This window comes from Bombina bombina, chromosome 7 (genome assembly GCF_027579735.1).
Source record: "Bombina bombina isolate aBomBom1 chromosome 7, aBomBom1.pri, whole genome shotgun sequence".
NCBI lineage: Eukaryota > Metazoa > Chordata > Amphibia > Anura > Bombinatoridae > Bombina > Bombina bombina.
Genome location: NC_069505.1, coordinates 416,380,095 through 416,524,273, shown reverse-complemented (window position 1 = coordinate 416,524,273; position 144,179 = coordinate 416,380,095). Strand labels below are relative to the sequence as shown.

General features: G+C 39.5%; 1 protein-coding gene across 4 annotated transcripts; it reads right to left on the bottom strand.

Annotated features, from left to right (window-relative positions):
* Positions 1-100,033: 100,033 nt before the first annotated feature.
* On the bottom strand, positions 100,034-132,848 carry TEF (TEF transcription factor, PAR bZIP family member). Of its 4 annotated transcripts, none has more exons than XM_053721234.1 (5): positions 132,694-132,848; positions 108,129-108,437; positions 106,756-106,961; positions 105,674-105,885; positions 100,034-103,154 (listed from the first exon to the last, which is right to left on the bottom strand). In XM_053721234.1, the coding sequence occupies exons 1-5, from the start codon at positions 132,782-132,784 to the stop codon at positions 103,124-103,126; spliced, it is 849 nt and encodes a 282-aa protein (XP_053577209.1). In that variant the 5' UTR covers positions 132,785-132,848; the 3' UTR covers positions 100,034-103,123. The 4 variants fall into 4 exon arrangements, with proteins under 4 accessions (XP_053577209.1, XP_053577207.1, XP_053577210.1 ...); XM_053721232.1 differs by lacking the exon at positions 132,694-132,848 and adding an exon at positions 112,530-112,697; XM_053721235.1 differs by lacking the exon at positions 100,034-103,154 and having other exon boundaries at positions 105,670-105,885.
* Positions 132,849-144,179: the final 11,331 nt, after the last annotated feature.

The following is a 144,179-nucleotide window of genomic DNA, read 5'->3' as shown; positions in this document are numbered from 1 at the left end:
AGCTAAAATAGCTAGAGACATAAACCTGACATCAACTCTGATAATTTCAAAAATGGCATCACAGATAAAATTATTAGCATGTTGAAGAAGAATAATAATATTATGAGAATCATGATCTGTTACTTGTTGCGCTAAAGTTTCCAACCAAAAAGTTGAAGCTGCAGCAACATCAGCCAATGATATAGCAGGTCTAAGAAGATTACCTGAACACAGATAAGCTTTTCTTAGAAAGGATTCAATTTTCCTATCTAAAGGATCTTTAAACGAAGTACCATCTGACGTAGGAATAGTAGTACGTTTAGCAAGGGTAGAAATAGCCCCATCAACTTTAGGGATTTTGTCCCAAAATTCTAATCTGTCAGACGGCACAGGATATAATTGCTTAAAACGTTTAGAAGGAGTAAATGAATTACCCAAATTATTCCATTCTCTGGAAATTACTTCAGAAATAGCACCAGGAACAGGAAAAACTTCTGGAATAACCACAGGAGATTTAAAGACCTTATCTAAATGTTTAGATTTAGTATCAAGAGGACCAGAATCCTCAATTTCTAAAGCAATTAGTACTTCTTTAAGTAAAGAACGAATAAATTCCATTTTAAATAAATATGAAGATTTATCAGCATCAACCTCTGAGACAGAATCCTCTGAACCAGAAGAGTCATTAGAATCAGAATGATGTTCATTTAAAAAATCATCTGTATAAAGAGAAGTTTTAAAAGATTTTTTATGTTTACTAGAAGGAGGAATAACAGACATAGCCTTCTTGATGGATTCAGAAACAAAATCTCTTATGTTATCAGGAACATTCTGAACATTAGATGTTGATGGAACTGCAACAGGTAATGGTACATTACTAAAGGAAATATTATCTGCATTAACAAGTTTGTCATGACAATTAATACAAACAACAGCTGGAGGAACAGCTACCAAAAGTTTACAGCAGATACACTTAGCTTTGGTAGTTCCAGCACCAGACAACGATTTTCCTGAAGTATCTTCTGACTCAGATGCAACGTGAGACATCTTGCAATATGTAAGAGAAAAAAACAACATGTAAAGCAAAATTGATCAAATTCCTTAAATGACAGTTTCAGGAATGGGAAAAATGCCAAGTAACAAGCTTCTAGCAACCAGAAGCAAAGAAAAATGAGACTTAAATAATGTGGAGATAAAGGCGACGCCCATATTTTTTTAGCGCCAAATAAGACGCCCACATTATTTGGCGCCTAAATGCTTTTGGCGCCAAAATGATGCCACGTCCGGAACGCCGACATTTTTGGCGCAAAAGAACGTCAAAAAATGACGTAACTTCCGGCGACACGTATGACGCCGGAAACAGAAAGATTTTTTTTTTTTTTTTTTGTGGCAAAAAAAATCCGCGCCAAAAATGACGCAATAAAATGAAGCATTTTCAGCCCCCGCGAGCCTAACAGCCCACAGGGAAAAAAGTCAAATTTTTAAGGTAAGAAAAATAATTGATTCAAGTGCATTATCCCAAATATGAAACTGACTGTCTGAAAATAAGGAATGTTGAACATCCTGAGTCAAGGCAAATAAATGTTTGAAGAAATCCAAGAAGTATGGCAGCAATCAGTGGTTTAAACAAATGGTTTTTATTTTGGAGCACAGCAAACAAAGCGACGTTTCGGGAGCTTCCTCCCTTTTGTGAGTAATATTATAATCTACAGATTTTTCACGAATTTTACCACAATACTACACCATATGGGCGCCTTTTCCTTTCTCTTCATATAGATCTTCGTTTGTGGATGTGACGCCACGACCCTTGTTGGAAACTAGGCTGCCGGATGACCCCCCATTTTTGATATGGGATAGAGTGTCTGTGTAGTTTTATGCCATGAGGCGTTAATTTTGTCCGGGTTTGATCATCTCCTGGCTGGGAGCGCACCAATCCCGAAACTCTTTTAGTTTGTACTTTGTACAATACCTTCTATGGCTGTATCTATATCTATTGTTGTTTTGGTAGAATGCAAAAGTGCATAGGGATTATCTGCTGGAGCATGCCTAGAATCTGTGAACGTAGTTGAAATACAATGCCTGTGTCTAAACAATGATAAGGGGGTGGAGTTGGCTGCTCCAGTCAGCTTAGCTACAGTATGTAATTAATTTTGCTTATTTTTGAAAAATATTTTAAAATACTTGGCAGCAATTTTTAAACAATTTTTTTATGCAAACTATTTTTAATGAATTAGCCCTTTTAGGCTCTGCACAGTTTTCAACCTGTTTTATGTCCCTTTAATAAGCATACATTAGCATACGTTTAATGATAAATTTACATGACAAGTTTTATGACTAGTAAGCGCTATTGAAAACATCATTTACATGGTGTAAATACATTTAAAATATCTTAAACTAAAATCAGCAACATTTGGGGATAAAGCTAAATTTGGAAAATATATTTCTAATGCTACAGACATTATATTTCCATAAAATAAATGTTTATTTGCGATAATTGAGAGACTCATTATCTGGGGAATTGGTTAAATGATTAATGACCTTTTAAAGCATATTTAATTTTTTCCCTAAGAGTATGAAGGTTTTAAAAATAATTTTAAAGTAATGCTGAAGGTTTGAAGGGGTCAGAACTGAGGATATAATCTGTGATACTGCTGGTTTAGCATAACATAAGTGCAGGAGAAAGGGATGAAAATGACTGGAATTCACATACATCATATTTAGTATATCTGAGATCATCTGCACATACTTATGCATATAAGGTGCATCTAATCTGTCCATATTCTTATATGAACTAAGTATTTGGTTTACTTTAAAGGGACATGAAACCCACATATTTTCTTACATAATTCAGATAGAGCACACAACTTTAAACAACTTTCCAATTTACTTATATTATCAATATTGCTTTAGTCTCTTTGCAGTGTCGGACCTAATGAATGAAGTGCCCTGGTGCAAAAAAATATTTTTGGGCCCCCCCACTCCTAAGACACCTTGCATATAGGATTGCCACCTTTGCCTAAAACTTACTGCCCATTTTTATAGCAGTCGCGCTCTCTCTCTCTCTACACACACTCATTCTTTCTAACGTCCATATTTAGCTTTTCTCCAATTCAAATTCTTTTTATATGATTAAAAGAAAGTAAGAGGGAAGATGGAGGGCTCAGGGCTAAGTATTTTGGGACACAGAGGAAAAGACAATTTTGCTGATCCTAGGCAAAACACACCCTTTAAAGAAGATTAGATTTTTTTAATATGCGTAGTAAATACAAAAAAATAACCTTGCAAAATATGAGACTTAAATATTGCATATATATGATATACACACACACATATACTATAATCCATGCAACTAATCTGAAGTATAAGTATTATATCAGTATCAGGTCATTAGGCCAAGTCAGTTTGTTTCATAGTATTAGGGACCTATTTACATTAATAAAATACATGATTTGTGAAGCTTTGTAGATACACAGATAGATGAGAGAAACTGGAGATTAATACAAATATATGGAGATGGAATATACAGATAGATAGATTGATAGATAGACAGATAATGTATAGAGAGATATATACTGGATAGATAGATAGATAGATAGATAGATAGAAAGATAGATAGATAGATAAAGTGAGATAGATAGATCGATAGATAGAAAGAGAGAGAGAGAGAGAGAGAGAGAGAGAGAGAGAGAGAGAGAGAGATAGGATAGAGACTGCAAAGAGAAATTGATAGATATATAGAATAGAGAAAGTGAGATACATATGAAATTTTAGAGAAAAAAATGACAATTATTTCTGATTATACAATTATAATATATATATATTACTTTCCTCATTCTGGTCTCCCAGGAAATGTTAAATGTAGGAAGTGCCTGAATAGTTAAACTGTCACAGCTGCACATATTACCTTTATTACCTTTATTACCCCTAAATCGCAGCTCCTGGAGCCCACCGCCACTCTAATAAACTTATTAACCCCTAAACCGCCGCTCCTAGACCCCCACCACAACTATAATAAATGTATTAACCCCTAAACCGCCGCTCCCGGAGACCACCGCCACCTACATTATACCTAGTAACCCCTATCCTGCCCCCCCTATACCGTCGCCACCTATAATAAATTTATTAACCCCTATCCTGCCAATCCCGGACCCCACCGCAACTAAATAAATTGTTTAACCCCTAAACCGCCGCTCCCAGACCCCGCTGCCACCTATATTAAACTTATTAACCCCTAATCTGCCCCCCTACACCATCGCCACCTATAATAAATTTATTAACCCCTATCCTGCCCCCCTACACCGTTGCCACCTATAATAAATTTATTAACCCCTATCCTGCCCCCCCTACACCGTCGCCACCTATAATAAATTTATTAACCCCTATCCTGCTCCCCCTACACCGTCGCCACCTATAATAAATTTATTAACCCCTATCCTGCCCCCCCTATACCGTCGCCACTATAATAAAATTATTAACCCTAATATAGCTAAAATATAACTAATAATTATATTGTAGCTATTTTAGGATTTATTTTTATTTTACAGGCAAATTTCAATTTATTTTAACTAGGTACAATGGCTATTAAATAGGTATTAACTATTTAATAGCTACCTAGTTAAAATAAATACAAATTCACCTGTAAAATAAATCATAACCTAAGTTACAATTAGATAGATAGAGAGAGAGAGAGAGAGAGAGAGAGAGATAGGATAGATACTTCAAAGAGAAATAGATTGATAGATATATAGAATAGAGAAAGTGAGATACATATGACATTTTAGAGATAAAAATGACAATTATTTCTGATTATACAATTATAATATATATATATATTACTTTCCTCATTCTGGTCTCCCAGGAAATGTTAAGTGTAGGAAGTGCCTGAATAGTTAAACTGTCACAGCTGCACATATTACCTTTTATAACTAAGTGCCTATTGCCACACACTGACTTCTCCTGCCCTGGGCTTCATTTTATTTGCCCGGTAGGATCAATAAATAGCAGCAGCTGTCTCCTGCATACAGCGGCTGTGAGAACAACTTGCAAGTAAGTGGATCCTAAGGCCCCTAGCTATCAAGCCGTCAACCTCAAATACGCTGGAATTCCGCAGCGTATTTGTGGCAAGGCTGATTCGCCTTAGTTATCAAGCCCTGCTGCCCGGCAAAAGTAGAATTTAGTGACGTAAGCTTCGATCCGCCGGACTCAGTCCGACACAGATCGATTCTTACGTCACTCCAGATGTTCCGCACACAAGTTCGGCACAATCTGACTACTTTTGCTAGTTATCAAATGACTAGCAGGTACGCTCGGCACTTTTCCAGCCCAGCGTACCTGTTTTCAATCCGCCGCCCTAGAGAGCGGCGGATCCCATAGGAATCAATGGGAGTCTGACCATAGCGAAAGTTCATGTTCGCTGCTGCCCGATATCCCATTGATTCCTATGGGACATGTCTGCACCTAACAACCTAACATGTACCCCGAGTCTAAACACCCCTAATCTGTCCCCCCCCTACACCGCCAGAACTAAATAAAGTTATTACCCCCTAAACCGCCGCTCCCGGAGCCCACCGCCACTCTAATAAACGTATTAACCCCTAAACCGCCGCTCCTAGATCCCGCCGCAACTATAATAAATGTATTAACCCCTAAACCGCCGCTCCCGGAGACCACGCCACCTACATTATACCTAGTAACCCCTATCCTGCCCCCCCTATACCGTCGCCACCTATAATAAATGTATTAACCCCTATCCTGCCGATCCCGGACCCCACCGCAACTAAATAAATTGTTTAACCCCTAAACCGCCGCTCCCGGACCCCGCCGCCACCTATATTAAACTTATTAACCCCTAATCTGCCCCCCCTACACCATCGCCACCTATAATAAATTTATTAACCCCTATCCTGCCCCCCTACACCGTTGCCACCTATAATAAATTTATAATATTAATTGTATTAATTAAATACATCTAAATAAATATTATTCTTATTAAACCTATTTAAAACTAAATACTTACCTATAAAATAAACCCTAATATAGCTACAATATAACTAATAATTATATTGTAGCTATTTTAGGATTTATATTTATTTTACAGGTAACTATGTATTTATTTTAGCTAGTTAGAATAGTTATTAAATAGTTATTAACTATTTAATAACTACCTAGCTAAAAGAAATACAAAATTACCTGTAAAATAAATCCTAACCTAAGATACAATTAAACCTAACACTACACTATCATTAAATTAATTAAATAAATTAGCTACAAATAACTACAATTAAATACAATTAAATATACTAACTAAAGTACAAAAAATAAAAGAAAATAAGTTACAAAAAATAAAAAGTTACAAACATTTAAAAAATATTACAACAATTTTAAGCTACTTACACCTAATCTAAGCCCCCTAATAAAATAACAAAGCCCCCCAAAATAAAAAAATGCCCTACCCTATTCTAAATTACGAAAGTTAACAGCTCTATTACCTTACCAGCCCTTAAAAGGGCCTTTTGCGGGGCATGCCCCAAAGTATTCAGCTCTTTTGCCTGTAAAAAAAAATACAACCCCCCCAACATTAAAACCCACCACCCACACACCCCTACTCTAACCCAAACCCCCCTGAAATAAACCTAACACTACCCCCCTGAAGATCATCCTACCTTTAGCCGTCTTCAGCCAGCCGACCACCGATGGAACAGAAGAGGACAGCTGCAGCAGCCGAAGTCATCATCCAAGGGGCACTGAAGAAGTCTTCCATCCGATTGAAGTCATCATCCAAGGGGCGCTGAAGAAGTCTTCCATCCGATTGAAGTCATTATCCAGGCGGCGCCTTCAATCTTCATCCATCCGGAGCGGAGCCATCTTCAGACGAGCCGACGCGGAGCCATCTTCTTTCACCGACGACTTCCCGACGAATGACGGTTCCTTGAAGTGAAGTCATCCAAGATGGCATCCCTCGAATTCCGATTGGCTGATAGGATTCTATCAGCCAATCGGAATTAAGGTAGGAAAAATCTGATTGGCTGATTGAATCAGCCGATCAGATTGAAGTTCAATCCGATTGGCTGATCCAATCAGCCAATCAGATTGAGCTTGCATTCTATTGGCTGATCGGAACAAACTAACTGCTAAGAATTCAGGTTTTGCCATTCTGGCGCACAGGGCGCTATGGCTTAAGTCCTGGTCAGCAGACATTACTTCAAAGTCTAAGCTTCTTAACATCCCCTTCAAAGGACAGACCCTATTCGGGCCGAGCCTGAAGGAGATCATTTCTGATATTACTGGAGGAAAAGGTCACGCCCTTCCTTAGGATAGGTCCAATAAATTAAGGACCAAACAGAATAATTTTCGTTCATTTCGAAACTTCAAGAGTGGCACAGCTTCAGCTTCCTCTAATGCAAAACAAGAGGGAAATTTCGCCCAGTCCAAACCAGTCTGGAGACCGAACCAGGCTTGGAACAAGGGGAAGCAGGCCAAAAAACCTGCTGCCACCTCTAAGACAGCATGAAGGAGTAGCCCCCGATCAGGGACCGGATCTAGTAGGGGGCAGACTTTCTCTCTTCGCCCAGGCTTGGGCAAGAGACGTCCAGGATCCCTGGGCATTAGAGATTGTTTCCCAGGGATATCTTCTGGACTTCAAAGCTTCATCTCCAAAGGGGAGATTTCATCTCTCACAATTATCTGTAAACCAGATAAAGAGAGAGGCATTCTTATGTTGTGTTCAAGACCTACTGGTTATGGGAGTGATCCACCCAGTTCCAAGGGAGGAACAGGGGCAGGGCTTCTATTCAAATCTGTTTATAGTTCCCAAAAAAGAGGGAACTTTCAGACCAATCTTGGATCTCAAGATCCTAAACAAATTTCTCAGGGTCCCATCCTTCAAGATGGAGACTATCCGAACCATCCTCCCTATGATCCAGGAGGGTCAATATATGACTACCATGGGCTTAAAGGATGCTTATCTCCACATTCCGATTCACAGAGATCATCATCAGTTCCTCAGGTTCGCCTTCTTAGACAGGCATTACCAGTTTGTGGCTCTTCCCTTCAGGTTATCCACGGCACCAAGAATCTTTACGCTGGTTCTAGGGTCCCTACTGGGGGTTCTAAGGCCACGGGGCATAGCGGTGGCTCCTTACCTAGACGACATTCTGATACAGGCGTCGACTTTTCAAATCGCCAAGTCCCATACGGACATTGTTCTGGCCTTTCTGAGGTCTCACGGGTGGAAGGTGAACGAAGAAAAGAGTTCTCTCTCCCCTCTCACAAGAGTTTCCTTCCTAGGAACACTGATAGATTCAGTAGAAATGAAAAATTTTCTGACAGAGGTCAGGTTATCAAAGATTCTAACTTCCTGCCGTGCTCTTCATTACACTTCTCGGCCATCAGTGGCTCAGTGTATGGAAGTAATCGGCCTAATGGTAGCGGCAATGGACATAGTTCCGTTTGCCCGCCTACATCTCAGACCACCGCAACTTTGCATGCTCAATCAGTGGAATGGGAACTACACAGATTTGTCCCCTCTGCTAAATCTGGATCAAGAGACCAGGGATTCTCTTCTCTGGTGGTTATCTCGGGTCCATCTGTCCAGGGGAATGAGTTTCCGCAGGCCAGAGTGGACTATAGTGATGACAGATGCCAGCCATCAGGGCTGGGGCGCAGTCTGGAACTCCCTGAAGGCTCAGGGTTCGTGGACTCAGGAGGAAGCCCTCCTTCCGAGAAACATTCTGGAACTGAGAGCGATATTCAATGCTCTTCAGGCTTGGCCTCAACTAGCTGCGGTCAGGTTCATCAGATTTCAGTCGGACAATATCACAACTGTAGCCTATATCAACCATCAGGGGGTAACAAGAAGCCCCCTGGCAATGTTGGAGGTTTCAAAGATAATTCTATGGGCAGAGGTTCACTCTTGCCATCTCTCAGCTATCCATATCCCAGGAGTAGAGAACTGGGAGGCGGATTTTCTAAGTCGGCAGACTTTTCATCCGGGGGAGTGGGAGCTCCATCCGGAGGTATTTGCCCAGCTGATTCAACTATGGGGCAAACCAGAACTGAATCTGATGGCGTCTCGTCAGAACGCCAAGCTTCCTTGTTACGGGTTCAGGTCAAGGGATCCCCAAGCAGCGCTGATAGATGCTCTAGCAGTGCCCTGGTCCTTCAGCCTGGCTTATGTGTTCCCACCATTTCCTCTCCTCCCTCGTCTGATTGCCAAGATCAAGCAGGAGAGAGCTTCAGTGATTTTGATAGCACCTGCGTGGCCACGCAGGACTTGGTATGCAGATCTGGTGGTCATGTCATCCTTTCCACCTTGGACTCTGCCGCTATGGTAGGACCTTCTACTCCAAGGTCCATTCAAACATCCAAATCTAATTTCTCTGCGGCTGACTGCTTGAAGATTGAACGCTTGATTTTATCAAAACGTGGTTTCTCCGAGTCGGTCATTGATACCTTAATTCAGGCTCGAAAGCCTGTCACCAGGAAAAGCTATCATAAGATATGGTGTAAATATCTTCATTGGTGTGAATCCAAGGGTTACTCATGGAGTAAAGGCAGGATTCCTAGGATATTATCCTTTCTCCAAGAAGGATTGGAGAAGGGATTGTCAGCTAGTTCCTTAAAGGGACAGATTTCTGCTCTGTCTATTCTTCTGCACAAGCGTCTGGCAGATGTTCCAGACGTTCAGGCATTTTGTCAGGCTTTAGTTAGAATCAAGTCTGTGTTTGCTCCACCATGGAGCTTAAATTTAGTTCTTAAAGTTCTTCAAGGGGTTCCGTTTGAACCTCTGCATTCCATAGATATCAAGCTTTTATCTTGGAAAGTTCTGTTTTTGGTAGCTATCTCTTCGGCTCGAAGAGTTTCAGAGTTATCTGCCTTACAGTGTGATTCAAATGAGGAAAAAGGAAAGCTGAGTCTTGAAGTCGATAAACAAGTTTTATTAGGAGCAGGCTTCATGAGGACACAAGGTAAGCTCCTATCGTACGCGTTTCGCGCATGAGCACATGCGCTTCATCAGAGATATCAGTCTCTGCTGGTCTGGATCCTTATAAGGGTGTGAATGACCAATCAGGGTGTATTTGATGTTAACCATTTAGGCGAAAAAAACCTTTCATAGATAGGTTCTTAAATAAGATCACACTCACTTGTTATATTGGTCCTGAGCAGCAGGAGACATTCAAGAACAGATAACTTATTAAACAATTGTCTTTATACATAATACTTGTTTACAAATAATGTTTCAATAGTTTATACATTTCAGCTGATATAGTGTTTTGATTGTGGGTCAGAGAATATGAGTGTTTGCTTAGTACATTTAAAAATAGATAATAATGTATATGTTTATAGATGGAGAGTGAAAAAGTTTGCTTTTGCACTAAAGCAGTAGAGCATTTATATAAACACATAGTTAAATTGATCTACTTGTACTAAAATGAACCAGAATGGTCACTTTCAAAAAAACATAAGTGGCCCATAATAAAGCAACAGCAACATACAGTACATAATTATTAGTTAAAATGATTAATAACATTCTGAAAAAATATATATAGAAATGTAACCAGCATTGTAAGAACTACAGAATATACTCGTCTGTATATATAACCCCTTTGCTGATGTGAGACTGTTTAGTATATGTCACATGACTTTATTGATAAGTTATGTGAGAAACAGTGTGGTGGTCATCATTGAAGTGTTTTTTTTTTATAAAAAAGAAACACTCAGAGTCTAACACTAAAGGAGAAATGCTGGTATATGTTAACTAATTTGCCAACAGCAAGATAGAAATAGCAATTCTGGATAGAGAATTATAACTAATACATAGATTATGTTAAAAACATTTTCTTATTAGATAGCTAGTGAAAAATTTAGTTTTTGGGAAGTATAGATCTGACATAGATGATTTTGGCAAACCCTGGGTGGGAGGGGGAAGAGGAAAGAGGGAAAGGAGTGAACAGGTTGGGAGAATTCCCCTTATCTGATCTTCCATGCAGATAAGGTAGTTTTGCGTACCAAACCTGGGTTTCTTCTTAAGGGGGTATCTAATAAGAATATTAATCAGGAGATTGTTGTTCCGTCAATGTGTCCTAATCCTTCTTCAAAGAAGGAACGTCTATTACACAATCTTGACGTGGTTCGTGCTTTAAAGTTTTATTTACAAGCTACTAAGGATTTTCGTCAAACATCTGCATTGTTTGTTGTCTACTCTGGACAGAGGAAAGGCCAAAAGACTTTGGCAACTTCTCTTTCTTTTTGGCTGAGAAGCATAATCCGTTTAGTTTATGAGATTGCTGGCCAGCAGCCTCCTGAAAGAATTACAGCTCATTCCACTAGAGCGGTAGCTTCCACATGGGCTTTTAAAAATGAGGCCTCTGTTGAACAGATTTGTAAGGCGGCGACTTGGTCTTCGCTTCATACTTTTTCTAAATTCTACAAATTTGATACTTTTGCTTCCTCGGAGGCTATTTTTGGGAGAAAGGTCTTTCAGGCAGTGGTGCCTTCCGTTTAAGTTCCTGCCTTGTCCCTCCCTTCATCTGTGTCCTAAAGCTTTGGTATTGGTATCCCACAAGTAATGGATGAACCCGTGGACTGGATACACCTTACAATAGAAAACAAAATTTATGCTTACCTGATAAATTTCTTTCTCTTGTGGTGTATCCAGTCCACGGCCCGCCCTGTCACTTTAAGGCAGGTGATTTTTATTTTTAAACTACCGTCACCACTGCACCCTATCGTTTCTCCTTTTTTCTTGCTTGTCTTCGGTCGAATGACTGGGGGTGGCAGTTAGGGGAGGAGCTATATAGACAGCTCTGCTGTGGGTGTCCTCTTGCAACTTCCTGTTGGGAAGGAGAATATCCCACAAGTAATGGATGAACCCGTGGACTGGATACACCACAAGAGAAAGAAATTTATCAGGTAAGCATAAATTTAGTTTTTTTGATAACTTTGGCAAGATTATTCAGGTCCACGGCGGCGATGGTAGGCGAGCTTAGGCGGGCGAATTGGGCCGGCGAAAGCAGGTAAGTAGACACGTTGATAACTAGGCCTCTAAGTCTCATGGCCGCTGTATGCAAGTCTGTCCCCTGCTCACTCACAGCTGTTTGTTTACAGAAGCCTGCTACTGTGCTGCTTGATGGGCCCCCCTCCCTCTTGGGCCCCGGTGCCACTGCACCTGCTGCACCCCTAGTAGTTCCGCCCCTGTATCTTTGTATCCTTTATTAAAGGAGCAACAATGCTCTACTGGGAGCTAGTGGAACACATTGGTAAGCCAATGGCAAGAGGCATATTTGTGCAGCCACCAATTAGCAGCTAGCTTCAAGCTATTAAACCTACCTAGGTATGCTTATCAACAATGGATACCAAGAGAACCAAGCAAATTAGATAAAAATAAATTGGATTTTTTTTTAAGTTGTATGCTCTATCTGAATCATTAAATAGAATAGATGGTTTGGGTTTCATGTCCCTTTAAGGGACATTGAACAAGTTTATATCATTCATATGAAACAGCAGCATCTAAATATGTATTTTTTTTTTTTAAAGGAAGCAGTATTGTAGGAAGTGCATAACTAATACAGGTATATTAGTTTAAATTGAAATAGCTTTTACTTCATATCTTTTCTTGGCAGTAAAAATATTAACATGTTTAAATAACTCTCATTAAAGGGACATAATACTCATGCTTAATCACTTGAAAGCGATTCAACATAACTGTAAAAAGTTGAAAAGAAAAGATCACCTGAGCATTTCTATGTAGAAAAGGAAGATACTGTATTTTATGTTCAGCTCACCATAGTAAGTGCTGATGCCACACTTGGCTTTACGGTGATATCATGAGATTTCACTGAAATCTGAGAGATTGCATAGTAAACTTCCTTAAAGGGACATTAAACACTAAATAAATTATTGCTTAAATGTTGCATTCAGAGCAAAGACTGACAAGAATTTGTACATGTATTTTTAGAAATTATATTAGTTGTTTAAATATTGAAAAAAATAAGGGTAAGATTAATGTCCATAAAGCAGTGTGTGCTGCCATATTGTAACTTAGGTTACCTTTTCTGCTGCAGCCAATTAGGAATGTTTAAAAACATAATTTATGTAAGAACTTACCTGATAAATTCATTTCTTTCATATTAGCAAGAGTCCATGAGCTAGTGACGTATGGGATATACATTCCTACCAGGAGGGGCAAAGTTTCCCAAACCTCAAAATGCCTACAAATACACCCCTCACCACACCCACAAATCAGTTTAACGAATAGCCAAGAATTGGGGGTGATAAGAAAAAAGTGCGAAAGCATATAAAATAAGGAATTGGAATAATTGTGCTTTATACAAAAAAATCATAACCACCACAAAAAAGGGCGGGCCTCATGGACTCTTGCTAATATGAAAGAAATGAATTTATCAGGTAAGTTCTTACATAAATTATGTTTTCTTTCATGTAATTAGCAAGAGTCCATGAGCTAGTGACGTATGGGATAATGACTACCCAAGATGTGGATCTTCCACGCAAGAGTCACTAGAGAGGGAGGGATAAAAATAAAGACAGCCAATTCCTGCTGAAAATAATCCACACCCAAAATAAAGTTTAATGAAAAACATAAACAGAAGATTCAAACTGAAACCGCTGCCTGAAGTACTTTTCTACCAAAAACTGCTTCAGAAGAAGAAAATACATCAAAATGGTAGAATTTAGTAAAAGTATGCAAAGAGGACCAAGTTGCTGCTTTGCAAATCTGATCAACCGAAGCTTCATTCCTAAACGCCCAGGAAGTAAAAACTGACCTAGTAGAATGAGCTGTAATCCTTTGAGGCGGAGTTTTACCCGACTCGACATAGGCATGATGAATTAAAGATTTCAACCAAGATGCCAAAGAAATGGCAGAAGCTTTCTGGCCTTTTCTAGAACCGGAAAAGATAACAAATAGACTCGAAGTCTTTCGGAAAGACTTAGTAGCTTCAACATAATATTTCAAAGCTCTAACAACATCCAAAGAATGCAACGATTTCTCCTTAGAATTCTTAGGATTAGGACATAATGAGGGAACCACAATTTCTCTACTAATGTTGTTGGAATTCACAACCTTAGGTAAAAATTCAAAAGAAGTTCGCAACACCGCCTTATCCTGATGAAAAATCAGAAAAGGAGACTCACAAGAAAGAGCAGATAATTCAGAGACTCTTCTGGCAGAAGAGATCGCCAAAAGGAACAAAACTTTCCAAGAAAGTAATTTAATGTCCAATGAATGCATGGGTTCAAAAGGAGGAGCTTGAAGAGCCCCCAGAACCAAATTCAAACTCCAAGGAGGAGAAATTGACTTAATGACAGGTTTTATACGAACCAAAGCTTGTACAAAACAATGAATATCAGGAAGATTAGCAATCTTTCTGTGAAAAAGAACAGAAAGAGCAGAGATTTGTCCTTTCAAAGAACTTGCGGATAAACCTTTATCTAAACCATCCTGAAGAAACTGTAAAATTCTCGGAATTCTAAAAGAATGCCAAGAAAAATTATGAGAAAGACACCAAGAAATATAAGTCTTCCAGACTCTATAATATATCTCTCTAGATACAGATTTACGAGCCTGTAACATAGTTTTAATCACAGAGTCAGAGAAACCTCTTTGACCAAGAATCAAGCGTTCAATCTCCATACCTTTAAATTTAAGGATTTGAGATCCTGATGGAAAAAAGGACCTTGCAACAGAAGGTCTGGTCTAAGCGGAAGAGTCCACGGATGGCAAGAGGCCATCCGGACAAGATCCGCATACCAAAACCTGTGAGGCCATGCCGGAGCTACCAGCAGAACAAATGAGCATTCCTTCAGAATCTTGGAGTTTACTCTTGGAAGAAGAACTAGAGGCGGAAAGATATAGGCAGGATGATACTTCCAAGGAAGTGATAATGCATCCACTGCTTCCGCCTGAGGATCCCGGGATCTGGACAGATACCTGGGAAGTTTCTTGTTTAGATGAGACGCCATCAGATCTATTTCTGGAAGCTCCCACATTTGAACAATCTGAAGAAATACCTCTGGGTGAAGAAACCATTCGCCCGGATGCAACGTTTGGCGACTGAGATAATCCGCTTCCCAATTGTCTATACCTGGGATATGAACCGCAGAGATTAGACAGGAGCTGGATTCCGCCCAAACCAGAATTCGAGATACTTCTTTCATAGCCAGAGGACTGTGAGTCCCTCCTTGATGATTGATGTATGCCACAGTTGTGACATTGTCTGTCTGAAAACAAATGAACGATTCTCTCTTCAGAAGAGGCCAAGACTGAAGAGCTCTGAAAATTGCACGGAGTTCCAAGATATTGATCGGTAATCTCACCTCCTGAGATTCCCAAACTCCTTGTGCCGTCAGAGAACCCCACACAGCTCCCCAACCTGTAAGACTTGCATCTGTTGAAATTACAGTCCAGGTCGGACGAACAAAAGAAGCCCCCTGAATTAAACGATGGTGATCTGTCCACCACGCTAGAGAGTGTCGTACAATCGGTTTTAAAGATATTAATTGAGATATCTTTGTGTAATCCCTGCACCATTGGTTCAGCATACAGAGCTGAAGAGGTCGCATGTGAAAACGAGCAAAGGGGATCGCGTCCGATGCAGCAGTCATAAGACCTAGAATTTCCATGCATAAGGCTACCGAAGGGAATGATTGTGACTGAAGGTTTCGACAAGCTGAAATCAATTTTAGACGTCTCTTGTCTGTCAAAGACAGAGTCATGGACACTGAATCTATCTGGAAACCCGGAAAGGTTACCCTTGTCTGAGGAATCAATGAACTTTTTAGTGAATTGATCCTCCAACCATGATCTTGAAGAAACAACACAAGTCGATTCGTATGAGATTCTGCTAAATGTGAAGACTGAGCAAGTACCAAGATATCGTCCAAATAAGGAAATACCACAATACCCTGTTCTCTGATTACAGACAGAAGGGCACCGAGAACCTTTGTAAAAATTCTTGGAGCTGTAGCTAGGCCAAACGGCAGAGCCACAAACTGGTAATGCTTGTCCAGAAAAGAGAATCTCAGAAACTGATAATGATCTGGATGAATCGGAATATGCAGATATGCATCCTGTAAATCTATTGTGGACATATAATGCCCTTGCTGAACAAAAGGCAAGATAGTCCTTACAGTTACCATTTTGAACGTTGGTATCCTTACATAACGATTCAATATTTTTAGATCCAGAACTGGTCTGAAGGAATTCTCCTTCTTTGGTACAATGAAGAGATTCGAATAAAACCCCAGCCCCTGTTCCAGAACTGGAACTGGCATAATTACTCCAGCTAACTCTAGATCTGAAACACATTTCAGAAATGCTTGAGCTTTCACTGGATTTACTGGGACACGGGAAAGAAAAAATCTCTTTGCAGGAGGTCGTATCTTGAAACCAATTCTGTACCCTTCTGAAACAATGTTCTGAATCCAAAGATTGTGAACAGAATTGATCCAAATTTCTTTGAAAAAACGTAACCTGCCCCCTACCAGCTGAGCTGGAATGAGGGCCGCACCTTCATGTGGACTTAGAGGCTGGCTTTGCTTTTCTAGAAGGCTTGGATTTATTCCAGACTGGAGATGGTTTCCAAACTGAAACTGCTCCTGAGGATGAAGGATCAGGTTTTTGTTCTTTGTTGAAACGAAAGGAACGAAAACGATTATTAGCCCTGTTTTTACCCTTAGATTTTTTATCCTGTGGTAAAAAAGTTCCTTTCCCACCAGTAACAGTTGAGATAATAGAATCCAACTGAGAACCAAATAATTTGTTACCCTGGAAAGAAATGGAAAGTAGAGTCGATTTAGAAGACATATCAGCATTCCAAGTTTTAAGCCATAAAGCTCTTCTAGCTAAAATAGCTAGAGACATAAACCTGACATCAACTCTGATAATTTCAAAAATGGCATCACAGATAAAATTATTAGCATGTTGAAGAAGAATAATAATATTATGAGAATCATGATCTGTTACTTGTTGCGCTAAAGTTTCCAACCAAAAAGTTGAAGCTGCAGCAACATCAGCCAATGATATAGCAGGTCTAAGAAGATTACCTGAACACAGATAAGCTTTTCTTAGAAAGGATTCAATTTTCCTATCTAAAGGATCTTTAAACGAAGTACCATCTGACGTAGGAATAGTAGTACGTTTAGCAAGGGTAGAAATAGCCCCATCAACTTTAGGGATTTTGTCCCAAAATTCTAATCTGTCAGACGGCACAGGATATAATTGCTTAAAACGTTTAGAAGGAGTAAATGAATTACCCAAATTATTCCATTCTCTGGAAATTACTTCAGAAATAGCACCAGGAACAGGAAAAACTTCTGGAATAACCACAGGAGATTTAAAGACCTTATCTAAATGTTTAGATTTAGTATCAAGAGGACCAGAATCCTCAATTTCTAAAGCAATTAGTACTTCTTTAAGTAAAGAACGAATAAATTCCATTTTAAATAAATATGAAGATTTATCAGCATCAACCTCTGAGACAGAATCCTCTGAACCAGAAGAGTCATTAGAATCAGAATGATGTTCATTTAAAAAATCATCTGTATAAAGAGAAGTTTTAAAAGATTTTTTATGTTTACTAGAAGGAGGAATAACAGACATAGCCTTCTTGATGGATTCAGAAACAAAATCTCTTATGTTATCAGGAACATTCTGAACATTAGATGTTGATGGAACTGCAACAGGTAATGGTACATTACTAAAGGAAATATTATCTGCATTAACAAGTTTGTCATGACAATTAATACAAACAACAGCTGGAGGAACAGCTACCAAAAGTTTACAGCAGATACACTTAGCTTTGGTAGTTCCAGCACCAGACAACGATTTTCCTGAAGTATCTTCTGACTCAGATGCAACGTGAGACATCTTGCAATATGTAAGAGAAAAAACAACATGTAAAGCAAAATTGATCAAATTCCTTAAATGACAGTTTCAGGAATGGGAAAAAATGCCAAGTAACAAGCTTCTAGCAACCAGAAGCAAAGAAAAATGAGACTTAAATAATGTGGAGATAAAGGCGACGCCCATATTTTTTTAGCGCCAAATAAGACGCCCACATTATTTGGCGCCTAAATGCTTTTGGCGCCAAAATGATGCCACGTCCGGAACGCCGACATTTTTGGCGCAAAAGAACGTCAAAAAATGACGTAACTTCCGGCGACACGTATGACGCCGGAAACAGAAAGATTTTTTTTTATTTTTTTTGTGGCAAAAAAATCCGCGCCAAAAATGACGCAATAAAATGAAGCATTTTCAGCCCCCGCGAGCCTAACAGCCCACAGGGAAAAAAGTCAAATTTTTAAGGTAAGAAAAATAATTGATTCAAGTGCATTATCCCAAATATGAAACTGACTGTCTGAAAATAAGGAATGTTGAACATCCTGAGTCAAGGCAAATAAATGTTTGAAGAAATCCAAGAAGTATGGCAGCAATCAGTGGTTTAAACAAATGGTTTTTATTTTGGAGCACAGCAAACAAAGCGACGTTTCGGGAGCTTCCTCCCTTTGTCAAAGGGAGGAAGCTCCCGAAACGTCGCTTTGTTTGCTGTGCTCCAAAATAAAAACCATTTGTTTAAACCACTGATTGCTGCCATACTTCTTGGATTTCTACTATGTTGTGAGTAGGGTTTGGTGGTACCCCTATATGGCGTGCAAGTGGTTCAGGTGCTGACTGATATTCTTTGGACTTTAAATAAATGTTTGAATACATATATTTAGAACTTTAAAAAAAGTGCCCAACCATAGCTTAGAGTGTCACAGAAAATAAGACTTACTTACCCCAGGACACTCATCTACATGTTTGTAGAAAGCCAAACCAGTACTGAAACGAAAATCAGCAGAGGTAATGGTATATATATAAGAGTATATCGTCGATCTGAAAAGGGAGGTAAGAGATGAATCTCTACGACCGATAACAGAGAACCTATGAAATAGACCCCGTAGAAGGAGATCACTGCATTCAAATAGGCAATACTCTCCTCACATCCCTCTGACATTCACTGCACGCTGAGAGGAAAACCGGGCTCCAACCTGCTGCGGAGCGCATATCAACGTAGAATCTAGCACAAACTTACTTCACCACCTCCATAGGAGGCAAAGTTTGTAAAACTGATTTGTGGGTGTGGTGAGGGGTGTATTTATAGGCATTTTGAGGTTTGGGAAACTTTGCCCCTCCTGGTAGGAATGTATATCCCATACGTCACTAGCTCATGGACTCTTGCTAATTACATGAAAGAAAAGGGCTTTCTAGAGTGTTCAACCAATGACTGTGTGGAATATAGCTGTCTCTGCACTTCCATGTTTAACATCAATTGGAAAAGTCCACAATATTCAGCATTAAATTACAGGAAAGATGAACAACATAAATAATGAAAGCATATTGCAAAATTATTTAACTACATGTAATTAAACAATTTGTATTAATATCATGAGGTGTTTAATGTCACTTTAAACTAAGGAGCAAAATAACATGACTGTGCTGCACGTCAGATGCACGCTCCCTTGCAAGTCCTGGGACTAGCATCCTGATTGGCTGCTTAAAGTACCTTTATAATGGCATGTGGCTACTGAGGAAGTTATGAGATAAGATATCTTTCGTTTTTACATAGAGATGTTCAGGTGATATTTTCTAGTCAGCTTTTTACAGCTATGCTATTTCACTTTTACATCTGGGTATCGTGTCATTTTAATATGGGATACAATTATCCTTTCAGCACAGCCTCATTTAACATATTAGAACACCTTTGCTTGCTTTACTGTTCGTATCACGTTGTTAAGAGCACATGACGTAAGATAAACTGGAGCCTGGTGAAAACATTCAGAAATGTCTAGGTGGTCAGGTGCCCTTTATCTTGACCCTGTTTAAGGCTCCTAATCAGATGATCTGCCTCTGAAAATATACTCAGTTATTGCTAAAAATAGTTACAACTAAATGGGCATAACTCACTGGTATGTGAGTTATGTCAGAAAAGTATGCTTCTCTGCACTGATTTTTAATAAGTCGCAGTGTGGTGTTGTTAGAATGTAAAATAAAAAATAACTTTTATTAATATTTATTTAAGAGACAGCTTGTAATTTCTGGTATTCTGCTGTCCTCACAAAAATTAAAAAAACTTCTCCTATGGATTTATTTTGATTTTAAATAAACTTATGGTGGTGTCAAGAAAGGATCTATTGAAATTCAGTCTTGTCTGTACATGTTTGTTTGTGTTTATTTCTCTTAGGGGGGTAGTTATCAAGCCGTCTACTTTTCTGGCTTCGCCGGCCCAATACGCCCGCCTAAGCTCGCCTACCTTTGCCGCCGCGGACCTGAAAAAATACGCCTAAGTTATCAAATAAAGCTGTCAAAAAGCCGCGGGGCGATGAGCAGCGGACTGTGACAGTTATCACTCATCCGATCTCGCTGCCCTTCGGCTTTTTCCCAGCTTTATTGCTAGCCTGTCACTAAGCACTCACACTAAACTACACTGTTCTACCCCCTATACCGGCGCCCCCGGAGCCCCCCGCAACTAAATAAAGTTACTAACCCCTAAACCGCCGCTCCTAGACCCCGCCGCAACTCTTATAAATGTATTAACCCCTAAACCGCCGCTCCTAGACCCCGCCGCAACTCTTATAAATGTATTAACCCCTAAACCGCCGCTCCTAGACCCCGCCGCAACTCTTATAAATGTATTAACCCCTAAACCGCCGCTCCTAGACCCTGCCGCAACTCTTATAAATGTATTAACCCCTAAACCGCCGCTCCCGGACACCGCTGCCACCTACAGTATACCTAGTAACCCCTATCCTGCCCCCCCTACACCGTCGCCCTCTATTATAAAATTATTAACCCCTATCCTGCTGATCTCGCACCTCTCCGCAACTAAATAAATAGTTTAACCCCTAAACCGCCGCTCCATGAACCCGCCGCAACCTATATTAAACCTATTAACCCCTATCCTGCCCCCCTACACCGTCGCCACCTATAATAAATTTATTAACCCCTATCCTGCCCCCCACTACGCCGCCGCCACTGTAATAAAATTATTAACCCCTAAACCTAAGTCTAACCCTAACGACCCCCTAACTTAAATATTAATTAAATAAATCTAAATAAATTAACTCTTATTAACTAAATGAATCCTATTTAAAACTAAATACTTACCTTTAAAATAAACCCTAATATAGCTACAATATAAATAATAATTATATTCTAGCTATCTTAGGATTTATTTTTATTTTACAGGTACCTTTCAATTTATTTTAACTAGGTACAATAGCTATTAAATAGTTATTAACTATTTAATAGCTTACCTAGCTAAAATAAAGAGAAATGTACCTGTGAAATAAATCCTAACCTAAGTTACAATTACACCTAACACTACACTATACTTTAATAAATTATTCCTATTTAAAAATAAATACTTACCTGTAAAATAAACCCTAAGATAGCTACAATATAATTAATAATTATATTATAGCTATCTTAGGATTTATATTTATTTTACAGGTAACTTTGTATTTATTTTAGCTAGTTAGAATAGTTATTAAATAGTTATTAACTATTTAATAACTACCTAGCTAAAAGAAATACAAAATTACCTGTAAAATAAATCCTAACTTAAGTTACAATTAAACCTAATACTACACTATCATTAAATTAATTAAATAAACTACCTACAAATAACTACAATTAAATACAATTACATAAACTAACTAAAGTACAAAAAATAAAAAAGCTAAGTTACAAAAATAAAAAAATAAGTTACAAACATGTTAAAAATATTACAACAATTTTAAGCTACTTACACCTAATCTAAGCCCCCTAATAAAATAACAAACCCCCCCAAAATAAAAAAATGCCCTACCCTATTCTAAATTAAATAAATTTCAAAGCTCTTTTACCTTACCAGCCCTTAAAAGGGCCATTTGTGGGGGCATGCCCCAAAGAAAACAGCTCTTTTGCCTGTAAAAGAAAAATACAACCCCCCCCCAACATTAAAACCCACCACCCACATACCCCTAATCTAACCCAAACCCCCCTTACAAAAACCTAACACTAATCCCCTGAAGATCATCCTACCTTGAGTCGTCTTCACTCAGCCGAGCCACCGATGGAACTGAAGAGGACATCCGGAGCGGAAGAAGTTAATCCTCCAAGCGGCGCTGAAGAAATCTTCCATCCGATGAAGTCATCATCCAGGCGGCGCTGAAGAAAAGTCTTCGATCCGGCCGATGTCATCTTCAAAGAGGCGCTGAAGAGGTCTTCTATCCGGGCGAAGTCATCTTCCAAGCCGGGTCTTGAATCTTCCTTCCGCCGACGCGGAACCACCTTCTTCACCGACGGACTACAACGAATGACGGCTCCTTTAAGGGACGTCATATGGGATCCGCCACCTCCAGGGGTGGCGGATTGAAAACCAGGTACGCTGGGCCGTAAAAGTGCCGAGCGTACCTGCTAGTTTTTTGATAACTAGCAAAAGTAGTGAGAATGTGCCGCACTTGTGTGCGGAACATCTGGAGTGACGTAAGAATCGATCTGTGTCGGATCGATGCTTACGTCACAAAATTCTACTTTTGCCGGTCTCGAGCCTTTGATAACTAAGGCGAATCAGCCTCGCCACAAATACGCTGCGGAATTCCAGCGTATTTGAGGTTGACGGCTTGATAACTAGGCCCCATTGCCTTATATTTGGCTTGTTATTAAGTGCAACTTGATTGTTGATATCTGCTGTCTTTTAGGGTAATACCTCTAAGTATTACTTTAAATTCATTTATAGATCACTGTACTTCTAAGTTACTTTTTAGTATACTGGGGGCAAGCAACATATATTAGTATTCTGGCTAGTTACACAGTTCTGTCGTGGGTCATAATTTTCCTTATATTTTACTTTCTCAACCGCTAAAGGTGTTCAGGGTATTTTATATCTTTAGGGAATAAATTGCAATATCAGTATTGAACTCATAAATTACTTATGTCCCTTAAATACATGGTGTGTTAGCACAACTTAGCTATATGTTTATGCCCCTGAAGACATATTATCTATGGATACATATACGATGCTAGCCACTGCTGTATTAAGAGTTACAAACCCTTTGAATTGTTTAACCGCTTGTATGCTGTAATGATATATTTCAGTGTTATATCTTTGCTGCAATATATCAGTTTTATTACTGGGTCTGCAATTCTATAGCAGATTTGTATCGACATACATTCGGATATATTCAGAGAAAGTTGTCTATATATTTTTTGCAAAAGGCGTTACTGCCTAGGCAATACGCTTGAACCCCTATAAGATTAGTTTGTGTTACCTCGCAGAGTTTAAACTAAGTATCCATTAGCCAACAACAGTGCTGCTACAATTACGAAGTTTATTTTTAATGTTGCTATATTAGATATTTAGCCAGAAGCACTGGCAAAACAGCCACTAAGTAGATATTTTGTTACCGTTGTTAACCACCATTAATAATAGTTTTTTTTAAAGTTAAATATTCATATAATGCACTAGGGAGAGCTGTTAAAAACTAAAGAACCCCTGACGCGGCGTTTCTCTTACGCTTCCTCAGAGGGGGTTACACGAGACGGCAAAAGACCGTTCTTTTATTGGTTTTGTGTACTCGCCTCCTTCTTCTTGGATTGGTTGTAGGGATCTGTCTTATTGGTTTAACAGAATGTCAATCAACAGGCTAGTTTAGTATAGTGTTCTTCAACATTTATCTTGATTTTTGGGTATTTTTGCCTATTGTGTTATTGATATTTAGATTTATTCTTATGCATAGTAAGTATCACTTAGATATTATGAAACACATTAGTTTGATATGGTGTTTATGCCTTAAAAGAATAATTCATTTTTACTACACTTACAAAACAGATATTTTGGGAATTATTTCTATTATATAACTGCTATTAAGCATAGTTTTAACTGTATAACAATGCCAATAGCTATGGTTGCTTACGGAATTAGAGGATATTTACTGTGTATACAACATATATTCATGGGGTTATGGTTAACTCTAATTTAAGTGTGCCTGACAAAAAAGTATGCTGTGTAGTGTCAATCCTACTTACATATACATAGTGGGAAGTGGGAAAATAAAATTAAACGTGCTGAGTTAATATACATTAAGTAATATATGTAATCCATATAACTGTGTGAATTATTTATTGCCTGTGGTTATAAAGATTGTAAATTGTGTTTTTGCTTTTAGAGTGTAGAGGTGAGGTTAATATTAATTAATATTACAGTAAAGATTAATATAGAATACTTGTAGTGTTATTCTATTTCTATTTGCCTAATATTTGTTCTTGTGTGCCCCAATATTGTGCTTACTGTTATAACTATGAGATCCTACAGATATTTCTTATATCTTTTCATGATGCTTATGCTAGTGCAAAAGTGTTTTGATAGTGTTTATGTGTTATTGTTGTGATTATTATCTGTGACGGATTCCCGGCTACCCCGACTGGGTAGCTCTGCCAAATGGGTCCTTCCGTTTTCTGGAACAAGTGGCTATGTAGCCCAGGAAAGTGATTCTAGCAGGAGCCCACCTAAATGACTAGACAGACTAGCATTCAGGTGAAAATAGAACAGATTTTATTGGGACAAACACACATCTTTTATACATACAACTCAGCTTGATAAGACATGAGACAATGCCACCGTTTTCCTGCCATTCCCACCCCCCTAGACAGGCTGGAGCCGGCCATAGCAGCCATGAACCTACAGATTCCCAGTACCCAGGGGTGGCTGTTTTCAGGGTGATCCCGGGGGAGCGTCATTTTAAAGCTCTCGGTCCTCGGTCTCGTCCAAAAAGCAACGTGATCCGTGGCTGGGTACCGGAGTTATGCTGGTTTAAATGTCCACTTGGAAGTCCAGGGAGAATAGGGGTTATAGGGGGAACCGGAACCCCCGGTTCCCAAGGGAGCTCCGTTCAGGCAATCACCCCACCTCTGGCCCACCCTGAGAGGCAGCAAACCCTAGAAGAGCAGAGCTCTGGGACAAAGGGCCACTGGAGTGACCTGGGTCAAAGGATACCTGTAATCCTGGATAATGCGTCTGACCGGTAGTTCCAGGGGCCCGGCCGGCCGAAGTGGAAAGTGGCGGTCAGTGGCCAGCTCTTCCAAGATGACATGTAATACACTCAACAACGGGAACAGAAGGTCTGGGGAATCGCGGTTGCTCTGAGGAGCCCAAAACCGCAGAGAGATAGCAGGGGTGAGGTCATAGGGGGGTAAGGGATCGATCCCTGCAGCCCAGGATCACATTTTTTGGTGAATTTGGGATATAAATAATAAGAAGAAGACACACGTATAGCTTTATTATATAAGCTCCCTCTATTGACACATACAGTAGGGTATATCATGAATAATAAAACAAGAACCTTTTTTGAATATTTAGAATACACCAATAAACAATTTATTCTCATCAAAGCTGATAACAGCAACGGACACTTTAAATCAGTAATAAGCAGGTATCATCTTTGATAATTAGGAGTAAAACTAGCACCTTTAATAAATGTTTTAGTTAGCATTTCACTCACACTGTAATTTTTCACAATTTGCTCTTTTTACATATAAGGATACATATAGTACATATAAGGATATACTATCCTTGTATTTTATATCCTAAATTCACCAAAAAATGCGATTAAGATAATAATCACAACAGTAACACATAACCACTATCAAAACACTGTTGCACTAACATAAGCATCATGAAAAGATATAAGAAATATCTGTAGGATCTCATAGTTATAACAGTAAGCACAATATTGGGGCACACAAGAACAACTATTAGGCAAATAGAAATAGAATAACACTACAAGTATTCTATATTAATCTTTACTGTAATATTAATTAATATTAACCTCACCTCTACACTCTAAAAGCACAAACACAATTTACAATCTTTATAACCACAGGCAATAAATAATTCACACAGTTATATGGATTACATATATTACTTAATGTATATTAACTCAGCACGTTTAATTTTATTTTCCCACTTCCCACTATGTATATGTAAGTAGGATTGACACTACACAGCATACTTTTTTGTCAGGCACACTTAAATTAGAGTTAACCATAACCCCCCGAATATATGTTGTATACACAGTAAATATCCTCTCATTCCGTAAGCAACCATAGCTATTGGCATTGTTATACAGTTAAAACTATGCTTAATAGCAGTTATATAATATAAATAATTCCCAAAATATCTGTTTTGTAAGTGTAGTAACAATTAATTATTTTTTTAAGGCATAAATACCATAACAAACTAATGTGTTTAATAATATCTAAGCAATACTTACTATGCATTAGAGTATATCTAAATATCAACAACACAATAGGCAAAAATACCCAAAAATCAAGATAAATGTTGAAGAACACTATACTGAACTAGCCTGTTGATTGACATTCTGTTAAACCAATAAGACAGATCCCTACAACCAATCCAATAAGAAGGAGGCGAGTACACAAAACCAATAAAAGAACGGTCTTTTGCCGTCTCGTGTAACCCCTCTCTGAGGAAGCGTAAGAGAAACGCCGCGTCAGGGGTTCTTTAGTTTTTAACAGCTCTCCCTAGTGCATTATATGAATATTTAACTTTAAAAAAAACTATTATTAATGGTGGTTAACAACGGTAACAAAATATCTACTTAGTGGCTGTTTTGCCAGAGCTTCTGGCTAAATATCTAATATAGCAACATTAAAAATAAACTTCGTAATTGTAGCAGCACTGTTGTTGGCTAATGGATACTTAGTTTAAACTCTGCGAGGTAACACAAACTAATCTTATAGGGGTTCAAGCTTATTGCCTATGCAGTAACGCCTTTTACAAAAAATATATAGACAACTTTCTCTGAATATATCCGAATGTATGTCGATACAAATCTGCTATAGAATTGCAGACCCAGTAATAAAACTGATATATTGCAGCAAAGATATAACACTGAAATATATATCATTACAGCATACAAGCGGTTAAACAATTCAAAGGGTTTGTAACTCTTAATACAGCAGTGGCTAGCATCGTAAATGTATCCATAGATAATATAGGGCCTCTCTATCAAGCTCCGAACGAAGCTTGACGGCCCGTGTTTCTGGCGAGTCTTCAGACTCGCCAGAAACACGGTCACAAAGGAATCGCAGCGGTCACAAAGGAATCGCCGGAATTCAACCTGAACGAGTACGATCGGGTTGATTGACACCCCCTGCTGGCGGCCCATTGGCCGCAAGTCTGCAGGGGGCAGCGTTGCACCAGCAGCTCTTGTGAGCTGCTGGTGCAATACTGAATATGGAGAGCGTATTGCTCTCCGCATTCAGCGATGTCTTGCGGACCTGATCCGCACTGTCGGATCAGGTCCACAAGACATTTAATAAATAGGCCGCCAAGTCTTCAGTGGCATAAACATATAGCTAAGTTGTGCTAACACACCATGTATTTAAGGGACATAATTACTTTATGAGCTCAATACCGATATTGCAATTTATTCCCTAAAGATATAAAATACATGACTTACCCTGAACACCTTTAGCGGTTGAGAAAGTTAAACATAAGGAAAATTATGACCCACGACAGAACTGTGTAACTAGCCAGAATACTAATATATGTTGCTTGCCCCCAGTATACTAAAAAGTAACTTAGAAGTACAGTGATCTATAAATGAATTTAAAGTAATACTTAGAGGTATTACCCTAAAAGACAGCAGATATCAACAATCAAGTTGCACTTAATAACAAGCCAAATATAAGGCTAAGAGAAATCAATACAAACAAACATGTACAGACAAGACTGAATTTCAATAGATCCTTTCTTGACACCACCATAAGTTTATTTAAAATCAAAATAAATCTATAGGAGAAGTGTTTTTAATTTTTGTGAGGACAGCAGAATACCAGAAAATACAAGCTGTCTCTTAAAGGGACACTGTACCCAAAATTTCTATTTTGTGATTCAGAATGAGCATGAAATTTTAAGCAAATTTCGAATTTACTCCTATTATCAAATTTTCTTCATTCTCTTGGTATCTTTATTTGAAATGCAAGAATGTAAGTTTAGATGCCGGCCCATTTTTGGTGAACAACCTGGGTTGTCCTTGCTGATTGGTGGATAAATTCATCCACCAATAAAAAAGTGCTGTCCAGAGTACTGAAACCAAAAAAAAGCTTAGATGCCTTCTCTTTCAAATAATGATAGCAAGAGAACGAAGAAAAATTGATAATAGGAGTAAATTAGAAAGTTGCTTAAAATTGCATGCTCTTTCTGAATTACAAAAGAAAAAATTTGGGTTCAGTGTCCCTTTAAATAAATATTAATGGGGCGGAGCTAAGCCAGCCATAATGGTGGACGCATGAAGGATTAGCTCCGGGTGTAGTTACAGCAAAACTTGAGTGCTTGCTACAGAAAATGCACAGAGAACGGCACTAAATGTAATCTAAAGTAGCCCCTTGCCGCTGCCCGACATTATCTGGCTGCAACAGAAGCGCTTCTAGAAGCTGAGGGGAAGCAACGCAATGGCGAAGTAAGAATGCAGCCTAGAGCTAACTAAGTGGAGAGGAGCCAAAACATAATCAAGATCAGTGATCTCTCAGACGGAGGACATATGACAGAGGCTCCGGTAAGCCAAATTATACTTGAAAGGACAATATACGCTAGAATATAGGGCGAAGGGAGCAGTGACACTGTGAAAAGCCATTAGCGCTGAAGCGCCACGTGGGAAGCTACCTCTATAGAAGGGGCCAGTTAAGCCATAAGTGATAAGACAACACCATGACAATTTTGGCTCTATAAGATGGTTAATGAGGGGTACGCTTGAGAAGGGGGAATGCCCTAATGAAAGGAAATATCGCACAATGAGAAAACATAGTATGCTGAAGGAACAATAGCGACCATAATGCATTCACAGTAGCTCACAGATTCCATATTTTTGACAACATAACGGAGGGTGCTCCTTTTCAGACAGCGAAAAACAATAAAAACTTTATTATGTGATAATAAAAGAAGAGTGATACCCACTATTGAGAAAAAGGGACTATACATATTATAAAGCTTTAACAGCATTACCCCCTTTCTTACATCTTACTTTGACCTATTCTTTTGCTTCTAAGCAGATAAGGAGAAATGGAAAAGGCAGAATAAAATCCTGTTTTTATAACTTTGCAATATTCAGCATGGCAGCCAGAAGACAAAAAAAATTAGCAACACCACTCAAACCAGTTGCTGTTCAGGATTTTTTAAAACTAACTAAAGGAGATAAAACTAAAGACAAAGGTGACATATTACTAGAAGAGGAAATGGAGTCTGATGTGGAATCAACACTAGCTGAGGGATCTCACACCCCAGTCACTAAAGCTGACATTAACAATCTAGTCTCTAAACAGGACATCACTTCAATTTTTGATAAGATGTGGGAGAAAAAGGACACACTCCAGACTACTGTAACAAATAGTTTAGCTGAGATTAAGCAAGATATCTCTAGCTTGGGCACAAGGGTTGAGTCCCTAGAAGAAAAAGGGGAGACCATGGAGGAAGAGATAACGGCAGTCATGCAACAAATTTCTGACCAAAAACAAGAACTAGCTGAAGTTAATGAAAAACTGGAAGACCTAGAGAATAGGAATAGAAGATGTAATATTCGGCTAAAAGGTATTCCTGAAACTATAACAACACCAGATCTGACTGCCTATTTACTACAACTCTTTCAAGCGGTCACAGGATCTTCGGAGGAAGGAAAGTTTCAGATAGAAAGAGCTCATAGAGCTCTGAGAGCTAAACCGAGGGACACGGAACCTCCAAGAGATGTGATCACTAAACTACTGAGATTCCCTGAAAAAGAGGAGATTATGACGGCGGCAAGGAAAAACCCTACTTTTAAGTTCAAGGGATCTGTTATACAGCTATATCAGGACTTATGTGTCAAGACACTACAAAAAAGATCTGTCCTTCGTCCTCTAACACAGCTACTGAGGAAGAATCAGATCATATACAGATGGGGATTCCCCTTTGCCCTCCACATACACCACGAAGGAAAAACAATTACGCTCAAAGAAAAACAAGATGTTCCAGGGGTCTGTCAGATACTCAAATTGGAATGCCCAGAGGTTCCTGACAATCAACAAGATATGCCCAATCGTTGCAAGTAACAATTCAGTGTTTACAAATATTTCAATATTTTTAGACAAGATCTTACGCCCTTATGTTGAGCGTTCCAGTTCCTTTATTAAGGACACAAATAATTTTTTATGCAAATTAGACTCTCTAGATCTCCCTAGTAGTAAATTTATTATTTTTAGTTTAGATGTGGAGAGTCTCTATACCAATATTAAACATTCAAGTGGTATTGATGCTGTAGAAAATATATTAAGGAATGACAATCAGTATACTTCTGCACAAATTGATTTCTTTATTCAGCTTCTCACCATTATATTATGTGGAAATTACTTTCTCTTCCAGGACGATTATTTCCTCCAACTCCAGGGAACAGCCATGGGTTCCAACGTCGCCCCAAACTATGCAAATATTTTTATGAACCTCTATGAGGAGAAATATGTTTTTTCTAATGATTTATTTGTTCAATATGGCGCCACCTGGTGGCGGTATATTGACGATATCTTTGGCATCTGGTGGGGCGACGTTGGAACCCTGGAGAAATTTGTGAATGACTTGAATTCATCTTCAATGTTTATAAAATTGAAATTAACTTGGAGTGAAGAGGTTATTGATTTCCTGGACATGAGAGTAATTAAATCAGACAATAAATTCAAAACTGATTTATTTAAGAAAAAAACTGACCGAAATAGTCTATTGCGCTTTGAAAGTGCACATCCACCTTCACTCCTGAAATCTCTACCCCATAGTCAAATGTTGCGGGTACGCAAAATTGTATCAGATGAGAAAATATTAGATAAAAGAATGACTGAGATGGGAGAGAGATTTTTGGAAAGGGGTTACCCTATAAGTCTTATTACCAAAGAAATTGAAATGGTTAAGTCAATTCCAAGATTAAATTTATTGCATCCTAAGGATAGGGAGAAGAAGGAGGATAACAAGAATGATAGACAAATTTTTATATCAGAATATAATGCACAAAGCAAGGAAATACAGCGCATTATCAGAAAACATTGGAGCATTTTGTCTGATTGTAATCCATCTGTGGTTGAGTTCCAAAGACCCCCTATGTCTGCCTTTAAAAGGGGCACTAATATTCAAAATAAATTGGTTAGAGCTGATATTGGCCCTAGTACTAAAAGAAGGCCTAGTTATATTACTACAAAAAATAATGGTTGCTATCCCTGTTTAGGGTGTTCATGTTGTGGCAACATGACCAAAGGGTCAGTCTTCTATCACCCTCACACTGGTAAAAAGTACAACATAAGAGGCTTTTTTACATGCTTAACCACTTTTATAATATATATGATCAAATGTCCATGTGGGGGGGTCTATATAGGGGAGTCTACCAGGTCCGCTAAGGAGAGAATTATTGAGCATAAGAGCAATATTAGGACTGGTAATGTAAAAGCCCCCCTAGCAGCCCACTTTGTGAAAGCTAACCACTCTATGGTTTCAAATAATTGATAGCATTGATATTCCACGTAGAGGAGGAGATAGAGAAGTTCTGTTAAAATAGAAAGAAGCATATTGGATATATGAATTAGAATGTCTAGAACCCAAGGGGTTAAATAGGGACTGGGACCTCACTGTATTTCTGTGATAAATATTGTTGTGATGAAAAATGTAATCTATAAAATTATGTTTTTCTATGATAAATTTAATGATATTGTAAAATTTAGAATTTGAATTAATTATAAAATATTTATTCTTCTGCTATGTATACATAATAAGAAGTGTACAATTGTGAGTTAAATTAATGAATAAGTTAATGTGTAAAATAGGAATGGGTTAATTACACTTGAGCGCCACCTAGTGGTATACATGTATATAAGTCACTTGATTGTTTGTAGCAGGTATGGCATGAATAAGGGAGACTGATCCCTAAACGTTGCCTTCCTTTTTATCTCCACAATAAATTATAACAATATTTGCTGTCACCTGCCTGCTCTTCTTTTGATTTATGAATTTAGGACCTAGGCAGTGGTCCTTGGGTGGCGTGCAACATAAGCCTGTAAGTGCTGAAAAGCTCTATCTAAATAAATCAACAAGATAACAACAGAAGACCTCTCCAACAACAGAGAGGAATCCAGCAAACTGAGAGATGGACAAAAGTATCCAAAAGAAAACAAAGACCTTGAGGGACTAACCAGAGACAGAAATGGGACATTACCTATATATATATGTTTGTGCTTCTTTGCCTTCTTCTATAGCAGGGATGAGGTAACATAATTAAAGGGCATATTGTTTCTGATTCATTGTAAGTCTATGACGGTAGACAGGTGGAGCAGTTATGAGCTCCCCGACATGGGGTAGGATCCAGTTTATTCAAAGTGAAATGTTTGACATGATTTGATTAGAATATTTGTAATAACTAAAAGATAACTAAGAGTTAAATCATACTTGATATAGTTAAAGCCATACTGTTTATACTCAGGACAGGATAAGCCAGTTTGTTTAGATTTTAGAGCACTCATGTTTTATTTTGTTTAGGGTGAAATCTAGTATCTTTTTAACATAACTACATACTCAACTAAAGTAGAATGTTTGGGTGGAATTTAAAACACCAGAGAAATGTTAATGCTGTATATAAGAGTGTGACTATGTTTAAAATGTGGTTGTTTTTTTTTATTTCAAGTACCGTTGAGCAGTATAATGAAAAATTTTCTCTCCAGAAAACTGAAAATCAGAACGTCAAAGACAGAAGTGAGAATGAGGAGGAAGTACTATACAGGTATAGGGGGATGAGGAGGGGGGACACTACATATGTCAGCTAAGTTACAGATAATCTCCCACAATGCAAGGGGTCTAAACACAGACATAAAGAGGAAAACAGCGATTACACAATACCAAAACTTGGGGGCCAAAATCATATTCCTCCAGGAGACACATTTTGTGCACCAACAAATTCCTAGATACTGGGCGAAACATTTTCTGCAACATTTTCATGCCACTGCCGATAGCAAAAAAAGAGGGGTATCTATACTTATACACAATTCACTACAATTCACTAAGGAAGAGGTCATAAGGGACAAGGAAGGAAGGTATCTTATAGTAAGAGGTAACATGCAGGGGGCACAGGTCACACTGTGTAACATATATGCTCCTAATGAGCAACAACATGCCTTTTTTAACAATCTATCACACCTGTTGACTCAATGGTCGCAAACAAAAATTATTTTAGCGGGTGACTTTAATATAAACTTAAATGCAACTAGAAAAGACGCCTCATCCAAAGTTACCAGTAAACAGTTAAGACTTAATTCTATCTCTAAATCTATTAGGGACACACTAGAGAGCCACAATATTTTAGATACATGGACAGCACTATATGGCCAGACTTCAGACCATACATATTACTCACCTGCACATAAACTATACACTAAACTTGATTATATTTATATTAGCCAAATATTGCTACCTAACCTAATATCTTCGAAAATCCACGCCTCGGTATGGTCGGACCATTCTATTATTCAAATACAATTAGAAGGAATAATAAACGTAAATAGACAGAGATCATGGACGTTTGACCCAGTATTATTAAAACAGCCAGACATCCAATCTAGCATTCTTGAAAATCTTAAAGAATACTGGAGACTAAATACAAATTCTCTAAGTGGTCCGGGCATTACATGGGCAGCCCACAAGCCTTATATTAGAGGCGTGTTAATAAAAGAAAAATCAAAATACATGAAAAAGATCAGAAATACGGTAGACACTCTACAACGAGACATTGAAGACCTAGAGAGAACACATAGATCCACTAGGTCCCAAGCAATATTAGAACAGTTAACACAAAAAAGAAAAGTCCTAAATAAAATTCTAAATGATAACTCCCTTAGAGCAATACATAAATTGAAGACATTTTATTTTCTACATGCAAATAAACCAGACAGATATCTAGCCCATAAGTTAATGGTAAGGACGAAAACTATGTCCATCCGACAAATTCAAAAAACAGACGGGACAATAACATCACACCCACAAGAAATATGGATTGCTTTGCACACTATTATGAGACACACCATACAAACAGAACTTATCAAGTCCCAACTCTTAGAGAAAGCAGATATGCCCAAATTAGACAAAGAGGGGGTGGAGGCGATGGAGGCAGAGATCACAATGGAGGAAATTAAAATAAAAGACCTCAAAAATGGTAAAGCTCCTGGACCTGACGGGTTTTCGGGAGAGTACTACAAATTATTCAAAACAAACCTGTCACCACATCTACATAAATTCTGTAATGATATTATGAAGGGTGTCCCAATCCCACCAGACCTACTTAGAGCTAAGATAGTAGTAATTCCGAAGCCTGGAAAGAATCCTAAACTACCCCAAAATTATAGACCGATTTCGTTAATCAATCAAGATGTGAAAATTTTCACGAAAATTCTTGCAAATAGGTTAAAGCTATATCTCCCCTCGTTGATCCATCCTGACCAAGTCGGTTTTATTAAGGATAGGGAAGCCCCGGATAATGTACGACGTACGATAGCCTTGGTGGAACACGGCCACTAATACATTGATCAACATATTATGTACAGCTACAAGACTTTGTATAGCTAGGTACTGGAAGGTGGGGGCACCAGGGTGGCCGGAAGTAATAGATAAAATAGAAGGCATTTATGCAATGTCCGAATCAGCAGCATGGATACAGAGCAGGACAGGACACTTTCAAAATGTCTGGATACATTGGATAATGAATAGACATAGAACTGATAGGATTACTAACCTGGGTCTCGTTGGAGCACAGAATGCATAAAGGAATATACGCTTAGGACCATAATAGCCTCAACTATTAGAAGAACAGTTAGAGAGAGGAAATAAAAAGAGTAAGCAAAAACACCAAAATAAAAAGGAAAATGAAGAATATAAGTTAGGAGATTTTGTTGACTGCTCAACGGGAAGAGTTAATGTTTTAATTTTGTTAACACTTGGTTTGTTGTTAAAGTTAGGGGGGAGGGGGTGAGGGGGGGAAAAAAAAGAAAAAAAAAAGGTGTTTATATGACAAAGAATGGAATGGCCACTGTTATAATTTATAATGTTCTTGTCATGATTGATATGATGTGATATGTAACAATAAAAAATTATTTCAACCTAAATAAATATTAATAAAAGTTATTTTTTATTTTACATTCTAACAACACCACACTGCGACTTATTAAAAATCAGTGCAGAGAAGCATACTTTTCTGATATAACTCACATACCAGTGAGTTATGGCCATTTAGTTGTAACTATTTTTATGCTTAAGCACTGCTCCTTAAAGGGACACTGTACCCAAAAAATTTCTTTCGTGATTCAGATTGAGCATGAAATTTTAAGCAACTTTCTAATTTACTCCTATTATCAAATTTTCTTTATTCTCTTGGTATCTTTATTTGAAATGCAAGAATGTAAGTTGAAATGCCGGCCCATTTTTGGTGAACAACCTGGGTTGTCCTTGCTGATTGGTAGATAAATTCATCCACCAATAAAAAAGTGCTGTCCAGAGTACTGAAACCAAAAAAAGCTTAGATACCTTCTTTTTCAAATAATGATAGCAAGAGAACGAAGAAAAATTGATAATAGGAGTAAATTAGAAAGTTGCTTAAAATTGCATGCTCTTTCTGAATTACAAAATAATTTTTTTTTGGTTCAATGTCCCTTTAAGGGGACCGATAATATAAATATACATATATTCACTGACAAGGCACTTAAGGAGACATAAAGATAAAACATTATTTTTGTTTTTTGTTATTCCCTAATAATTTATACTCAGATATTGGGGGATAGTTATCAACGTGTCAACTTTCCTGCCTTCGCCGGCCCAATACGCCCACCTAAGCTCGCCTACCATCGCCGCCGCGGACCTGAAAAAATTCGCCTAAGTTATCAATAAATCTGTCAAAAAGCCGCGCACCAAGTACGGGGCGATGAGCAGCGGACTGTGAGAGTTATCACTCATCCGATCTCGCTGCTCTTCAGCTTTTTTACAGCTTTATTGCTAGCCTGTCACTAAGCACCCACACTAAACTACACTGTTCTACCCCCTATACCGGCGCCCCCGGAGCCCCCCGCAACTTAATAAAGTTACTAACCCCTAAACCGCCGCTCCTAGACCCCGCCACAACTCTTATAAATGTATTAACCCCTAAACCGCCGCTCCTAGACCCCGCCGCAACTCTTATAAATGTATTAACCCCTAAACCGCCTCTCCCAGACACCGCCGCAACCTACATTATACCTAGTAACCCCTATCCTGCCCCCCCTATACCGCCGCCCTCTATAATAAAGTTATTAACCCCTATCCTGCTGATCCCGCACCTCGCCGCAACTAAATAAATAGTTTAACCCCTAAACCGCCGCTCCCGGACCCTGCCGCAACCTATATTAAATTTATTAACCCCTAATCTGCCCCCCTACACCGTCGCCACCTATAATAAATTTATTAACCCCTATCCTGCCCCCCACTACACCGCCGCCACTGTAATAAATTTATTAACCCCTAAACCTAAGTCTAACACTAACCCTAACACCCCCCTAACTTAAATATTAATTAAATAAATCTAAATAATATTTCTATTATTAACTAAATTAATCCTATTTAAAACTAAATACTTACCTTTAAAATAAACCCTAATATAGCTACAATATAAATAATAATTATATTGTAGCTATCTTAGGATTTATTTTTATTTTATAGGTAACTTTCAATTTATTTTAACTAGGTACAATAGCTATTAAATAGTTATTAACTATTTAATACCTACCTAGCTAAAATAAAGAGAAATTTACCTGTAAAATAAATCCTAACCTAAGTTACAATTACACCTAACACTACACTATACTTAAATAAATTATTCCTATTTAAAACTAAATACTTACCTGTAAAATAAACCCTAAGATAGCTACAATGTAATTAATAATTACATTGTAGCTATTTTAGGATTTATATTTATTTTACAGGTAACTTTGTATTTATTTTAGCTAGTTAGAATAGTTATTAAATAGTTATTAACTATTTAATAACTACCTAGCTAAAAGAAATACAAAATTACCTGTAAAATAAATCCTAACCTAAATTACAATTAAACCTAATCCTGATCCGATCAGCCAATAGAATGCGAGCTCAATCTGATTGGCTGATTGGATCAGCCAATCGGATTGAACTTCAATCTGATTGGCTGATTCAATCAGCCAATCAGATTTTTCCTACCTTAATTCCGATTGGCTGATAGAATCCTATCAGCCAATCGGAATTGAAGGGACGCCATCTTGGATGACGTCCCTTAAAGGAGCCTCGTCGGTAGTCTGTCGGGAAAGAAGGATGTTCCGCGTCGGCGGGATGAAGATGGATCCTGAAGAAAGAAGATTGAAGACCCCGCTTGGAAGATGACATCGCCCGGATAGAAGACTTCTTCAGCGCCGCCTGGAGGATCACTTCATCGGATGGAAGACTTCTTCAGCGCCCCTTGGAGGATCACTTCTGCCGCTCCGGATCTCCTCTTCAGTTCCATCGGTGGCTCGGCTGAGTGAAGACGACTCAAGGTAGGATGATCTTCAGGGGATTAGTGTTAGGTTATTTTAAGGGGGGTTTGGGTTAGATTAGGGGTATGTGGGTGGTGGGTTTTAATGTTGGGGGGGTTGTATTTTTCTTTTACAGGCAAAAGAGCAGTTTTCTTTGGGGCATGCCCCACAAAAGGCCCTTTTAAGGGCTGGTAAGGTAAAAGAGCTTTGAACTTTTTTAATGTAGAATAGGGTAGGGAATTTTTTTATTTTGGGGGGCTTTGTTATTTTATTAGGGGGCTTAGATTAGGTGTAATTAGCTTAAAATTGTTGTAATATTTTTTAAATGTTTGTAACCTATTTTTTTATTTTTTGTAACTTAGCTTTTTTTATTTTTTGTACTTTAGTTAGTTTATGTAATTGTATTTAATTGTAGTTATATGTATTTAATTTATTTAATTTATTTAATGATAGTGTAGTGTTAGGTTTAATTGTAACTTAGGTTAGGATTTATTTTACAGGTAATTTTGTATTTCTTTTAGCTAGGTAGTTATTAAATAGTTAATAACTATTTAATAACTATTCTAACTAGCTAAAATAAATACAAAGTTACCTGTAAAATAAATATAAATCCTAAAATAGCTACAATGTAATTATTAATTACATTGTAGCTATCTTAGGGTTTATTTTACAGGTAAGTATTTAGTTTTAAATAGGAATAATTTATTTAAGTATAGTGTAGTGTTAGGTGTAATTGTAACTTAGGTTAGTTTTTATTTTACAGGTAAATTTCTCTTTATTTTAGCTAGGTAGCTATTAAATAGTTAATAACTATTTAATAGCTATTGTACCTAGTTAAAATAAATTGAAAGTTACCTATAAAATAAAAATAAATCCTAAGATAGCTACAATATAATTATAATTTATATTGTAGCTATATTAGGGTTTATTTTAAAGGTAAGTATTTAGTTTTAAATAGGATTAATTTAGTTAATAATAGAAATATTATTTAGATTTATTTAATTAATATTTAAGTTAGGGGGGTGTTAGGGTTAGTGTTAGACTTAGGTTTAGGGGTTAATAAATTTATTACAGTGGCGGCGGTGTAGTGGGGGGCAGGATAGGGGTTAATAAATGTATTATAGGTGGCGACGGTGTAGGGGGGGGCAGATTAGGGGTTAATAAGTTTAATATAGGTTGCGGCGGGGTCCGGGAGTGGCGGTTTAGGGGTTAAACTATTTATTTAGTTGCGGCGAGGTGCGGGATCGGCAGGATAGGGGTTAATAACTTTATTATAGAGGTATAGGGGGGGCAGGATAGGGGTTACTAGGTATAATGTAGGTTGCGGCAGTGTCCGGGAGCGGCGGTTTAGGGGTAAATACATTTATTATTTAATATGTATAGAGTAGCTTGCGGTGGGCTCCGGGAGCGGCGGTTTAGGGGGTAATAACTTTATTTAGTTGCGGCGGTGTAGGGGGGGACAGCTTAGGGGTGTTTAGAATTGGGGTACATGTTAGGGTGTTAGGTGTAGACAGCTCCCATAGGAATCAATGGGATGTCTGGCAGCAGCGAACTTGTACTTTCGCTATGGTCAGACTCCCATTGATTCCTATGGGATCCGCCGCCTCCAGGGCGGCGGATTGAAAACCAGGTACGCTGGGCCGGAAAAGTGCAGAGCGTACCTGCTAGTTTTTTGATAACTAGCAAAAGTAGTCAGATTGTGCTGCACTTGTGTGCGGAACATCTGGAGTGACGTAAGAATCGATCTGTGTCGGACTGAGTCCGGCGGATCGAAGCTTACGTCACAAAATTCTACTTTTGCTGGTCTCTAGCCTTTGATAACTAAGGCAAATCAGCCTCGCCACAAATACGCTGCGGAATTCCAGCGTATTTGAGGTTGACGGCTTGATAACTACCCCCCATCGGCCTTTCTTTTTCTCTGCTTCATATCTGAGATGATCAGTGTAAACATATTCTGAGATAGCCCTGAGGCTGGGCAACATACTCTGTGCAAGGTCTGGGTTCAGTTCCTTGTGATATTGCCGGAGGTTTGCTTAACGGATCTTCTTCTCACAGCTCACTGCCTCTCATTTGATTATTATTACAATTACTCATTAAAGATATTTGTTACAGTTTATTCCGCACCTTTGCTTCGCTTACGAGTTTTTCTTTATGTGCATGATTAAGATAAAAAGGCAACAACATCATTTTAAGGCATTTTCCTGTTATATTTCATATCTCTAGTTTCTGTAATCAAGAACCTTTGTTGTGGCTTATTATGAGAAGTATTCTCTTATGGATTGCGTTCCATTTGTCATTAACACAAATAATGAGATCATTTCATCTCAGCAGTGGAAAATATCACACAGAACAAAAATATTCATTATCAAAAGCACGTGTTTTTGGGTTTTTTTACACAAAAAAATGTAGGCTTATGCTTCAGTAAGCCAGATAAGTGCAATTAGCATTAAAATAAATAACAAGCTATAGTAGGGAAAAAGGAAACAAAATTCTTTAAAGTGATGATAAAGGAAAATGGAATTCAATAGCGTGCTGACGCTACACACCCCCTTACTATGCAGGAAGCTTCCAAAGCTCATGAAAAATAAAAACCTTTTTTTTTTTCACAAATATGCTCATCGCACATTTACAAGAGCTTTTTGTTAAGTACTCTTCCTGCACATTTGTTTTAAAAATGTTCAGATTTGGCTAATATGTTTTGCATTACTGACACTAGATAACTATCGGCTAGATTACGAGTTTTACATTATGAGTGAAAAAGCAGCGTTATGGCTCTTTTTCAGTACCGCTGCTATTACGAGTCTTGTAGGTATAGCTGTACCGCACACTTTTTCGCACACTTTTTCGGCCATCGTGCAGCGTAACAACCGCACCATTGGACTTCCATAGCGCCGGTATTACGAGTTTGCCTGTCCTGCCAAAAAGTGAGCGGTACAGCCTATAACTACAAGATCTGTACCATAAACTGAAAGTCAGTAGTTATGGGTTTTACGATACAAAGCTGTAACATAAAACTCATAACTAAAGTGCTAAAAAGTACACTAACACCCATAAACTACCTATTAACCCCTAAACCATTGCAAACACTAAAATAAAATTAAAATTATTAACCCCTATACTGCCACTCCGGACATCACCACCACTATAATAAACATATTAACCCCTAAACCGCCGTACTCCCGCATCGCAAACACTAGTTAAATATTATTAACCCCTAATCTGCTGCCTCCAATGTCGCCGCCACTATACTAAAGTTATTAACCCCTAAACCTCTGGCCTCCCACATCACTAACAATAAATAAATATATTATATAATAAATCTAAATAAAACCTACTATTATTACCTAAATAATACCTATTTAAGACTAAATACTTACCTGTAAAATAAATCCTAAGCTAGCTACAATATAACTAATAGTTACATTGTAGCTAGTTTAGGGTTTATTTTTATTTCACAGGTAAGTTTGTATTTATTTTAACTAGTCAGAATAGTTAGTAAATAGATATTAACTATTTGCTAGCCACCTAGTTAAAATAAATACAAATTTACCTGTAAAATAAAACCTAACCTAAGTTACATTAACACCTAACATTACACTAAAATTAAATAAATTACATTAATTAAATACAATTAACTAAATAACAAAACACTAAATTTCACAAAATAAAAAAGAAATTATTAAATATTTAAACTAATTACACCAAATCTAATAGCCCTATCAAGATAAAAAAGCTCCCAAAATTAAAAAAAAAACTAGCCTACACTAAACTGCCAATAGCCCTTAAAAGGGCCCCGAAGATCCACTTACAGTTTTTGAAGACCGGACATCCATCCTCATCAAGCCGGGAGAAGTCTTCATCCAAGCGGGCAGAAGTCCTCAACGAAGCCGGGAGAAGTCTTCATCCAAGCGGCAAGAAGTCGTCCTCCAGGCGGGCAGACGTTTTCATCCAGACGGCATCTTCTATCTTCATCCTTCGAACATGGAGCAGCTCCATCTTCAAGACATTCAGCGCGGAGCATCCTCTTCTTTTGAATCCTCTTGAAGAATGAAGGTTCCTTTAAATGACGTCATCCAAGATGGCGTCCTTTGAATTCCAATTGGCTGATAGAATCCTATCAGCCAATTGAAATTAAAGGGTAAAAAATTCTATTGGCTGATGCAATCAGCCAATAGGATTGAGCTTCAATCCTATTGGCTGATCCAATCAGCCAATAGGATTGAGTTTGCATTCTAATGGCTGATTGGAACAGGTTTTTTATTTGGGGGGTTGGTTGTGTGGGTGGTGGATTTTACTGTTGGGGGGGATGTTTTGTATTTTTTTTTTACAGGTAAAAGCCTGATTTCTTTGGGGCAAAGCCCCTCAAAAAGACCCTTTTAAGGGCTATTGGCAGTTTAGTGTAGGCTAGGGTTTTTTATTTTGGGGGGCTTTTTATTTTGATAGGGCTATTAGATTAGATGTAATTAGTTTAAATATTTGATCATTTCTTTTTTATTTTGTGTAATTTAGTGTTTATTTTTTTGTGTAATTTATTTAATTGTATTTAATAAATGCAATTTATTTAATTTTAGTGTAATGTTAGGTGTTAGTGTAACTTAGGTTAGGTTTTATTTTACAGGTAAATTTGTATTTATTTTAACTAGATAGTTAGTAAATAGTTAATAACTATTTAGTAACTAGTCTACCTAGTTAAAATAAATACAAACTTACCTGTGAAATAAAAAATAAAATCTAAGCTAGCTACAATGTAACTATTAGTTATATTGTAGCAAGCTTAGGGTTTATTTTATAGGTAAGTATTTAGTTTTAAATAGGAATTATTTAGTTAATGATAGTAATTTTTATTTAGATTTATTTTAATTATATTAAAGTTAGGGGTGTTAGGGTTAGACTTAGGTTTAGCGGGTTAATATATTTATTTAGTGTTAGTGATGTGGGAGGCCAGAGGTTTAGGGGTTAATAACTTTAGTATAGTGGCGGTGGCGACGTTGGGGCAGAAGATTATGGGTTAATAAATTTATGTAGGTGGCGGCGAGGTTGGAGCAGAAGATTAGGGGTTAATAAGTGTAGGTAGGTGGAGGCGGCAGATTATGGGGAAATAGTGCACGAGCACGTAAAACCATCTCAAAGTAGCGCTGGTATTTGTGTGCGGTATGGAGCTCAACGCTGCCATATTGCCTGCTAATGCCGGGATTTTGCAAACCTGCAATAGCAGCGCTATTAAAGGTGAGCGGTGGAAATAACTTGCAAGTTATTACAAAGTCACTTATAACGCAAAACTCGTAATCTTGCTGTCTGTCTTTAAGATTTGCAAAGGGTTAAATACACAGGTACAAAGGCACAACCTTTGTACTTTCTGAACAGGAAATTATTGTTAACTGGTAGGTCCTGTGACTGCCACGTCTGATTGGTGGTGGGGGAATAATTATCTAGGGTCAGTAATAGGGATGGGCAAATGTGGCTAAATCAAAATTTGAACGTTAGAATGAAAATTCCTTTGCATATTCCTTTTACACAATCGAATAACGATAGGAATAAAATGTCTTTAAAATCCGAAAATCAAATGTTATTTTCAATATTCAAATGTTGTGTTTGATTTCGGATGTTCATAATAGTTCAAATATACACATTCGAATTTTGAATATGTATATTCGATATATTATGAACATTAAAAATCGAATATTGACATTTCTAATCGCATACAAAAATTAAAATCGAAATCGAATTTCAAAATTTCAAATTGCATAAATTAATTTGAAATAAAATGTTATAGCTAACAGAAAGTATACATAACATTTCAATATGCGAACGAGTATTATCAAATGTTAAAGAGACAGTCTAGTCCAGAATTTTTATTGTTTAAAAAGATAAATAATCACTTTATTACCCACTCCCCAGTTTTTCATAAGAAAAAACACGGTTATATTAATATACTTCTTTCCTCTGTGATTACCTTGTATCTAAGCCTCTGGAAACTGCCCCTTATCTCAGTTCTTTTGACAGAGTTGCATTTTAGCCAGTCAGTGCCCTCTCATAAGTAAGTGAGCACAATGTTATCTATATGGCACACATGAACAAACACCCTCTAGCTGTGAAAAACTATCAAATGCACTTAGATAAGAGGTGGCATTCAAGGGCTTAGAAAATAGCATATAAGTCTACCTAGGTTTAGCTTTCAGCACAGAATTGACTCATTGTTTAAAGACGGCCGTCGTTTTCTACAGGGAGAAAGCCTTAGATTTGATTGTAGGACTATTAGAGACACTTGCGCTCAGTATCTATAAAGCTAAGCAAGGCAATTTATTTGCTACGGTAAGTGATCTATACGCCTACGTACAGTGCCTCTAGAAACATATAGCGAGGCAAGAAAAATAAACAGCAGCATGTCTTCACGCATATTTTCCTACAACACTAATCCACATAGGTCAAGACATACACATATTTTATTCAAAAAAAGAAATGCAATAAATCTACACAACCGATGATTTATGCATGTGAAAGAGAAGAAAATGAAACTGAATGTGTGAAAATCATGTAATGGCATCCAAACAAAAAGAACGTTTGTCATTTATTCCATTATTTGACCTCAAATAATGTTATATTAAAGGGACACTAAACCCATTTTTTTATCATGATTTAGATAAAGCAGTAATTTTAAGCAACCTTCTAATTTACTTCTATTATTATGTTTTCTTTGTTCTCTTGCTATCTTAATTTCAAAAGCAAGAATGTAAGCTTAGAAGCTGGCTCATTTTTGGTTCAGCAAATGGGTTGAGCTAACTGTAGCCACCAATCAGCAAACACTATCCAGGGTGCTAAACCTAAAATGGGCCGGCTCCTTAGCTTAGATTCCTGCATTTTCAAATAAAGATAGCAAGAGAACAGCAAAAAATTGACAATAGGAGTAAATTAGAAAGTTGCTTAAAATTGCTGCTTTATCTGAATCACGAAATAAAAAATGTGGTATTAGTATCCCTTTAATGAACATGTAAATAAAACAAATTAAATTGCTTGCTTTTATGGTACAGTTATATGTAATGGTTATTGCTAAGATGAATAATTGGTGCCATAGCACAAATGTAGATAACTGGCATGCGCCGCCATTTTGGATCGCAAATATTGCGCTTGCGAAAGCGCAGTTTTGCGCTCCACTCATAATCTGGCCTTTTGTTGGCAAAATTTTTTTTTTTAAATACTTAGGGATTTACTTAGCTCCCACAGTGAATGAGCTAGTGTCAGCCAATTATAAGACCTTTCAAACTACAAACATATTTGCTGCAGAATAAGTTATTTTATATGGAGCAAGAATGATAAAAGAAACAACTCTTGCGTGTCCTGAAATTGGGTGGTCTAGGAGTCTCAGATCTTGTGAAATACAGGAGCACTATCTTTTTACAGAGGATAAAAGATTAGTTCACAAACTCGGCGGGTTTATGACTTAGCGGTTGTTACTCACCTGGGCCCTTGGCATTGCACACCTTCTCATAGGAATAAGTTCAAGACACCACAATGAAAATATCGGAGACTTGCTTTGTTTGGGATAAAATATTATTATCTTGAGAGAGTAATGAACTTAACATATATATATAATATATTGACTCCTGGCAAATTTTCTCAAGCATTATTAAAGGGACAGTCTACACTAGAATTTGTATTGTTTTAAAAGATAGATAATCCCTTTATTATCCATTCCCCAGTTCTGCATAACCAATACTGTTATATAATTATACTTTTTACCTCTGTGATTATCTTGTATCTAAGCCTCTTCTGACAGCCCCCTGATCACATGACTTTTTATTTATTATCTATTGAATTGAATTTTAGCCAATTAATGCTGTGTTGTGCTAACTCTTAAAGGGACACTGAACCCAAAAAAAAATATTTCGTGATTCAGATAGAGCATGCAATTTTAAGCAACTTTCTAATTTACTCCTATTATCAATTTTTCTTCGTTCTCTTGCTATCTTTATTTGAAAAGAGGAGCCAGCGAATTTTTGGTTCAGTACCCTCAACAGCACTTGTTTATTGGCGGGTGAATTTATGCACCAATCAGCAAGAACAACCCAGGTTGTTCACCAAAAATGGGCCGGCATCTAAACTTAAATTCTTGCTTTTCAAATAAAGATACCAAGAGAATGAAGGAAATTTGCTAATAGGAGTAAATTAGAAAGTTGCTTAAAATGGCATGCTCTATCTGAATCATGACAGAAAAAAATTTCATCACCCTGCCATTTTCGTAATCCACCGGAATGCAGCGAAGGCAAATGGAGCATTACAAAAGCAACACCTAATCGCCCACATTAAAGTATTTTAAAAAAAAAAACTAACCGCCCGCATCAAGTATTAAAAAAAAAACACCGCCCGCACGAAATATAACAAAAAAATCCTAAACTAAGTATTAACCCCTAAACCACAAAACCCCCACATCGCAATAAACCTATTTACCCTATTAATCCCTAAACTGCAAAACCCCCACATCGGCATAAACCTATTTACCCTGTTAACCACTAAACCGCAAAACCCCCACATCGCAATAAACCTATTTACCATATTAACCCCTAAACTGCAAAACCCCCACATTGTAATAAACCTATTTACCCTATTAACCCCTAAACCGCAAAACCCCCACATCGCAATAAACCCATTTACCCTATTAACCCCTAAACCGCAAAACCCCCACATCGCAATAAACCCATTTACCCTATTAACCCCTAATCCGCAAAACCCCTACATCACAACAAACCTATTTACGCTATTAACCCCTAAACCGCAAAATCCCTACATCGCAACAAACCTATTTACCCTATTAACCGCCAAAACCCACAACTATTTAAATAACTAAGTACAGTACACTAACCTAACACCCCCTAACCTAACAACCCCTAACCTAACAACCCATAACCTAACACCCCATTAAATAAACCCAAATTACCTAAACTAATATATTCTAAAGTTACAACAACAAAAAATAAGTTTACAAAAAATAAAAAAGGCTAACATTACAGAAAATAAAAAATCAAATTACCAAATTTAACAAAATTAAACCTAATCCTTATGAAAATAAAAAGACCCCCCAAAATAAAAACACCACCTACTCTAAGAATAAACTACCAGTAGCCCTTAAAAGGGTAGCATTATTATATATTCTGTTGTTTTATTTGAAATGTCATATTTGTAGTATATTTTAGACTGTAGTTCTTTCAAATAAGGGTGTTGTTACACCTACATATAATTCATCTGTAGATTAATTTTTATATATATATATATATAGATAGATGAAAGCAGCATAGCAAATCAAAGTGTTGCTATAACAATATCATTAGAACAAATAAAAAATATTATTGCTACATCAGAAGCTTTATTATCTATACTATTTTTGGAATAGATTTAGGACAACAGTCCATCCAGATAAGGTTGTCACTATAGCTGTTGCTTATATACATTTTCAATAAGTTTGGCAAATAGGGGTTTGCTAAACGGGTATATTTATTATATATTTAGGACAGTTGAATATAAAAAAAAGGCTGTTACTACATCTGTAGAAATATTTTTATATAGATCAAAGCAGTTTGCACTATAATATTTTTGCTACTTTGTTAGCTTAACCCCTTAATGACCACAGCACTTTTCCATTTTCTGTCCGTTTGGGACCAAGGCTATTTTTACATTTTTGCGGTGTTTGTGTTTAGCTGTAATTTTCTTCTTACTCATTTACTGTACCCACACATATTATATACCGTTTTTCTCGTCATTAAATGGACTTTCTAAAGATACCATTATTTTCATCATATCTTATAATTTACTATAAAAAAATGATAAAATATGAGGAAAAACTGAAAAAAACACACTTTTTCTAACTTTGAGCCCCAAAATCTGTTACATATCTACAACCACCAAAAAACACCCATGCTAAATAGTTTCTAAATTTTGTCCTGAGTTTAGAAATACCCAATGTTTACATGTTCTTTGCTTTTTTTGCAAGTTATAGGGCCATAAATACAAGTAGCACTTTGCTATTTCCAAACCATTTTTTTCCAAAATTAGCGCTAGTTACATTAGAACACTAATATCTTTCAGGAATCCCTGAATATCCCTTGACATGTATATATTTTATTTTAGTAGACATCCCAAATTATTGATCTAGGCCCATTTTGGTATATTTCATACCACCATTTCACCGCCAAATGCGATCAAATACAAAAAATCGTTCACTTTTTCACAAACTTTCGGTTTCTCACTGAAATTATTACAACTTGTGCAATTATGGCATAAATGGTTGTAAATTCTTCTCTGGGATCCCCTTTGTTCAGAAATAGCAGACATATATGGCTTTGGCGTTGCTTTTTGGTAATTAGAAGGCCGCTAAATGCCACTGCGCACCACAAGTGTATTATGCCCAGCAGTTAAGGGGTTAATTAGGGAGCTTTTAGGGAGCTTGTAGGGTTAATTTTAGCTTTAGTGTAGTGTAGTAGACAACCCCAAGTATTGATCTAGGCACATTTTGGTATATTTCATGCCACCATTTCACCGCCAAATGCGATCAAATTAAAAAAAAACGTAAATTTTTTCACAATTTTAGGTTTCTCACTGAAATCATTTACAAACAGCTTGTGCAATTATGGCACAAATGGTTGTAAATGCTTGTCTGGGATCCCCTTTGTTCAGAAATAGCAGACATATATGACTTTGGCGTTGCTTTCTGGTAATTAGAAGGCCGCTAAATCCTGCTGCGCCTCACACGTGTATTATGGCTAGCAGTGAAGGGGTTAATTAGGGAGTTTGTAGGGAGCTTGAAGGGTTAATTTTAGCTTTAGTGTAGAGATCAGCCTCCCATCTGACACATCCCACCCCCTGATCCCTCCCAAACAGCTCCCTTCCCTCCCCCACCCCACAATTGTCCCCGCCATCTTAAGTACTGGCAGAAAGTCTGCCAGTACTAAAATAAAAGGGTTTTAAAAAAATAAATACATTTTTTTTAGCATATTTACATATGCTACTGTGTAGGATCCCCCCCCTTAGCCCCCAACCTCCCTGATCCCCCCCAAAACCGCTCTCTAAACCTCCCCTCTGCCTTATTGGGGGCCATCTTGGGCACTGGCAGCTGTCTGCCAGTACCCAGTTTGCAATAAAAAGTGCTTTTTTTTTGTTTTTTGTTTTTTGTTTTTTTCTGTAGTGTAGCTTTGTAGCTTCCCCCCCCACACACACAGACAAACCCCCACCACCTTGCTGATCGTTTTTTTTTTTTAATTATTTACATTTTTTTTACATTTTTTATTTCAGAATTTTCTGTAGTGTAGCGGTTCCCACCCGCTCCCTCCCCGTGCACGCGCCCGCCCCCACCCTCCCGTGCACGCGCGCGCGCCCATGCGCGCCCCCAGCCACCCCCCGCCCACGATCCCGCCCCCCTTCACACAACCAGGGCCATCGATGGCCGCCACCCGCCTCCCGGTCCGGCTCCCACCCACCAACGCAGTAAGCCACCGATCTCCGGTGTAGAGAGGGCCACAGAGTGGCTCTCTCTGCACCGGATGGCTTACAAAGGTTATTGCAGGATGCCTCCATATCGAGGCATCACTGCAATAACCGGAAAGCATCTGGAAGCGAGCAGGATCGCTTCCAGCTGCTTTCCACACTGAGGACGTGCAGGGTACGTTCTCAGGCATTAACTGCCTTTTTTCTGAGGACGTACCCTGCACGTCCTCAGTCGTTAAGGGGTTAAAGGGATACTAACCCCAAATTTTGTCTTTCATGATTCAGAGAGCATGCAATTTTAAGCAACTTTCTAATTTACTCCTATTATCAATTTTTCTTTGTTCTTTTGCTATCTTGATTTGAAAAAGCAGTAATGAAAGGTTAGGAGCCGGCCCATTTTTAGTTCAGCACCTTGGTAGCGCTTGCTGATTGGTTTGCTACATTTAGCCACAAATCAGCAAGTGCTACCCAGGTACTGAACAAAAAATGGTCCGGCTCAAAGCTTACAGCACTGCTTTTTCAAATCAAGATAACACGAGGACAAAGAAAAATTGATAATAGGAGTGAATTAGAAAGGTGTTTAAAATCTCATGCTCTATCTTAATCATGAAAGAAAAAAATTGGGTTTAGTGTCCCTTTAATTTTATATCCTGTAGCTTTATTAGAAGTTACATATTTTCAATATATTTAGGACAGCAGTCCATTCAAATAAGGGTATCGTTACACCTGTAGGTTATATACATATAAATATATGTATAATATACCTGTAGATTCATTTATAAATATTTAGATAAAAGCAGCGTTGCTAAATAAAGTTTTGCTTTATCTGTAACATTAATATTTATTAAAAATAAATATTGTTGATACATCTGTAGCCTTATTATCTGTAATATATTTGGCATATATTTAGGACAACAGTCCATCCAGATAAGGTTGTCAGTATACCTGTCGGATATATATATATATATATATATATATATATATATATATATATACATATTAATTAAGTCTGGGTTTTTCTATTGCTGTATCTTCAGAATATATATCAAAAAATTAAAAAACATTTAAAGAAACATGCCCCCTAAAAGAAAGTTACCTTTAGAAGAAGAATTTGCTGCTAAAAAGAACATAAAAGGAAACAGTGCAAGTTATGTAAAAAGTCATCGTACAAATTTGACTAAACATACCCAACATATTGCAGCATTTGTGAGATATGATGATTAATTTTATCATCATAACTGTGGAGAGTTAAATGTATTATGCAGCAACTGTGATGCATTGCATTTTGCAAAAGAGCAGCCATTAGACAAATTATTTAGTCAATGCTGCAGCAAAGGAAAAGTAAATATTGAAGCTATTAAAGTTACTCCTTTAATAAAAAGTTTAATGACAGGAAGTCATAAACATTTAAAAAATGTTTACAAAAATATTAGGGCCTCCATTACATATGCAGCGTCGCCCGCAAAAGCCGGTGATGCCGGTTTTTGGGCGTTTTTGGTATCCTATATACAGCGCTGCATATAAATGCGGCACGTATATTTCACCTGTCGCCCGCAATTTTTACTCCCATAAGCTAACATGGGACCGCGTCGTAAATCAGTATCCAATATCCAGCACAAGGCCTTACGTGGCAAAAATGGAGAAATCTTACTCCATTTTTACCTCACCACAAAAGGCAGCCGTAGCAGGCCTTGCGCTGAGTATGGGAGCACTGTAACTCCCGATGCCTTGAAAATAAATAAACTAACACCTAACGCATGCGCAATGTCTATCTACTTGTCAACCACAATCCCCAACCGCAATAACTAATAAAGTCTATTAACCCCTAAACCGCCATAGCCCACACCGCAATAACCCTATTCTAGTATTAACCCCTAAACCGCCATAGCCCACACCACAATAAACCTATTCTAGTATTAACCCCTTAACCGCCATAGCCCACACCGCAATAAACCTATTCTAGTATTAACCCCTAAACCGCCATAGCCTACATAGCCTATTAAATCTATTAACCCCTAATCTGCCACCGCCAACGTCGCCGCCACTATAATAAAGTTATTAACCCCTAAACATACGTCTAACCCTAACCCTAACACCCCCCTAACTTAAATATTATTTAAATAAATCTAAATAATATTACTATTATTAACTAAAGTATTCCTATTTAAAACTAAATACGTACCTATAAAAGCAACCCTAAGATAGCTACAATATAATTAATAATTACATTGTAGCTATTTTAGGATTTATTTTTATTTTACAGGCAACTTTGTATTTATTTTAACTAGGTACAATAGCTATTAAATAGTTAATAACTATTTAATAGCTACCTAGTTAAAATAATTACAAATGTACCTGTAAAATAAAACCTAACCTAAGTTACAATTACACCTAACACTACACTATCATTAAATTAATTAAATTAATTAACTAAAATTACCTACAATTAAATACAATTAAATAAAATAAACTATAGTACAAAAACCCCCCCACTAAATTACAGAAAATAAAAAAATTACAAGGCGTTTAAACTAATTACACCTAATCTAAGCCCCCAAATAAAATAAAAAAGCCCCCCAAAGTAATAAAATTCCCTACCCTATACTAAATTACAAATAGCCCTTAAAAGGGCTTTTTGCGGGGCATTGCCCCAAAGTAATCAGCTCTTTTACCTGTAAAAAAAGAAATACAACCCCCCCAACATTAAAACCCACCACCCACACATCCAACCTTACTCTAAAACCCACCCAATCCCCCCTTAAAAAAACCTAACACTACCCCCTTGAAGATCACCCTACCTTGAGCCATCTTCACCCAGCCGGGCAGAAGTCTTCATCCGATCCGGGCACAAGTGGTCCTCCAGCCGGGCAGAAGTCTTCATCCAATCCGGGAAGAAGAGGTCCTCCATCCGGGCAGAAGTCTTTATCCAAGCGGCATCTTCTATCTTCTTCCATACGACGAGGAGCGGCTCCATCTTGAAGACATCCGACGCGGAGCATCCTTCCTGGCCGATGGACTAATGACGAATGAAGGTTCCTTTAAATGACGTCATCCAAGATGGTGTCCCTTGAATTCCAATTGGCTGTCAGCCAATCGGAATTAAGGTAGGAAAAATCCTATTGGCTGATGCAATCAGTCAATAGGATTGAGCTTGAATTCTATTGGCTGATTGGAACAGCCAATAGAATACAAGCTCAATACTATTGGCTGATTGGATCAGCCAATCGGATTGAACTTCAATCCGATTGGCTGATTGCATCAGCCAATAGGATTTTTCCAACCTTAATTCCTATTGTATTTGAGAAACTTCAGTGCAGGCTGTAAACATTTAACTAGTTTCAATATAGCAATTCTATCTTGTCTATTGTCAGATGATACATAAATATAAATATAAACTTTAACATTTAAAATTTGCCCCCTCTTGCGCCAACCTCTTCATAGGGTGGTGGGAGCTGTCCCACATCTATGGATGTGAAGATCCCCTCAAGGATAATATTGTCTATTATCGTAGATTTATAGACGATTTAATTATCATATGGAGAGGAGAAAAGGAAAAAACTGATGATTTTTTCAACCTTTTGAATAGAAATGAAGTGGGAATCAGATTTACTTCAGAATTTAATGATCAAGTCATGAATTATTTAGATGTGAAATTGTCAGGGAGTAGTGACTCAAAAATACATACAGAAGTATACATTAAACCAATATCTGGGAAGACTCTTCTACATGCACAAAGCAATCACCCAAGGAGGGTGTTTGGATCTATTGCTAAAGGGCAATTTATTAGACTCAAGCAAAATTAACAGTAGACAAAATCAATAGGAGGGATCTTCTCAAAGACAAGATTAAAACAACTAAGTCACAAGAAAAGGTTACGTTTGTTACAACTTACAGTAACCAATTCCATGAAATATGCAACATTATAAACATACACCTTTGTTGCAAGCTGATGAGAAACTGATAGGAATAGCACGACAGGAATTCAGATTTACATTTAAAGGGACACTCAGGTCAAATGTAATTTTCATGATGCAGATACAGCATGTCATTTTAAACAACTTTCCAATTTACTTCCATTAAAAATAATGTGCACATTCTTTTATATTTACACTCTTTGAGTCACCAGCTCCTACTGAGCATGTGCAAAAATTCACAGATTATACGAATATGCATTTGTGATTGGCTGATTGCTATCACATGGTACAGGGGGAGTGGAAATATACATAACTTTGAAATTTGTTAGAAAAAAATCTACTAATTTGAATAAATGCTATTGCATTGTCTTGTTATCTTGCATTTGTTGATTATGCAAATCTACTGTGTTGACTGGTCCTTTAAGAAAGGGATGTCAATAGGCAATCACATAGCCCCTACTAGATTACCCACAAGTAAAACTGAACATGGCTCAGATTCAGAGGCACCTACCGTTGCAGCAATACAAACGCCGAGCATGCGAGTTTCTATCAGAAGAAGATGGTTTTAGATGCTCTGCAACAGGAGAATGGTTTAAACACAATATGTGTCACAATTGTAGAGATGTATATTCAGTATATCTGTTGACCTGTACATTATGTGATATACAGTATGTAGGGCTTACCTAACATGAGAGGATTAGAGAACATGCTACTAATATAAAAAAATGGTGTGTTAACCACACCGTTAGTACAACATTTCAAAGAATATCACTCAAAAAGCTCAGAGTCCATGAAATGGACTATCATTGAAAAAGTATATAGCAAGAGAGGTTCATCCAGAGACTCTAGACTAGCACTTAGAGAAGTTTTTTGGATACACAAGCTTAAAACGAGAAATTCCACAAGGGTTAAACTCACAATTTGATGTAATAAATTTCTGGCATTGAAAATATGAATTGAAATGTTAAAGTTTATATTTATATTTATGTATCATCTGACAATAGACACGATAGAATTGCTATATTGAAACTAGTTAAATGTTTACAGCTTGCACTGAAGTTGCTCAGATACACAGATTTACCTATGTGTTTATTTTCAATTTTTATATTATTATATTTTTTTTTCTTTTTTCTATTTCCATGTTTGTGAATGCTCTCGAATGTGTCTAGCCCTAAGAGAATACTAACATTATGATACTGTATATTGAATTGTACCTTTAAATACACTGTAAAGATCAAGACATGCATGTTTTGCAGGTACACAATACGATACGAAATTTCATGTTCAATATCAGAATTGATCTCTTTCAAGCCAAGTTAGCTTAGCTGTTATTCGATGTTCATAGTATGCATAATAGAATATGATTTACCTATGTGCTTAACTTTATATTTACTCCTATTGATGTTTTTATATTTCTTTTTGCCCAAAGATAGCACCAATATGACAATATGTACAGGATTTTGTCTCTAAATGCACTGTAGAGGTTATGACTTTTATGATGTGAAGTAATAAGTTATGAAATTTTATGTTTTGCACTGCAATTAATCTTTTCAAATCTGAATAAATTCAATAGTTGCTATCAAATATCAATAATATGTGCAACAGAATATGACATTTAACTTTATCCATTTCTATGGAGAGCCATGGAATTAAGGAGCTATTTGTTTGTATCATTTAAAATATTAGTAAACTAACTAGATGTTACAAGTGTTTATTCACCCCGCCTATGAGTGCAGTAAGGGGTTAAATGATCAAACATATGCTCCTTAATGAGGCGTCGATTGTTTAGGGAAGGTAGCTTGAAAACCAAGCAATCAGTGAGCAGGGTTCAATGTTTTAATTAACCTATCAAGAAAGAGAAGGTCTTTTAAAAGTTTGTGCAAGCTGTGTTCTCATTATGCTATGATTACGGCTGTTGCCGAAACATGTTAGCCGTAAGGACACTGCATATGCCACTGACTGGGGGTTTCTGACTTTGTATGTAACTTTTTAAGCTGTTTAACTCCTTGAATAAAAGCTAAGTTTTATTACACCATTGGATGGACCGGTGCTCCTTGTTTTCTTTAACTTTATCATAGACAGATGCCAGAAAAGGGTTGCTCCATCTATGCACACCCTATGTAAAGTATAAATGATAAATTAGAGATAAGCTGGGTATCCCTGAGCATTACTCAATGTTAACTATAGGTCACGACGTAAACGCCTGCAATTGAGATTGATACAGAGTACTGATATGTGTTAGTATGGTTCTAATTTGATATGTGTTATTAGATAATATATTTATTATAGGCTATAATAAAAGAATTCTATTCTAGAATGGCACATGTATACCAATAATCTTGTATCTATGATTTACCACCAGAGATATTAACAAGGCAAAGGAGAAGTATTCACTCCTAAGCTTCAATAGCTTAAAGGTACAGTCAAGTCCAGAAAAAACTTTCATGATTTAAATAGGGCATGCAATTTTAAACAACTTCTCAATTTACTTTTATCACCAATTTTTCTTTGTTCTCTTGGTATTCTTAGTTGAAAGCTAAACCTTGGAGGTTCATATGCTAATTTCTTAGACCTTGAAGACTGCCTCTAATCTGAATACATTTTGACCACTAGAGGGCATTAGTTCACATGTTTCATATAGATAACATTGAGCTCATGCACGTAAAGTGACCTAGGAGTGAGCACTGATTGGCTAAACTGCATGTCTGTCAAAAGAACTGAAATAAGGGGGCAGTCAGCAGAGGCTTAGATACAAGATAATTACAGAGGTAAAACGTGTATTATTATAACTGTGTTAGATATGCAAAACTGGGGAATGGGTAATAAAGGGATTATCTTTCTTTTTAAACAACAAAAATTCTGGTGTTGACTGTCCCTTTAAATATTAATGGAGTATATGTACATAGATTAAATAGTGGAGTGTAAATTCAGACCCTTATATAGGAAAATATATTACATTATCTAATTATATAAAGATTAGTGAAGAGTATCAAAGTATATTTAAAAAAAATTAAAGAAATGTAAAAAATGAAGTGTGATGCTCCAGGTCAGACTATAATGCTGTTATCTGAAACATAGATAAGTGAAGGTGAAAATCAATAACACGTATAGAAACACGGGAAAAAAACAAACACGAAGAACAATGTGGGTGAAAAATGATAATGGTGACAACTTAATGAAATTATAACACTAATATCAAGTGATATATGATCCCATATCCAAATAAATACTATTTCAGTGGGAATAATCATAAATGAAATACATTTTAGTGAATGGGAACCGTGACTAATGTGAGTAATGATATGATGTGAATTATAAAAGTACAAAAAAATTATTAAAATCATTCATACCATTTGGTTTCACTGAATTGAATAAATATATCCACTTGGACTCCATTTTGAGAAGAGCTTTCTCGAGGTTCCCACCCCTTATGCCTAAAGATGCTCTTTGAATGACCATATATTTTAAGTCTGTGGGAGTGCTATTATGATGTTGCTGAAAATGGAATCCAGATGTGACCGATAATATACTTGTAGAGCCAGAATGATCTTATATCTGCCAGTAATTGTTACCTCTAGACTTACATTCTGCTGGACAGAAAGTAAACACAATCGTCCAATAGAAAATATCCATCACACGTCATTTGACAGGTGTACGCCCTCTTATGACACTGACCATGATGGTTATTCAGGAACCTTTGGATATATGATTCTATTGGTGAATTTAGTCAAATGACATGCTTGTTAACCAATCGTTAGGTATGTTGCAATCCAATAGCATCACTAGGAGGGTCTAATAGACTCATAAATAGTTGGCAATAGCGGTGGCCCGCATCCCCTCTGAGGAAGCGTTTTTTGTGAAACGCGCATCAGGGGTCCTTTCGGAGTAGCTTTGTCTCTCCCTTATTTTAATCAGCTAAGCCTCGTTGTTAATAATAATTCAGTGGTAAACTCATTTAAGTTACAAGCCAAGCAGTATACTAGTAATATTAAGGATAATTTAATTATAGCCCTCGGATTGTAAGGGCTTTATTTAGAACTATTATGTTACTATTGGCTGTTACAATTTAAATTTCTAATCTGAGCTTTATAAATCATATGGGAATTTAAACCACAACTGGGCTTAGTGTTTTTAACATTAGCTTAAAGGGACATTAAACCGAAATTTTTTCTTTCATGACTCAGATGTAGAATACCATTTTAAACAACTTTCTAATTTACTTCTATTATCTATTTTGCTTCATTCTCTTGATATTCTTTCCTGAAAAGCATATCTAGATAGGCTCAGTAGCTTCTGATTGGTGGCTGCACTTAGATGCCTCATGTGATTGGCTCACCTATGTGTATTGCTATTTCTTTAACAAAAGATATCTAAAGAATGAAGTAAATTATATAATAGAAGTAAATAGGAATGTTGTTTAAAATTGTATTTTCTATCTGAATCATGAAAGAAAATGTTGTGTTTTAATGTCCCTTATACTATTGTATGTGTGGCAGTTTTTTTCATTTTTTCATTTTTTTTTTTAATAAAGATTTAAGTATGAATGTATGAAATGTATAATTTAAATGCTGACTGTGATCTTTAGGGCAGAGCTTTAAACTGACACACAGATAAAAGCATATTATATACAATTGTATATCTTATTATAATTACTTTGTTAGTTGTGCTCTGCTGTTTTTTGCTCTATATCTGCGGCAGGCAATCTAATTTCAATTGAACAAAAAAGGGGAAGTCTAGAAACCTCAAGAGTGGGGTTTGTAAGCACTCATTCCTACTAAATAGTAAAGATTTAAAAAATTAAATTTTTAATAAATCATAGTTAAAAAACATATATATATAGAGTTTTTAACAAAGTGGCCTTATATACAGATAATACCTAATAAACTTAACAAACTATAGTCACCTTGTCCCCCTGTTTCCTGGCCGATAACTGCAACCTTGGCTTCAGGTGACAGGGACAAGAGACCAAAAACTAAAAGTTAAGAAGTTAAAACCAATAAGTGTACCGAGGTGCTTACTATGTGTACATAGTAACATAGTAAATGGAAGTGATGCCTCTGTTTTACTAAAAATGTTGTATATAAAGAAATATGCTTAAAGTAGATATAATTAAAAGAGAAGAACTTTTGTATTTATTTAGGACAATAGTTTGTCCAATTAGAGTGTGTCTATATCTGTAGTTTATTATATAGAAAATATTTTTGATATATTTAAGATAGTAGTCCATTAAAAATATTCGGCTAGATTACGAGTCTTGCATTAGGCTTAAAAAGCAGCGTTTGCCGGTCCCAACACTGCTTTTTAATGCCCGCTGGTATTACAAGTCTTGCAGGTACAGGTGTACCGCTCACTTTTTTGTCCAGACTTGAAAATACCGCAAATCCACTTATGTAAATTGCGTATCCTCTTTTTTCAATGGGACTTGCATAGCGCCGGTATTACGAGTCTGACAAAAAGTGAGCGGTACACCCTCTCCTGTCAAGACTGGTACCGTATTTAAGAGGATGCTCCGCGTCGGATGTCTTGAAGATGGACCCGCTCCGCGCCGGATGGATGAAAATAGAATATGCCGTCTGGATGAAGACTTCTGCCCGTCTGGAGGACCACTTCTGCCAGATTCGTTGAGGACTTCGGCCCGGTTGGGTGAAGACTTCTCCCAGTAAGGTGATCTTCAGGGGGTTAGTGTTAGGTTTTTTTAAGGGGGTATTGGGTGGGTTTTAGAGTAGGGTTGGTTGTGTGGGTGGTGGGTTTTAATGTTGGGGGGGATTTGTAATTTTTTACAGGTAAAAGAGCCCTTTTAAGGGCTATTTGTAATTTAGTGTAGGGTAGGGTTTTTTTTTATTTTGGGGGGGCTTTTTTATTTTGTTAGGGGGATTAGATTAGGTGTAATTAGTTTAAAAATCTTGTAATTTGTTTATTATTTTCTGTAATTTAGTGTTTGTTTGTTTTTTGTACTTTAGCTAATTTATTTAATTGTATTTAATTGTATTTAATTTAAAGAATTAATTTAATTATAGTGTAGTGTTAGGTGTTATTGTAACTTAGGTTAGGTTTTATTTTACAGGTACTTTTGTATTTATTTTAGCTAGGTAGTTTATTAAATAGTTAATAACTATTTATTAACTATTCTACCTAGTTAAAATAAATACAAACTTGCCTGTAAAATAAAAATAAATCCTAAGCTAGCTACAATGTAACTATTAGTTATATTGTAGCTAGCTTAGAGTTTATTTTATAGGTAAGTATTTAGTTTTAAATAGGAATAATTTAGTTAATTATATTAATTTTATTTATATTTATTTAAATTATATTTAAGTTAGGGTGTGTTAGGGTTAGACTTAGGTTTAGGGGTTAATAAATTTAGAATAGTGGCGGCGACGTTGGGGGGGCAGATTAGGGGTTAATAAATGTAGGTAGGTGGCGGCGATGTTAGGGATGGCAGATTATGGGTTAATAATCTTTAACTAATGTTTGCGATGCGGGAGTGCGGCGGTTTAGGGGTTAATATGTTTATTATAGTGGCGGCGACATTGGGGAAGCAGATTAGGGGTTAATAAATATAATGTAGGTGTCGGCGATGTTGGGGGCATCAGATTAGGGGTTCATAAGTATAATGTAGGTGGCGGCGGTGTCCGGAGCGGCAGATTAGGGGTTAATAAGAATAATGTAGGTGTCGGCGATGTCGGGGGTGGCAGATTAGGGGTTAATAAGTGTAAGATTAGGGGTGTTTAGACTCGGGGTTCATGTTAGGGTGTTAGGTGTAAACATAAATTTTATTTCCCCATAGGAATCAATGGGGCTGCGTTAAGGAGTTTTACGCTGCTTTTTTGCAGGTGTTAGACTTTTTTTCAGCTGGCTCTCCCCGTTGATTCCTATGGGGAAATCGTGCACGAGCACGTTACACCAGCTCACCGCTAACGTAAGCAGCGCTGGTATTAGAGTGCGGTAAGGAGCAGAATTTTACTCAACGCTCACTTCTTGTCTGGGTTGTAAAAACCCGTAATACCAGCGCTGTCTGTAAGTGAGCGGTGAGCATAAACTGCTCGTTAGCACCACATAGCCTCTAACGCAAAACTCATAATCTAGGTGATAGTATTGCTACACCTGTAGCTTAATATGATTATATAAAAGAAGAGTTACAAAATACATTGTTTCTACATCTGTAGTTTAAACAATAATTAGACTGCCCTCTGCTGGGATGCTTATCGACTAGTTAAGTAGTATAAATGTCCCCCTATTTATGATATTATTAAATTAATCTGGGAGGCTTATATTACTAGAAAGTCTGGTACTTAAAGGGACACTCAGGTTAAATTAAATTTTCATGATTCAGATACAGCATGTAATTTTAAACAACTTTCCAATTTACTTCCATTAAAAAAAATGTGCACAGTCTTTTATATTTACAATTTTTGAGTCACCAGATCCTACTGAGCATGTGCAAGAATTCACAGACTATACGTATATGCATTTGTGATTGGCTGATTGCTATCACATGGTACAAGGGGAGTGGAAATATACATAACTTTGAAATTTGTTATAAAAAAATCTACTACTCATTTGAAGTTCAGACTAAGTGCTATTGCATTGTCTTGTTATCTTGCATTTGTTGATTATGCAAATCTAATGTGTTGACTGATCCTTTAATCCCATACAAATAAATGTAAAATGCTTTCATCACTTTTCACGTAAAACTATACCAGTGTGATGATACTGAAGTTACTGCAAATGTCACAAGCTTATTGCGATTTGTTACTATTGATATTATGACTCCAGAATTATCTGCATCTGAACTACAGTTGGATAAATATGTTAAAGGAACAGTCAACACAAAAATTGTTATTGTTTAAAAAACAAAATTTATGCTTAAAGGGACAGTCTACACCAGAATTTTTATTGTTTAAAAAGATAGATAATCTCTTTATTACCCATTCCCTAGTTTTGCACAACCAACACAGTTATATAAATACACTTTTTATATGTGATTACTTCATTATTTCAGTTTTTTTGACAGATATCCATTTTAGCCAATCAGAACTGGCTCACCTGAACTCCACGTGCGTGAGCACAGTGTTATCTATATGACACACATGAACTAACACCCTCTAGTGGTGAAAAACTGTTAAAATGCCCTGATAGAACAGGCGGCCTTCAAGGGCTTAGAAATTAGCATATGAACCTCCTAGGTTTAGCTTTCAACTAAGAATACCAAGAGAACAATGCAAAATTGATGATAAAAGAAATTTGAACATTGTTTAAAATTACATTCTCTATCTGAATCATGAAAGTTTATTTTGGACTAGACTGTCCCTTTAACTGATAAATTTCTTTCCGGACATGGAGAGTCAACGACGTCATTCCAATTACTAGTGGGATATTTTCTCCTGGCCAGCAGGAAGAGGCAAAGAGCACCCCAGCAGAGCTTTACCCATAACCCCCAGTCATTCGGCTGAAGGGAAATAGAGAAAGAAGATAACACAAAGGTGTGGAGGTTTAACAAAAAAAATACTGTCTTAATTAAGGGTGGGGTCATGGTAAGCATAAATTCTTATTTCTTTCCTAAGACATGGAGAGTCCACAACGTCATTCCAATTACTAGTGGGAACCAATCCCTAAGCTAGAGGACATGGAATGAACAGGGAGGGAGAACTAGACAGGCAGATCTAAACAGAAGGCACTACAGCGTGAAGAACCTTTCTCCCAAAAGAGGGCTTAGCCGAGGCAAAAGTATCAAATTTGTAAAATTTTAAAAAAACATGCAGAGAGGACCATGTAGCCGCCTTGCAAATCTGTTCCACAGAAGCTTCATTTTTGAAAGCCCAAGATAGGGAGACAGCCCTAGTAGAATGAGCCGTAATTCTCATAAGCAAAAGAATCATACTTCTGAACCAGAGAGAAAGAGAAGTAGAAGAGGCCTTCTGACCCTTCCGCTTTCCAGTGAAACAAACAAAAAGGGCAGATGTTTGACGAAAATCTTTAGTAGCCTGTAGGTAAAAATTTAGAGCGCCCACAACATCTAAGATATGCAAAAGACAAGAAGGATTAGGACAAAGAGAAGGAACAACAATTTCCTGATTAATGTTTAGATCCGAAACCACTTTAGGGAGAAATCCCAACTTAGTACGAAGGACCGCCTTATCCGCATGAAAAATAAGGTAAGGCGAATCACACTGCAGAGCCGAGAGTTTAGAGACTCTGCGAGCAGAGGAAATAGCAATAAGAAACAAAACTTTCCAAGATAACATCTCAATATCTACAGAATTCACTGGCTCAAACGGAGCCTGCTGCAAAACTTTCAGCACAAGGTTCAAACTCCAAGGAGGAGCAACAGATTTAAACACAGGCCTGATTCTGACCAGGGCCTGACAAAAGGATTGAAAATCTGGCACATCCGCCAGACGTTTGTGTAAAAGAATAAACAGTGCAGAAATCTGACCCTTCAGAGAACTGACTGACAAACCCTTCTCCAGACCTTTCTGGAGAAAATACAAAATTCTAGGAATCCTGACCCTACTCCAAGAGAAGCCCTTCGATTCACACCAATATAGGTATTAGCCGCATACCTTATGAGTAACTTATGAGTAACTGGTTTGCGAGCCTGAAGCATAGTATCAATGACTGAATCAGAAAATCCACGCTTAGCCTAAACTAAGCATTCACTCTCCATGCAGTCAGCTTTAGAGAAACTAGATTTGGATGGAAAAAAGGACCCTGAGTTAGAAGGTCCTTCCTCAGAGGTAACCTCCAAGGTGGAAGAGAAGACATCTTCACCAGGTCTGCAAACCAGATCCTGCAAGGCCATGCAGGAGCTATTAGAATTACAGATGCTCTCTCCTGTTTGATACGAGCAATGACTCGTGGAAGGAGAGCAAAAGGAGGAAACAGGTATGCTAGACCGAAACCCCAAGGAACCACCAGAGCATCTATCAGTGCGGCCTGAGGATCTCTTGACCTTGAACCATACCTTGGAAGCTTGGTCTTCTGACGAGACGCCATCAGATCCAAATCCAGCACCCCCCACTTGAGGGTTAACCTGGAGAACACCTCCGGGTGGAGAGCCCACTCCCTGGGATGAAAGGTCTGTCTTCTCAGAAAATCTGCCTCCCAATTGTCCACTCCTGAAATGTGGATGGCAGATAGAAGACAATCGTGAGCTTCCACCCACTGAATAATGCGAGTCACCTCTTTCAGGGCCAAGAAACTCTGAGTTCCTCCTTGGTGGTTGATGTAAGCCACCGAGGTAATGTTGTCCAACTGGAATCTGATAAACCGGGCTAAAGACAACCGAGGCCAAGCCATCAAGGCATTGAAGATTGCTTTAAACTCCAAGATGTTTATGGGGAGAGAAGACTCCTCCCGAGTCCACAGGCCCTGAGCTTTTAACAAGCCCCTGACTTCTCCCCAGCCTAGCAGGCTGACGTCCGTGGTCACAATCACCCAGGAGGGTCTCCGGAAGCATGTGCCTTGAGACAGATGATTCTGAGAAATCCACCATGAGAGAGAATTTATTGCTAAAGGATCCAGATCTATCTTCTGAGATAGATCTGAATGGTCTCTGTTCTATTGCCTGAGCATGCATAATTGTAGAGCTCTCAGATGGAATCGAGCAAAAGGAATGAAGCGACCATCAGACCAATTACCTCCATGCATTGAGTCACTAATGGACGAACAGTAGAATGGAGAGATAGACAAGAAGTGAGAAGTTTGGATTTTCTGACCTCCGTCAGAAAAATCTTCATAGATAGGGAATCTATGATGGTCCCTAAGAAGCACACCCTTGTAGTTGCAACAAGGGAACTCTTATCCAGATTCACTTTCCATCTGTGGGAACGTAGAAAAGACAACAAGATCTCTGTATGAGTTTGCTAGTTGAAAAAATGACGCTTGAACCAAGATGTCGTCCCGGTAAGGTGCCACCGCAATTCCCTGAGACCTGACGACTGCCAAGAGTGCCCTCAGAACCTTTGTGAAAATTATGGGAGCTGTGGTAAGGCCAAACTGAAGAGCAACAAATTGAAAGTGCTTGTCTAGAAAAGCGAATCTCAATAACTGGTGATGATCCCTGTGAATGGGAACATGAAGATATGCGTTCTTCAGGTGTATGGTCATCATGAACTGACCCTCTTGGACCAAAGGAAGAATGGACCAAATGGTTTCCATTTTGAAGGACTGTACCCTGAGAAATTTCTTGAGATATTTTAGGTCTAAAATGGGTCGAAAAGTTCCCTATTTTTTGGGAACCACAAACAGATTTGAATAGCATCCTAGACCCTGTTCCCTTACCGGAACTGGAACAATCACTCCCAGGGAAGAAAGATCCTGAACGCAGCTTAAGAATGCCTCTCTTTTTACCTGATCTGCAAATAATCTTGAGAGGAGAAATCTGCCCCTCGGAGGACAAGTCTTGAATTCTATTTTGTAACCCTGAAATACTATGTTCACAGCCCAAGGGTCTGGGACATTGTGTATCCAAGCTTGTCAAAACAAGGAAAGTCTGCCCCCCCTCAGATGAAGGCTTCTTTGACTGCTTCACCTTATTCCAAGTCTGATTGGATCTCCAAGAGGACTTGGACTGCTCTGGCTTGGAGGAGGAAGAGGAAAACGTTGGGTTTAATGCATGTGAATGAAGTGCAGACTTTTCATATGTACACACCGTATGTATAAAAAGTAGGTGTACATATGAAACTACTGCACTTCATTCACATGCATTACAACCACAGCTTCTGTCACAGCGCGTCAGTCGATCTGGAATTTATTCAGTATCAGCTTAAAAAAATGTTCTAAAAACTTAAATTATGCTTACCTGATCATTTTCTTTTCTTCAGATGGAAAGAGTCCACAGCTGCATTCATTACTTTTGGGAAATAAGAACCTGGCCACCAGGAGGAGGCAAAGACACCCCAGCCAAAGGCTTAAATACCTCTCCCACTTCCCCCATCCCCCAGTCATTCTGCCGAGGAACAAGGAACAGTAGAAGAAATACCAGGGTGAAAAGGTGCCAGAAGAATAAAAAAGAACAGACACCCCACAGGAAAATGGGTGTGGAGCTTTCTTCATAAATGGAAAGAGTCCACAGCTGCATTCATTACTTTTGGGAAATAAGAACCTGGCCACCAGGAGGAGGCAAAGACACCCCAGCCAAAGGCTTAAATACCTCTCCCACTTCCCCCATCCCCCAGTCATTCTGCCGAGGAACAAGGAACAGTAGAAGAAATACCAGGGTGAAAAGGTGCCAGAAGAATAAAAAAGAACAGACGCCCCACAGGAAAACGGCGCAGAGCTTTCTTCATAAATGGAAAGAGTCCACAGCTGCATTCATTTTTTTTACTTTTCGGAAAACAATACCCAAGCTACAGAGGACACTGAATGCGAAAACGGGAGGATACAATAGGCGGCCCTTTCTGAGGGCACCTGGCCTGAAAAAACACAACCAAACCCTGCTTCAACCGAAACCGGGGAAAAAACTAGAAAGGGAAAGGCCCCAAGGACACTGACCTGCAGATAGTCCAAAGGCCTAACTAGAGACCGCAAAGCAGACTTACTAAGTCAACACTCCTCCAGGAGAGACCGTCGCCCAGCAGTCGGTCCCCACGCAACCCTTACTAGCACCAGTAGCTTGAAGCTTGAAAAAGGGCTTAGTGTTAGCCCAAAACGTTGCTTATTTGGACCCTGTATGCACAATAAAGGTCGTTTTTATTGATCACAGCTGGAGAGTACTTTTCTTTGTGGACCAGTAGTAACAGCCAAAGTCCCCAAAAGGGAGAGAACAAGGAGGAACCATAGGGATACCCAAAGGGTACAGCAAGATCCCATAAAGAAAAAACCCCTTTAAAGGGAAGCCAAGCCCACAGAGACCCAAATAGTTTCTGAGAACAAGGTGAGATGACACCCAGACCAAGCAGAACCCCATGTGCAAAATCAGGCATCAGCAAGGAGAAGAAAACATTTTCCAAACATCGTGCAACAGCACAGAAAAAGATAGCTGAAGACGAAGTCCTCAAACCGTTAGAACTTAGCAAACATAAAAAATACATGTAGTAAACCTAGAAAGGTAAACATCTGAGTCCAGTAACACTCTGCCATCCATAGGAAGACACGGAAGAAAATACTATCCGTAAGGAAAGAGCGACCAAACAAAATATCAGATTGCCAAACCTCCAAGACAGAGGGCACACTCCAGGCAATCCAAGCCGCCCGACATACTCACAGATCCCAAAAGGAGGAGAAGTACAGAACCTCAAAAAAAGGCCCACTGGCATCCCCAAGACCTGAGGATGAGCAACAGATCTCATATCCTACACCTAGCCGGACCAGTCCAAGCAACGGCAGATCTGAAAGCAGGGGAACAAAAGAGACCCCAAGACCAGCCCCCAAGAGGGCGGAAGAATGGACAAAACCACTCCAACAGATCCCGGGTGCCAACCCAAAATCTCCTCTTTAGAGACAGTCAAACAGGTTTTAGACCCAATAAGATCTAGCAAAACCACCCAACTAAAGTCTCAACGCAGAGCCAGCAACTCCTCAGATGGAAATGAACAACTCAAAGAGCAGAACATTCCCCGAACCAGATAAAACAACAGTTCCAACCTCCATACACAGGAGAGGCCCCTAAAATAGGAACCATACCTCCTAAAGGAGGACAACTAACCCCCTGAAAAGAGAGCATCGATAAACACCTGCCCATAAGACAGGAAGCTGGAGGACGAACCGAGAGAACTCAAGGCCATGCCACTGATGAACATGGAAAGAACCCCTTAAAAAAAAAACTTGCAAACACACATGCAAGGCACAATAGCTACAGCTGAACAACTGCAAACCGTCCGCTTGCTAGGCAGCAAAGCCCATCATCAGGTTACACCAGTTGGCTGTCCCAAGGGAACCGTATAGTCCAGCACAAGATGAGCCCCAAAGAGGCCCGGCTCTCAGAAAATCTGGCCAAGTTGTAAAACAGAACAGCCAGAACAAAGGATAAGCCCAAGTACCCTTGAAACTGGAGCACACCAAACCAGCCCTAGGATCATAAAGGTTCGGTAACAACCCACAGCAGGATCCACACGTGAGAACATTGAGTGAAACACTCGACAACCAGAAGAACCAGGACAGAAGGCCCAAGCCCCACAAATGTTTATAATAAACAACATTCCAGGAACGTAAATACCCAGTCTGATATAGAAAACAGACCCACAGGGGAAAATCCAGATTATCCCAGATAACAAGAGCAAGAATTCCTTGCAAGTCCCGAACCAAAGGGAAGAGACCACCCCTTGCAGGAGCCCACTCCAAAGAGTTAAAGCCTCATAAGGCCCTATAAAGACTGTAGAGTTTAACAGACATTCAAACAACACCACAAACTCCAAGAACAAGGGGAACAGTGAGGACAAGTCACCCGAATAGAGTACAGCAAGTCTCCACATCACCTCAGATACGAAATCAGAGGACAGAAAAACATAGGTAGAGATGCCACAATAGATGGCAATACCTGAACAATATGAAAAGCCACTAGGACCTCTTCTACCCAAGAAAGAGATGCAGAGCATTCCCGACTCCGCAAAGGGACCCCTTAACGAAGCCCATAGACACCACACTGTCTAATATCCCTAAAAGGGAATAACCAACTCCTGAAGGGAAATTCAGGTCCCCACAAGGTGACCCGATCAACAAGGAGAAACGGACATAGTCCAAAAAGGTCTTAATGAGAAGAGAACCACTAAAGGAACAGGTCTCAAGAAGGACAATTCCCGGAGCCTTCGATAGGCAAAACCGTCCAGACCGGCGGAAAAAAGGCGCTAAACCCTTGTCCTTCCAACCACGTGGGAAGGAATACTCTAGGTCCCGAGGACATCTGAAGCAACAGAGTGACGCAGGGAAAATTCACTTACCCAGTCACCAGATAGACGGCTATGAAGGACTGAAACAATCCCGTGAGCCGTACGGACCCGCAAGTCCGTTCAAGAAAGCATAGCTGAAACTTGTAACATAAAATAACAGGGAACACAAATAATATTGTGAGCACTCGGCACCTCAACCTGACCAGCCAGGTAGAACAGTCTGAATAAGCTGCAAGACAGAAGATCTGAACCCAAGCAGGACCAGCCTGCAACCAGGGTCATAATTGTAAAGCTGCCTAAATCCACCCTCAGAGAGGGAGGAAGAAAAAACAGACAAACATGGGACGAACGTGTCCCGAGCAAACTTCTGCAGAAGTAAACAGCGAGTATCGATCCCAGAGTACGTTCCCGAAGGAAACATAAAAGTAAAAAATAAAATTTATCCTAACCGGATAAAATTAAATGAGAGGCAACCCGAAGGTTAACGCCTAAGAAGAACAGAAATACCCGCAGGATCAGCCTAACGGAAACCCTGTTCTTCCAACAAAACTAGGAAGGATCTCGATAACAAGACTAAAAGAAAATTACGTCATCCCCTCATGTCTAATGAGGCGAGCCATTCAAAGTAGAAGACTGAGGAGTCCTGTAGCCGTTAAGGATAGGGTCCCCTAACAACTTAAAAACGTGTCTGAGTAGAACACGAAGTCGAACCAGCCTGTAATGAAAGGCACAACACTCAGGAACAATTACACCCGCAGAGAACTGCACATGCCCTCCCATTGCCGGGAGACCCGGGACAATAGGGCACGAGCACAATAAACATCTGGACTTTGTAGACGAGCAATCGTCAAAAGTATGTGAAAGCGAAAACGTGCAACAACCTCCGGGGGGAACAATCCACCCCCTGAGGAGGGATAAACATAACCTGACACTTCTCTGCCAGCCTCCTGGGACGAAAGGCAAAGAATGACTGGGGGATGTGGGGAGTGGGAGGAGTATTTAAGCCTTTGGCTGGGGTGTCTTTGCCTCCTCCTGGTGGCCAGGTTCTTATTTCCTGGTACCTACTGGAATAACAATGCGTTAATAGCAACCCTGATTATTATTTAATATAACTATCTGTATCATTGTAAAACTCAAAAAAAATTATCTTTTTAAATGCTTGGCCAGTCTAATAGAAGAAACTACTACATTCTGTGATGCTCTTGTTACTTTAGGCTCTGGATAAGTAAACCTGCAAGCTTTTGTGCACTTCCATGAAATGTATAATTTATATTTAGTGCCAGAGGCACAATGAGATAAAGTACAGTATAAGAGTGGCACTCAAGTGTAAACCTGGGAATAAAATTAAACAGAAACTATGTGCATATAGTAAAATATTATAATTTATTGGAGGATGTATATCCAATTTTAAATAGTATCTTTAATAGATAAAAATAAAAATAAAAGAAACTGTTGTAGCCACAATGAAACTATAACCCCTTAACGACACACGTCAGGGTACGTCTTACACAAACTGGTCTTTAAAGACCAGCGACGTACCCTGTACGTCATCAGGGGTTTAAAGCGGCTGGAAGCAATCCTGATGGTTTCCAGACGCTTTCAAGGTATTGCCGTGATGCCTCGATATTGACGCATCACTGCAATACCTTTTCTGGCCTACCGATGCAGAGAGGGCCACTCTGTGGCCCTCTCTGCATCGGCCAGCGATGGTGCCGATCGTTGGTGGGTGGAAGCAGCTGCAGGGAGGCGGGTGGGTGGCCCATTGCTGGATCACTTCCGTCAGATTAGTCCCCGGTGTGTACGGGGGCTGGCACACGCCCCCGCGATCTGCACCGATTGTGGTGTTGGTAGGAGCGGGTGGTGGGAATGGGAGTGGGAGGAGGGGGGAAATTATGTTTAAAAAAGGGATCTGGGAGAGGGGGAGGGGGGTTTTGAGGGGTGGCAGCTACACTACAGAAAAATAACAATTTTAATTTAAAAAAATGCACATTATTTTGAAAAGTGGGTACTGGCAGACAGCTGCCAGTACCCAAAATGGCACCAAATAGTGAGAGGGGGGAGGGTTAGAGAGATGTTTGGGGGGGCTCAGGGAGGTTTGGTGGTAAGGGGGGATCCTATACTGCAGAAAATATATAGTTTAAAATTATTATTTTTTAAAAACCAACACAAACTTTTTTTTTATATACTGATGGGGACATTTGTGGGGTGGGGGAGGGAAGAGAGCTGTTTGGGAGGGATCAGGGGTGGGATGTGTCAGGTGGGAGACTGATCTCTACACTAAAGATAAAATTAGCTCTTCAAGATCCCTACAAGCTTCCTAATTAACCCTGTCACTGCTGGGCATATTACAAGTGTGGTGCGCAGCGGCATTTAGCGGCCTTCTAATTACCAAAAAGCAATGCTAAAGCCATATATGTCTGCTATTTCTGAACAAAGGGGATCCCAGAAAAGCATTTACAAACCATTTGTGCCATAATTGCATAAGCTGTTTGTGAAAATTTGTGAAAAAGTGAACAATTTTTTTTATTTGATAGCATTTGACGGTGAAATGGTGGCATGAAATATACCAAAATGTGCCTAGATCAATCATTTTGGTTGTCTTCTAAAAAAAAATATATACATGTCTAGGGATATTCATGGATTCCTGACACACACACTCTCATCCTCAGCCCTGGCATACTCTGACACAATACCTACGCAGATGCTCCCGTACTGCTGAGCGACATTGGAGGAAATCTCGGAGTTCAGCTGACTTTCTTCACTACAAGTTCATCCTGAACTCCTACTATTCTGCCCTTAATCTTTATTAGCAACAATATTTTTCTAATCTCATCTCTACTCTTTCCTCTAACCCTAAACGTCTGTTCTCCACGTTCAACACTCTTCTCCGCCCACCCCCACCTCCTAACACAACCTCTCTCTCAGCTCAAGATTTTGCAAGCCACTTCAACAACAAAATTGACTCCATCAGAAGTGAAATCAGCTCTCAACTTACTACCGGTCTCCCACCCCCTCAAAAGCTCACGATCACCCAAAACCCAAATATCCAAAAATGCAGCTCTTTTGCCCCAGTTAATGAGGATGAAGTTTCTGCCCTTATACTGTCCTCCCACCTCACTACCTGTCCCCTCAACCCCATCCCCTCACAGCTACTCCCCTCCCTCTCTTTTACCCTCACCCCCATACTCACACACATTTTCAACCTCTCCCTCAGCACTGGTATATTTCCCTCATCTCTAAAACATGCACTGGTCACACCTATCCTCAAAAAACCTTCCCTTGATCCAACCTCCCCTTCCAATTACCGCCCTATTTCCCTACTCCCTCTTGCCTCAAAGCTCCTCAAAAGCTAGTTTACGCACGTCTATCCCATTTCCTTACACTAAACTCTCTTCTTGACCCACTGCAATCTGGATTTCGTTCCCATCACTCTACAGAGACAGCAATTGTCAAGGTTACCGATGACCTACTTACAGCAAAATCCAAAGGCCACTTCTCTCTGCTTATCCTCCTTCACCTGTCTGCAGCCTTTGACACTGTTAACCACCCTCTTCTGCTCCAAACCCTCCAATCCTTCGGCATCTGTGACACAGCTCTCTTGTGGTTCTCTTCCTATCTGACTAACCGTACATTTAATGTAGCCTTCTCTGGAGCATCCTCTGCCCCGTTCTGTTAGGGTACCTCAAGGCTCTGTCCTTGGTCCCCTTCTCTTTTCAATCTACACATCGTCACTAGGTTCCTTAATAAAGTCCCATGGGTTTCAATACCATTTGTATGCCGATGACACCCAAATCTACCTCTCTGCACCAGACCTACTTCCTTCCTTACTAACTAACCCTTCCTTACTAACCCGTGTCACTAACTGTCTTTCTCACATCTCATCTTGGATGTCCTCTCACTACCTTAAGCTAAATCTCTCCAAAACTGAACTCCATATTTTTCCCCCTTCTTCCAATGTCTCCACCCCCAAAATTTCTATAACTGTTGATAATTCCATCATTACCCCTACCCCGCACGCCCGATGTCTTGGGGTCACACTTGACTCAGATCTTTCCTTCACTCCTCACATTCAGTCTTTGGCTAAAGCCTGCCGCTTCCACCTTAAAAACATTGCTAAAATTAGACATTTCCTTACACAAGATACAACCAAGATTTTAATCCACTCTCTCATCCTTTCCCGCCTCGACTACTGCAATTCCGTCCTCTCCGGTCTACCTAGCTGCCGCATAGCTCCTTTACAATCCATTATGAATGCCTCTGCCAGGCTCATCTTCCTTACTCGTCGCTCTTCATCTGCCGCACCTCTCTGCCAATCCCTTCACTGGCTTCCTCTTGCCTCTAGGATTAAACATAAAATCCTCACCCTGACATATAAAGCTCTCAACTGCACTGCTCCCCCCTACATCTCAGAACTTGTCTCTAGATATTCTCCCTCCCGTCCCCTTCGATCAGCTCAGGATCTCCTCCTCTCCTCCTCTGTTGTTACTTCCTCACATTCACGTTTACAGGACTTCTCCAGACTGGCCCATCTTGTGGAATTCCCTGCCTCACTCCATAAGACTCTCCCCTAGTTTTAACAGCTTCAAGCACTCCCTAAAAACTCTACTATTCAGGGATGCATACAACCAACACTAACCTTTCCTAATGCCATTGCTTACCCCTTGAACCCCTTAGATTGTAAGCCTATGGGCCCAGCTGTTTACAGATCGCTTCATAAGAGCCGACTACAACAGTGAAACTCTCAGCAGGGCCCAATACCCACTTGACCCCTACAAAAGTTATCCTGTACACCGACTATGTTTACAGCGCTGCGGAATCTGTTGACGCTCTACAAATACCTGATAATAATAATATTAATAATAAATAAACCTAACACTAACCCCCTGAAGATCTCCCTACCTTGAGTCGTCTTCACCCAGCCGAGCCGAATTCTTCATCCAAGCGGAGCAAGAATAGGTCCTCCATCCGGTAGAAGTCTTCATCCAAGCGGGGCAAGAAGAGGTCCTCCATTCGGTAGAAGTCTTCATCCAAGCGGGGTCTTCTATCCAATCAGCCAATCGGATTGACCTCGCATTCTATTGGCTGTTCCGATCAGCCAATAGAATGCGAGGTCAATCCGATTGGCTGATTGGATCAGCCAATCGGATTGAACTTCAATCTGATTGGCTGATTGAATCAGCCAATCAGATTTTTCTTACCTTAATTCCGATTGGCTGATAGAATCCTATCAGCCAATCGGAATTCGAGGGACGCCATCTTGGATGATGTCCCTTAAAGGAACCGTCATTCGTCGTTAGTCCGTCGGTTGAAGAGGATGGCTCTGCGTCGGCTGTATGGAAGATGGCTCCGCTCCACTCCAGATGGATGAAGATAGAAGACCCCGCTTGGATGAAGACTTCTACCGGATGGAGGACCTCTTCTAGCCCCGCTTGGATGAAGACTTCTACCGGATGGAGGACCTCTTCTTGCCCCGCTTGGATGAAGACTTCTACCGGATGGAGGACCTCTTCTTGCTCCGCTTGGATGAAGAATTCGGCTCGGCTGGGTAAAAATGACTCAAGGTAGGGAGGTCTTCAGGGGGTTAGTGTTAGGTTTATTTAAGGGGGGTTTGGGTGGGTTAGAGTAGGGGTATGTAGGTGGTGGGTTTTAATGTTGGGGGGGGTTGTATTTTTATTTACAGGTAAAAGAGCTGATTACTTTGGGGCAATGCCCCGCAAAAAGCCCTTTTAAGGGCTGGTAAAAGAGCTGATTACTTTGTAATTTAGAATAGGGTAGGGTATTTTATTAGGTGGCTTAGATTTGGTGTAATTAGTTTAAACTTCTTGTAAAAAAAAATATTTTCTGTAATTTAGTGGGGGGGGGGTTTGTATTATAGATTAGTTTAATTGTATTTTAGTTTAGCTAATTTAATTTATTTATTGATAGTGTAGTGTTAGGTCTATTTGTAACTTAGGTTAGGATTTATTTTACAGGTAATTTTGTAATTATTTAAACTAGGTAGCTATTAAATAGTTATTAACTATTTAATAGCTATTGTACCTAGTTAAAATAAATACAAAGTTGCCTTTAAAATAAATATAAATCCTAAAATAGCTACAATGTAACTATTAGTTATATTGTAGCTATATTAGGGTTTCTTTTATAGGTAAGTATTTAGTTTTAAATAGGAATAATTTATTTAATTATAGTAATTTATTTAGATTAATTTAAATTATATTTAATTTAGGGGGGGTGTTAGGGTTAGGGTTAGACTTAGGTTTAGGGGTTAATAACTTTATTATAGTAGCGGCAACGTTGGGGCGGCAGATTAGGGGTTAATAATTGTAGGTAGGTGGCGGCGATGTTATGGAGGGCAGATTAGGGGTTAATAAAATTTATTATAGGGGTTGCGAGGTGGGAGTGCAGCGGTTTAGGGGTTAATACATTTATTATAGTGGCGGCGAGGTCCGGTCAGCAGATTAGGGGTTAATAAGTGTAGGTAGGTGGCGGCGACGTTGGGGGGGGGCAGATTAGGGGGTAATAAATATTATATAGGTGTCGGCGATGTTAGGGGCAGTAGATTAGGGGTTCATAGCTATAATGTAGGTTGCAGCGGTGTCCGGAGCGGCAGATTAGGGGTTAATAATATAATGTAGGTGCCAGCGATAGCGGGGGTAGCAGATTATGGGTTAATAAGTGTAAGGTTAGGGGTGTTTAGACTCGGGGTTCATGTTAGGGTGTTAGGTGTAGACTTAGAGAGTGTTTCCCCATAGGAAAAAAATGGGGCTGCGTTAGGAGCTGAATGCTGCTTTTTTGCAGGTGTTAGGTTTTTTTCAGCCAGCTCAGCCCCATTGTTTCCTATGGGGATATATTGAGGGTTGAAGTGGAGCTAAATTATGCTCAACGCTCCCTTTTCTGAGGCTAACGCAGCCATTCAGACAACTCGTAATACCAGCGTTGTCTTAAGGGTGCACTGGGGAAAAAAAAGCAGCGTTAGCACCGCGGGTCTTTACCGACAAAACTCTAAATCTAGGCGTAAGTGTTTGACATTTGCTTTCCCAGTTAACCATTCCATTAGTTAGAGATTTTAAGTATATATCGGATATTTGTTCCTTAACTAACGGAAACAATGTATACTGCTCTTTACTTACAATTTTTATATATTTTTTTATATTTAGATTATATTTAATTGTGGCCACAACAGTTTCTTTTATTTAGTTTTTATCTGTTAAAGATACTATTTTAAATGGGATATACATCCTACAATAAAGTATAATATTTTACTATATGCACATAATTTTCTGTTTAATTTTATTCCCAGCTTTATACTTGAGCTCCGCTCTTATCCTGTTCTTTATTTTTTGGGTCCAACCACATTTTAACCGTTTTGGGAGAGTAGCGGTATAAATAGAGCTGGCATTGGGAAGTATTTTTATTCCTGGATAGAGTGTCCCCTCTTACTGTCACAATGAAATAAAGTGATTTGCCGAAGGGGACAAGGAGCCTAAAATGTAATACAGCCAGACCTTTCTGGGATCAGTATGTACAATTACTGGCACAGACCCCAGTTTGTGCTGTCTAGTGCATAACAAAGTAGATCTTTACTGTTGCATTTCATTTCCCACTGCACTAAGACAGACAAATTCTGTATAATATTTTCAGTAATGCTGCAGTAGCTGATACTGTGTATTCAGTTGCATAAATACAGAGAGGGTTACACTGCTACAACATGTTTGTGGTGTTTGCACATCTCTGTGCACACTATGCGTATTTAGTGAATTGCGCCATTGTGTGTTTGCAAATGGTTAACATCCCAGCAGCAACCTGCATTTGTTTGTAAGGCTTTCTGTCTATCCAAACGTTAACATCTGGGCACTTAGCTGCAGCACATCTGGAAGGAAGCTGACACATCATTTTGTATCACATATAACCCTAATTGGAGTTTCTATTTTACAATAATTTCAACTGTAAGAGTGCACGAGATTATAAAACCTACATACACTTCACATACTATATTTGTAGACACATGGGATCGTGGCAGCACGCACAGCAGAGCCGCGATCCCATGCTGAAGGAAAAATTATGTCAGAGATAATGGCACGCATGCGATGTACAAGGAGTATTCACAGGAGCGCGCATGCCTGAAGCGTCCGAACACTGAGAAAGTCTATGAGCTTGGTAAGTATTAAAAATTTTACAATGTTCAAATGAAAATAAATTATTGTTCCTTTAGGTTTCAAAAGGTTATCAGGGCTACAATAGATATATGTAACATGCTGCATCAGTTAAAAAAAATTGAGTGTATAATGTCCCTTTAACCCACTCTCACTCAAGGTAATCCTGAAAACCTGACCTGCTAGGGAGGCCCAAGGACAGTTTTGAAAACCCCTGCTTTATACAGAGCACCTCTCTAGCACGTTCATATCAATCTCTGGTCAGGATATGATTTCATGGGTAAGATCTAGTTTTGTAACCAGCAGGCAGTGCAAGGAAAAATAGATTGGTTATAAAACACAGAGGCCTTTCAAATCCCCTCTTGCTTGGGAACAGATTGAAGTTTGTATTGCTTTATACTGAGCATCTGGTCACTCCATGGAGTATTGTGAAAAATGCATGTTTCCTAATCCGACTGTGAATTTATAAAACTAGCCTTATAATGTGAAAAAGCTGCATTCCCCCCCCCCCCCCTCTTTACTGGTTTTTGTACCAAACCATGTATATTCAAGTAGCATAAAACAGTTACTTACATTCATTAATAGTAACCAATTCTCTAGGTATAATCAAAATTGTATAATCCACTTTTTCCTTCAGCTACTTTCATTAACATTACATACACGCTTATTTATATATATATTTAGTGGACTCCTTGCTCAGTGTGCTTAGAGGAATATGGCTACACCTCACTGACGAGGCCCAATGAAGGCCGAAACGATCGTCTGGGGTAGCTGTGTTCCTTGTTCAGAGAGAAATTGACTGGTATTTCAGTGCTGGACTGACTGTAATAGGTGGGATCAGACTGATATACTACAGGAAAGTTCTACTCTGTGAAAAGCATTAGTAGGCTAAAAGAACCTGCACCCAGGTGGTAAATAGCTAAAGAACAGGCGAACAATGGTATTGAGCTAGTTGTTCGTTCCTGGGAGTGCGCTTCTGTGTATATACACTCACCGGCCACTTTATTAGTTACACCTGTTCAATTGCTTGGTAACACAAATTGCTAATCAGCCAATCACATGGCAGCAACCTTAATGCATTTAGGCATCTAGACGTGGAGAAGATGACTTGCTGAAGTTCAAACCGAGCATCAGAATGGGGAAGGGGATTTAAGTGACTTTGAACGTGGCATGCTTGTTGGTGCCAGGCGGGCTGGTCTGAGTATTTCAAAAACTGCTAATCCAGAGGGGCGTGGCTAAGAAGCGGCCATGAACAGTCGCATCTCATGAAGCTCCTGGAGCTATTTTACTAATTTACAAGTTGATATGGGATACAGCCTTGGTTTCACACTATAATTATGGCATCCTAAAACTACTTTTCCTGCTGATCCAAGTTATACCCAGATGTCCAGATAAAAGCTTCCAGGACCTGAATTAGCCAAGTTATGATAAAAGGCCGTCACCTCTACACAAGCCTGCAACAATTTACCCAACGACTCAACCTGAGTAGCCTTCACACTGAGCACCCAAGAAGGTCCTACATTACCTATACTATAATATACAGAAGACTGTCTCATCTGGAGAACTAAATCAAATAACCAGTCGGGTAAGGAGACGGCCTGCAACTTCTCGCTCAACCCCCCCCCCCCGGTTCGCCAGTATAGCAGGCCCATCTGACCACCACCTTTAGATAACAGGATGGAGGAGTTCCACATAAATATATCAGCCCTGCTACTTGAATTTGACCGCAAAATGGATAAAGGGTTTGCTGACCTAATAGCCATTGTTAAGGGGACATACATAGAAGATGGCGCTCGACAACTACCACTATCTGAGTGTGACGCCACGGGAACCAACAGAGGACTCTCACAATATAAATTGAATCCTGTGCTATGGCTCTGAAGAGTGCGGGCAGAACCCAGGCCCTATCTGGAGAGAGCGTACCTAAAGCAACTCAGAGGTACATCCTTTAGATCATCAACCGGCTTCCTCTACAGTAACTCTGAACACCACAGGATTGAACACTATCCCGATGCCCGATCATGTGCGTATCCCTGCTGCAGAGTATCCAACATATAACCAGTCATTCACCTCCACTTCGGCCCCAGGCAGGGAGCCTGTACCAGATGTCTTGGTCGGGAGATGCGGCCGGCTCCCGTGCGGGAGGTTCAGGGTTAATTAAGAACCTCATGGCCCCTGGGTTTTTGAGCAGGTTGGAGGAGATCTTACCATAAATCCCCCAGGGACGTTCCATACCAGGGACATATCGAGAACTTCCTTTAGTCTCCTGCAAAAATGCTGATGAGGAGTGGGACTTAACTCATAGTGGAGCAGATTTAACCCGATTAGGTGTGGGCTAGAGGTGGAGACGCTCATATGATAAATAACAAGCCTTCATTTATGTTTATGTTTTATTTTACTTGTTTGTCTTAGACACATACTTAGAACACTGAGGCCATTCATTTTCACTGGATTAACTGCTTTTTATACTTAGCATACAGTTATTTAACATGTTTGCCGATATACACTACTATTGAGTTATTGGGTAGTATGTATCCACTCCTGTACATTCTTAATACATATGTAACTTCCCATTAGAGTTAACTCACAGAGATACCTACAGTCTCACTCTATTATATGTATGTTGTGCCTTATAGCTATTATTATAATGGTATGTTTATGGCTCACATTATCAGTTACTCTATCTTATGTGCCTTCTATAAGCAGTTTGATATATCTTAGTTGTTATTCAGATATGAATCTCCTTCACATTAGGCCATTCCTTAAGGTCTCTGGTACATTAGCGGACCCAAGACTGAAAAATGGCATTAGATAAGTCTATAGATCACATATGATTCTTATGAAGAAACCCTATGACAATTCTACTGTTCATATAACAGCTTAATACTTTGACATATCCTTTTTCACAACTGGGTTCTATACTGTTTGACTTAACTACCAGTGAAGCTCTTAATGCCCAATGATATTCTAGGTTTCATGTTTTTGCTCCTAACTAACATAATTAACATATGACTCTAACTAGGTTCCATCGCACAATAATACTTATCCCAGAATATCCTGAAGGAGTGGAGGGCTGAGGTGCTCCTAAAGTCTAGTAGATAACATGTTATTAACACTAAAGGTCACCTTTCCTCATGCTACTCGCACCATTGCAGGCTACACCTACTATTTAACTCACACATACTACTCTAATCTACTCGTCACCCTATCTGTTACTGTCAGGGTTTTTTCCCTGTTGTGTTTGCCATGTGCTGCTAGCAGCCATTTTACTCACCTCTCTTCCTGACTATGGTGCATTGTGGGGGATGCTGCTCATTTCCTGCACTTCCTTTTATGGCCAGACTGGTGTGCATCCTCCATGTGAGACAGGATGCAGTCTCAGAATTGTGATGTCATCACTTATTATTTAAAGGGCCTCTGTTCAGTATGCTTTGCCTTTGCGTTGTCTCAGACCTGTTTGTGAGATTACCTGGCTGCCTGACGTCCTTCCTGGTTCCTGACCCCTGGCTTGTTCCTGACTCTGCTGTTTTCCTTGTTCCTGATTCTGGCTCGTCTGACTATTCGCTTTGGCTCCTGACTCGGCTCGGCTGACTACCAGCTCTGGTTTTGACTCCTGGCTTGTTATTTGACTTGTGGACTTTTTATTATTTTTTGCTATTAATAAAGGTGTGATTATTTTTGCACTTCTCGTCTCAGTCTGATTCCTGGCACCCTGACATTACGCAAAGGACATGAATCCTGATGGTGCTAATAATCCACCTTTAACTGCCATCATTTTCAGGATGGATGAACAGGATCACAGCTTGGATCAATTTACACTAGCCCTGCAAACCCTGCTGACTCGCACTGCACATTTAGACCAAAGTGTCCCACAAGTTATGGCTGCTCCCGTTTCCGCTGCTGCACCTATGCCTACCAGGAGCATGTCCGGTTCTGCACCTCTACCTCAGCAATATGGAGGCGATCCTATTCAGTGCAGAGGGTTTTTGAAACAGGTGGGCATTTACTTTGAGATGTTTCCTCAGGCGTTTCCCTCTGACAGAGCTAAGGTGGGATTTCTCATCTCGTTACTCTCTGACACAGATCTTGTCTGGGCTAATCCCTTGTATGAGACTAATAAACCTGTGATTTCAAAATTACCCTGAATTTGTGGCCTCCTTTCGAAGGGTATTTGATGTTCCAGCTCGCTCCTCCTCTGCTGCTAAACGACTCATGTCCATTTAGCAAGGTACAAGATCTGTTGCTCAGTATGCTATTGAGTTCCGTACGTTTGCCGCAGAGGTAGGTTGAAACAATGAAGCCCTTGTTGCCGCTTTCTTTCATGGGCTCTCTGATGCGATTAAAGACGAAGTTGCTGCCAGAGATTTACCAGAGGATCTCGAGGCATTGGTGTCTTTTTTGATCCTAATTGACATCAGACTCAGAGAGAGGCCCTCTTTCAAGGAGCGCTTGCGGAAGCCTCCTGTTCCGTTGTCTCCTACGTGTTCATTCCCACCCATGCCTCCCTCTCCTCCCATGCCTCCTGGTCCCGAGTTACCAGGTACTGCGGAGCCGATGCAACTGGGATTCACGCGTCTCTCCGTGGCGGAGAGGGCCTTTAGGAGGAGGGAGGGGCTCTGCCTCTATTGTGTGTTACAGGGCCACCTTTTGCAGTCTTGTCCTACACGGCCGGGAAACGCTTACACCTAAGGTCCCGTCAGGGTGGTTTATCCTCGTCCCCGGAACCGCTTAAGGAGAAACCTTTGGTCACAGTTGTCCTTTCCTGGGTGGACTCCTCCATAGTCACTCAGGCTCTTGTTGACTCTGGTGCTGTGGGCTATTTAATTGACAGTGCTTTTGTATCAAAGCACTCCATTCCTGTTTTGCCTCGGTCCGTTCCGCTTGCTATTGAGGCCATTGATGGCAGGCCCCTTTACCCCACACTCGTTACTCACGAAACTGCTCCGTTTTCCATGGCTGTTGGGGCTCTCCATTTTGAAACCCTCCAGTTCCAGGTGATAAACTCTCCGCATTTTCCGGTTGTTCTGGGTTATCCCTGGCTCCAAAAGCACAATAGTCCAGAAAATCCCAGCACTCAAATGAGGGATAGCATCCCGAAACGTTGATGTTTTGTTTGTCTCTGTTACTTTGTAATAAAAGTTATTTGCTGTCACTTCAATTGCTTGCTTTTGATATTCCAAAAGCACAATCCCAGTCTCGACTGGCGCAGGTCCGAAATGTTGTCGTGGTCCCCGCAATGTATTTCCACTTGTCTTCAGAAACCAGTTAAAGTCTTGTGCACTTCTTCAGTATCTCAATTGCCAGAGGAGTACAGAGAGTTCCTAGACGTGTTTGACAAGGTGCGTGCCGGTACGTTGCCTCCTCACCGGTCTTACGATTGTGCCATAGACCTGCAACCCGGAGCCATTCCTCCTTGGGGCTGGGTGTACCCTCTGTCTGTTGCAGAGAATTGTGCTATGGAGGAGTATGTTGCCGATGCTCTGTCGTGGGGGATCATCCGCAAATCCTGCTCTCCTGCAGGGGCTGGCTTCTTCTTTGTGAAGAAAAAGGGTGTCGAGTTAAGACCATGTATCGATTATAGGGGTCTTAATCGTCTTACCATTAAGAATGCTTACCCTATTCCACTTATTACGGAACTCTTTGACCGCCTCAAGGGAGCTACTGTCTTTACTAAACTTGATTTGAGAGGAGCGTACAATCTCGTTAGGATTAAGGAGGGCCATGAATGGAAAACAGCATTTAACACCAGGAGCGGGCATTATGATTATCTTGTAATGCCCTTTAGCCTATGTAATGCTCCTGCTGTTTTTCAGGAATTTATTAATGATGTCCTACGAGATATGTTGCAACAGTGTGTTGTGGTGTACTTAGACGACATCCTCATACACTCACCCACACTTGAGGCTCATCGTTCTGATGTTACACGGGTTCTTCAGAGACTACGTGAGAACGGCCTGTTTTGTAAACTCGAGAAATGTGAGTTCCATCAGACTCAAGTAACCTTCCTAGGTTATGTTATCTCCGTTGCAGGGTTCTCCATGGATCCTGACAAGTTATCTGCAGTTCTGCAGTGGCCTCGCACAGTTGGTGTTCGGTCTATTCAACGTTTTTTGGGGTTCGCCAATTACTATAGAAAGTTTATTAAAAACTTTTCTTCCTTGGTCAAACCTATCACAGACATGACCCGTAAAGAGAATGATCCACTCTATTGGTCACCTACTGCCATTAAGGCCTTTGATAGTCTTAAGACTGCCTTTGCTGCCGCTCCAGTTCTGGCTCATCCTAACCCTGTCCTGCCTTTCATTCTTGAGGTCGATGCGTCTGAAACTGGAGTAGGTGTCCTCTTGTCTCAACGTCCTACGCCTGACGGTTCCTTGCATCCGTGTGGTTTCTTCTCTAAGAAATTGTCTCCAGCGGAGTGCAATTATGAAATTGGCGACAGGGAATTACTGGCCATAATTTTGGCACTTAAGAAATGGAGGCATCTTCTCGAGGGTACTAGCATGCCAGTGCTCATTCTTACTGACCACAAGAATTTAACTTATCTATCTGAAGCAAAACGTTTGTCGCCCCGACAGGCCAGATGGGCGCGATTTTTGTCTCGGTTTAATCATGTGGTCTCCTACCTGCCTGGTAGTAAGAATGTTAGGGCTGATGCCCTCTCTCGACACTTTTCGCCTCTGTCCAAAGAGGAGTCTGTACCTACTCCTGTTATACCTCCTGACCATATTTTGGCTACCATACGTACTAATTTGACCTCTCCCTTGGGGGAGGAGATCCTGGCTGCACAAACCAATGCACCTCCTGAGAAACCTAGTGGTGAGTGTTTTGTTCCTGAGAATCTTCGAAATAAACTTTTGCACACTTACCACTATCCTAAAGCCGCAGGTCAACCAAGTAAGAACCAAATGATTTGGTCTGTCACTCGACAATTCTGGTGGCCAGGTCTTCGTTCTGATGTTGCTGCGTATGTTGCCTCCTGCTCAGTTTGTGCACAGAATAAGACTCCTCGACGTCTTCCTGTGGGTCTTCTTCAACCTATTGCTAATGGTGAGCGTCCTTGGACACATCTTTCCATGGACTTCATTGTCGAGCTCCCTGTTTCCAATGGCAATACTGTTATCCTTATGGTGGTTGACCGTTTTTCTAAAATGTCACATTGCATTCCCTTGATGAAGCTGCCTACCACTCAGGAGCTTGCTTCAATTTTTGCCTGGGAGGTCTTCCGTTTACATGGGTTACCCAAGGAGATAGTGTCGGACCGGGGTAGCAAGTTTGTCTCCAGATTTTGGCGTTCCTTCTGTGCTCATATGGGGATCCAGCTTTCTTTCTCCTCGGCATATCACCCTCAATCCAATGGGGCTGTGGAACGGTCTAATCAAGCTATGGAACAGTTCCTCCATTGCTATGTCTCAGATCAGTACAATAATTGGTCTGAACTGTTACCTTGGGCAGAGTTTGCTCGTAGTAGTGCTATTAATGCTTCCTCCAAGTTATCCCCGTTCATGGCGAATTATGGGTTTCAACCATCCTTGTTGCCCGATTCATTCATGTCTCAGGGTATTCCGGCTTTGGAGGAGCATCTCCGGCAACTCCGTTCCACATGGGTGCAGATTCAGGATTGCCTTCATCGTTCTATGCAGTGCCAAACGTTCCAGGCTGATCGTAGGCGTCTGCCCGCACCTTCCTACCAGGTTGGTGAGAGAGATTGGCTGTCCTCCCGCAACTTGAACCTTTGTGTGCCTTCCAATAAATTGGCTACCCGTTATGTTGGTCCTTTTTGAATACTCCGATGGGTTTATCCTGTGGCCTACGCTCTTGACCTTCCTCCTGCTATGCGTATCTCCAATGTTTTTCATGTCTCCCTCTTGAAACCATTGGTTTGTAATCGGTTTACCACTATGTTGCCTCGTCCCCGTTCTATCTTTGCTGACAACCATGAGGAGTATGAGGTCAGCAGCATTATTGACTCTCGTATGTCCAGGGTCCGTGTACAGTATTTGGTTCACTGGAGGGGCTACGGTCCGGAGGAGCGTTCTTGGGTTCCCTCCTCTGATATTCATGCTCCCGTCCTCCTCCGTGCCTTCCATGCCAGTTTCCTCAATAAGCCTTTTGTCCTCCCACGGGGGAGGGGTCATTGAGGGGAGGGTACTGTCGAGGTTTTTACCCTGTTGTGTTTGCCATGTGCTGCTGGCAGCCATTTTACTCACCTCTCTTCCTGACTATGGTGCATTGTGGGGGATGCTGCTCATTTCCTGCACTTCCTTTTATGGCCAGACTGGTGTGCATCATCCATGTGAGACAGGATGCAGTCTCAGAATTGTGATGTCATCACTTATCATTTAAAGGGCCTCTGTTCAGTATGCGTTGCCTTTGCGTTGTCTCAGACCTGTTTGTGAGAGTTCCTGTGTATTACCTGGCTGCCTGACGTCCTTCCTGGTTCCTGATCCCTGGCTTGTTCCTGACTCTGCTGTTTTCCTTGTTCCTGATTCCGGCTTGTCTGACTATTCGCTTTGGCTCCTGACTCAGCTCAGCTGACTACTAGCTCTGGTTTTGACTCCTGGCTTGTTATTTGACTTGTGGACTTTTTATTATTTTTTGCTATTAATAAAGGTGTGATTATGTTTGCACTTCTCGTCTCAGTCCGATTCCTGGCACCCTGACAGTTACTCCCCCAGTATAGCCCTTTACTCAAGTTAGCAAGCTGCTAGTTTATATTTTATTTTTTATTTATTAATTATACATCAATAGTCACTACACAGGTTGTACAGATACCTTTAGACCCAGACTCCTAATAGAACATACTCCATCCTAACTCTCCTATTTAACTGTGTTTCATCAATTTACTACCTTTTTTTATTTCCTCTACCTCAGATAACGCACAATTCTAACATGGGCCCAACCAACCCCCCCCCCCCCCCTTTATTCTAAGGCAGCTCTTGTCTGCTGACTTACCCCAACTTTCTATCTATTCACCAGGTCCAAAAGTGACCATTTCCAAAGTCAATTTCCTCTCTCAGTGTACAGGGAGTGCAGAATTATTAGGCAAATGAGTATTTTGACCACATCATCCTCTTTATGCATGTTGTCTTACTCCAAGCTGTATAGGCTCGAAAGTCTACTACCAATTAAGCATATTAGGTGATGTGCATCTCTGTAATGAGAAGGGGTGTGGTCTAATGACATCAACACCCTATATCAGGTGTGCATAATTATTAGGCAACTTCCTTTCCTTTGGCAAAATGGGTCAAAAGAAGGACTTGACAGGCTCAGAAAAGTCAAAAATAGTGAGATATCTTGCAGAGGGATGCAGCACTCTTAAAATTGCAAAGCTTCTGAAGCGTGATCATCGAACAATCAAGCGTTTCATTCAAAATAGTCAACAGGGTCGCAAGAAGCGTGTGGAAAAACCAAGGCGCAAAATAACTGCCGATGAACTGAGAAAAGTCAAGCGTGCAGCTGCCAAGATGCCACTTGCCACCAGTTTGGCCATATTTCAGAGCTGCAACATCACTGGAGTGCCCAAAAGTACAAGGTGTGCAATACTCAGAGACATGGCCAAGGTAAGAAAGGCTGAAAGACGACCACCACTGAACAAGACACACAAGCTGAAACGTCAAGACTAGGCCAAGAAATATCTCAAGACTGATTTTTCTAAGGTTTTATGGACTGATGAAATGAGAGTGAGTCTTGATGGGCCAGATGGATGGGCCCGTGGCTGGATTGGTAAAGGGCAGAGAGCTCCAGTCCGACTCAGACGCCAGCAAGGTGGAGGTGGAGTACTGGTTTGGGCTGGTATCATCAAAGATGAGCTTGTGGGGCCTTTTCGGGTTGAGGATGGAGTCAAGCTCAACTCCCAGTCCTACTGCCAGTTTCTGGAAGACACCTTCTTCAAGCAGTGGTACAGGAAGAAGTCTGCATCCTTCAAGAAAAACATGATTTTCATGCAGGACAATGCTCCATCACACGCGTCCAAGTACTCCACAGCGTGGCTGGCAAGAAAGGGTATAAAAGAAGAAAATCTAATGACATGGCCTCCTTGTTCACCTGATCTGAATCCCATTGAGAACCTGTGGTCCATCATCAAATGTGAGATTTACAAGGAGGGAAAACAGTACACCTCTCTGAACAGTGTCTGGGAGGCTGTGGTTGCTGCTGCACGCAATGTTGATGGTGAACAGATCAAAACACTGACAGAATCCATGGATGGCAGGCTTTTGAGTGTCCTTGCAAAGAAAGGTGGCTATATTGGTCACTGATTTGTTTTTGTTTTGTTTTTGAATGTCAGAAATGTATATTTGTGAATGTTGAGATGTTATATTGGTTTCACTGGTAAAAATAAATAATTGAAATGGGTATATATTTGTTTTTTGTTAAGTTGCCTAATAATTATGCACAGTAATAGTCACCTGCACACACAGATATCCCCCTAAAATAGCTATAACTAAAAACAAACTAAAAACTACTTCCAAAACTATTCAGCTTTGATATTAATGAGTTTTTTGGGTTCATTGAGAACATGGTTGTTGTTCAATAATAAAATTAATCCTCAAAAAATACAACTTGCCTAATAATTCTGCACTCCCTGTATATAAGTTATACATTCTGTCATTTATATTTCATGGTATTTCATATATGGTGTATTATCTTCACAACCTCAATAAAAAATATTTAAAAAAAAATGCTAATCCACTGGGATTTTCCCGCACAACCATCTCTAGGTTTTACAGAGAATGGTCTGAAAAAGAGAAAATATCCAGTAAGCAGCAGTTGTGTGGACGACAATACCTTTTTGAGGTCAGAGGAGAATGGGAAGACTGGTTCGCGATGATAGAAAAGCAACAGTAACTCAAATAACCACTTGTTACAACCAAGGTATGCAGAACCTTGAAGCGGATGGGCTACAGCAGCAGAACACACCGGGTGCCACTCCTGTCAGCTAACAGAAAAATGAGGCTACAATTCGCACAGGCTCGCTAAAATTGGACAATAGAAGATTGGAAAAACATTGCCTGGTCTGATGAGTCTCGATTTCAGCTGCAAGATTCAGATGGTAGGGTCAGAATTTGGTGTAAACATGAAAGCATGGATCCATCCTTGTATCAACGGTTTAGGCTGGTGGTGTAATGGTGTGGGGGATATTTTCTTGGCACACTTTGGGCCCCTTAGTACCAATTGAGCATTGTTTAAATGTCATGGCCTACCTGAGTATTGTTGCTGACCATGTCCATCCCTTTATGACTACTATGTACCCATCTTCTGTGGATACTACAAGCAGGATAATGCACCATGTCACAAAGCTCAAATCATATCAAACTGGTTTCTTGAACAGGACAATGAGATCACTGTACTCCAATGGCCTCCACAGTCAACAGATCTCAATCCAATAGAGCACCTTTTGGATGGGGTGGAACGGGAGATTTGCATCATGTATGTGCAGCCGACAAATATGCAGCAACTGTGTGATGCTATCATGTCAATATGGACCAAAATCTCTGAGGAATGTTTCCAACACCTTGTTGAAGCTATGCCACAAAGAATTAATGCAGTTCTGAGGGCAAAAGGGGGTCCAATCCGGTACTATCAAGATGTACCTAATAAAGTGGCCGGTGAGTGAGTATAGGTCTCACATATAGGTATACACACACTAAAAAACATAATTTATGCTTACCTGATACATTTATTTCTCTTGTGATGTATCAAGTCCACAGATTCATCCATAATTGTGGGATATTCTCCTTCCCTACAGGAAGTGGCAAAGAGAGCACCCACAGCAGAGCTGTCTATATAGCTCCTCCCTTAGCTCCACCCCCAGTCATTCGACCGTAGGCTAAGAAGAAAAAGGAGAAACTATAGGTTGCAGTGGTGACTGAAGTTTTTTAAATAAAAATATACTGCCTGTCTTAAATAAACAGGGCGGGCCGTGGACTCGATACATCACAAGAGAAATAAATTTATCAGGTAAGTATAAATTATGTTTTCTCTTGTAAGATGTATCGAGTCCACGGATTCATCCATAATTGTGGGATACCAATACCAAAGCTTTAGGACACGGATGAAGGGAGGGACAAGACAGGTAACTTAAACGGAAGGCACCACTGCTTGTAGAACCTTTCACCCAAAAATAGCCTCCGAAGAAGCAAAAGTATTGAATTTGTAAAATTTGGAATAAGTATGAAGCGAAGACCAAGTCGCCGCCTTACAAATCTGTTCAACAGAAGCCTCATTTTTAAAAGCACATGTAGAAGCCACTGCTCTAGTAGAATGAGCAGTAATTCTTTCAGGAGGCTGCTTGCCAGCAGTCTCATAAGCCAAACGGATGATGCTTTTCAGCCAAAAGGAAAGAGAGGTAGCCGTAGCCTTCTGACCTCTCCGTTTACCAGAATAAACAACAAACAATGAAGATGTTTGACGGAAATCTTTAGTTGCTTGTAAGTAGAACTTTAAAGCACAAACCATATCAAGATTGTGCAACAGACGTTCCTTCTTTGATGAAGGATTAGGACACAGTGAAGGAACAACAATCTCCTGATTGATATTCCTATTAGAAACAACCTTAGGAAGAAACCCAGGTCTGGTACGCAAAACCATGGAAAAACAAGGTAAGGTGAATCACACTGTAAAGCAGATAACTGAGAAACTCTTCGAGCCGAAGAGATAGCTACTAAAAACAAAACTTTCCAAGATAGAAGCTTAATATCTATGGAATGCATAAGTTCAAACGGAACCCCTTGAAGAACTTTAAGAACTAAGTTTAGGCTCCATGGCGGAGCAACAGGTTTAAATACAGGCTTGATCCTAACCAAGGCCTGACTAAACGCTTGAACGTCTGGGACATCTGCCAGACGTTTGTGTAAAAGAATGGACAAAGCAGATATTTGTCCTTTTAAGGAACTAGCTGATAATCCCTTCTCCAATCCTTCTTGGAGAAAAGACAATATTCTAGGAATCCTAATCTTACTCCATGAGTAACCCTTGGATTCACACCAATAAAAATATTTGCGCCAAATCTTATGATAGATCTTCCTGGTGACAGGCTTTCTAGCTTGAATCAGGGTATCAATGACCGGCTTTGATAAAATCAGGCGTTCAATCTCCAAGCAGTCAGACGCAGAGAAATTAGATTTGGATGCGTGAATGGACCTTGGATTAGAAGGTCCTGCCTCATTGGCAGAGTCCACGGTGGAACCGATGACATGTCCACTAGGTCTGCATACCAAGTCCTGCGTGGCCACGCAGGTGCTATCAGAATCACCAAAGCTCTCTCCTGCTTGATTCTGGCAACCAGACGTGGGAGGAGAGGAAAAGGTGGAAATACATAGGCCAGATTGAAGGACCAGGGCAGTGCTAGAGCATCTATCAGTACCGCCTGGGGATCCCGGGACCTGGACCCGTAACGAGGAAGTTTGGCATTCTGACGGGACGCCATCAGATGCAATTCTGGTGTGCCCATAGCTGAGCCAGCTGGGCAAATACCTCCGGATGGAGCTCCCACTTCCCCGGATGAAAAGTCTGACGACTTAGGAAATCCGCCTCCCAGTCCTCTACTCCTGGGATATGGATTGCTGAGAGATGGCAAGAGTGATCCTCCGCCCATCGGATTATTTTGGTTACCTCCATCATCGCTAGAGAACTCCGTGTTCCTCCTTGATGATTGATATAAGCTACAGTCGTGATGTTGTCCGACTGAAATCTGATGAATTTGGCCGCAGCAAGCATTGAATATCACTCTCAGTTCTAGAATGTTTATCGGGAGGAGAGTTTCCTCCTGAGACCATAAGCCCTGTGCTTTCAGGGAGTTCCAGACTGCACCCCAGCCTAGCAGGCTGGCATCTGTCGTTACTATGAGCTACTCTGGCCTGCGGAAACACATTCCCTGAGACAGGTTGTCCTGAGACAACCACCAGAGAAGAGAATATCTGGTCTCCTGGTCCAGATGCAGTTGAGGAGATAAATCTGCATAATCCCCATTCCACTGTTTGAGCATACATAGTTGCAGTGGTCTGAGGTGTAGGCGGGCAAAAGGAACTGTGTCCATTGCCGCTACCATGAGACCGATTACCTCCATGCACTGAGCCACTGATGGCCGAGGAATGGAATGAAGAGCTCGGCAAGTGGTTAAGAGTTTTGATTTTCTGACCTCCGTCAGAAATATTTTCATTTCTACCGAGTCTATTAGAGTCCCTAGGAAGGAAACTCTTGTGAGAGGGAAGAGAGAACTCTTTTTTTATGTTCACCTTCCACCCGTGAGATCGCAGAAAAGCCAACACAATGTCCGTGTGAGACTTGGCTAGTTGGAAAGTCGACGCCTGAATTAAGATGTCGTCTAGATAAGGCGCCTTTGGTATGCCCCGCGGCCTTAGCACCGCCAAAAGGGACCCTAGCACTTTTGTGAAGATTCTGGGAGCCGTTGCCAACCCGAAGGGAAGGGCCACGAACTGGTAATGCCTGTCCAGAAAGGCAAATCTGAGGAATTGATGATCTCTGTGAATAGGGATGTGTAGATACGCATCCTTTAAGTCCACGGTAGTCATATTGACCCTCCTGGATCAACGGTAGAATAGTCCGAATAGTCTCCATCTTGAATGATGGTACTCTGAGGAATTTGTTTAGAATTTTGAGATCCAAGATTGGTCTGAAAGTTCCCTCTTTTTTGGGAACCACAAACAGGTTTAAGTAAAACCCTAGCCCTTGTTCCGCTTTTGGAACTGGGTGGATTACTCCCATGGTATGTAGGTCTTCTACACAGCGTAAGAACGCCTCTATCTTTGTCTGGTTTGCAGACAATTGAGAAATGTGAAATCTCCCCCTTGGGGGAAGAGTCTTTGAAGTCCAGAAGATATCTCTGGGACACAATTTCTAAGGCCCAGGAATTGTGAACATCTCTTGCCCAAGTCTGAGCGAAGAGAGAGAGTCTGCCCCCTACTAGATCCGGTCCCGGATCAGGGGCTACCCCTTCATGCTGTCTTAGAGGCAGCTGCAGGCTTCTTGGCCTGTTTACCCTTGTTCCAAGCCTGGTTAGGTCTCCAGACTGACTTGGATTGGGCAAAATTTCCCTCTTGCTTTGCAGCAGGGGAAGCTGAAGCGGGACCACCCTTGAAGTTCCGAAAGGAACGAAAATTATTTTGTTTGGTCCTCATTTTATTTGTTCTATCCTGAGGGAGGCCATGGCCTTTCCCTCCAGTGATGTCTGAAATAATCTCTTTCAGTTCAGGCCCAAATAGGGTCTTTCCTTTGAAAGGGATGTTCAAAAGTTTAGATTTTGATGACACATCAGCAGACCAGGACTTAAGCCATAACGTCCTGCGTGCTAAAATGGCAAAACCTGAATTCTTTGCCGCTAATTTAGCCAGTTGGAAAGCGGCATCTGTAATGAAAGAATTAGCCAACTTAAGGGCCTTAATTCTGTCCATAATATCCTCTAATGGAGTCTCCATCTGAAGAGCCTCTTCTAGAGCCTCGAACCAGAAAGCAGCTGCAGTAGTTACAGGAACAATGCACGCAATAGGTTGGAGAAGAAAACCTTGATGAACAAAAATTTTCTTCAGGAGACCCTCTAATTTTTTATCCATAGGATCTTTGAAAGCACAACTGTCTTCGATAGGTATATAGTTGTACGCTTAGCCAGAGTAGAAATAGCTCCCTCCACCTTAGGGACCGTCTGCCACGAGTCCCGCATGGTGTCAGATATGGGAAACACTTTCTTAAAAACAGGAGGGGGAGCGAACGGAATACCTGGTCTATCCCACTCCTTAGTAACAATATTCACAATCCTCTTAGGGACTGGAAAAACCATCAGTGTAAACAGGAACCTCTAAGTATTTGTCCATTTTACACAATTTCTCTGGGACCACTATAGGTCACAATCATCTAGAGTCGCTAATACCTCCCTGAGCAAAAAGCGGAGGTGTTCAAGCTTAAATTTAAATGCCGTCATATCAGAATCTGTCTGAGGGAGCGTCTTTCCTGAATCAGAAATTTCTCCCTCAGATAACAAATCCCTTATACCCTCACAATGTTCTGAAGTAGGGGTATCGGATACGGCTACTAAAGCGTCAGACGGCTCAGCATTTTTGTTCTTAACCCAGAGCTGTCACGCTTTCCTTGTAAACCAGGCAGTTTGGATAAAACCTCTGTGAGGGTTGTATTCATAACTGTTGCCATGTCTTGTAAAGTAAATGAATTTGACGCACTAGAGGTACTAGGCGTCACTTGTGCGGGCGTTACTGGTTGTGACACTTGGGGAGAGCTAGATGGCAAACCCTCATTTCTTTCTGTCTGAGAATCATCTATTGCAATATTTTTAAGTGCTAAAATATGCTCTTTATAATTTATAGACATATCAGTGCAAGTGGGACACATTCTAAGAGGGGGTTCCACAATGGCTTCTAAACACATTGAACAAGGATTTTCCTTGGTATCAGACATGTTAAACAGGCTAGTAATGTAACAAGCAAGCTTGGAAAACACTTTAATCAAAGCAAATAACACTTAAAAAAAAACAAAAAAAAAACGATACTGTGCCTTTAAGAGAAAAAAAGCTGCACAAACTCTGCAAAACAGTGTAAAAAAGCAGTAAACTCAACGAAATTTTTACAGTAGCATCATAAAGCTTTAGTAACTTTGCACAGCTATGCAAATAAACAATTAACCCCTTAATGTAAAAATCGGATTGACAAAACGTCAAAAACCGGTAAAAAACGTTCAGCACCTTGCCACAGCTCTGCTGTGGCGCCTACCTGCCCTTTAGAAACGATTTGTGGGGAAAAAACTTCTTTACAGCCCTCACACACAGTAGGAACCTCTGGAGAAGTAGCTGGATGTCTCTGAGGAAAAACAGAATTTATGCTTACCTGATAAATTACTTTCTCCAACGGTGTGCCCGGTCCACGGCGTCATCCTTACTTGTGGGAATATCTCTTCCCCAACAGGAAATGGCAAAGACTCCCAGCAAAGCTGGCCATATAGTCCCTCCTAGGCTCCGCCCACCCCAGTCATTCGACCGACGGACAGGAGGAAAATATATAGGAGAAACCATATGGTACCGTGGTGACTGTAGTTAGAGAAAATAATTCATCAGACCTGATTAAAAAACCAGGGCGGGCCGTGGACCGGACACACCGTTGGAGAAAGTAATTTATCAGGTAAGCATAAATTCTGTTTTCTCCAACATTGGTGTGTCCGGTCCACGGCGTCATCCTTACTTGTGGGAACCAATACCAAAGCTTTAGGACACGGATGAAGGGAGGGAGCAAATCAGGTTACCTAAACGGAAGGCACCACGGCTTGCAAAACCTTTCTCCCAAAAATAGCCTCCGAAGAAGCAAAAGTATCAAATTTGTAAAATTTGGCAAAAGTGTGCAGTGAAGACCAAGTCGCTGCCTTACATATCTGGTCAACAGAAGCCTCGTTCTTGAAGGCCCATGTGGAAGCTACAGCCCTAGTGGAGTGAGCTGTAATTCTTTCAGGAGGCTGCCGTCCGGCAGTCTCGTAAGCCAATCAGATGATGCTTTTAAGCCAAAAGGAAAGAGAGGTAGAAGTCGCTTTTTGACCTCTCCTTTTACCAGAATAGACAACAAACAAAGAAGATGTTTGTCTGAAATCTTTTGTAGCCTCTAAATAGAATTTTAGAGCACGGACTACGTCCAAATTGTGTAACAAACGTTCCTTCTTTGAAACTGGATTCGGACATAAAGAAGGAACAACTATCTCCTGGTTAATATTCTTGTTAGAAACAACCTTTGGAAGAAAACCAGGCTTAGTACGCAAAACCACCTTATCTGCATGGAACACCAGATAAGGCGGAGAACACTGCAAAGCAGATAACTCAGAAACTCTTCTAGCAGAAGAAATAGCAACTAAAAACAAAACTTTCCAAGATAGTAACTTAATATCTATGGAATGTAAAGGTTCAAACGGAACCCCTTGAAGAACTGAAAGAACTAGATTTAGACTCCAGGGAGGAGTCAAAGGTCTGTAAACAGGCTTGATCCTAACCAGAGCCTGAACAAATGCTTGAACATCTGGCACAGCTGCCAGTCTTTTGTGTAGTAAGACAGATAAAGCAGAGATCTGTCCCTTTAGAGAACTTGCAGATAATCCTTTCTCCAAACCTTCTTGTAGAAAGGAGAGAATCTTAGGGATTTTTATCTTATTCCATGGGAATCCTTTGGATTCACACCAACAGATATATTTTTTCCATATCTTATGGTAAATCTTTCTAGTTACTGGTTTTCTGGCCTGAATCAGAGTATCTATCACAGAATCTGAAAACCCACGCTTTGAAAGAATCAAGCGTTCAATCTCCAAGCCGTCAGCTGGAGGGAGACCAGATTTGGATGTTCGAATGGACCCTGAACAAGAAGGTCCTGTCTCAAAGGTAGCTTCCATGGTGGAACCGATGACATATTCACCAGGTCTGCATACCAAGTCCTGCGTGGCCACGCAGGAGCTATCAAGATCACTGAGGCCCTCTCCTGTTTGATCCTGGCTACCAGCCTGGGAATGAGAGGAAACGGTGGAAACACATAAGCTAGGTTGAAGGTCCAAGGTGCTACTAGTGCATCTACTAGAGTCGCCTTGGGATCCCTGGATCTGGACCCGTAACACGGAACCTTGAAGTTCTGACGAGACGCCATCAGATCCATGTCTGGAATGCCCCATAATTGAGTCAGTTGGGCAAAGATCTCCGGATGGAGTTCCCACTCCCCCGGATGGAAAGTCTGACGACTCAGATAATCCGCTTCCCAGTTTTCCACACCTGGGATGTGGATCGCAGATAGATGGCAGGAGTGTTCCTCCGCCCATTGTATTATTTTGGTCACTTCTTTCATCGCCAGGGAACTCCTTGTTCCCCCCTGATGATTGATATACGCAACAGTCGTCATGTTGTCTGATTGGAATCTTATGAATCTGGCCTTTGCGAGTTGAGGCCAAGCCCTGAGAGCATTGAAAATCGCTCTTAGTTCCAGAATGTTTATCGGGAGAAGAGGCTCTTCCCGAGACCATAGTCCCTGAGTCTTCAGGGATTCCCAGACCGCGCCCCAGCCCACTAGACTGGCGTCGGTCGTGACAATGACCCACTCTGGTCTGCAGAAGCTCATTCCCTTGGATAGATGGTCCAGGGTCAGCCACCAACGGAGTGAATCTCTGGTCTTCTGATCTACTTGAATCATTGGAGACAAGTCTGTATAGTCCCCATTCCACTGTTTGAGCATGCACAGTTGTAATGGTCTTAGATGAATTCGTGCAAAAGGAACTATGTCCATTGCTGCAACCATCAACCCTACTACTTCCATGCACTGAGCTATGGAAGGACGTGGAACAGAATTAAGAACTTGACAAGCGCTTAGAAGCTTTGATTTTCTGACCTCTGTCAGAAAAATCCTCATTTCTAAGGAATCTATTATTGTTCCCAAGAAGGGAACTCTTGTTGACGGAGACAGAGAACTTTTTTCTACGTTCACCTTCCATCCGTGCGATCTGAGAAAGGCCAGAACAATGTCTGTATGAGCCTTTGCTTTTGACAGGGACGACGCTTGTATTAGAATGTCGTCCAGGTATGGTACTACTGCAATGCCCCTCGGCCTTAGAACCGCTAGAAGGGACCCGAGTACCTTTGTGAAAATCCTTGGAGCAGTGGCTAACCCGAATGGGAGGGCCACAAACTGGTAATGTTTGTCCAGAAAGGCGAACCTTAGGAACTGATGATGATCTTTGTGGATAGGAATATGTAGGTACGCATCCTTTAGATCCACGGTAGTCATAAATTGACCTTCCTGGATAGTGGGTAGAATCGTTCGAATGGTTTCCATTTTGAACGATGGTACCCTGAGAAATTTGTTTAGGATCTTCAGATCCAAAATTGGTCTGAATGTTCCCTCTTTTTTGGGAACTACGAACAGATTTGAATAAAATCCCATTCCCTGTTCTTTTATTGGGACAGGGTGTATCACTCCCATTTTTAACAGGTCTTCTACACAATGTAAGAAAGCCTGTCACTTTATTTGGTTTAAGGATAAGTGAGACATGTGGAACCTTCCCCTTGGGGGTAGTTCCCTGAATTCCAGAAGATAACCCTGAGAAACTATTTCTAGTGCCCAGGGATCCTGAACATCTCTTGCCCAAGCCTGAGCAAAGAGAGAGAGTCTGCCCCCTACTAGATCCGGTCCCGGATCGGGGGCTACTCCTTCATGCTGTCTTGTTAGCAGCAGCAGGCTTCTTGACCTGCTTACCCTTGTTCCAGCCTTGCATAGGTTTCCAGGCTGGTGTGGGCTGTGAGGCATTACCCTCTTGCTTAGAGGATGCAGAATTAGAGGCCGGTCCGTTCCTGAAATTGCGAAAGGAACGAAAATTGGACTTATTCTTGGCCTTGAACGGCCTATCTTGTGGAAGGGCGTGGCCCTTTCCCCCAGTGATGTCTGAGATAATCTCTTTCAATTCTGGTCCGAAGAGAGTTTTACCTTTGAAAGGGATGTTAAGCAATTTTGTCTTGGATGATACATCCGCTGACCAAGACTTTAGCCAAAGCGCTCTACGCGCCACAATTGCAAACCCTGAATTTTTCGCCGCTAATTTAGCTAATTGCAAGGCGGCATCTAAAATAAAAGAGATAGCCAACTTAAGTGCGTTAACTCTGTCCATAACCTCCTCATATGGAGTCTCTCTACCGAGCGACTTTTCTAGTTCCTCGAACCAGAACCACGCTGCAGTAGTGACAGGAACAATGCACGAAATGGGTTGTAGAAGGTAACCTTGCTGTACAAAAATCTTTTTAAGCAAACCTTACAATTTTTTATCCATAGGATCTTTGAAAGTACAACTATCCTCGATAGGAATAGTAGTGTGCTTGTTTAAAGTAGAAACTGCCCCCTCGACCTTAGGGACTGTCTGCCATAAGTCCTTTCTGGGGTCGACCATAGGAAATAATTTCTTAAATATAGGAGGGGGAACAAAAGGTATGCCGGGCTTCTCCCACTCCTTATTCACTATGTCCGCCACCCGCTTGGGTATAGGAAAAGCGTCGGGGTGCACCGGAACCTCTAGAAACTTGTCCATTTTGCATAATTTCTCTGGAATGACCAAGTTGTCACAATCATCCAGAGTAGATAACACCTCCTTAAGCAGTGCACGGAGATGTTCTAATTTAAATTTAAAATGTCACAACATCAGGTTCAGCTTGTTGAGAAATTTTTCCTGAATCTGAAATTTCCCCATCTGACAAAACCTCCCTCATGGCCACTTCAGATTGGTGTGAGGGTATGACAGAACAATTATCATCAGCGCCCTCCTGCTCTTCAGTGTTTAAGACAGAGCAATCGCGCTCTCTCTGATATGCAGGCATTTTGGATAAAATATTTGCTATGGAGTTATCCGTCAATTGTTGCATGGTAATAAGCATTGGGGCGCTAGATGTACTAGGGGCCTCCTGCGTGGGCAAAACTGGTGTAGACACAGTAGGAGATGATGTAGTATGTCTACTCCCCTCATCTGAGGAATCATCTTGGACAATTTCATTATCTGTGGCAGTACTGTCCTTACTTTGTTTGGACGCTGTGGCACAATTATCACACAAATTTAAATGGGGTGACACATTGGCTTTCATACATAAAGAACATAGCTTATCCGAAGGCACAGACATGTTAAACAGGCTTAAACTTGTTAATAAAGCACAAAAACCGTTTTAAAACAAAACCGTTACTGTCTCTTTAAATTTTAAACAGAAACACTTTATTACTGAATACGTGAAAAACTATGAAGGAATTGTTCAAAAATTTCACCACAGTGTCTTAAAGCATTAAGAGTATTGCACACCAAATTTCAGAGCTTTAACCCTTAAAATAACGGAACCAGAGCCGTTTACAAATTTAACCCCTATACAGTCCCAGCTACAGCTTTTGCTGAGATCTAACCAAGCCCAGAGGGGAATACGATACCAAATGACGCCTTCTAGAAACTTTTCCAGCTATTTTCAGGTCCTCACACATGCATCTGCATGTCTTGCTCTCAAAAACAACTGCGCAGTAATGGCGCGAAAATGAGGCTCAGCCTACAACTGGGAAGGCCCTCCCTGACTGGAAAAGGTGTCTAACATAGTGCCTGCCGTTAAAAAACGCTCCCCAAGCTTATAAATGTGAAATATCAGCATAAACATGTATAAAATGCCCAAATAAAGCAATCGATTTAGCCCATAAAAGTGTCTACCAGTTTTATAGCCTATATTAAGCCCTTTATTCTGTTTGAGACTAAGAAAATGGCTTACCTATCCCCATGAGGGGAAAAATGACAGCCTTCCAGCATTACACAGTCTTGTTAGAAATATGGCTAGTCATACCTTAAGCAGAAAAGTCTGCTAACTGTTTCCCCCCAACTGAAGTTACTTCATCTCAACAGTCCTATGTGGAAACAGCAATCGATTTTAGTTACTGTCTGCTAAAATCATCTTCCTCTCACAAACAGAAATCTTCATCTTTTTCTGTTTCAGAGTAAATAGTACATACCAGCACTATTTTAAAATAACAAACACTTGATAGAAGAATAAAAAACTACATTTAAACACCAAAAACTCTTAACCATCTCCGTGGAGATGTTGCCTGTGCAACGGCAAAGAGAATGACTGGGGTGGGCGGAGCCTAGGAGGGACTATATGGCCAGCTTTGCTGGGACTCTTTGCCATTTCCTGTTGGGGAAGAGATATTCCCACAAGTAAGGATGACGCCGTGGACCGGACACACCAATGTTGGAGAAAGAAACTGCGCAACTGAGGCGCGAAAATAGGACCCTCCCACCTCACTCGATATTATGGGGCCTAAAAGAAACACAACAGAGTGTTTCCTAAACTAGCCATGTGGGTTAATAACCCTTAACCAAGCCACAATGACCCCTTAAAGTCCCTCAAAAAAATGTTATATTTGCATTTTTTTTTATAAAAAAATATCAGTGTCACCAGTAACTAATGAGCCCTTTATGCAAGCTGGGATTCCTACTAAGTGTCTGAATACAGCTTACCCTTCCCTCATGGGGATATTGCCAGTCTTTTCTAGAATAATCACAGTCTGTCTAGAAAAAAATAGGCTGAACATACCTCAATGCAGTTTAGCCTGCAAACTGTTCCCCCAACTGAAGTTTTCCTGTACTCTTCAAGTCTTGTGAGAACAGCAGTGGATCTTAGTTAGAAAGTGCTAAGATCATCATCCTCCTTGCAGAAATCTTCATCCCTTTTCTGCCAGAGAGTAAATAGTACACACCGGTACTATTTAAAATAACAAACTTTTGCTTAAGAAAATAAAAACTAACATTTTTGTCACCACACTCACTTTACCCTTCCTAGTATATATATATATATATACACACACACACTAAAATAAATATATATATATATATATATATATATATATATATATATATACACACACATACACATACACACACACACACAATTACATCAATGTGGACACCAACCAATCACCCAATAGAAGGGGGAAAATTAAAAAAAGGTTGGACATTTCTGGTTTACATCAATAAAATATATTTTGCATGTAGCAGTTTGATACAATATTTACATACAGACCTTTAAAGAGAAATATAGAATGAATCTGATTAAGTAGTAGTAAACATATAGATGTATTTTAAAGTAAAAAAAGTTTCTCATTTCCTTAAAGGATTGAAATTTACACCAACTCTGTACTGGGATGTTTCATACACTTCCACGTTCATATCAATCTCTGCTCAGGATATGATTTACGGGGGAATATCAAGTTTTGTAACCAGCAGGCAGTGCAAGGAAAAATAGAACAGTTATAAAACAGAGAAGTCTTTCAATGTCCCTCTTGTATTAGCTCTGAGCTTGCACATGATCTATATTAATCTGGTATATGCCAGGAAATGTCATAATCTTAACAAGCAGATAATAAATAGCAGCTACAAAAGCCCTTGAGAAGGACAGAACGGGGACAGGGGAATCAATTTCCATCCAATTTTTTATTCAAGTAGAAGTTCTTCCCTTTCCTGGTTGTAAAAAGTACATTTTACCAGGAAAAAAAAATAAAGAATAAAATGACAGGAAACTTGTTTATATATTTACAGGTATTTTATTTGGAGGCAGAATTACCTTATATTAGACAAAAATACAGACATACGTTCTCTTTATAGGTTTTTCTATATAAAATCATTTTCATTAAAGCTACATAAGTCATATTTATACACCTCTACAATTAATAAAAAAAAAAAAGTTTTATTTACAGGGATATAAGCCCTCACTTGCCAAAGCTGCGGTAAGAAAAAACGTACTACTCGCTTCAAGAGCCGAGGCTCACATGGGAACAGCATTAGAAGGGAATTATACAGCTTGGTTTATTTACCAGCTAAAGCATATTAAAACAATCACTGTGTTAATATTTCAGTAGCTTTGTTTTTGTCTGTCAGAGGATGGTTACATGGCTGGAAGCTAGAAGCTACCGTGTTGACTGTTTGTAATTCAACTCACTCACATGTACAAAGGATATTTTGCATGGTGGGTGATCGCTCCCCTGCTAAAACAGTCATCTTACACGAGCAGGGAGGGGAGTGAGAAGCTTTTATAGCAGATACCTGTATTGTTTAGCGTAATATTGTACTTTATTAGCTTTTTTTAACCCCTTACAAGACAGAACTCAAAGTCAAAAGTAGGGATGTGCATTTGGCATATTCGGGCTGATTCGAATGCCATAGATAGCGGCAACTAACCACATTCAGCAATTTTCAGAGCCAGATTTATTCTTTTGAAAGCGCAATACACTAAGATCTGTGCAAATTAAGGTCTTGTGTTACACTTCCATAAAAAAAAAAAAATTTGGCTCTGAAAAATTTGGCCCTGAAAAATTTGGCCGCCGCATTCTTTAGCATTCGGATCAGTGTGAAATACGCCAAATGCATATCCCTAATCACAACATTACAATTAGTTTATACCCTAGAAAAGTGTCACTATAAAGCAAGAGATGTCTTTAAATTAAAAATTAAACACTGCTGCAGTATTTTTTCTCTACATTACGTATATGCTGTGGATTTGTGTACTAGGGAGCAGTTGAGCCATTTATAGCACAGCACATGCTAAGATTAATGCCCCGCTAAAATTCTCTGAACAATATTTTATAGATCAAGAACATTTATTAGCCAAGTAACTCCCCTGCTGTGAGAGGGCTGGGACTCATATCATAGATCTATAAATTAACCTTTCTAGCGTTTCCGTATAGTTTATAAGTTGTGGAGAAGACTGAACATCCGATTTAAAAAGGACAAACTGCTGGGTACAACTACAGTTGCAAGGTTATCCTTTACTGTGGTAGCCACTTTTATTTTAACCCTTTAAAAGTGCCGATTAGTGAATCTCTGCATCTTCATAGTGGGTGCTGCCATCTTGGGAAATTAACATTTCTTGCAAAATGGCACAGAAGCATTAAACATTCACATATCAGTGATTTTCTTGTAGTCTTGACAGCATGCACACTATAGAACAGGAGATGTATGTTTTTGCATTGGTATTCATTGCTCTATATTATTCCTGTGGGTTTTTTATTTTTTATTTTAAATTGTGTAATTTAACTGCAAAAATGTAAAGCTTATACTTTCTATTGTGTATGTTACAGCCATCAAAAAAAGACAGTAAAATCACTGATCAGTGAAAAACCACTGCTTGTGTCACATGATGCAACAATACGGGCGCCCAGTATAAAGATACAGAGCTTTACCAACTGACCTTTATAATGGGCTAAGAGAATGGCATTTAATAGAGCTGCACGTACAGGAGGGAAAAACAAAAAACATTGTGATTAGTAACCATGCTATTGTATTTGTACACAGCATTTTTAAATTCCTTTTAACATAGAAAACTATAAGTTAGCACAGTCGTTAACCTTGGTTAAGCTTTCAGCCACCAAATATTAAGCACAACCCTATTTTATTACAGCAGCATTGCTAAAAGGGGAATGACCCAATTAGTCTACTCTAATCATTTTATATATGCTGCATGTATATTTCTAATGTAGCTTTTTACCGCCATCTGCCAAAAAATAGCAAATTTTATGTGAATTTTGCTTTTATGCACCCAGCCAAGTACTTCACTTTTTGTTGCTTTAGATTAAGCTCTATCCAATGCCCAGAACAGCACCAAAGCTTATACATTTTATTAGGCAATGCATCACCTGAGCCAAGGCTCAGAATTGCCAGCTAACGATTCCTATGCATCTTGCCGTCTCTATTCAAGATACTTCTCTTTCTTTTTTTTTTAAACACTGTGAATGAAGTTATCCAACCTCGAAAATTGTTCTGCATCCGATATCCCAGCTTTTGTCCTGTAAGCTTAAGATGCGCCGTCTGTACTGCTTCAATTATAGAAATATCTGAATATCATTATAAATTATTGGGTATGTTGCTTTTGGAAAATAAACCATTCAGATCTGCAGCATAAAACCTTAATCTTTTGAAATATTTAAAACTATATTCATTGCGCAGCTTGTCTCTCTCTACCGAGTTGGCACTGAACTTTGTGCAATCAACATTAACATGAGTCATACTGGCCCAGAAAACACAATACAATCAACATACAATCATAAATACAAAACTGTGAGTTATGATTTCATTGAACAACCACAGGGCTATATTGGGGGAAATGGCAAACAAATTAGATCATGCATATAAGTAGCAATTAAACACATTAAAATACTATTTGCATGAAAAAATGACGTAACCTTGCAGGAAATATATGCTGCTTAATGCTCTATGGAAGATGATGCACTGTAGCTGTATTGGTAGGCAGTGACAGGACTCTGTTAACCTTATAACAAATAGTTACCATAATTCACCTTTTTGTCTCAGCTACAACGATACAGAACTCACTACATAAATGTTTATGTCCCCACTAGGGAAAAGATGCTTTCCACTCACATAAAAGTTAAAAATGTTCCAGCCTGCGATTTCTTCTTAGAAGGGTATTTAAAAAAAAAAAAAAAAAAATGAAAAAAAAAAATTGTTCTTTGATGTAAACCTCTAGTAGTGCAGAATTTCTCATTTCAGAAAAAAAAAAGTTATATCCTTTGCAGTGCGTTGTGGAACAGGTTTATTAAAAAATGTCTTGTTTTAAAAATAATAAAAAAAAAAAATACAAAAATATTGAAAGCTGCATCACTCTGAGTCATCGAAGTCATCGAAGTCACTTTAAACAAGCAGATTAGTGTCAGTGTGAGAAGTTACAAACACAGAACAATGAACAAGTCTACTAAACCATTTGGCTTTAATAAAACAGATTTTTTTTCCAAAATAATGACAAACGTCCACAGTAAAATCTAAGGACCATTAACCATGACATTTACAACAGGTTATTACATTGTCTTCTAACAAAAGACAAACTAGAAAAATAGGGTAAAGTATTAAATTGTTTTACAAATTTATATTTACCATTTCCTTCCCAGGAAAATCCTAAATATTTGATCCAATTAGTTAACATTTCAGCCCCCTTTTTTTTTTTTTTACAGCTCAATATTTTTTTGACATTAAAACCAGAACTATTGCAAGATAATAAAATAATTTTTAAATGAGAGCAGAAAGGATTACCCCCCATATCTATATTAAAGTGAAAAGGGGACTGACATTTGATCTATTGGTAATTAAACAACAACAACCCATGCATTCATTTTGTTTCATATTCAATCTATTCCTATTACTGGTCTAGGGAATCAGTGTGGTGCCCCCCCCCCCTCATTTAGTTGGCTTGAGCTGCTTTGCCTAAACGATTATCTTTATGTGTGCATGCTCCTGATGGTTAAATAATGTTGTATGTCTCTGGGGGGGGGGGATAGCCAGGACTACTCTACTACTAAAAGGAGCTTACTGCCCCCACATGGTGCTCAGTTTGACAACTCTTTAGAACAAATTCAGTTGTCCAGGTGCAGTGACAGTTATATACTGCCACATACAATCTAACAAATTTGTCAAGGGCACTACCATGCACCCATTATGAAATTCTATGGGCTCGATTTATCAAGTAACGGCGGCAGAGGTGTACATACGTGCCCCTTGCCGCCGCAGCTCGTCTCTGGCGGAATTTAACATTGCATGCAAGCACTATTTTGAGCTTGTGTGCAATATCGCCCCCTGCCCACAGACAGCCAAATGCGGGGCAGGATCCGTCAATCTCCTCAGTCGGACGAGACTGGGGAGATTGAAATTCTCCACCTAAGAGGCGGACAAGTGGCTAGAAAGCAGCAGTCCCATGACCGCTGCTTGATAATTTGCGACTGCAGGTTCTCTTGTGAGAACCTGCCATCACAGAGAGGCGAAGGGCTTGATAAATTGAGCCATATAAAGCAACTGCCTGTTTGTGATATGCCTAGCTATATCCCCCTGTGAGATTTGAGTCCAGGAGCTTACTGAATTGGTAGGGCCTTTGATTAGTTGCATATCCTAACTAGATGCTGCAGATTTAATAGGCTGAATTTATGAATTAGCAAAAGCTGCACAAATGCTTTTAAAAACAACTTAAAAGGGGACACTCAATCAAAATTAAACTTTCATTATTCAGATAGAGCTTGTCATTTTAAACAACTTTCCAATTTACTTCCATTAACTAAATGTGCACAGTCTTTTTATATTTAAACTTTTTGAGTCCTCAGCTCCTACTGAGCATGTACAAGAATAAGTGTGTATGCATTTTTGAATGGCCGATGGCTGTCACATGGTATGTGTATGCATTTGTGATTTGCTGTTGGCTGTCACATGGTACAGGGGGAGTGGAAAAAGACATAACTTTTAAAATTGTCAGAAAAAAAATCTAATACTCATTTGAAGTTCAGATTAAGTGCTATTGCATTGTCTCGATATCTTGCATTTGTTGATTATGCAAATCTACTGTGTTGACTGGTCCTGCAATGCATTGCTTTTAGTCTTCAACAGCCAATTATACAAACCTTACAATTATTTCCATTAACAGTTTCAACTTAACCCATATGGTTGCCAGAGGTGCATAGTAATGCAGCCGAATGTTTAACTATCTTGCTTTTCACATTTTCTGAAGACTGCATTAGTTCTAAAACTTATGAAGTGGACATTTTAATGAGCACTTCACAACATTTAAAAGAATTGTAACTCCTTGGCAGCGATAGAATGTGTTTAAGCCATCCGTGGCAGCCCAGGGAAGTAACGTTTGTATGTTTAATAGGGAAGACTGCATTAATTAATGATTTGACACAAAATCATATTCAGGCAAACCACAGCAGAACTATTTCTGCAAAACTAGAGAACCTATAGTAAAATTCTTTGTTGGTGCTGCATTTTGAATAAAGCCCTAGTGACCTTCTGCGTTTCGCTCTTTAACCCTCTTGAAATCAGACGGGCCAGCAACACTTCTGCTTTTTGCAACCAAAGTGCAAAACGCTGTTCCGCTAAGACTGAGCCCCAATACCCTGCGCCTCATCTACTCTGACCCAGCAGCACAACAAGTTGTATGTAGCTTGGACTCTGTTTTTTCCCATCTTCAAATATTTGTGAGAAATATTTCTAATATGAAAAGAACAATCTCCTGAACAGCTAAACAGATTGTTACTTGGTCCGCATTACAACCTTGATTTAGTCTGCGGGCAAAGGAACAATGACTATCTGCCCGGTATAGGCAGTCATCACAGACACAGGGGTCAGCTGGGAACAGAATGGGAAGATGCTAATACTCAGGCTTCTTACAGAGGTCCACACTGGGTCTCGTATTTGGAAATGACGTTCCGGCATTTTCCTAGCTCTCTGCGCAGTTCTGCCACTTCTGTCCGTAGTGCGGTGTTTTCCTTTTCCAGGAATGCAGCCCGCACAGTTATTTGGTTTTCTTTGAGCCTCCGTGCATCTCTGGAACGTTTGGCTGCAACGTTGTTCTTCTTTCGCCTGTTCCAGTATTTTTCATCCTTTGAAGAAACACAAAGGCAGAACGATGACAAACAATGACAAGCAATTGTGTACAAGACCCCAGGGCAATGCAGAAAGATTTAATCTCTCATACATCCAGCATGTTAGTTATCACTTAAGTATAATAGCAGCTATAACCTACAGAAGCTTAGTTTAAAAGACTGGCTACATCAAGAATCCTGTGTAAAGTATTTAACACTAGGGATGTAGTATTTTAGACAAAGCGCAAGAAGATGGGGGCATGTGGAAAGGAGTTATACACAAAAGGAAAAAACAAACAAAAAGAAAACAAACAACCTTAGTATTAATAAGATATTTACTGAGGAAAATGCATCATAGCCTAGTCTAGTACACACACACACAAAAAAAGACACTAAATAAAAGCAACATTTTTGTGAGTGTAGCATTTGGAGAGATCATCAAATCCAACATCTCCTCCAGCAGTACACACCCAGCCTGGATCCCCTCACATGCTTCTAGTCTGTTACAAAACTTCAAAGACAACTCACTGTCATAAACAAAGAAATATGAAGCCAAACCTTGCATGAAGACAGCCGCAAGTACCCAGCACTCTCCAGTGATGTTTAATACATTATTAACACCTTAAAGGAACAGCTACATACCGTGTATGTCACTGGTCTTTCTATGGGGGTTGTGCCATTAATATGGGGATTTTTCTTGTCTTTAATTTTTGATAGTTTTATTTAAAGAGAAAGATTGCTTATTGGAACAAGAGAATGTTTTCTACTACTAGATTCCAGCTAAGCCTAACAGAATTTTACATCAGTTTATAGAACTAAAGCTCAGAACCTGTGAGCTGTCCTTACACCCTCAAAACCTAAACTCAAGCATTCATCATGCACACATACCTTCAAATCATCAGGTACATAAATTTTCTTGGCCTTCTTTATCATTGGCTGGGGCTTGAGATCTTTGTCATCAAACTTATGTTTCCGTGGGTCAAACAGTTCTCCACCAGGAACACTGGAGAGCACTAGGTCTGTTGGGTCGGGGCTGAAATTCACTTTAACTTCTACTTTGTCTGGGTCGATGGGGCTGGGAGGGTCTTGCTCATCTGTAATTGAACAAACAGGCTGCATCAAAGCCAGAAAAAGGGCAGACATAATTGTAACAGTTTAATCCCTTAGTCATCTGAAGGCCTCAAGTGAAATATAGAAATGAAATAAAAATATAAAATGTATTTTTGTTATATTTTACATAAACTTTCATCTGCTTTCCTGCAGACAAGTTACCATGTCTAAATACCGTATACACTGAAAAAAGTGAGCACTGTAGACTAGGAGTAATGAGAAAAAAAAAAACTTTCATGATTCAAATAGGCCATGTAGTGTTAAACAACTTTTCAATTTACTTTGTTTTGTTCTCTTGGTATTCTTTGCTGAAAGCTAAACCACCTAGAAAGGCTCATATGCTAATTTAAAAGCTCTTGAAGGCCGCCTCTTATCTGAATGCATTTGACAGTTTATCACAGCTAGACAGTTCTAGTTCATATGTGCGCTCACTCCAGTGTAGTTATTTATGAGTCAGCACTGATTGGCTAAAATGCAAGTCTGTCAAAAACACTGAGATAAGGGGGCAGTTTGCAGAGGCTTAGATACAAGGTAATCACAGAGGTAAAAAGTTTATATAAATGTTGGCTATGCAAAACTGGGGAATGAATAATAAAGGGAGTATCTATCTTTTTAAACAATAACATTTTTGGAGACTGACCCTTTAAGTCTGTTGCCTGTTTTCATCCTCTAATATCCTAGCTCCCTTATTACCATAATATAGCATGCAGTGCCTCCTTGTGGCCATTGACAAAATCACAGCTTTATTAAACTTTGGTTGAATAATCTGTTGGGTTTTTTTTAAGCAACGCAAAAAAAAAAAAAAAAAAATCACAACACTCCTACATGGACTATATAAATGTATCATCTGCAAAACAATTATGCAAAGCAAAATCTAGTGTACAACGTCCCTTTAAATGTTTGTAAAATAATGGTTCTGTTCTTACTAAAGGCCATTTAGCTACTATTCAACTCATTTGTAACTGTCCTATTTCACAGGCTTTAGTGCCGTTTACAAGATCAGCTCTTGGATTTACACACAGTTTATAATAAGACTGCCTGCTCTATTTTACAAGACATAAGCAGTAAGGTGTTGTGCTTCCCTAATGCCGAGACAGAAAACAGCTGTGGCTATGCTTATAGACAGCAGTTTAAGTCTGCTAGGAAATCACCTTGTATTTCAGACGTTTGTAGCAGCACTGAGGGTGACAAAGGGGAGGTGGTGGATGTAGATGCAGTCTCGTCATCCTCCAGCTCAGCTACGGGTACCAGTGGGTTTTTGATGGCTTGGGCTAGGTGTGTGGGACTGGATGGAATGCCATTTTCCAGAAGGAATTCATCAAGGTCCATGTACTCTAGGTGAAAGGACTCCCCATCGTACGGGATGGTTTTATCCCAGATGGGGGGCATGAGTGAGGCAGAGACCAGCAGGGAGTTTGGATCTGTGTCGTCATCTTTGCCCAGTTTGGTTTTGTCCTTCTCTGTAAGGGAGAAAAAAGGAGCTGCCATTAGATACACATAATCAATAGGCTACAAGCATTAAACTGGAATGTATGACAATCAACGTGTGTTATGGGTATTTGTGCTTTTCATTCATGTTGTCACTCCTTGCTCCTGAGCTGAATGTCTTGAATTGTTAAGGTCCAGTAAACACCTCACAATCACAAGATATTGCTGTTGTGTTGCTGTCGGATAACATATCAGCCAAATGTTTTTAAAACAAATTAACATTTATCAAAACACCACTCACTATTTCCCTTATTGGAGGAGACAATCTGGGCTTTAGTCCACAGATAATAATGCTAGAAATGGTTAAGTTAGTATAAAGCACATTGTTTTGCAGTTCACTAACAGCTGCCAGGGTGCTAGTGGGTATCAATATTCAATTAACCCTTTCGTGACAGGGTTAAAGTGCCTACATCGGAACAACTGTTCCGATGTAGACAAATTGAAACTACGCGATCGTGCATACGATCGCGAGATTTCAATTATTGGATCGCATCTGGGGGGCGTCCCTACAATCCTAAGAACGCCCTCCAGACCGCGATTAAATCCCTGAAGCACAGAAGGCTTCAGGACAGCCGTTAGTTATGACGTTCCATTCCGTCATAACGGCTTTAAAGCCCAGTCTAATTATGACGGAATGGAACGGCATAACGGCTTTAAAAGGTTAAAAGAACTTGCACTCACTGGAATTTTCAATAACCAATTTTACTTGTGATAAGTGACGTTTCAAGGATAATATATCCCCTTCCTCAGACCCTATCAGGGTTAGCCTTGAGAATTCAGCAGGGTACAGTTCAAGTTCTAAGAACTATTGCTCAATCTTCAAATAGGTTACACATCCTTTTTACCAACTCTAGAAAAGAGACTTATTCTCAAAAACAAAAAAAGGGGGAAGCATCTTTGCCTTTAGGTGCTTTCTTATTGCGTATGACATCATGCATGGTGCAATGACATCACATGCTAGACTACGGATGGAAGAATTAGGAAGAACCTGTTCAACTATACTAAAAAAAACAGGAAAGTATGAAAAGAAATGTCAAATTGTCATACTTTACAAATTTTGAGGAACGCGGATAACAGGACACCCTTAGTGTTCAAGGAGTTAAAGAAATACACAATGAAGCCAAGTCTAGCAATCCCTTAGGGTATCACCACTTGCACAATACTGCTACACTTACTGTATACGCAAAGACAATAAGGTAGAGAGCAACTGAGAGCCCTTACAGTTCACAGTATATATAGATATACACACAATACCAACACTCCCCAGGAGATAATACAAAACAGCACCAGGGGCCCCAGGGTGAACTAACTAAGCATTTCTACTAAGACTGGGACAACAGGTTGAGACATCTTTTTTAGTTTAAAACAGAACAGTCAGCTATTGTAGAATTTCACTGGCAATCTTTCAAATGAGTTTTAGAGCTCTCAGAGATCCATTTATAAAGCAGTGTGATATTTTACAGAAAAATATGAAAGAAATGTTTCCCTATTTAAAAAAAAGGAAATCTAGTTATACTATGTGAATATATCATACAGCACACAAAAAAAAGGTTATTCAAATTACTATTGTTTACATAGTAAAATAGTGGTGCTATATACTGAACAGTAAGCAATGACAAAGACAAGCATTTGGAGAGATCTTGCCTTGAAAGAAAAGAGGTACTGATACAGTTTATGCAAACATGTTTCATGCAGTAATGAAAACATACAATAATAATGTCTAAGTTGAAAGACACCTCTTTTAGGCGACCCAAGTCATAAGTAGAATTACTGGCTCCCAGATTTGTCAAGCCCCAAATTAGATATCAAAATCACCACATCATGCTACTACCAAAACACTGATATAAGACTTTGGAGAACACATTTACGGATCAGTGGGCTATTCGTGAGCACTAATCCCATGGCTGACCAGAGGTTAGTAGGTCAAGATGTAGGATTCTCAGGGAGATAAATGCGTCTCATTCAGAGTCCCACATTTGCCAAGGGGGGCACCTGTCCCTAAGCCTGTCAGTTTCTAACGCAAATCCCTGTCCAATACTCATGCCTCAACTTGTTAGTTTCTACCAAATTCCACTATGCCTTGACATTCACCCGCGCCTCTTAGTTTTTACCCCCTATGCCCTGTGTGACACCTACCCTCGCCTCTCAGTTTTTACCCCCAATGCCCTGTGTGACACCCACCCTCGCCTCTCAGTTTTTACCCCCAATGCCCTGTGTGACACCCACCCTCAGCCTGTCAGTTACTACCCCCCATGCCCTGTGTGACACCCACCCTTAGCCTGTGAGTTTCTACCCCTCATGCCCTGTGTAACACCCACCCTCAGCCTGTAAGTTTCTAACCCCCATGCCCTGTGTGACACCCACCCTCAGTCTGTGAGTTTCTACCCCCATGCCCTGTGTGACACCCACCCTCAGCCTGCCAGTTTCTACCCCTCATGCCCTGTGTAACACCCACCCTCAGCCTGCCAGTCTCTACCCTGCATGCCCTGTGTAACACCCACCCTCAGCATGTCAGTTTCTACCCCTCATGCCCTGTGCAACACCCACCTCTCAGGCTGTCAGTTTCTAACACCCCCCATGCCCTGTGTAACACCCACCTCTCAGCCTGCAGTTTCTAAACCCCCATGCCCTGTGTAACACCCACCTCTCAGCCTGTTTCTACCCCTCATGCCCTGTGTGACACCCACCCTCAGCCTGTCAGTTTCTAACCCCCCCATGCCCTGTGTAACACCCACCCTCAGTCTGTCAGTTTCTAACCCCCCCCCATGCCCTGTGTAACACCCACCTCTCAGCCTGTTTCTACCCCTCATGCCCTGTGTGGCACCCTGCACCCACCCTCAGCCTGTCTCTACCCCTCATGCCCTGTGTAACACCCACCCTCAGTCTGTCAGTTTCTACCCCCTGTGCAACACCCACCCTCAGCCTGCCAGTTTCTACCCCTCATGCCCTGTGTGACACCCACCCTCAGCCTGTCTCTACCCCTCATGCCCTGTGTGACACCCACCCTCAGCCTGTGAGTTTCTACCCCCCATGCCCTGTGTAACACCCACCTCTCAGCCTGTTTCTACCCCTCATGCCCTGTGTGACACCCACCCTCAGCCTGTCAGATTCTACCTCTCATGCCCTGTGTAACACCCACCCTCAGCCTGTCAGTCTCTACCCCTCATGCCCTGTGTAACACCCACCCCCAGCCTGTCAGTCTCTACCCCTCATGCCCTGTGTAACACCCACCCCCAGCCTGTCAGTCTCTACCCCTCATGCCCTGTGTAACACCCACCCCCAGCCTGTCAGTCTCTACCCCTCATGCCCTGTGTAACACCCACCCCCAGCCTGTCAGTCTCTACCCCTCATGCCCTGTGTAACACCCACCCCCAGCCTGTCAGTCTCTACCCCTCATGCCCTGTGTAACACCCACCCTCAGCCTGTCAGTTTCTACCCCTCATACCCTGTGTAACACCCACCTCTCAGGCTGTCAGTTTCTAACCCCCCCCCATGCCCTGTGTAACACCCACCCTCAGTCTGTCAGTTTCTACCCCCCCATGCCCTGTGTAACACCCACCTCTCAGCCTGTTTCTACCCCTCATGCCCTGTGTGGCACCCTGCACCCACCCTCAGCCTGTCTCTACCCCTCATGCCCTGTGTGACATCCACCCTCAGCCTGTCAGTTTCTACCCCTCATGCCCTGTGTGACACCCTGCACCCACCCTCAGCCTGTCTCTACCCCTCATGCCCTGTGTGACACCCACCCTCAGCCTGTCAGTTTCTACCCCTCATGCCCTGTGTGACACCCTGCACCCACCCTCAGCCTGTCTCTACCCCTCATGCCCTGTGTGACACCCACCCTCAGCCTGTGAGTTTCTACCCCCCATGCCCTGTGTAACACCCACCCTCAGCCTGTCTCTACCCCTCATGCCCTGTGTGACACCCACCCTCAGCCTGTCAGTTTCTAGCCACATTTCCCATCTGGTACCCACCCATATGCCTCTATGCTTCTACTCTAATTCCTTCAGGGCCTGCATGGCACTCTCAGTGTAACAGCCTCTAAGCCCTGCCTGGCACATTACCAGTGTCGTCTTTCCCCAAGAGACTCCCGGGCGCATTCTCTATGAGTTTCCTGAGAACCAGAGGGAAAGAGTCGGAGAGCAAAGTCACGGGGACTTCTGGACCGGGGCTGGAAGGCTCAGACTGAGTAGCGGACATGGCGACTTTACACACAGTGAGAGGAACTCTCGGCCCCGCCCATTAGTCTATATATTATTCATGAGCCTCAAACGCCTATTGGCGCCTCAAGTCGGGAGCGCGCAAGCTGACTTCAGGTGTCTCGCGCACACAATGCTAATCTAAAATTCAGGGGGCGTGTCAATATTTCTCACGCAAAGACACAGCAGTTTCATTGGTCAGTTGATCCTCGCTTATTAGCATAGCGCAGGAATTCGAGTTTCTAATTTGTCATCCCCGCCCCTCCGCACCAAAAGCTAAAGAAAAGGAGTCACGATCATATCTCCGCCTCTATATTTTCGTCGAAGCCAATAAGGTGCAAACTCATCATGATTGACAAGGGGCGACTTTTAGCAGCAGCTTCTAATTGGCTGACAGTCTCTCCGACTCTTGTTTATTATTAGCGGTCACAGGGCTGCAGAATGTGTCTCCTAGGTATATGTCACATGACTTTAAAGGGACACTGACTGACTGCACCCAATTTTTTTCTTTCATGATTCAGATAGAGCAGCAATTTTAAGCAACTTTCTAATTTACTCCTATTATCAAATTTTCTTCATTCTCTTGGTATCCTTATTTGAAAAGCAAGAATGTAAGTTTAGATGCCGGCCCATTTTTGGTGAACAACCTGGGTTGTTATTGCCGATTGGTGGATAAATTCACCCACCAATAAACAAGCACTGTCCAGGGTACTGAACCAAAAATTGTCTGGCTCCTTAGCTTAGATGCCTTCTTTTTAAAATAAAGATAGCAAGAGAACAAAGAAAAATTGCTAATAGGAGTAAATTAGAAAGTTGCTTAAAATTGCATGATCTATCTGAAACACGAAACACATTTTTGGGGTTCAGTGTCCCTTTAAGGAGTAGAAAGAGTTGGAAGCGCAGAATCACTCTAGTGAGGTGTTTTTTTTTAGTTTCCCGCCAGTTCTGAGGGGGTCTAGTTAGTTTGTTGGCTGCTGTGTGCCTGCCAGTCTCTTTTGATCTCTCTCCCCCTCCTCTCTTTTGCTCTCTCCCCCCTCTCTTTTGCTCTCTCTCGCTCCACCTCTCTTTTGCTCCCCCTCTCTTTTGCTTTCTCTCCCCCCTCTCTTTTGCTTTCTCTCCCTCCTCTCTTTTGCTCTCTCTCCCCCTCTCTTCTTTTGCTCTCTTTCCCCCCTCTCTATTGCTCTTTCCCTTTCTATTGTTCTATCTCCCTCCCCCTCTTATTTTCTCTCTCCCCTCTCTTTTGCTCTCTCCCCCCTCTTTTTTTCTCTCTCTCTTCCCTCTATTTTGCTCTCTTCTGCTCTTCCCCCCTCTCTTTAGCTCTTTCCTCTCTATTTAGCTCTTTCCTATCTCTTTTTGTCTCTCCCACTCTCTATTTCTCTCCCCTCTCTCTCGCACCGGCCACGTCCACGCTCCCGTCGGGCCACGTCCACTTTCACCCCACCGCCGCAAACAGCATATCAGGTAAGGCCAGGTGTATTTGTCCTCGTGCTGTCTCTACTGCGCATGACAGCTTCGGACAAACACACTTGGCCTTTTATATTATAGGATTGTGAAGCAAATGAATGTTTATTTTATCTAATTTATTTTATTTTTAAAGACGGTCCTATAGCAGAAAATAGACATTTTTTTTTATCACTGCAGCATGTGGGAATGTTATTGGTCACCAATATCTCTCAGCCATGCATTTCCTATTAGTTTGAAGATAACTTTAACCCTTTTGATGCTAAGCTATTTTCCCACCCTGCAGCATGTGTAACTCATAGCTGTCCAGGAAAACAGGGCCGAGGTGGCAACCCTAACTGGACCCCAGTTGAGCCGAAAAATGTATCTTGGTCTCATCTGACCAAAGAATGTGCTCTGAATATTCATCAGGCTTCTTTGCATGTTCTTTAGCAAAGTTGAATCTTGCAGTTTTGCGCCAAAGAGCAAGGAAGGTTTTTTTTCCTTGGACGCGGTTCATAGAGGTTGACGTTTTGCAATGTCTTTCACACTGTCTGAGCTGTCACAGAAACTCAGATTTTCGTTGATAACCTCTTAACACTTGACCTTCTGTTTCTCATTGCTGGATTTGGCAAGTAGCGCACTGTCCGTGGCATAATTTTAGGAGGACGGCCACAATGATTTTGGTTAGTGGCACTATGTCTCATTCTATACCTCCTGATTACTGCTGCAACTGTACTTTGACTGGTTTTTAGTTGGTCATCAATCTTCCTGTATCCTTTTCCACCTTTGTGAAATCTCACAATCAAATTTTTCAATTCCTCTGGTAATTCTTTTCTATGTGGAGCCATAATGCAGACATGCAGATAGACACAGCCAATAGGTCCAAAATTTAGAACGTTTTGGTGTTCACAGGTCATTTTATGACCTTTTATAACCATGCTCAATGCAATTAGGCTAATTGGAAATCACAGACATTCTCAATTTTGTTTGCATGATCTAACTTGTGTGTCAGTGATCACAAGTGTATTCACTTTTGTTGTATTTGTTTTTTATTGTTGAATCATTTGACATTTAAGTGATATAGCACAGGGGTGTACTCTCTTCTGTTGTATACTGTGTGTGTATATATATATATATATATACAGTTGTGCTCATAAGTTTACATACCCTGGCAGAATTTATCATTTCTTGACCATTTTTCAGAGAATATGAATGATAACACAAAAACTTTTCTTTCACTCATGGTTAGTGTTTGGCTGAAGCCATTTATTATCAATCAACTGTGTTTACTCTTTTTAAATCATAATGGCAACAGAAACTACCCAAATGCCCCTGATCAAAAGTTTACATACCCTGGTGATTATGGCCTGATAACATGCACACACGTTGACACAAAGGGGTTTGAATGGCTCTTAAAGGTAGCCATCCTCACCTGTGATCTGTTTGCTTATAATTAGTGTGTGTGTATAAAAGGTCAATGAGTTTCTAGACTCCTGACAGACCCTTGCATCTTTCATCCAGTGCTGCACTGATGATTCTGGATTCTGAGTCATGGGAAAGAAAAAGAATTGTCAAAGGATCTGCGGGAAAAGGTAGTTGAACTCACTGTATAAAACAGGAAAGGGATATAAAAAGATATCCAAGGAATTGAGAATGCAAATCAGCAGTGTTCAAACTGTAATCAAGAAGTGGAAAATGAGGGGTTCTGTTTGATAACATACTGCATTCATCTTGCCATCAATTCTGACCAAATTTCCTGTGCCTTTGTAGCTCACACATCCCCAAAACAACAGTTTTCCACCTCCGTGTTTCACAGTAGGAATGGTGTACCTTTCATCATAGGCCTTGTTGACTCCTCTCCAAATGTAGCGTTTATGGTTGTGGCCAGAAAGCTCAATTTTGGTCTCATCACTCCAAATGACTTTGTGCCAGAAGGTTTGAGGCTTGTTTCTGTGCTGTTTGGCGTATTGTAAGCAAGATACTTTGTGGCATTTGCGTAGTAATGGCTTTCTTCAACTCGACCATGCAGCCCATCTTTTTTCAAGTGCTTCCTTATTGTGCATCTTGAAAAAGCCACACCACATGTCCTGTATTTCACCTGAAGTTATTTGTGGGTTTGTCTTTGCATCCCGAACAATTTTCCTGGCAGTTGTGGCTGAAATTTTAGTTGGTCTACCTGACCATGGTTTGGTTTCAACAGAACCCCTCATTTTCCACTTCTTTATTAGAGTTTGAACACTGCTGATTTGCATTCCCAATTTCTTGGATATCTTTTTATATCCCTTTCCTGTTTTATACAGTTCAACTACCTTTTCCCACAGATCCTTTGACAATTCTTTTGCTTTCCCCATGACTCAGAATCCAGAATCATCAGTGCAGCACTGGATGAAAGATGCAAGGGTCTGTCAGGAGTCCAGAAACTCATTGACCTTTTATACACACACACTAATTACAAGCAAACAGATCACAGGTGAGGATGGTTACCTTTAATAGCCATTCAAACCCCTTTGTGTCAACATGTGTGCATGTTATCAGGCCATAATCACCAGGGTATGTAAACTTTTGATCAGGGTCATTTGAGTAGTTTCTGTTGTTATTATGATTTAAAAAGAATAAACACAGTTGATTGATAATAAATGGCTTCAGCCAAACACTAACCATGAGTGAAAGAAAAGTTTTGTGTTATCATTCATATTCTCTGAAAAATGGCCAAGAAATCATAAATTTTGTCAGGGTATCTAAACTTATGAGCACAACTGTGCTCATAAGTTTATACACAGTTATATATATATACACATGCAGACATACACATATAAAACACACAAACGCATGCAACCACACACATGCACATATAATCAGCTACCCTGTACTGAGCTCAGGCTGATTTATTTAAAGTGAAGAAAACAAGAGGGAGTCGGCGTACAGCCTAGCAAACACACTTAACAAACACTTCAGCACTAAGAAAAACGAAACACTATGTGGCTGATTTATCAAGTGTCGGGCAGACATGATCCGCTGTAGCATTTATCATTGCATAAGCATTTTGTGTGAAATGCTTGTGCAATGTCGCCCCCTGTCAATCATCCCAATAGTATCTGATCGGGATGATTGCTATCCGCCACCTCAGAGGTGACGGATGAGTTAAGGGGCAGCCGTTTCTTAAAGGGACAGTCAACCATATAATTGTTATTGTTTTAAAAGATAGATAATCCCTTTATTACTCATTCCCCAGTTTTGCATAACCAACACAGTTATATTAATATACTTTATACCTCTGTGATTACCTTGTATCTAGAAACCTTCTTCCAGCCCCCTGATCACATGACTGTGACTGTTTATTATCTATTGTCTTAAATTTAGCATTGTATTGTGCTAGATCTTAAATAACTTTCTGTGCCTGAACACAGTGTTATCTATATAGCCCACATGTACTTTCTGTCTTTTTGTGTTGAAAAGAGATTTAAAAAGCCTGTGATAAGAGGCAGCCCTCAAAGGCTTAGAAATTAGCATATGAGCCTACCTATGTTTAGTTTAAACTAAGAATACCAAGGGGCCCATTTATCAAAGGGCTTGCGGACCTGATCCGACACTGCGGATCAGGTCCGCAAGATCTCGCTAAATGCGGAGAGCAATACGCTCTCCGCAATTAACATTGCACCAGCAGCTCACAAGAGCTGCTGGTGCAACGCCGCCCCCTGCTGACTCGCGGCCAATCGGCCGCCAGCAGGGAGATGTCAATCAACCCGATCGTATTCAATCGGGTTGATTTCCGGCGATTTCTGTCCGCCTGCTCAGAGCAGGCGGACAGGGTTATGGAGCAGCGGTCTTTAGACCGCTGCTTCATAACTTGTGTTTCTGGCGAGTCTGAAGACTCGCCAGAAACACGGCCCTTCAAGCTCCATACGGAGCTTGATAAATGGGCCTGCAAGAGAAAAAAGCAAATTTGATGATAAAAGTAAATTGGAAAGTCAATTAAAATTAAAAGTCCTATCTGAATAATGAAAGTTTAATTTATACTTGACTGTCCCTTTAACTTTTTTTTCCGGCGAAACTGCATTATATGCTGCATAGTAAATTGGCCCCTAAAACTCTCCAGCAAACTGTTTGCTTTCTGGGTAGAGCCTTCTTTCTTTTTTTTCATGGGTGCTTCTCAGCCACCACAAGTTTAGAGACCTCTAGTGGTGATTATAAATACTACAGCCCTGTAAGAAGCTGTTCTAATATCTGATTTTCCTTGAGCAGCAAGGGGCCCCCTAAAAGGACAGTCCAGTAGCAGTATAGACCCCTGTAGTTACGCCATGATTTTAGTAATTAATATTGAAAATGGCCAGATGACCACTGCCGTTACTTGAGATCACCTAACTAAATTGTTATCAAGGTATGCCACATGTGAAATAGGGCCCCATGCAGGTGTTTTAGGCATATAAGAGAGGCCCCTTTGTGCACTACAAAAAAAAGAGCACTATTTTGTTCTACACTGATCATCAGGCCATATAGACAAAATTCATTTTTTTTAAGAGGGACTTGTCTACTAAAAAATAAACAATCGGCTAGATTACAAGTTTTGCGGTAAGCTGAAAAAGCAATGTTAACAGATCCTAACGCTGCTTTTTCACTACAGCTGGTATTACGAGTCTTGCAGGTTTAGGGGCACTGCACACTTTTTTGGCCTTACCGCAAACCGTCTTAAGTAAAGTTCTTACAGTATTTTTTCTATGGGACTTACATAGCGCCGGTATTACGAGTCTGTCCTGGGAGGCCAAAAAGTGAGCGGTACACCCTCTACCGCCAAGATTCCTAGCGCATTCTAAAGTCAGTAGTTATGAGTTTTATGGTACAACGCTGTAGCATAAAACTCATAACTAAAGTACTAAAAAGTACACTAACACCCATAAACTACCCTAAACTGCAATCAGCCAATAGGATTGAGCTTGTATTCTATTGGCTGATTGGAATAGCCAATAGAATGCCAGCTCAATCCTATTGGCTGATTGCATCAGCCAATAGGATTTTTTCTACCTTAATTCAGATTGGCTGATAGAATTCTATCAGCCAATCGGAATCTAAGGGACGCCATCTTGGATGATGTCACTTAAAGAGATATTCATTACGAAGAAGCCATTGTTTGAAGAGGATGCTCCGCGTCGGATGTCTTGAAGATGGACACGCTCCGCGCCGGAAGGATGAAGATAGAAGATGCCATCTGGATGAAGACTTCTGCCCGACTGGAGGACCACTTCTGCCGGATTCGTTGAGGACATCTTGCCGCTTGGATGAAGACTTCTCCCGGTAAGTGAATCTTCGGGGGTTAGTGTTAGGATTTTTTTAAGGGTGTATTGGGTGGGTTTATTTTTTAGGTTCGGGCTTTGGGCCTGGAATAGAGCTAAATGCCCTTTTAAGGGCAATGCCCATCCAAATGCTCTTTTCAGGGCAAAGGGTGAGCTTAGTTTTTTTTAGTTAGTATTTTATTTGGGGGGTTGGTTGTGTGGGTGGTGGGTTTTACTGTTGGGGGGGTGTTTGTATTTTTTTTTACAGGTAAAAGAGATGATTTCTTTGGGGCAATGCCCAGCAAAAGGCCCTTTTAATGGCTATTGGTAGTTTAGTTTAGGCTAGGGTTTTTTTTTATTTTGGGGGTGCTTTTTAACGCCCGCTGGTATTACGAGTCTGGCAGGTACAGGTGTACTGCTCACTTTTCTTCCGCGACTCGAGCTTACCGCAAATCCCCTTACGCCAATTGCATATCCTATCTTTTTAATGGGACTTGCCTAACGCTGGTATTACGAGTCTTGGAAGAAGTGAGCGGTACAGCCTCTCCTGTCAAGACTTCTACCGCATTTAAACGTCAGTAGTTAAGGGTTTTATGGGCTAACGCCGTAACATAAAACTCTTAAAGGGACAGTCTAGGCCAAAATAAACTTTCATGATTCAGATAGAGCATGTAATTTTAAACAATTTTCCAATTTACTTTTATCACCAATTTTGCTTTGTTCACTTGGTATTCTTAGTTGAAAGCTTAACCTAGGAGGTTCATATGCTAATTTCTTAGACCTTGAAGCCCACCTCTTTCAGATTGCATTTTAACAGTTTTTCACCACCAGAGGGTGTTAGTTCACGTATTTCATATAGATAACACTGTGCTCGTGCACGAGAAGTTATCTGGGAGCAGGCACTGATTGGCTAGACTGCAAGTCTGTCAAAATAACTGAAAAAGGTGCAGTTTGCAGAGGCTTAGATACAAGATAATCACAGAGGTTAAAAGTATATTATTATAACTGTGTTGGTTATGCAAAACTGGGAAATGGGTAATAAAGGGATTATCTATCTTTTAAAACAATAAAAATTCTGGTGTAGACTGTCTTAGCTGAAAAAATTAATCCTCAACCCAAAAAAATAAGTTTATTTTCATTTTTGAAAGAAAAAAACTTAAATCAAAAGCAGAAGAATCAAACTGAAACAGCTGCTTGAAGAACTTTTCTACTAAAAACTGCTTCCGAAGAAGCAAGTACATCAAAACGGTAGAATTTAGTAAATGTATGCAAAGAGGACCAAGTTGCCGCTTTGCAAATCTGATCAACTGAAGCTTCATTCTTAAAAGCCCATGAAGTGGAGACTGATCTAGTAGAATGAGCTGTAATTCTCTGAGGCGGGGCCTGACCCAACTCCAAATAAGCTTGATGAATCAAAAGTTTCAACCAAGAAGCCAAGGAAATAACAGAAGCCTTCTGACCTTTCCTAGGGCCAGAAAATAAAACAAATAGACTGGAAGTCTTCCTGAAATCTTTAGTAGCTTCCACATAATATTTCAAAGCTCTTACCACATCCAAAGAATGTAAGGATCTTTCCAAAGAATTCTTAGGATTAGGACACAAGGAAGGGACAACAATTTCTCTACTAATGTTGATAGAATTCACAACATTAGGTAAAAATTGAAAAGAAGTCTGCAAAACTGCCTTATCCTGATGAAAATTCAGAAAAGGAGACTCAAAAGAAAGAGCAGATAATTCAGAAACTCTTCTAGCAGAAGAGATAGACAAAAGAAACAACACTTTCCAAGAAAGTAGTTTAATGTCCAAAGAATGCATAGGTTCAAATGGAGGAGCCGGTAAAGCCTTCAGAACCAAATTAAGACTTCAAGGAGGAGAAATTGTTTTAATAACAGGCTTAATACGAACTAAAGCCTGTACAAAACAATGTATATCAGGAAGAATAGCAATCTTTCTGTGAAATAAAACAGAAAGAGCAGAGATTTGTCCTTTCAAGGAACTTGCAGACAAACCCTTATCCAAACCATCCTGAAGAAACTGTAAAATTCTATGAGAATTTATGAGAACACCATGAAATGTAAGTCTTCTCTATAATAAATCTTTCTAGAGACAGATTTATGAGCTTGTAACATAGTATTAATCACTGAGTCAGAGAAACCTCTATGACTTAGTACTAAGCGTTCAATTTCCATACCTTCAAATTTAATGATTTGAGCTCCTGATGGAAAAACGGACCTTGAGATAGTAGGTCTGGCCGTAACGGAAGTGGCCAAGGCAGGCAACTGGACATCCGAACCAGATCCACATACCAAAACCTGTGTGGCCATGCTGGAGCCACCAGCAACACAAATGACTGTTCCATGATGATTTTGGAGATCACTCTTGGAAGGAGAACTAGAGGCGGGAAAATGTAAGCAGAATGATAACACCAAGGAAGTGTCAGCACATCCGCTGCTTCCGCCTGAACATACCTGGACCTCCCAATTGTCTACACCTGAGATATGCACCGCAGAGATTAGACAGTAGCTGGATTCCGCCCAAACAAGTATTCGAGATACTTCTTTCATAGCTTGGGGACTGTGAGTCCCACCCTGATGATTGACATAAGCCACTGTTGTGATATTGTCTGTCTGAAAACAAATGAACGGTTCTCTCTTTAGCAGAGGCCAAAACTGAAGAGCTCTGAGAATTGCACAGAGTTATAAAATATTTATTGGTAATCTCGCCTCTTGAGATTTCCAAACCCCTTGTGCTGTCAGAGATCCCCAAACAACTCCCCAACCTGAAAGACTTGCATCTGTTGTGATCACAGTCCAGGTTGGCCGAACAAAAGAAGCCCCTTGAACTAAACGATGGTGATCTATCCACCATGTCAGAGAGTGTCGTACATTGGGATTCAAGGATATTAATTGTGATATCTTTGTATAATCCCTGCACCCTTGATTCAGCATACAAAGCTGTAGAGGTCTCATGTGAAAACGAGCAAAGGGGATTGTGTCCGATGCTGCAGTCATGAGACCTAAAACTTCCATGCACATAGCCACTGAAGGGAATAACTGAGACTGAAGGTGCCGGCAGGCTGCAACCAATTTTAAACGTCTCTTGTCTGTTAGAGACAGAGTCATGGACACTGAATCTATCTGGAAGCCTAAAAAGATGACCCTTGTCTGAGGAATCAAGAAACTTTTTGGTAAATTGATCCTCCAACCATGTTTCCGAAGAAACAACACTAGTTGATTCGTGTGAGATTCTGCCGTACATAAAGACTGAGCTAGTACCAAGATATCGTCCAAATAAGGAGACACTGCAATACCCTGTTCTTTGATTACAGATAGTAGGGCACCCAGAACCTTTGAAAAGATTCTTGGAGATGTTGCTAGGCCAAATGGAAGAGCAACAAATTGATAATGCTTGTTTAGAAAAGAGAATCTCAGAAACTGATAGTGTTCTGGATGAATCAGAACATGAAGGTATGCATCCTGCAAGTCTATTGTGGACATATAATGTCCTCGCTGAACAAAAGGCAGAATAGTCTTTGGTACAATGAATAGGTTTGAATAAAACCCCAAACCTTGTTCCTGAGGAGGAACTGGAATGATTACCCCTGAAGTCTCCAGGTCTGAAACACACTTCAGGAAAGCTTGAGCTTTTACTGGATTTACTGGGATACGTGAGAGAAAAAATCTTCTCACAGGAGGTCTTACTCTGAATCCTATTCGATACCCTTGAGAGACAATGCTCTGAATCCAATGATTTTGGACAGATTTTATCCAAACATCCTTGAAAAACCCTAAACTGCCCCCTACCAGCTGAGCTGGAATGAGGGCCGCACCTTCATGCGGACTTAGGGGCTGACTTTGGTTCCCCTAAATGGCTTGGATTTATTCCAATTTGAGGAAGGCTTCCAATTGGAAGCAGATTCCTTGGGGTGAGGATTGAGTTTTTGTTCCTTATTCTGAAGAAAGGAACGAAAACGGTTAGAAGCCTTAGATTTACCCTTAGGTTTTTGTCCTGAGGCAGAAAAACTTCCTTTCCCCCAGTGACAGTTGAAATAATAGAATCCAACTGAGAACCAAATAAAGTATTACCTTGGAAAGAAAGAGATAGTAATCTAGATTTAGATGTCATATCAGCATTCCAAGATTTAAGCCACAAAGCTCTTCTAGCTAATACAGCTAAAGACATGGATCTAACATCAATTTTGATAATATCAAAAATGGCATCACAAATAAAATGATTAGCATGTTGCAGTAAGCGAATAATGCTAGATTAGTCAGAATCCAATTCTTGTTGCGCTAAATTCTCCAACCAGAAAGTTGATGCAGCTGCAACATCAGCCAAAGAAATTGCAGGTCTGAGAAGATGACCTGAATATAAATAGGCCTTCCTTAGATAAGATTCAAGCTTCCTATCTAAAGGATCCTTAAAGGAAGTACTATCTTCCATAGGAATAGTTGTACGTTTAGCAAGAGTAGAAATAGCCCCATCAACTTTGGGGATTTTCCCCCAAAACTCTATAGATTTTGCTGGTAAAGGATACAATTTTTTAAACCTTGAAGAAGGAATAAAAGAAGTACCTGGCTTATTCCATTCCCTAGAAATCATATCAGAAATAGCCTCAGGAATAGGAAAAAACCCTGGAGAAACCACAGGAGGTTTGAAAACAACATTTAAACGTTTATTAAACTGAACGTCAATAGGACTGGTTACCTCAATATCTAAAGTAATTAACACTTCTTTTAATAAAGAACACATATACTATATTTTAAATAAATAAGTAGATTTGTCTGTGTCAATGTCTGAGGATGAATCGTCTGTATCAGGTAGATCCTCATCAGAAGAGGATAAATTATTATGTTGTTGGTCATTTGAAATTTCATCAACTAAATGAGAAGTTTTAAAAGACCTTTTACGTTTATTAGAAGGTGGAAATGCAGACAAAGCCTTCAGAATAGAATCAGAAACAAATTCTTTAAAATTTACAGGTATATCATGCACATTAGAAGTTGAAGGAACTACAACTGGCAATGTACTATTACTGATGGACACACTATCTGCATGTAAAAGTTTATCATGACAACTATTACAAATGACATTCTGCGAAATAATTTCTACAATTTTACAACAAATGCACTTAGCTTTGGTAGAACCGATGTCAGGCAGCAATGTTCCAGCAGAAACTTCTGAGACAGGACCAGATTGAGACATCTTGCACAATGTAAGAGAAAAAACAACATATAAAGCAAAATTATCTATTTCCTTATATGACAGTTTCAGGAATGGGAAAAAATGCAAATAGCATAGCCCTCTGATAGAGTAAAAAGCAGGAGGCAAACATTCATGGTTTGTTGAAATAATGAAAAAGTTTGGCGCCAAGTCTGACGTACAACGTAACAAACTTTTTTGGCGCCAAAAATAGCCGGAAATGACACACTCGCATCACTAATGACGCAGCAGTGTGAAAGGTCTCAGCGTCAAGTATGACACCGGAAATGACGAAGTTGCGTCATAGACGTTTTTTTTCGCGCCAAAAATATTTTTGCGCCAAGAATGACGCAATAAAGTTTAGCATTTGACGCACCCACGGGCCTAATACCACCCACAATTTGCAAAAAGTAGTCAATTGAAAAAAGACTAAACCCCAGGTAAGAAATAAATTTCTTAAAAAAATGTTTATATTCCCCAAATATGAAACTGACAGTCTGCAGAAGGAAATACATGAACCTGACTCAAGGCAAATATAAGTACAATACATATATTTAGAACTTTATATAAATGCATAAAGTGCCCAACCATAGCTGAGGTGTCTTAAGTAATAAAAAACATACTTACCAAAAGACACCCATCCACATATAGCAGATATCCAAACCAGTACTAAAACAGTTATTAGTAGAGGTAATGGTAAATTGAGAGTATATCGTCGACCTGAAAAGGGAGGTAGGAGATGAATCTCTACGACCGATAACAGAGAACCTATGAAATAGACCCCCGTTAGGGAAATCATTGTATTCAATAAGCGATACTCCCTTCACGTCCCTCTGACATTCGCTGTACTCTGAGAGGAATAGGGCTTCAACAATGCTGAGAAGCGCATATCAAAGTAGAAATCTTAGCACAAACTTACTTCACCACCTCCATAGGAGGCAAAGTTTGTAAAACTGAATTGTGGGTGTGGTGACGGGTGTATTTATAGGCATTTTGAGGTTTGGGAAACTTTGCCCCTCCTGGTCGGATTGTATATCCCATATGTCACTAGCTCATGGACTCTTGCCAATTACATGAAAGAAATATAATTTAAAATAATCTAAATAAAATTACTACAATTAAATAAATTAATCCTATTTAAAACTAAATACTTACCTGTAAAATAAATCTAAGCTAGCTACAATATAACTAATAGTTACATTGTAGCTAGCTTAGGGTTTATATTTATTTTACAGGCAACTTTGTTTTTATTTTAACTAGGTAGAATAGTTATTAAATAGTTACCTAGTTAAAATAAATACAAATTTATCAACAAATCCTAACCTAAGTTACAATTACACCTTACACTACACTATCATTAAATTAATTTACTACATTACCTACAATTAAATACAATTAAATTAAATAAACTAAAGTACGAAAAACAACAAACACTAAATTACAGAAAATAAAAAAAGAATTACAAAATATTTAAACTAATTACACCTACTCTAATCCCCCTAATAAAATAAAAAAGCCCACCAAAATAAAAAAAAATCCCTACCCTATACTAAATTACAAATAGCCCTTAAAAGGGCCTTTTGCGGGGCATTGCCCCAAAGTAATCAGCTCTTTTACCTGAAAAAAAGACAATACCCCCCCCAACATTACAACCCACCACCCACACACCCAACCCTACTCTAAAATCCACCCAATCCCCCCTTAAAAAAAACCTAACACTACCCCCTTGAAGATCACCCTACCTTCCCCCAGCCGGGCACAAGTGGACCTCCAGAGGGGCACAAGTCTTCAGCCAATCAGCCAATCATAATTAAGGTAGGAAAAATCCTATCGCCTGATCCAATCAGCCAATAGGATTGAGCTTGCATTCTATTGGCTGATTGGAACAGCCAATAGAATGTGAGCTTAATCCTATTGGCTGATTGGATCAGCCAATAGGATTGAACTTCAATCCTATTGGCTGATTGGATCAGCCAATAGGATTTTTCCTAACTTAATTCCGATTGGCTGATAGAATCCTATCAGCCAATCGGAATTCAAGGGACGCCATCTTGGATGATTCATTTAAAGGAACCTTCATTCTTCGCTTGGACTTCATTTGAAGAGGATGGCTCCGCGTTGGCTGGATTGAAGATGGACCCAATCCGCTCCGATGGATGAAGATAGAAGATGCCGTCTGGATGAAGACTTCTGCCGCTTGGAGGACCTCTTCTGCCTGGATCGGATGAAGACTTCTGCCCCTTTGGAGGTCCACTTGTGCCCGTCTGGCTTTTTTATTTTATTAGGGGGATTAGAGTAGGTGTAATTAGTTTAAAAATGTTGTAATTATTTTTTTATTTTCTGTAATTTAGTGTTTGTTGTTTTTCGTACTTTAGTTTATTTAATTTAATTGTATTTTATTGTAGGTAATTTAGTAAATTAATTTAATGATAGTGTAGTGTAAGGTGTAATTGTAACTTAGGTTAGGATTTATGTTACAGGTAAATTTGTATTTAACTAGGTAGCTATTAAATAGTTAATAACTATTTAATAACTATTGTACATAGTTAAAATAAATACAAAGTTGCCTGTAAAATAAAAATAAACCCTAAGCTAGCTACAATGTAACTATTAGTTATATTGTAGCTGGCTTAGGGTTTATTTTACAGGTAAGTATTTAGTTTTAAATAGGAATAATTTATTTAATTGTAGTTATTTTATTTAGATGTATTTAAATTAAATTTAAGTTAGGGGGTGTTAGGGTTAGACTTAGGTTTAGGGGTTAATAACTTTATTATAGTGACGGCAGCAGATCAGGGGTTAATAAATGTAGATAGGTGTCGGCGACGTTGGGGGGCAGATTAGGGGTTAATAAATATGATGTAGGTGTCGGCGATATTGGGGGCAGCAGATTAGGGGTTCATAGGGATAATGTAGGTGGTGGCGGTGTCCGGAGCGGCAGAGTAGGGGTTAATAATTATAATGTAGGTGGCGACGATGTCGGGGATGTAAGATTTGGCGTTAATAAGTGTAAGATTAGGGGTGTTTAGACTCGGGGTTCATGTTAGGGTGTTAGGTGTAGACATAAAATTAATTTCCCCATAGGAATCAATGGGGCTGCGTTAGAAGCTGGACGCTGCTTTTTTGCTGGTATAATTATAATGTAGGTGGCGACGATGTCAGGGACGGCAGATTAGGGGATAATAAGTGTAAGATTAGGGGTGTTTAGACTCGGGGTTCATGTTAGGGTGTTAGGTGTAGACATAAAATTAATTTCCCCATAGGAATCAATGGGGCTGCGTTAGGAGCTGGACGCTGCTTTTTTGCAGGTGTTAGGTTTTTTTTCAGCCGGCTCAGCCCCATTGTTTCCTATGGGGAAATCGTGCACGAGCACGTTTAGCCAGCTTACCGCTAGCTTAAGCAACGCTGGTATTGAGGTGAGATGTGGAGCTAAATTTTGCTCTACGCTCACCTTTTTGCGGCTAATGCCGGGTTGAAAAAAACCTGTAATACCAGCATTGTCTTAAAGTAGCGTTACAAAAAAAGGCTTGTTAGCAACGCACCCCTGTTACTGCAAAACTCGTAATCTAGGCAAAAGTGCTTTAATCTGTTAGAACACCCTATTTTTAATTAAATGTCATTTTTATGGTGTGTTTAATCCTTGCAAATGAGGTAAAATATATCGTAAAAGTCATGTGTGACACGCACCTGTACCTTTCCTGAGTAAGACACAGCCTCAGAGATATTTTACAGCAAAAGCAGAACAAATAAATAACAAATATTAACTCCTATTGTATCTTGTTTCAGTTTTTTAAGTAAATATATATGGGTGGTCACATTATAAGTTTAATATTTATTTAATTTGAGATATTTTCTCTCCTATTTCTGTGAACACAATGCCCCATTGTACATAACATGTATACTTCCTTTCCTCCTCTGCCCACATGAACGTATGATCGCAGCATGTGATTTATACGTAAGAGACAAACAGTGACGGTTATTAGAACTAATCCTGTGTATCATTCGTTAAGGGCACATTCACTGCATATTTAGAGTATGCTGTGGTCTTGCCTTAGTACAATGCTAAAGAAGACATATATGAGTTAAAATAATGTCATGCTCTAATTCCTTAGAGAATTGGAATGCCCCTTTAGTTTCATACTGAAAAATATATAGTTATCAGATGTGGATGGAAGAGCTTAAAGGCGCATCGAAGTTAAAATGTAAACTTTTATGATTTAGAAAGAGCACATAATTTAAAAATAACTTTTAAATTTAATTTTGTTATCAACTTTGCTTTGTTTTCTTGGTATCCTTTGTTGAAGAACACACCTAGGTAGGCTCAGAAATGTGCATGTGTTGTAAGCAAACACTGCTGCCATATAGTGTTCAAGACACATGCACGCTGCTGAACCTACCTATGTATGCTCTTCAAGAAAGTATAACAAGAAAACGAAGCAAATTAGATAATAGAAGTATCTGAAAAGTTATTTTAAATTAGATAATAGAAGTAAACTGGAAAGTTGTCCTTTAGAGCTAGATGTTCCTGCATTAATTCAGGCTCAGAAGTAGTTAATGTGCTGATGCCAAACTGCTTGGCACAGATGAGTAGCTGGTATCCACGCCCTGCCATCCACACCCTCACCATTCTAACATGTCTATTGCCATTATTCTTGGAAACCGACTAGGTGTTCATCAAAGTAGGTCAACGAGATGTAATTGGATCAAGTACAAGCTTGTGAACTGTTATAATATACCAATGCCCTGGATAACAAGTCACTACGCCCTTTAGAATGTTTATCAACAGTATTACAAAACTGGCATCAACTGGAGATCATAATGACCCGGTTTGAGGCCAAGTTCTGAAACTTGCATTTGATATTATGGCGCTGAGACCACATGGCAATTGTAGGTTTGCAAACACATATTTTGTTATTATGAAAGAAGCAGATGCTATCATGAGAGTCTTCAGACACAGATTGGCCATAGGGCATACAAGGCAAATGCCCAGTGGGTCGGACTCTTATGTTGGCCTTGCTGCTATATACCACACACTCTTAATATGGGTAACAATAGAAAAGCTGGTACAATCTGCCTATTTTAGTAAAGTAGAAAGTACATTTTCTGTCTGGCTGAGGTGCTGCAGGATGAGAGATCTGGTGTATTATGGCTACCTAGCTAACAGAGGTCTAACTGATGTGGGATGCTCCCCCCTTAAAGGGACAGTACACTGTAAAATTGTTTTTCATTGAATGTATTTTCAATGACTTGTTATACCAGCTGCAGAGTATAACATTTATGAGAAATTGCATTTTCAGGTTTATTTGTGTATCTGAAGTAGCTGGTTTTGTGCTTTTGAACCACAGCCTATTACAATGGGTTGAGCTTCAGGTGATATCAGATCTCATTATGTTATCACTTTTATGTACACAGACTTGCTTCCTTATCTTATATTTGTCTGGAACACCACAATGGAAAATTATAATTTTATAACTTAACTATCATGCCCCCCACTAAGAGTGTATTTTCTTCTGCTGGCTGTGTTTACTTAAAGGGACACTAAACCCAGATTTTTTCTTTCATGATTCAGGTAGAGAATACAATTTTAAACAACATTCCAATTGACTTCTATTATCTATCATGCTTCATTCTTTAAATATCTTTTGCTGAAGAAATAGCAATACATATTGGTGAGCCAATAACACAAGGCATCGATGTGCAGCCACCAATCAGCATCTACTAAGCCTATCTAGATATGATTTTAAGCAAAGGATATCAAAAGAATGAAGCAAAATAGATAGTAGAAGTAAATTAGAAAGTTGTTTAAAATTGCATGCTCTTTCTAAATCAGGAAAGAAAAAAATTGGGTTTCATGTCCCTTTAAGCTGTTCAATAGAATATACTCCAGTATAGAAACTTTCTGTATACGTTGGGATACCTCAGGCTAAATCAGCTATTTCAAATGCCAAAATAGGGGTAAAGGTGCTACTTGTAAACAATTTAAAACACTCTTGCAGGTAAATTTAATCATTGGGAACAATTTAAAGGGGAGAACATTTTTGGGTGAACTGTCCCTTTAAATGATTGGGCCTATTTTTGGTCCCAGTCCAGTCCTGAGAGTCTGGGATAGGTTATGAGAAAGAGACAGCTCTCCACTGAGTAAGACAACTGAGTGACATCAGAGGTATTGTTCAAGACCTTCTCTGAATAACTGTGACACTTTCCAGAGTAACAGGCAGCTTATTATTAATGAGGCATTAGTGAAAAAAACAAAATGTGTTTTATTTTTAGATAGTTCCCCCTTTTATAATATTTAACCCCTGCAAATGCATACCCAGTTTTCTTTTACATGTTCCTGAACAGGACTTGACGTTTGATTGGTAGATACATACGTACAAGCTGCTCTTGATTGGTTCACCAACTGTGTACTCAGGACCACCTTGATGCGCAAGTTTAAAGGGACAGTATACACTCATTTTCATATAACTGCATGTAATAGACACTACTATAAAGAATAAGATGCACAGATACTGATATAAAAATCCAGTATAAAACTGTTTAAAAACTAACTTAGAAGTTTTCAGTTTAGCTCTGTTGGAAATCCCTCTGCAAGTGGCAAATAAGACACTCCCCCCTCCCCCTTCTTTTGCATATGAAAAGACCCTTTACACAAACAGGAGCAAGCTGGAGAAGGTAGCTGACGGTATTCAAATAAAACTTTGGGGCTTGGTTAGGAGTCTGAAAATCAGAGCAATGTTATTTAAAAATAAGCAAAATTATACATTTTTAAAAAAAACTAACTTTAAGGGCTTTATAAATAGATCATCTACAAAACATTTATGCAAAGAAAAAAATGAGTGTATAATGGCCCTTTAAGTATGCCTTTAATTCTCTACCTGGGAAAAAAGGGGGCTTTTGTTTTAAAACAAAATGCTTTGACAAGACAGAGCATTTCACTTTTGACAGTATGCAATTGGATAAGATAGCCTTTCATTTAGAGGGGCATTTAATAAAGATCAGGTCTGTCTAAACTTACTACACTGCAAAAAGATAATGACTTCTCTTTTACACATAAACATTGTTTTAAAGATGATGAGTGGAAAACAGGCTCCAGCAAAACAAGGTTTGTGTGTAATTTATGAAGAGACCTAAGCTATACTTTCCCGTGTCCTGGAGTGGTCACATGTGGACCCATACACAAAATGTGAGGCAATCTATATCTCATGTGTTAACAAAACATTCCACACACTGACAAAGGACTTATCAGCAAGTGCATTGAGTTCGTGTTACTGCCATGAGGGTCAAAGTACCTCACCAGCAGCTCATTGCAAGGCGTGACAGCCTATGGGTGTAGCCCCAGGCAGGTATTAACTCTTCTGCATCTATAAACAAGGTATGTTCCAGAGAAACAATGATGACTGAATTCCGAGCTGTCATCATTCACCTCTAATACATTTAAATCACCTTTATGGATAATGCATTATAATATTTATTTTTAGGTTTAACATTAAGACATCATACACTGTGCCACTAATATATTTAGTTATATTACAGTTTTCCACAAACCTTAAAATATGACAAAGTTACTAAATCACACCCAGAATCATTATATATAAAAAAAAAAAAAAATCCCCCCGAATTTTCTTGTTACATTGTTATATAGATTTCTGAATTCCCCCCACACCTACCCCTAAGCTAGTTGCAGTTTTTTTGCACATCAAGAAGTCAAAACGCATCTTAATAATAAAAAATAGCTTAAGAAAGTTCTGTGGTATAAAGTCTTTGATACAAAATATTCAGGTGATAGTTTTCTCTGCAGACTTATGTTACTGCATGTCATGTATTCATTAAAATATGCAAGATTTCCCTACATTAGTGTATTATTATTATCGGTTATTTGTAGAGCGCCAACAGATTCCGCAGAGCTAAAGTCTATAAACTGCACAGAATAACCAGAATAAAAATTCCCATTTTTGAATACGTAGTCTCATTTGTGTCTTGCATATTTTTCTGCTACACTTTACTGCTTGATGGATTGCAAGTTCTGCAGTACAACATATTACTGGGTATTTCTCCCTGCTTACCTCTGCATATAACATGTACATGATATCATCTTATGCTAAAGAAGTAGTACTTACCTGTTCCATGTATGGGTAGAGGGTACTCCATTAGGGACTTCAGCATTTCAGGAATATCCAGAAAACCTTTGATGATCTCAGTCTGGGACATGCTGGGTGACAGGTACAAATTCTGTGTGGAGCACTATGACGAGCTAGACTGTGTGTGTTACATACCTCCCTACTGAGCTAGGAATAGCTGGGCAGGCCCATAGGACTGAAGGGGAAGGACAGCCTCAACCACTACACCCGGAGAGCCAATGGGAAGGCAGGAAACTGGGCCTGTTACTCAACTTACAAAGGAAGTTACATCCTGCAGAGTCTGCTGCTTGTGTAAGGGGTAATGCACGTGATCGAGCAGACACTGACATATGGTTTACATTTACATCTCAATCAATTTATATATTTATAAAGTGCCAATATATTATGCAACATTGTAAGATGAATATAAAAATAAAGACTTAAAAATAACTGAGTAAATTAGATGTAATTGCCTGTGTTTAACAACTTACACTTTTGAGCAATGGAATTTAAAGGGCAAAATAGACAGCAGCACATTCCAAAATTCACTTTTGTTTGCAAAATTCATCTGAGAAAATGATCTTACATGTTACATATTTTTTTTTCTATTCATGAGCACACCTTTTCTAGCATACGCAGATATTCCGCAACATCTTAATGCATTGCACATGCTCAGACTGATAGGGGCATCATATCACGGGAGCATGCACACATGACGGATGCAGGTGCAGGCAGTGTGTAAACAAAAACATTTCGCAAAAAATAAATTAAAAAAAAACCTCTAGTCAAATTTGAAATTTGCTTTATTGCATTTTAAATTTGATTTCTATATTTCTGTAACCTCTTGGTTTTGTAGCAGTGCATTATGGTAATCTCTGGCAGAAATAAGATTAATTATCCTCTATCCCAAAGTTTTTATGAATCTTTTTCTTTTTTCTAGTGAAGTGATTTTAATAGATTATTTTAGCAGAGAATACAATTTATGTTTGAAGTGAAAAGCAGTGTGTTCCAGATATGTGACATGCTTGTGTTTGTAAAACTACTCCTATTAAAATGTTTCAGAGCTATTATGATTAAGTGCACACAACTCACTGCATATACAGCAAGTGGTTCCATGTGCGGAAAAGTGTAGGTCATACTATACCGAATGATGTTACAAACATCTAAAATCCAGTATAGAAACAGATTTGCAAACACACAAATCATGACATAAATAAAGACATTTTTATTTATGCATGAGACATTATTCAGGGAACTACAACGACGTGTGCATTTCATTTCGTTCCAAATCGAAATTTGTACGAATTTGCCAAATTCGGAGATTTGAATCAGTTCAAATTTCCGAATTACCCTAGCAACGAAACTAAACTAATCCAAATTCATTTGTAACAAATAAATCCAAATTAGTTCAGATTTATTCGTTACATTCAAATGGCCATGGACTAATCACAATTCAGTATAAAAATTAGATTTAGTGAGATAGAACAGTGAAATAATTACGTTTGTGTAACTTGGAACCATCTGAATTAACATAACACATACTGAACTTACGAATTTACGAATCAAATCCAAAACAAATACATCCAAATTTATTTGAATCCGAATGAATCCGAAACGAATACATTAAAATGTATCCGAATTTTGAATCTATCCAAAACAAAATTCGTAAAAATCCGAATTGGTCCGAAACGAACCGAAACTAATTTTTCTGCTGTGCACATGTCTAAAAATGCATAAAAAACAAGCATATAATATTGTAATATTGCTTAAAAAATATGCATTATTTTGCATTCACAGTACACACCCCTTAAAATGCATAATGCCGATCGGCCCGCACGGCTATTGGCTAAGATGTGGAAACATCACCTCATTAAAAAATGAGCAGTGCCGTGAGCCGCCAGAGCCGCTTAGCTAAACAGTGAAGCCGTGGTGAAATGAAGGCACCTTTTCATACTTTTTTTAACTTATGAATGAAGGTGGTCTTTATTTTTAGTGATAGTAAATCCTAGTGTTTTTGAAACGCTTGGATTTAGTATCACTTTAAGAACACTCACAGTGCTACATGCTGCACTGCGATTACGTGTTATATGTAGGAGCGCATTTTAGGGCTGCAACTAACGATTATTTTCATAATCGATTAATTGGACATTTTTTTTTCTATTAATCGACTAATCGGATTAAAAAAAAATCCTATATTTAAAATAAAATCCACATAAATTTCAGACTAAAACTTTACATTAACACTACTGTTTGTCCAATGTTTTATCCGGCAGCAGAACATTTTTATAATCAAGCAAAAAATAAAAACATGAACTGATTTAAAAAAGAGGTAGAACTACAAAGAGGTAGACTATTTAATACCATTCCGTTATTCCCTCTCTCAGAAACTTTGCCTTCAAATGCAAAAATGACAACATGACCACGTGCTCCTGGGTGAGGCTGGCTCTCTTTTTGCAAGCTGTATTGCCTGCAGCAGAGAAGAGGCGCTCAGATGGTGTTGAGGTGCCTGAGTTGCAAAAGTAGGGTTTTGCCAATATCGCTAAGGTGGGATATTTATCTTTGTTAGCTCCACCAATGCAAGGGGCCTCTTAATAAAGTAAGCCTGGACTTCATTCCAACATAAAAATATCTTGAATATCTATATGCAATGGTAATTAACCAGCTATTAAAGGTTAGGGAAAAAATATCTAGTCTGCACTTAAAATAACAGATATATACTTATAGGGGTTGAATTTGGTACATATTACAATTAAAGGGATACTAAACCCAATATTTTTCTTCCATGATTCAGATAGAGCATTAGATTTTAAGCACCTTTCTAATTTACTCCTATTATCAATTTTTCTTTGTTCTCATGCTATCTTGATTTGAAAAAGCAGTGCTGTAAGCTTTAGAGCCGGACCATTTTTTGTTCAGCACCTGGGTATCACTTGCTGATTTGTGGCTAAATGTAGCAAACCAATCAGCAGTTCTACCAAGGTGCTGAACTAAAAAATGGGCCGGCTCCTAACCTTTTATTACTGCTTTTTCAAATCAAGATAACAAGAGAACAAAGAAAAATTGATAATAGGAGTAAATTAGAAAGTTGCTTAAAATTGCATGCTCTATCTGAATCATGAAAGAAAAAATGTGGGGTTAGTGTCCCTTTAATTAAAAGTATATAAAAAAAAACTAAAAAGTCAAAAGCGCTAATGACTATATATCCATAACAGGACAAAGCCTTACACATTTATCCATACAGCACATATAATCAGCAGTAGCAAGCGATCTGCTAATAATTGTGCAAACAGATAATAGTGCGCATCAATTAAAATAACAAATCCCATCAATCTGGGGCTAGGTATAAATAACAATCTCGGCACTATATCATGCAAAGCATAGTCCCAAATCATCTGATTTAATATAAACCATCCAAACGATGACTGCTATTTTATTTCTGGGCTGCACTTAAAGGGCCACTAAACCCAAAATCTTTCTTTCATGATTCAGATAGAGAATACAAATTTAAACAACATTACAATTTACTTCTATTATTTATTTTGCTTCATTTTTTAGATATCCTTAGTTGAAGAAAAAGCAATGCACATGGGTGAGCCAATCACACAAGGCTTCTATGTGCAGCAACCAATCAGCAGCCACTGAGCATGTCTAGATATGCTTTTCAGCAAAGAATATCAAGATAATAAAACAAATGAGATAATAGAAGTAAATTAGAAAGATGTTTAAAATTACATTCTCTTTCTAAATCATGAAAGAAAAAATGTGGGTTTCATGGCCCTTTAAGCCAGGAGTAGCTGTAAACTTATACTGTTCTGAAAAAGTGAAAAGTAAACGTCTGTAGACGTCCTTTAGGCTAAGAAGATAACCATAAAACACAACACCATGTGCACGAGCTCACTGGAGTGAAGCAGTTGGTGTTGTGCACAGACCAACTAATCGATTATGAGATTTGTTGACAACTATTTTCATAATCGATTATTATCGATTATGTCGATTAGTTGCTGCAGCTCTAGCGTATTTATATAGGCCCCTAACTGGCCACAGTACAGGAAATATGATAAACATAGTCAAGAGGATTTGCAAGGGGTGTGTTGCTGTATTGCAAAACTGTAGATTTTGCTAATGAAATTACAGTTTTAAATTGAACCGAAATGCAGTGATTAATTTCTGGAGGGAAATGGCTGTATTGCCACTCCAAAGGGACATTGTAACATAAAAATGTCATGCTGCAATTCATTTTTACACTACCCACCATGAAACTCAAAGGGTTAAACACACAAAAAAAGTTATGCTCTGGAACCAAAACCATTTCAGCCCTTGAGCTGAATACAGCAGTTGCAGATGTCTGCAGCTCTCAAGCAGGACTTAATCTATGTGTTTAACCCTTTAGCAGGGGTAGAAGTGTATAACATAGTACAGAACTGTACGATTAATACCATGTGACATTGTTTATTAATACTGTAAATCTGCAAAGCTACAGAGCTAAATAAACACTGCTAGACATGTAATACTGCTGTACAACTACGTAATAATGTTGTAGATTGTTTAATAGTGATGTAGAACTGGATTATAAATATAACACACTGTAGATCTGTTTAATAATACTGTAAATTTGCAAAGCTACAGAGCTAAATAAACACTGCTAGACATGTAATACTGCTGTACAACTACGTAATAATGTTGTAGATTGTTTAATAGTGATGTAGAACTGGATTATAAATATAACACACTGTAGATCTGTTTAATAATACTGTAAATTTGCAAAGCTACAGAGCTAAATAAACACTGCTAGACATGTAATACTGCTGTACAACTATGTAATAATGTTGTAGATTGTTTAATAGTGATGTAGAACTGGATTATAAATACGTGACCCTCGTTTTACAACGGTTCAATTTACACCGTTTCAGAATAACAACCTTTTTTTCCAGTCATGTGACTGCTATTGAAAAGCATTGAGAAGCAGGGCATTTATTAAAATAGCCAGTAGGTGGAGCTGTCCGCTTGTGTTGCAGCAAAGCCAAGCAAGCTGAAATTAATCAGTTTAACCAGACCAGAGCTATCGAGCAGATTTCAAAGGAACAAGATCTTCCTGTCTATAAATCAGTCCAGATTGGAATGCATAGAAAGAACTGTTTGCAAAAAAATGCAAGTGAAGTCTGTGTTGTGTGATTATTTTATTAGGTTTATAATGCTATTTAGCAAATGTTTATGTTCATTTAACTTAGTTCAATTATATATTCTGTGTTGTGTGATTATTGTATTAGGTTTATAATGCTGTTTAGCAAATGTTTATGTTCATTTAACTTAGTTCAATTATATATTCTGTGTTGTGTGATTATTTTATTAGGTTTATAATGCTGTTTAGCATTTAAAGTCTTCATTTCAAAGCTTTAAAAATAATGTATTAGGTGTTACTTATGACAATTTTAAGAGGGGCCTGGAACCTATCTCCCTCACTTCCCATTGACTTACATTATAAACTGGGTTTCAATTTACAACAGTTTCGATTTACAACCATTCCTTCTGGAACCTAACCCCGGCGTAAACTGAGGGCTACCTGTATAACACACTGTAGATCTGTTTAATAATACTGTAAATTTGCAAAGCTACAGAGCTAAAAAAACACAACTAGACATTTAATACTGCTGTACAACTACGTAATAATGTTGTAGATTGTTTAATAGTGATGTAGAACTGGATTATAAATATAACACACTGTAGATCTGTTTAATAATACTGTAAATCTGCAAAGCTACAGAGCTAAATAAACACTACTAGACATTTAATATTGCTGTACAACTACGTAATAATGTTGTAGATTGTTTAATAGTGATGTAGAACTGGATTATAAATATAACACTCTGTAGATCTGTTATGTTACAGTATATTATTCTGCACAAATACGCAGACAGGGCAAACAAACGTTACTAGACAGGAAATACATTGTTAAAAATATATATATAAATTAGACAAATGGCTTATTATGTGTAACACATTTGTTTCCTTGTGAAAGTTATTTTTTTCCCTGTTGCTATATATAGCAAGAAGTCATTGATCAGCCTTAAAAGTGATAGTTAATACATCAACTGTTAAACAGTTCAGTTAAATGTATGTACTGTAGACATATGATCCTCCTAAATCTTGTACCAAGATTCACTCTGCAAATGTTTGCTTCTAATGTTAAAATCTTACCCTAATACAATCAACCGACCACCCCTTTTAAAACCTGTTTAAAGGGACATTCCAGTCACATAGATGAATCACATATTTGCAATATATATATATTGGCAAAAACGCTTCTAGTAAAACTTATCACTGTTTTAGTGCTTACATTTATCTCTGCACATGCATTTGAAGCATAGCTAGATATCCTCAGCGCACCAGCATTTTAAATACTGTAGTTGCTTATAGCACCAGTGGGGCTTGCATCATGTTAATAATAATAATTAACAAATTGAGTCTTTACCAGATGGCACGAGCACTCTCTAAGCAAGTGCTGTGTTTAAAATGTATATTACAAAAAATGCTTCTATTCAAAACTGAAATGCATGCAATTGGATTCCCATTTTGGCAGGAATATCCCTTTAATTCTTCTAGGACAGTTTGGGTGGTAAAACCAATGCACTTCTGTGCCTTTTCAGGAAGAAGCTTAAAGAACTTGCTGTTTTTTCTCTGCAGGAGTGAGCTATTATTATGGAAAGGACAATACAGCTGCACATTGGCTTTATTGCCTACATCGGCAAATAATAATAATAAAACAAACAGGTTTCACTCAGGGGCGGCCGGCTTATTCTTAATTTAAATTAATTGGTTTCAAATGACCTTGCTACACTAACAATACTGGAAATACTTGGATATCCAGTTGGACATGAGTGGCAGCACAATGCAGCCTGAACAACTAATAATAGTGAGAGGCTGAATAGCTGAGGAAGGAAAGCTAATGGTCTAATATACACCTGGTAGACTGACAAATACAGTAGATTTGCATACACAACAAATGCATAATAAATAGACAATGCATTAGCACTTAGTCTGAACTTGGTAGACTTCCGGTAGGAGGGGCTAAGCAAGCAGACGCGTGTGTAGTACGCTGCCTGCTTCCAGAGGCCTAAGAAAGAAGCCGCGGCATCGAGTGCCTATAGGCGGGCCGCAACCACCCAGCCCAGGACCCGTAGCTGCCGTTAAGGAGGCCGACAGCCCTGCAGAGCCTGCTGACACCGGCCTACTAGGCCCATCTACAGTGGCTGCCTAAAGAGCCCCTAGTGACACACGCTGCCCGCCAGGACCCAAGGAGCAGTTGGTGAGCGGATATAGCAGTGGGAAAGGTGTCTCATACATCAACTTCTTGCCCCAGGAGGAAAGGAGACAAGTGTTCCTTGTCGGCCAGCTCAGGACACAGGCTAAAGGGATCCTGAGCACAACACCACCTCGACCTGCCAGTAAGTCCATATACTTGGAGGAGCAGCAGGAGAGAAAGTCCTGCTTTGCGGTGAAACCACAGACACCAGAAACATCGCTACAGAATAAGATAAGTTTGGATTTGTCTTTTTTTAATAACTTTGCTGGAACATTGACTGCATACAACTGGTAGAGGGGGGGGGGGGTGTCAGGTGTAGAGCCAGATTGTGAACATATTGGAGCTCCTGCGAGAGTAGGGCCTGACATAAGTTACTCATCCCCCCCCTCAACCCTCCTAGTGCAGTGCAACCCCCAGAAGAGCAAAAGTCCTGAATGAAGAGTATCAGATTATGAACATTTAATGTCTCCCCTGTAAGAAAACAGGGTAAAGAGAGCACTTACAAAGGAAAGTAAAGCAAGCAATTTGTCTAAAAGGGGAAAGAGAGAGGAAAGAGAAAAGGAGACTTTTTTCAAAGAAAGGAAAGAAGGGGGAAAAAAAAAAGAAAAAAGAAAAAAAAAACATAATCTACTAACTGGGCTTGCTGTTGGAAAGAAAGGAAAGAAAGAGAACAGAAGTGAGAGAAGGGGAGGAGAGAGAAGGAAGGGGAAAAGGAAGAGAAGAAGGAAAAAGAAAGCCCAGAGAACTGCTTTTTGTCTCTTCCCACTGTTTACTTACTACAAAAAGATGTGGGATTTATAAGAACTTTCAAGCAGCATCTGCTATAATAATATCTGCAGTGGAACAATTAGCCTTCTTGCATAAGGATACTGGCTATAGAAACTGCTACTGAATATGCCCCGGGGGTAACCCAGGGTTAAAAGAGTTGTATCACTCATGTTATTTGGTGCTCTCTCTTTCTGATTGATAATGTCGGTATAGGGCTAAAAACCATGATAGAAATGTAGATGTTTGCAATATTAAGTGATACCACATGTTTTTTAGACATCTAGGATATTTTGGTATGTTGTACTTTGCAAAATAATATAAGGCTTAAGGCAAAGGTGATAATTGATAACTGAGCTAGCTTTATTCCCTAAGAAGGAAAAAAAGGAAAGGGGAAAAAAAAAGAGAAAAGAGAAAAAAAAAATCATTTCAGGTTTCAAACTAGCCGGTGCTAGCCTTGCTTAACACTTTATAAGGATTAGTAATTTACAAGTGTCTCCTTCTTAAGTGATACCATACATGTCTCATATTCAGATATCTAGGCTATTTTGGTGTGTTGTAATTTCACAAAACAATATAAGGTACAAAGCAGCCTACTGAAGATCAGTATACTTGTTAGCTACAAATAAAATCTGAATATCATATACCCAGCTCAGATAGCTCAAGTTAGAAGAGAAAATAGCAAACACGAATAAGCACGTCTATACCTACTTAAAGGGGTAGTCTACAATTTAATTTAACTTGGAAAAATACTCTGCACCCTCTAACTAACAGAGGTAGGCCTAAAAACTCCTCAATATCAATAACATAGTCTGGCACTATTTATCAATATATAGTCTCACTTTTTAAACACAAGGGGATATCACCTAATTGAGGGGCAAAGGGGGAGGTCACATATACTTATGGAAAAATACTTAAACAAAAGCAAAATCACTTCACCAGGCATGTCTTCCCGAAGTAAAAATCAAGAAAAAAAAGGGAATAGAATTTCACAAGAATCACAGGGGGGAATGGGGGAAATAAATTTACCACAAAGTTCTAACAATGAAGAATTAATTAAGCAGCTTGACGCACTATTTACACCCAAGTTTGACTTAATTCAAAATAATATCACCTCACTAACACTTGAAGTAAAACAATTTGCAACCAGACTTACGTATGCAGAACAGAGAATATCAGATATTGAGGATGGGGCCCTACAGAGGGAACAGACACTACGCAACATGTCCACCCAGATTGAAAATATGAAAAATAAACTTGAGGACCTAGAAAACAGGGCCAGAAGAAATAATCTGCGGCTTATCGGCCTGACAGAGGATATACAGGAGAAAGATCTTAAGAGATTTGTGGAGGTAGAATTAATGGGTCTATTAAACATCGGAGTAGAAACTCAAAGTATAACAATTGAGAGAATACATAGAATAGGCTCAGAGAGACAAGAGGAGGGAAGGAATAAAACAGGTAGACCGGTTATTATGAAACTGCTGAATTTTCAGGAAAAAATCAAAATTATGAATGCCTATCGGAAGGCAAAGGGAGAAATTAACTATAGGGGCAGAAAACTCTTGTTATTTAATGACTTCTCTTACGAGACATCCAATAAACGGCGATCTCTTGTGCCAATATGCACCAAACTAATACAAGAAGGGTGGAGAGTCAGACTTCTATACCCAGCTAGACTTAGCATTGACACTACCACAGGGAATAGGATATTTACAGATGTAGAGGAAGTAAACGAGTTTCTCAAAGAGCATAAAGATAGTTTAGAAAGACAACAAGGCCCTGCAACATGAACCTTTTCTCTGCTCTCTTCAAATCTTTCGGTACTGGTTTTATTTTGTAAGTTTAATACATAAAAGAGCATAATGTATACAAACTTTGATTTTAGAAAAATGTGTAGAATAAAATTAAGTTATGGGGGAAAATCCCCCTTCAAGGGGAAACTGGAAGGAAAGAGGAAGACCTCCAGCGAAATAAAGGGAATTAACAAAGTCTTGGTAACTCATAGTGTTATCTTACTCTTTTTTTTTTTTTTTCTCTCTTCCCTCTCTCTCTTCCCTCTCTCTCTCTTCTCTTCATCTCTCTCTTGTGTGCTGTTATGGATGTCCCATCCGGTAAACATTTTATAGTTATGGACGATGTATCAGAAATAGCTAAACCCACAGATTAGTGAAAATGAGTCTTAAAGTAGTTTCGTGGAATATAGGGGGAATAACATCACCTATGAAACGCAAAGCTATTCTGAGATACGCAAAAAAACTGGGTGCTCAGATACTGCTCTTGCAGGAAACACACCTAAAAGGGGAAGAGGCTATTAAACTAAAAGGGGGGTGGGTTAAAGAGGTTATATACACCACAGGGCACCAAAGGAAAAAAGGAGTGGCTATTTTGTTTAGTAAAACAAAAGATTATAAAATTGACAAACTAGAGAGAGACGAGGAAGGAAGATATATCATATTAGAAGTTGAAATTGCGGATAGGAAGTTTGTTATTTGCAATGTATATGGCCCAAATGAGGAGGATATAAACTTCTGGCAAAGTCTACGAGATAAGCTGCTAATATACTCCACAAACACTATAATTATTGGAGGAGATTTTAATATCGCTCCCAATATTATAGTAGACAGAAGTAGAGATAATGCTGAGCAAGCATTAAGGCAAAAAGCACTAGATAAATCTACAATAGCGAGAAGAAAAAGAGAGTCCCTTCTTATAAAGAGGTTTCAGCAAGATCTAAAACTAATTGATATATACAGAACTAGACATCCTGATGAAAGAGAGTATACATGCCTCTCAAAATAAAAAAAAACTCTATCTAGAATAGATTACTTCCTCACCTCAGAAAAATTAACAGATTGTATCCAGGAGACACTTATTGATATAATAACCATATCAGACCATGCCCCTATCTCAATTACATTAGACCCCAAACAAAAGACTCGGAAATCCAATCAGTTCTTCTTTCCAAAATATCTAGCAAAAAACAGTAAGTTTATAAATTTTTTAAAATCCAAATGGGCTGAATATAAACAGTTTAATAACAGCTCTTTTGACAAAACTCATATATATTGGAACGCTGCAAAAGCCGTACTAAGAGGCGAAATCCTGGCATATCAAATAAAACAAAATAAAAAAACACACGCATACAAAAAGCAGATAACTAATTGTTTGATTAATAAATATTCCAGATATATCCAGGCAAAAACTGCTGATAATTGGCAACAATATATTCAGGCTAAAAAAGATAGAGATAAATACCTTATGCAAAATGAAATTAGAGAGAACATAAAATCTTGCGCACAGTTTTATAGGTACGGTAACAAGGTGGGTAGCTTTCTAGCAAGAATTGACAAAAATCACAAAACTAAAAGTTTCATAAAAAAAATTAAAAATAAAGATCACATTTGGACCCAGACAGAGG

What these genes read in the sequence shown, in the direction of transcription:
- TEF (XM_053721232.1), bottom strand. Translation starts at nt 112,665, where the DNA reads ATGTCCGCTACTCAGTCTGAGCCTTCCAGCCCCGGTCCAGAAGTCCCC. An exon ending in ATGTACCTGATGATTTGAAG is followed by an intron (nt 105,886 to 106,755) that starts GTATGTGTGCAT and finishes GTTTCTTCAAAG; the next exon opens with GATGAAAAATACTGGAACAG. An exon ending in GAGACCCAGTGTGGACCTCT is followed by an intron (nt 103,155 to 105,673) that starts GTAAGAAGCCTG and finishes GCTTGTTTAAAG; the next exon opens with TGACTTCGATGACTTCGATG.